The sequence below is a fragment of the Juglans regia genome, chromosome 16 (genome assembly GCF_001411555.2).
Source record: "Juglans regia cultivar Chandler chromosome 16, Walnut 2.0, whole genome shotgun sequence".
Taxonomy (NCBI): domain Eukaryota; kingdom Viridiplantae; phylum Streptophyta; class Magnoliopsida; order Fagales; family Juglandaceae; genus Juglans; species Juglans regia.
The window spans coordinates 19,735,048-19,878,627 of NC_049916.1; the positions used below are offsets into that span (position 1 = coordinate 19,735,048).

General features: G+C 36.1%; 11 protein-coding genes across 23 annotated transcripts; 3 read left to right on the forward strand and 8 right to left on the reverse strand.

Annotated features, from left to right (window-relative positions):
* Positions 1–12,947: 12,947 nt before the first annotated feature.
* LOC109009238 (transcription factor TCP15-like) lies at positions 12,948–14,493 on the reverse strand. The gene has a single exon (XM_018989638.2). It carries the CDS (start codon positions 14,239–14,241, stop codon positions 13,039–13,041), a length of 1,203 nt encoding a protein of 400 aa, XP_018845183.1. The 5' UTR covers positions 14,242–14,493; the 3' UTR covers positions 12,948–13,038.
* Positions 14,494–41,831: 27,338 nt separating this feature from the next.
* On the reverse strand, positions 41,832–45,174 carry LOC109009240 (ran guanine nucleotide release factor). Its single transcript, XM_018989639.2, has 7 exons — positions 44,789–45,174; positions 44,621–44,656; positions 44,384–44,521; positions 44,224–44,310; positions 42,956–43,003; positions 42,797–42,873; positions 41,832–42,151 (listed from the first exon to the last, which is right to left on the reverse strand). Exons 1-7 carry the CDS (start codon positions 44,861–44,863, stop codon positions 42,004–42,006), a joined length of 609 nt encoding a protein of 202 aa, XP_018845184.1. The 5' UTR covers positions 44,864–45,174; the 3' UTR covers positions 41,832–42,003.
* Positions 45,175–58,833: 13,659 nt separating this feature from the next.
* Positions 58,834–63,045, reverse strand: LOC109009241 (haloacid dehalogenase-like hydrolase domain-containing protein 3). Of its 6 annotated transcripts, none has more exons than XR_004798575.1 (10): positions 62,796–63,027; positions 62,370–62,486; positions 61,771–61,853; positions 60,879–60,962; positions 60,616–60,721; positions 60,443–60,515; positions 60,087–60,160; positions 59,634–59,727; positions 59,300–59,415; positions 58,834–59,164 (listed from the first exon to the last, which is right to left on the reverse strand). XR_004798575.1 is itself a non-coding variant. In XM_018989644.2 (10 exons), the coding sequence occupies exons 1-9, from the start codon at positions 62,914–62,916 to the stop codon at positions 59,349–59,351; spliced, it is 792 nt and encodes a 263-aa protein (XP_018845189.1). In that variant the 5' UTR covers positions 62,917–63,035; the 3' UTR covers positions 58,834–59,164; positions 59,300–59,348. The 6 variants fall into 6 exon arrangements, 4 of the variants coding, with proteins under 4 accessions (XP_018845189.1, XP_018845190.1, XP_018845185.1 ...); XM_018989644.2 differs by having other exon boundaries at positions 59,300–59,418; positions 60,630–60,705; positions 62,796–63,035; XM_018989645.2 differs by having other exon boundaries at positions 60,630–60,705; positions 62,796–63,029.
* Positions 63,046–65,374: 2,329 nt separating this feature from the next.
* Positions 65,375–66,961, reverse strand: LOC109009201 (glutathione S-transferase T3-like). Its single transcript, XM_018989594.2, has 2 exons — positions 66,078–66,961; positions 65,375–65,980 (listed from the first exon to the last, which is right to left on the reverse strand). Exons 1-2 carry the CDS (start codon positions 66,543–66,545, stop codon positions 65,375–65,377), a joined length of 1,074 nt encoding a protein of 357 aa, XP_018845139.1. The 5' UTR covers positions 66,546–66,961.
* A 3,814-nt stretch (positions 66,962–70,775) lies between these two features.
* LOC109009242 lies at positions 70,776–86,799 on the reverse strand. Of its 3 annotated transcripts, none has more exons than XM_018989655.2 (9): positions 86,638–86,799; positions 85,868–86,143; positions 85,005–85,103; positions 74,761–75,113; positions 73,273–73,484; positions 72,926–73,182; positions 72,641–72,819; positions 72,229–72,332; positions 70,776–71,068 (listed from the first exon to the last, which is right to left on the reverse strand). In XM_018989655.2, the coding sequence occupies exons 2-8, from the start codon at positions 86,091–86,093 to the stop codon at positions 72,252–72,254; spliced, it is 1,407 nt and encodes a 468-aa protein (XP_018845200.1). In that variant the 5' UTR covers positions 86,094–86,143; positions 86,638–86,799; the 3' UTR covers positions 70,776–71,068; positions 72,229–72,251. The 3 variants fall into 3 exon arrangements, with proteins under 3 accessions (XP_018845200.1, XP_018845198.1, XP_018845195.1); XM_018989653.2 differs by having other exon boundaries at positions 70,776–71,543; XM_018989650.2 differs by having other exon boundaries at positions 70,776–72,332.
* A 7,920-nt stretch (positions 86,800–94,719) lies between these two features.
* LOC109009243 (protein HGH1 homolog) lies at positions 94,720–100,616 on the forward strand. Its single transcript, XM_018989656.2, has 9 exons — positions 94,720–94,881; positions 95,088–95,210; positions 95,498–95,695; positions 96,195–96,273; positions 96,722–96,867; positions 98,333–98,446; positions 99,044–99,175; positions 99,947–100,060; positions 100,184–100,616. Exons 1-9 carry the CDS (start codon positions 94,828–94,830, stop codon positions 100,232–100,234), a joined length of 1,011 nt encoding a protein of 336 aa, XP_018845201.1. The 5' UTR covers positions 94,720–94,827; the 3' UTR covers positions 100,235–100,616.
* Positions 100,617–103,300: 2,684 nt separating this feature from the next.
* LOC109009206 (origin of replication complex subunit 6-like) lies at positions 103,301–106,979 on the forward strand. Of its 4 annotated transcripts, none has more exons than XM_018989602.2 (10): positions 103,301–103,526; positions 103,629–103,675; positions 103,794–103,898; positions 104,020–104,100; positions 104,387–104,498; positions 104,644–104,706; positions 104,814–104,901; positions 104,974–105,067; positions 106,084–106,266; positions 106,592–106,979. In XM_018989602.2, the coding sequence occupies exons 1-9, from the start codon at positions 103,407–103,409 to the stop codon at positions 106,217–106,219; spliced, it is 846 nt and encodes a 281-aa protein (XP_018845147.1). In that variant the 5' UTR covers positions 103,301–103,406; the 3' UTR covers positions 106,220–106,266; positions 106,592–106,979. The 4 variants fall into 4 exon arrangements, with proteins under 4 accessions (XP_018845147.1, XP_035542537.1, XP_018845145.1 ...); XM_035686644.1 differs by having other exon boundaries at positions 106,618–106,979; XM_018989600.2 differs by having other exon boundaries at positions 104,997–105,067.
* A 2,524-nt stretch (positions 106,980–109,503) lies between these two features.
* LOC109009244 (sphinganine C4-monooxygenase 1-like) lies at positions 109,504–112,777 on the forward strand. Its single transcript, XM_018989658.2, has 2 exons — positions 109,504–110,122; positions 112,046–112,777. Exons 1-2 carry the CDS (start codon positions 109,901–109,903, stop codon positions 112,595–112,597), a joined length of 774 nt encoding a protein of 257 aa, XP_018845203.1. The 5' UTR covers positions 109,504–109,900; the 3' UTR covers positions 112,598–112,777.
* Positions 112,778–114,950: 2,173 nt separating this feature from the next.
* Positions 114,951–117,031, reverse strand: LOC109009245 (protein PHYTOCHROME KINASE SUBSTRATE 1-like). 2 transcript variants are annotated; one of them, XM_018989659.2, is made up of 2 exons: positions 116,871–117,031; positions 114,951–116,564 (listed from the first exon to the last, which is right to left on the reverse strand). In XM_018989659.2, exons 1-2 carry the CDS (start codon positions 116,965–116,967, stop codon positions 115,045–115,047), a joined length of 1,617 nt encoding a protein of 538 aa, XP_018845204.1. In that variant the 5' UTR covers positions 116,968–117,031; the 3' UTR covers positions 114,951–115,044. The 2 variants fall into 2 exon arrangements, 1 of the variants encoding a protein (XP_018845204.1); XR_004798576.1 differs by having other exon boundaries at positions 116,505–116,564; positions 116,851–116,970.
* Positions 117,032–119,112: 2,081 nt separating this feature from the next.
* On the reverse strand, positions 119,113–125,422 carry LOC109009246 (probable methyltransferase PMT2). 2 transcript variants are annotated; one of them, XM_018989661.2, is made up of 7 exons: positions 125,011–125,422; positions 123,366–124,020; positions 123,019–123,229; positions 122,536–122,830; positions 121,253–121,642; positions 120,825–120,902; positions 119,113–119,617 (listed from the first exon to the last, which is right to left on the reverse strand). In XM_018989661.2, exons 2-7 carry the CDS (start codon positions 124,011–124,013, stop codon positions 119,386–119,388), a joined length of 1,854 nt encoding a protein of 617 aa, XP_018845206.1. In that variant the 5' UTR covers positions 124,014–124,020; positions 125,011–125,422; the 3' UTR covers positions 119,113–119,385. The 2 variants fall into 2 exon arrangements, with proteins under 2 accessions (XP_018845206.1, XP_035542538.1); XM_035686645.1 differs by lacking the exon at positions 119,113–119,617 and adding an exon at positions 119,624–119,720 and having other exon boundaries at positions 125,011–125,407.
* Positions 125,423–129,668: 4,246 nt separating this feature from the next.
* Positions 129,669–131,169, reverse strand: LOC109009211 (putative NAC domain-containing protein 94). Its single transcript, XM_018989606.1, has 3 exons — positions 130,983–131,169; positions 130,503–130,804; positions 129,669–130,409 (listed from the first exon to the last, which is right to left on the reverse strand). Exons 1-3 carry the CDS (start codon positions 131,167–131,169, stop codon positions 129,669–129,671), a joined length of 1,230 nt encoding a protein of 409 aa, XP_018845151.1.
* Between the last annotated feature and the right edge of the window lie 12,411 nt (positions 131,170–143,580).

Genomic DNA, 143,580 nt, shown 5'->3' on the forward strand with positions numbered 1-143,580 from the left:
GAGATATGTTTTGTCAGTGCATGTCTCTCTTGGCCGGATGAGTCATGCCGGAAGGAGAGTGGGGCTAGCTAGGTTGGACTCTTTCTGGCGATGCTTGCCACGTACGGACACGACTCTGTCCTGTCCAACGGCGCGTTTCATATCCAGCTTAGCTACAGTTCTCGCTTTCCCTCCTACAAAGTATGTCCTTGCCCTCCTTTGGTCGTGATCTCATCTATCTTTCCTCACCTATAAAAAGGCACCGACCCACCTAGACATCTCTGCAAAGGCTTCGTTTCGATCTAGCTTATATTTGAATAGGGTTGGAGGGCTATAGCATCACGTTTACAGTACTCTTTTGAGTCCTCATGTTCATTTCCCTTACACTGCTCGATCTTAATTATGACAACAAAATTTAAAGGGTCCCCCGGATTCTTTAGTTGATGAGAAGTAGTTACAGCTCGCTCCTTTAATTACAAGGTTACAAAATGGCAAATGCACTTCTTTTTTGACTTGACAATACCATGCAGCTAGCAGAGAGCAAGGGAAACTTTTCTGCTCTTCATCTCAGATTAGTGGTGACTCGTGAAAGCACTACAATTGCCATTGCCTCCAAGTCAGCTCCACGCAAGGTCTCCTCTGTGCAAGACTCCAACTCAGCATCACAACAAGATCTTCAATTATCCTTGTCAACCAAATCCTCTAGAATATCCTCTCTGTAATTTTGTTTTGATTTGTTGAGAATTGTACAAAGGAATATTTTTTGTTATAACAATCCTACGCTAAGTCTAGAAGCACCAACGCACACCACCTGTTTGTCAGTGTGCATCACTTGTGCAGTGCTCATTTCTTCTTTAAATAGGTCACTGTATTCAGCATATTTCTTTAAGACAATTAAATATACAAAGTCTTCAATTCTTTATGGTATCAGAGCTTCTCCAAGACTAATGTCTAAAATAATGGCAGAAGAGTCTTCCCTTCAACAATCTTCGAAACCAACACATGGTCCTTTGTTCCCCCCTTCTGATACTACTAATCTTGTTGGATGTTGATGGGTTTTCAGGACTAAAAGACTAGTAGATGTTTCAGTTGAGCGTCACAAAGCACGCTTGCTAGCCAAAGGCTACCACCAACAAGCCGGAGTCGACTACTCTAAAACTCTCAGCCCGGTGGTCAAACCGACAATCATCCAAACCATTCTCTACATCACTGTTACTGAAGGGTGGGATCTTCGGCAGCTTGATATTAACAATGAGATTTTCTGCATAGGGACCTCCAAGAGCAAGTGTACATGAGCCAACCAGTGGGTTTTATCAATTTGGACTTTCCTACTCGTGTGTCGATTGAATAAGGTCATCTACGGCCTTAAACAAGCCCCCATGGCATGGTTCTCAAAGCTAAGTGCCCGTATCCTTGAACTCGGGTTTTCACGTTCTAATGCCGACCCTTCCTTGTTTATTTACAAGCATGCTTCTGTCACATTATATTTTCTTGTTTACGTAGATGACATAATTCTCACTGGGTCACATTCAAATGCTATTCTCTCAGTTTAGCATTCCCTGTAAAAGACCTTGGACCACTTTAGTTATTCATTGGTCTTGGAATTAATTCACTCTATACTAGACTCCATTTGTCACAAACTAAGTATATATGTGACCTTCTCAAGCGCAATAACATGGACCTTGCTAAACCCATCACTTCGCCAATGTCCACCTCTGTGCACTTATCACTCACTGATGGCCCTGCCTTCATCGACCCCACTCTCTATAGAAGCACTGTTGGGAGTCTTTAGTATTTGTCTCTTACTCTTCTTGATGTCGCCTTTGCTATTAACAAAGTGGCTCAGTTTATGCATGCACCCAAGCTTCCACATTGGCAAGCTATAAAACAAATTTTGAGGTACCTCAAGTACACTACCAATTTTGGTCTTCACATTTGGCCATGCTCAAATTATTCCTTGCATGCTTTTTCGGACTCCAATTGTCCGGGATGCCCCGATGATCAATGCTCCACTAATCGTTTTTGTGTTTTTCTTGGATCAAACATCCCATCTTGGAGTTCCAAGAAGTAGAAAACTGTAGCTCATTCCAGCACTGAAGTTGAATACAAAGCCCTTGTCAACACCACTGCTGAGCTCCTATGGGTCCAATCTCTCCTCAAAGATCTGGGTATCTTTTTGTCCATGCCTCCAACTCTTTGGTGTGATAACCTCGGCGCCACTTATCTCTCTACAAACCCAGTTCTGCACTCCCAAACCAAGCATATGGAAATAGAATTCCATTTTGTCTGTGATTGGGTCTCTGCCAAAACACTCAAAGTTGCATTCATCTCCTCTCGTGATCAGTTTGCGAATGTACTTAATAAAGCTCTAGCATCCTCTCGGCTTCTCTAGCTTCGAACGAGTCTCACCATGGTGCCTCTGTTGGACTCGAGGGAGGGTGAAAGCACTATAATTTCCACTACTCCAAGTCAACTCCACGCAAGGTCTCCTCTACACAAGACTCCAACTTAACATCACAACAAGATCTTCAATTATCCTTGTCAACCGAATCCTCTAAAATATCCTCTTCGTAATTCTGTTTTGATTTGTTGAGAATTGTACAAAGGAATATTTTCTGTTGTAACAATCCTACGCTGGGTTTAGAAGCACCAACACACACCACCTGTTTGTCGGTGTGCATCACTTGTGTAGTGCTCCTTTCTTCTTTAAGTAGGTCACTATATTCAACCTATTTCTTTAAGACAATTGAATATACAACGTCTTCAATTCTTTAACTTGCAATAGAAAGATCACAATGAAATTAGCTATATATATATATATATATATATAGATAGATAGATAGATATTTCGATATAGTTTTAGGTCCACGCATGCTTGATCTGGTCCATATATCGATGTGTCCAATATTCAGATGATCATGATCATTATGTGATTCTTTACAACTTTCCTTTTTGTTTAGCTTTGTTGCTTTGTGTACTAAAAGGAAATGTGGATATAAGAGGAATTAGGGTATGTATTTTGAAACAAAGGAGAATTGTAGGTAGTAATAGTACTATTGCTAATTAATAAACCTGATCAAATAACTAGTATGTACTACTGTAAAGTTAAATATTAATTAGCTTCCAATTCCTCAAATAGTTTGCTAGCTGTACGTTCCTAAATGCAAATCCTGAATCATGATTAATCTCCTATTAATTATTCTTCATCACTAAATTAATGAATGGATACAAAAATAAGAATTAGACAAACCCTAGATGATCATCATGCAGCATTTGGCCGGATATATATATATATATGTCAATGCACCAGTTAATATTCCTTCTAGAATGAGAAATAAGACCACAAGAGAAAGCTCACAACCCTCATAGTGAGTGAGCAAGATGAATGCACAAACAACCACAAGCCTTTAGAAGCTAGTAGACGAATCTGCTCAAACCATCTCTTATAACAAACTGTAGTTCTATTGGTTGTAGAATAGGAGCATTCTATTGGCTGTAAAATATGAGCAGAATATTCTTTATGGTATAAGAGCACCTAAAGGACTAACGTCCACTATGGCTGCCTCACTGAATTTTTCTTCTTCCTCCTCCTTTTCTGCCTCTTCTCCCACCTTGCCCCTCCCAAATTTCTCCCATATTATTTCGGTAAAGCTCACACCAGATAACTACCTGCTATGGAAGGTATAGCTCATTCCGTATCTCTATGGCCAGCGTCTTTACAAATATGTAGACGGTTCCTGTCCAGCACCAAAGCAGTAGCTTGACAACTCCACCCCGAATCCAGAGTATGATACCTGGATTCAGCAAGACCAGCTGGTAATGTCTGCTCTAATTTCTTCTCTCTCGGAGTCTCTTATTGCTCAGGTAGTTGGTTGTGAGTCTGCCCTTGCTGTTTGGGTTTCTCTCGAGTCCACATGCTTCAAGGCTCGTTTGGTTGTTAGACTCAACTGAGATCAACTCAGTTCAGTCTAATTTTAAGTTGAGTCTAACATCCAAACACCAAACTCTCAAATTGTTAAACTCATCTCAACTCAAAACCTCTTTGCACGTGAGACCCATAACCTTTTTATATGCGGGACCCACAACATTTTTCAACTTCTCATAAATACATCTAAACTCATCTTAATATCCAAACACATTTAAACTCATCTTAGGTGGACCCCACAAAACTCACTTCACTATCTCAACTCATTACTATTCCTAAAGAATTCAACATCCAAACGCAGCCTCAGTCTCGCAGGCTTGTATAGTTTAAGCTCAATTGCAGCTTGCCTCACTCAAGAAGGGGGTTGACTCAATTTCTGCTTATTATCACCGAGCTAAGACTTTAGTCGATACAATGGTAGCTGCTGGATGCCCATAACCACTTGCTGAGTTCGTGCCTTACCTTCTCGCTGGCCTTGGGTCTGATTATGATGCTCTTGTGTCATCTGTTACTACTAGACTCGAACCTATTGCTCCTGAAGAATTTATTGGGCATTTGTTGGCCCATAAAGCACGTTTGATTCACCATTCTAACTCTAGTTTCTCCACCACATAAGCTTCCGCACACTTCACAACAAAGTCAGCCTCCAATCAGCATGGTGGAGGCTCTTGTCAATGAGGGGGTGGCCAAAATTTCTCTAGAGGACGTGGTGGTGGAGCCCACTATAGTCCCAATCGTGCTTGAGGTTTTTTAGGTAATACCGACACTGGTTCTTTGTCGTCCACTGACCCTTGCTTAATCTGCCAGGTGTGTAACCGCCTGGAACATTGGGCCCTTACATGTGTTTATATGTTCAATCAAGCCTATACTGTTGCTCCTTTGGTCACTGCGAATTTTTCCTCCTCCAATTACCTCTCAAATGCAAGTTGGTACCTCAATATTGCGACGACGAATCACATCAAAAGTGACCTGGCCAACCTGAATTTATAGGCTGTCGAATACCATGGCGAAGATTAGTTAAGCGTTGGCGATGGATCCTCTATGCCTATCTCCCATTCCGGTTTAGCTTCTTTTTCTTCCCTTGCCTCTAAATTTCTTCTCAATAAAATACTTTGTGTTCCATCTTTAAAAAAGAATCTTAAATTTGTTCGCCAATTTTGTCTTGACAATAACGTGTTCTTAGAATTTTTCTCTAATTCTTTCTGTGTCAAGGATTGCATATCGGGGAATCCTCTACTTCGCTGGACCACAACTAATGGCCTCTACTCTTTTTTATCTCCATCCACACATCCTCATGCATTGTCCAACACGCTCTCTTCCGTTCCCTTTTGGCACTCTCGTCTTGGTCACCCGTCCATGAAGATCGTGCGTTCTATTTTGCAATAACATGCTCTGCCCTATGACCGCTCCACGTCTCTTTCTTTTTGTGATGCATGCACGAATGCTAAGTCCCATAGGCTTCCTGCTCTCACACAACAAAATAAATCATTTGCTTCTTTTGACTTCATTTTCTCAGATCTTTGGGGTCCCTCTCCCCATGTATCTAATGATGGTTATCGTTTTTACATTACTTTTATGGATGATTTTATCCGATATACATGCTTTTCCCTTTAAAATCCAAGTCTCAAGCATTTGATACTTTTCTCAAATTTAAGGCACAAGTTGAGCTTCAATTTAATACAAAATTAAACAATCCCAATCTGATTGGGGGGTGAATTTCGGTCTCTCTCAAAATTTTTATCATCTTGCGGCATTATACATTGTATTACATGTCCACACACTCACACTCAAAACGACATTATTAAGAGAAAGCACTATCACATTGTTGACTCAGGCTTAGCTCTTGTTGCCCATGTCTAGGTTCCATTACATTTTTTATCAGATGCTTTTATTCATGGCATCCATTTAATTAATATTTTACTCTATCCCTCTCTCAATCACTCTTCTCCTTTTCTACTGCTTCACCATAAATCTCCTAATTATAACTCTCTTCGAGTTTTTGGATATGCATGTTGGCCCCTAACTACTCCATATAACACTCATAAAGTTTCATACCGGGCTGTCCTTTTCATTTTTCTAGTCCTTAGTCCAGTCCATCAGGGCTTTAATTGCCACCGTATTCCCACGGGCCACACCTATATTTCTAAGGATGTTAGATTTAGTGAACTCTCCTTTCCATTTGCCTCTCTCCCTAAGCCCAAGCCCACCGAATAGCCCACCCATGTTTTCCTTCCTTTATTTAATTTTGATTTGGGCCCTTCTTCTTCTCCATCTATCCTAGGCTGACCTCCATCTCCCTCCACCCTTCCATCGTCTTCTCCAAGTGATTTTTCTCCTTCGGTTTCTCAGCAGCTTGTGCACTCAATGATGACTAGGTCATGGACTGACTCACTTCACTCCTGTTAGTTTATCGATGGTACTGTCCAATGGTGGCCTCCTCATGCACTCCTCAATGATGCCTCTTCCGTGCCAAAAACCCCTTCCTATTTCTCTGTTGTGCAACAATACCCAGAGTGGCGTGAGGCTATGGTGAAGGAGTTCAATGCTCTCCTCGCCAATGGTACATGGTCCCTAATTCTAGCCTCTGAGTCCTCCAACACAGTTGCCTGTAAATGGATTTTTCGCACTAAGCTCCTTGTCGATGGTTCCATCGAATGTCGGAAGGCTTGCTTGGTTGCTAAGGGCTTCCTTCAATAGTCCGGAATTGATTTTGAGGAGACATTTAGTCCAGTGGTTAAGGCGACTACCGTTTGTCTTGTGCTCACATTGGGCAGTTTCTCAAGGCTGGCCGGTTTAGCAATACGATGTGCAAAACGCATTTATGCACAGACCTTTAGTTGAGTGTGTTTATGGCCCAACCCCCTAGTTTCTCTCACCCTCACTTCCCCTCTCACGTTTGCAAGTTACATAAGGCCATTTATGGCCTTCAGCAATCTCCTCGTGCGTGGTATTCACGCCTTAGTTGCCGACTCACTTGGATTCACAATTTCTGCTATGGATTCCTCTTTGTTTCTACGGACTTCTGGGGGTGTTACCACCTTTTTTTGGTCTATGTTGATGACCTTTTAGTGACTGGTTCATCTCTGCAGGTTATTTATGATCTTATTGTAGCTCTACGAGTCGACTTCCCCTTACCGATCTTAGCAGATTGCATTTCTTCTTGGGCGTAGAAGCTACTTTTAATTTTGTTGGTTTGCTCCTCACACAACAGATGTATATTACATATTTATTAACAGGGCACCAATATGCTTCTAGCAAAGCCAGTTAAGTCTCCCATGTCCACCTCTGAGAAGTTGAGTGCATTTTCTGGCAATCCGTTTGAAGATCCGACTCTATACAAGTTATGCATACTCCTCGTCCTCATTGGCAAGTGGTCAAATGCATTTTGAGATATCTTAAGCACACCTTTCATGTTGGACTTCAACTCTCCCAGTCTTCTACTCTGAATCTTATTGCTTTCTTTGATGCCGACAGGGTTAGATACCGCGATGATCGTCGGTTAACTAGTGGGTACTGTATTTTTCTTGGTTACAACTTAGTTTCTTGGTCTTAAAGAAACGGTCTATAGCCTGTTCCTCCACTAAGGTAGAGTTCAAAGTTGTTGCTAGTGCAACCGTTGAGGTAATTTGGTTGCAACATCTGTGTCGAGATCTTGGTGTGGTTCTCACTCGTGCTCCCTCCTTTATTGTGATAATTTGGGAGCCACTTGTCCTCTAATCCCGTCTTTCATGCTCGCACTAAGCATGTAGAAATCGATTTCCACTTTGTCCGTGATTGGGTCCTTAACAATTCCTTAACTGTGGCCTTCATTTCTAGAAAGGATAAGCTCACTGACATTCTCACTAAACCATGCACTTTCAACAGCTCATTTCAGCGCTGTATGTTCAAGTCTTCGCCTCAAGTCTTTGCTGCTTGACTTGAGGGGGGATGTTAAGGCACCAGCTACTATTCTTTGCTAGAATGAGAAATGGGATCATTGGAGAAAACTCACAGCCCTCACAGCCGAGCGAGCAAGATGAATGCGCAAACAACCACAAGCCTCTAGAAGCTACAAGATGAATCTGCTCCAACCATCTCTTATAACAAACTGTAATTCTATTGACTTTTGAATCGGAACATTTTATTGGCTGTAGAATAAGAGCAGAATATTCTTTATTGTAGCCTAAAGGACCCTTGTATAGCATACAAACAAAAAAAGAAAAATAATGAGAAGAAATTATTTTAACAATATACAGCGCCCATTCTTGAGTACTAGAACCGGATAATTCCGTTGCATATATGCATATTATTTTTTACAAGAAAGTAGTACTAGCGATGTATCAAAAACCTCAAAGATACATGAATATTAGTACTAGTACTAGGGGCTGCAGGAGCTAGGACTGGGGTGAATGCATGTAGTGTGCTACTGGATGCCCAAAAAAACGTTAAAGATCGGTCTAATATATATATATATATATATATATGGTAATTGTATACCTTCGATGCAAGGGGGAGGAGATCATGTTGGGAGGGAGGGAGCTGGGAGGGAGGGAGGAATTAAGGAGCTCTCTCCACGAAGTGTCCAGCAATATATGAATCAAGACGAATTAGCAATAAATTAAGTAATTGGACACGGAGGAAGAGAGACAACCTTATTTTAAAGTACATGCATGGATCGCTAAGTTCTAAAAAAATTAATTAAACCCTAAATTTAAGTTTTGGTTCTATTTATTAATTTATAGTTAAGTGATTGAATTATTTGAAAAACGAGCTACTTACATATATATATGATGATCATGATGCATTAAGTTTCACTTTCTCAGTGTAGAATTTAGATCATCTGTCCATGTAAATTCGTGATGATGATCGCCGGCCGGCCCCTAATAAATTCCTGTACGTCGACCAATTAGCTGCTCATTCGGGTGTAGAATGCAGAGAGACGTACGTAAAGGCCAGGCATGAAGAAAGCACAAATTTGATCCTAGCTAATATATATATCTTGTGATCATGCAGAAGCGCGCAATTGTACTAGCTAGTGTCGACCACTGCATTCTAATTAATTACCTACTACCGCATGTGAATGTCTACCAACATGATCACGTTCCATGCATCACGTGTGTCATGTATATATATAATATAATATATGACTAATAACTAGCTAGCTAGGTCAAGCTGATAGCTAGCTAGCTGCTAGCCTTACACGTACGTAGTAGTACTATATATGTGACATGAATTATATATGTAGCAATCAACATTCCGTAGATCAAGGTGCATGAGACCAAATTAGAAACAAACATTCTATCTCAAGATATATAATGTTTTCCGTTTAATATTGGTGATCGTAGCTAGGCATGCAAGATTAGTAGTACTGCCTTTATTTCATAACATGGGTAGAAACTAGACATTAATAGCTAGGCCGGCAGTAGTATTCTTTGAACATCATCTCTTCTAATTTTTGTCTTACTAAAACTCACTTGGTTGATCCATTAGTGATAAACAACTCTATAATTAGGGGGTAGGCCTGTTCAAAAAAACACTATGGTCCGATACCGCCTGATAAATTCGTCTATCCCACTCGTTGAATGCGGGTTCAACTAAATAACGTGTTAGAAATCATCCAACCCGCTATTTAACGGGCGAAATTGAACCGTCCGATCCAAACAAAGGCAGTAAACGTATTTCTCTAGTTGCACGTCCCCCAAATACTACAAACCACCCCCCCTCCACCTAATGACCCTCCATTTCCCCTTCATTTCGTAAACCTAACCCTACTCTAATTCTTGAGCCATGTATCTCTACAAATATTTTTTGGATCCAAGCATTGGAAGTCGGAAGAGCCACGACAGAGTCCCAATGCCACCAATTTCTTATATTTTGGGGTTTTGATTTTTTCTCATTAGGGATTCTAGACAAGCAAAAAAATTATCTCATTAGGGCTTCGAAGACCAAAATTCCACTCAGGTAAGCGTTTCTCTCTCTCTCTGTTATCCTCAAATGGACTCTCAATTTCTTTTATAAATTTCCATGATGCTGTGGAAAATGTAGCAAAAGAAAAGAACACAAGTGAGAAAATGTATACTTTTCAATGTTTCTGACTCTAGAAAGCTATTTCTTTCACTCAAAGGAGTTAGGCATAAGTGTTAGGCTTTCCTTTAGTCGAACTTTTAGTAGTTGGCCACTAATCCGAAGGGTAGGGCGATGATGAATGGCCTACGAGATGTCATGTAGTGGATGGATGAGCAGCTTCGTGTATTATTTTGCAAAACAAAGCAATCTTATTTCTTGTATTATTTATGTTATAAATCATCTTAAATCGTCTTTTTTGTTCTTTCCTCCTTTTTTTGGATGAATGAATTTTATAGTTATTGGTTTGTTTGATATGATTTTTGAGTTTTCAAGACCTGGGAAATGCGTGTCTTGGCCATGGACTCTCTTTGAGGCTGAGGCCGAGAGAGAGAAAGGATTTTATTTTTAAAAAAGGATAAATTTTACCCGACTCGAGTGGATCGGGTCGGGACGGGTTATTTTCCCATGACCATGTTTGCTGGCCAAGTCAGGTCGGGCCATAAAAGGTATTGGACGGGCCAATGTACAGGCCTTTTAGGGGGTGGCAATTCGCATTCGTAGGTTGTGTTCGTGTTGTGTCAAGTTATACATGGACATGATTCTACTATATGGGTAAACCCAACCTGTTAATCTAAACGACCAAGCCTTCAGATTTTAACACGACCCTTTAAATAACGGGTCGTGTCGTGTCACACGTTTTGATCCATTTAATAATTAATTAAAAATAGGTTAACATAATATAATTCATTTCAACCCGTTTCGTCTAAATTGGTTGAACTAACCCACATAACCCATTTGATCTGTTTAACATAAATTTACATAAAAGTTCAAATCTATATTTATTAGTAGCTACAATATCTAAGAAGAAAATAAGACTACCCAATTACAAAAAATATTAATATTTGTGATATTTTAACCTACACTAAAACCAATGTTACAAACACAACGGGCCAATAATAATAAACATGAGTATAGGTCCAGAATTACAATCCAACAATAAAAACACAAGCATATTGAGAAACATAAATATTACTCAACAATGATAAAATTATAATTTTGAAATAAAATATAAATAGGTTATTGCGGGTTACGGGTTGACCTTTTTATTAATTATGTCTTAATGGGTCAACCCATTGTGACCCAAGCCTATTTATATCAAACTCAAATCTTTTAATTTTGTGTCGTATTCATATTAGGTTCACGATTCGTGTCATATATCGTCATTCCTATTTATAACTAGTATGTTAGGAAGGGAAAAATAAAAACCTATAACATAAAAGTTGGTTGCAGTAATTAATTAATAATGAATTTTGCTACTCATCATCCTTACACATATATTATAATACAACACACTTATTTTTATTTATTTTATTTTTATTTTCTTTAGTTTATTCTTCCAAAACTAATTGATTTCTTCTACTTTTTATACATACATCACATATTTAGTAAGAAAAAAAATAAAACATAAAAATTATGTGGTGTGTGGTGTAAGGATGATGAGTATAATTTTTCTTAATTATTACATTTTGCAAGAAATTGATCACAGGTACATGCATATAATATTTGAAATATTAGGGCTATATATATATATATATATATATATATATGCAGTGATATGCAATACTAGTTATAAATTTCAAAAATATCAATTACGTACGTACAAACTACATATGTGGTAAACATAACATCAACATTGAATAAAATAAATTGATGATGATGATGATGATGGTGAGGAAAGACAACATTAATTGCAAAAATATGAAAAATTAGAGCAGAAACGAGAATGGTTATTCCTGGGAGGGTTGTAATTTGGGGTGTCCAAGAATAACTCTGGAAATTTGAGGCAGATTAATCAGCTAGCTTGCAAATAAAAGCTGATCATGTCATTTAACTGAAGTTACTCATGAACCATTCATGAATAATGAACAATTTGTATTCATGAAGAATTAATAACCAATGATCGATATTGCTGAAAATCGCTAGCTAGCTAGCTGGACCATATATATATATATATATATATATACACACACACACACACACACACACACACATATATAATAGATAACAGATCTATATAATAAGCAAAGCTGTTCTCATAACTAATTGCAAATTAATGACCTAGAAGACCTTAAACATGATATTCGATTGCTTTAAAGATCAGACCAGAACACAGTTTGAAGAATTAAAATGATCCATAAAAAATGATCAGTACTCCGACTGGATATATAGTACTTATAATGAGCGGTCCAGATGGAAACTGTAAAATGGGAGGAGTACTGAGGAAATTAGAATCATAAACACCCACCAGTTAAGATGGTGCGAAGCAGCCATGCACCTTGTATGAAAAGGACATTGATTTTCAGGAAATATAATGGCTTTCCCGGGACTCAACACCACTAGATCAGTCCTGACAGGCAGCCGATCGACAGGCTGAAACCGATCATGTCCCGGCGTCCGGCCGGGCTCCTGCAATCTATATATAGTACTGTACGTGCGTACATCTAATGGTTAACTAACTATAAAATGCAACGTCAGTTGTATCATGAGATGCATGGCTGATGATCAGTTAAGAATTCGATGATCAGAAAGGGATGAACCACAGCTTTATGAGGAGCTAGCAATGCTGTAATTAAGCTACATTAAACCCCCAGCTCTTTCCTTCCAGCTTAGTGGAGGAAACTAAATGTACTGGAACCAGAGAGAGAGGGCTGGAGAGATTGTACGTTTTTTCTGAGAAGAGAGAGAACGTACGTAATTATGATTTTCTTAAACCTAACTTCAATTGTAATGAAACTTGACAACGTAATGACAAAACAAAAGGGGTCATTAGATCCAAAAGAAGACACTAGCCAAATTATATCCCCTCCATGTTAATACTTTCTTCTCAAACCCTAAGATTACTCTGTAACCGGCCAACACCAAATTAATCAAATATATATATATATTAAACTCAATTTCAAAGCAATCAAACTTGCGCCGTGTTGCCAATGCAAATATATATACTTAAAAAGTGGTAAAAATAAAACGAAGTCTAATCGTACACATGCATGCGTAATTGATCTAGGATTAATTGTGACTAGTCGAATATATCACTCACGCGGCCCGTCGTCTCCTCCATGATGCGGATGCATCCCACTACTCCCCGGAGACTCCATATAATTAGCACTAGCACCGACAATCGGCCTATACGCATTGAGTGCGGCAAGAACACCTAAATGGCTGTCGGTTACCGAGCCTCCACCACCTCCCATTCCGCCGATTCCGGCTCCAAACTGTTGGCCAGGCAATAGAGCGGCCATTGGAGGAGCAAAATTCATAAATTGCAGCCCACTAGATATAGATCCCCTATACGTACCAGCACCATTACCACCCGAAGGAAATGTCCACATGGGGTCACCGTTCATCACTTGGGTACTGGGATTCGTCACCATAAAAAGCGTCGCCGGATTTTGACCATGAGTACTACCTGAAATCGATCCCGCAGTACTTGATTGTAACAAATTATAGCTACCCATCTGGCTTTGAGATAAATATTCTTGCTGCTCCGGCCTTCGCTTTCTGCCTATGCTACCCTCGGACTCAGACATGTCTAGGCCAGTCTCACGCACCAACTCTTGCTTTCCCGGTAATATTGTTTCATCCACATTCCCAGTTCCTGAGTTGAAATTCAAAAGCACAGACGAAGTAGTCTGCGATGATGACAACGCTATGCTGGGAAACGTAAAAGCCCTTCGCTGCGAAGCATCATCCATTGTATTCCTCAAGAGTGGCATAGTACTGGAAAAGCTAGGGTTGAAATAACTGCCCCTCAAGTGTGAAGGAGCTGACATGGTAGAACCAGAGCTACGAAGAGAGATATTAAGTGATGTGAAGTTTGCGGGAATAGTGCCGGTCCCCGTGGCGGCGATGACTGCTGGCTCGGCTTGTTGAAGAAGCCACTCGATGGTCTCGCCGTCGGACTTGTGGCCTAGCTCTCGAGTGAGCTGGAAAACCCTAGCGGCACAAGCAGCGGGCATGCGGATCCGACGGCCACGGCCGTCGACTTTGGTGTGCCTGTCTTTGGTGGAGGTGCGCTTGGGGGGTGGCTTGCTGTTGTTCTTGGGTGTCTCGGGAGGTAATTGGAGAGCAGTAGTAGTACTGGAGCTGTTTGAGTACTGAGTAGAGCTTGGTTCGCCAGTGGGTATGGAAAGGGAGGGATAGTGGGAGCTGGAGCATGCTTCTTCTTCCTTTTTCTCTAGCAACTGTAATGGGAAGTTTGGCCTGCGGATCCCATTTTCACCATCCATGATCATATAGATAGGAAAGTGGGGGAGGCTATTTTTTCTCCTTTTTGTTTTGAAAAAAAAAAAATTGTTTTTCTTTTGTCCTAGGACTACTACATCGGTAGGTTTCCCTCAAATTGAATCAACTACTTTGTGGCCTTGTGGGTCTCTCTCTTTCAGTCTGATCTTGTGGATCATGGAATTCCTTTCAGATGGGAGCTGGCAGCTAGCTGAGTTGTTCTCTCTTTAGAGAGAGAGAGAGAGAGAGAGAGAGAGAGACTGATCATGAGAGGATAAGGGAAGATCGGCAAGCTTTAAGCAACAAAAATAATGAGTGGGAATAATGTGCGTGGGCTACGAAAATTGAAAAATCATATGATTTTCTGGGGAAAAAAAATACTGTTTTTTTCCCTTAAAAATGGGGATTTGTTTGTAATTTTGTAACGTTCAGGGTGCTTTTTATCATTACCCTAAAAAAAAAATACTTGAGGTATATATCCTTTCACTGTCGTTGGACAGGCAGACCCTTGATTCAGACTCCACGTGCGGTGCTCTTTATCATTCAATCCGCAAAGACAGTGGTGGCCCAAGGTGGGGGGCCCAATCTTCAAAAGTCAAAAACACTAAGAAACTGACTGGCAAAGGAGAGATAATCGAGTGGCTCCCATCTCATTCATGTAATCATTGCCCTTTTTCCTTTGCACATTTACCCTTTGTTTCCAAGGGCCTCGCTTTCTCCAAATTTCATTTCGACTTCTTCTTCTTTTCCGTAACGTTCCCTTGCAAGTTTGCAGCTGTTTTTCTAGGCATATAATATTTATTATATATATAATCCAAGATTTTCAAAAAAAGAAATGAGGATGAGGATCCGTTCTATAATCACTCGAATTTTTCCGGTGTACAGAGCACACCTACCTAATAACACTAAAAGAAAATTATTTATTTACTATCAGTTATTTCTTGTCAACATAATAATTTTTTGTTAAAATGAATCTATTTTCGTCATAAATAATCATTTTTATCGCAAATAACTCTTTATAAATGCTCTTTTTTTTTTTGTCTAACTCATCATAATTAATGGCATAATTTGATTTGAAAAATAACTCATAATTATCTATCTTCATAACTTGTCATATATGATATAATTTGATTTTGAAGATAAATTTTAAAATTTGAGTCTTAGAAACTAAATCTTAACATTTAATTGATGTAGATGATGCATGTGTTCTATATACTAGTCTGACAATAGAATAACTCATAATCACCCTAGCTAGATCATTCATGCCTAAACCCAGAAGAGTAAATAAACAGAGTGGGAAAGTTGACATTAATGGAGTAGCCCCAATCTTACGTTCATGATCTCTTGGCCTATAAATTGTTTTATATATATATGAATCAAGAGATCAGGGATCATCCTGGATGGTTTCGGCTGGCAGTCTATCATGATGATCAAGAGGATTGTCTAAGATTTTTACTGCAACGTGAGTACATGAGATGGTTGGGGCAAATTAATAAAGTTGCACTAGTTTTGAATAAGTTCATGTACGTAGAAATTGAGGACGATCTCATATATATATATATTCCAAATGCTTGTATAAAAGAACACGCGTTGTCGATGACTAGCTAGCTCTTAAAATATAAAAAAAATCAAAAGATCTAGATCGATCCATTGCGCAATGCAGCATCACAAGACCTCCAAATGCACTTTTGTAAGGAGAAATATTGTATGGAGGTTAATTCTCATGATGCTGAGAGCTAAAAGGTAATATATATATATATATATATATATATATATATATATATATATAATATAAATCATTGGAATTTCACGAGGGTGATATATAGCGGTTTGAGAGTAGCAAAAATTAGGATTATACTTTCAGTTTGCCCGCATGATATATAGACTGTGGAGTACTTAATTTATTGCATGTCGATCATCAGTACTACTGATCCGGGCTATAGTGAAAGTAATACAATTGGCAAGTATAAAGAGTACGATGATCAGAGCTTTGCGAGCATCCAAAGATCAGCACACAAAATTATATCGGGCATGCCTTGACATGAGTGGTGTGAGTAGCACTAGATCAAAACCTAGCTAGCTAGAGCTAACGGTGCATTGAACAAGCTTGTTCAATAGAATGTGATTAGTTAAATCTTAAAGATATTGATTGAGCGACATCATGTATATATAGCTAGCACTAAATTAAAGGCCTAGCTAGGAATATTAGCATCGCATGAGTCCCATGTGTCACTTTAAGCACCGTGTGATCAGCCACATGACATGCATGCACACTCATCGGATTTAGACATACCGACTTCTTTGTATATATATGTAGATCGACAGCCTAGGTAGAAATAATCTGGCTAGCTAGTAATGCGATGCGTGTTGCTCGACGATGGCCAGATGATGTTAAAAGCGATCATAATTTTCCACAGAGAGAAAAATTCAAACGTGTATATATATATATATATATATATATATATATATATATATACTTTACAGAAATGACTCTTCAGCCTTGATAGATCCGGAAGTGGCCGGGAAGGAGATCAGGTTAGAAGGAAGGTGGAATCAAAGCTCTATATATCTCTCACGGCCTTTGAGATCGATCAGCACCAAATGTCACTACAAGAAAATTATTTATTTACTGCCAGTTATTTTCTACGAAAATGATTATTACCTGCTAAAATGAATTTATTTTTTTATCTCAAATGATCATTCTCGTTGTAAATAATCTGTCTCAAATGTCTTTTTTTGTAATGTGCATGTGTGGGGATCATAAATATTTTTGCTCTTTTTAATGGCAAAGGATATTAGATCATCACTCAATCTTAAGGCTTAATTCTAGTTATATAATTGCAATATAAAACATCAAAACAAAATATTTAGTAACTCAAAATACTATTTTTTATTCAATTAATTATTTGCACCCTTTGTGTCCATGCATTCATAAAATATAATGGATCCCTAGCTAGACTAGATTTGAGTGAATAGTACAAAATGATCGAACACGCTTAAATTAATTAATAAAAAATGAAAAAAATAAAACATTAAGGTTTATAATAATAAATAAATAATAAAACTGAAAAGGGCCTCCCTGAGATGATAGGTTAATTAATTAGGCCCTGTAGCCGTGGTAGGCATGCATTTCAATAATTTGCACCCTCAAACAACTACAGCTTATTTTTCAAATTAATTGAACCCTAAATACTCAAAAAACAATAATTTGGTAATTAGGATTCAATTAGCATGTAATGGCCATCGTGTCTTAAAGAAATTACTGAGCCTGCCAGATAGAAATATATAGAATAGACAATGCTAGGATGTATATCAAATGTACACTCCAAATATGCACATCAGTACTGCAAATAAAATTTTTGTTTTCTTTTAAACATACTTAACCATTAAAAGAATAAAAAAAAAATTTACTAATATTCATTTCCTTAACGATTGAATAAATAAAAAATTAAAATATATAAGAAGGCACATGATTTTGTGGGTATATTTGGAAGTGCATTTTCGATATATAATTATTATAAGATCACTGAATCTTGTCATTTTTGTTCTGTTCTTTCTTATATATCGAGGGATTCCAACGAAGTAGTACCTATTGCATATATAAGGCCAAGACAGGATCATGTTGAGGTCCACGAAGCATATATATTTTGCCTTTTTTGCAATAGTACGCCATTGCGGATCAAGATGATCATGTGAAGATGTTAAAATTAAAAGGTAATGCTATTTTTTTTTTTTATCATGATCGTAAATCATATTATATTTAGTACTTAATTACACTCGCTGAAGTGGCATATTTTAAACGATTAATTTTGTGTGTCAAATACTTAATTAAATAACAACCGCTTAACATTTTTCAAATAAAAAATATAATTAAAAATAATAAAATTTAGAATGAAAATTGATATTTTAACAAATTAAAATTGTCCATTTGGTGGGCACTGGGCAGCATGTTAGCTAGCTACCGGATCATTCGAGATCCGTTCATATATAGTACTGCATGATGTATAACAACAGAGAGCATGGCCATGTGTGGGCAACAGCCAAAGTGTAATTACTTAAAAAGGGAACAAGCAACTATATATATATATATACATTCTAGGGAACGGCTCCGGGTGCGTTAGTCTCGAGATGCACCTGATATAATGATTTAAATAAATAAAAAAAAAACGAAAAAGTCAATAACTTATTTGTCTGAAAAAAGAAAATACAAGATTAAAGAAATACAAAAATTCAAGATTAAAAAATAATCTAAATTTCAACAAATATGAGCATTAATCTGCATCCATATTGGATTATTTATTTACTCTTTATATAATAATAAAATATTATTAATTTAATAATTTTTTTATTTTTTATTTTTATCACATTTTATAGTTCTACTACTTAAAATATTAATAATAATTATATTCTAATCAAATAAATAATATTTAATATTAATATTAATAATAATTATATTCTATTAAGGGTCTTTTAATAAAATATTATCTTTCATTAAATCTACAAGAGAGCTACACGTCAAATGACCAAAAATTTTAAGAACCTTTTAATAAAACAAGACTTAATAGAAAAATAAGAAAAGTTAACGAAAAAATAATAAAAATTACTATTTATAATTAGATAACCACTTATTATATTAGAATAGATAATATATAAAAAATGATAGACATAATACTTTTCATAATACATGATGTAAAATAAGAATATTTTTATAAAATAATGTTAATTTTATATAGTATTTTATAATAATATCTTTTATTTTAAAAAATAATTTTAAAATATACTGTGAAAAGTACTATGTGTTTATATTTTTAATATAATATAATATATAAAAGAGAAGCTGTGGTCTGGCCTGATATACTGCTTTCAATTAATCGCGTTAATTTCATGAGTTGTACTAAACTTGTTAGTCATGTCATTCCCTACTGATCTTAACTATAGCTACTACACACAGTTGGCCAGGAATCTGTACTTTTCACCCACCATGGAGACCACACATTTACCCCAGTCCCAACAAAAGCTGTCCTCGTCTACACGGCATGGCATGACAACCCTGCAAGCATACATCACTTTTGTTTTTCTCTTAACTTCTCGCACATATATGCATAATGTTGAATTAACCACTAATATTGCCAAGGTGGTTATCTAGAACATTGACACCACAGCCATTAATGCTATGATCGATGATCAAGCACGTTCCAGTACTAGTACCGGAACCCCGCGGATATATATATATATATATATATATATATATATATATATATGGAAGCCCCAATATATATAATATATGTCATGCTCGATCGCCAATTACATTAATTAACTTCCCATCTATGCAAGGATAAGTTTCAATAATTTCTCACTTACGAAATTATAAAAAAATTGTTTATTTATAATTAATTAATTATTTTTTATAAAAATAATTATTTTTTTATAATAATAATTTTATTGTTATTATAAATAATCATTTATATCGTAAATAAATCGTTATAAATATTTATTTTTCTTGTAGCATAAAGATTCACGCCTCAAAACCATGACTTTTGCACTAAACGAACCAGCCGTTTTGCGACCAAATCTTGTGGTGGTCCAAATTATTTTTAACCATTTGCGATTTCCTTTGAGGAATAAATCGCCGCAAAAACTAATTTTTGCGACCATATATAGCTAGCCTGCGCGCATACCGCGTACATAATGCTTTCACTACTGTGATCCGAGCAGTACTTGGGTGCAGTCCCGAATTAAAATTAAACTACAGGAAATTTAATTACCTGCACCAGCTGTATATGGTTGTATGGAGTTAATAGAATAAAGACTGGAATTAGCTAGTGATCGAGTCACATACGTACACATGATATATATATATATATTTGGACTCACTAGCTAGCTAGATCAATCACATACACATGATATATACATAATTATATAAATATATTATATATGTGGTCCCAAAGCTAGCTAAAGGCCGGCAGATTGGTACGTACCATCAAACATAACAATTAACATTGACAGCCTGCAGTTGGAAGGGATATATATAAATATATATATATTTATATATATATATATATATATATATATAGGTAGATAGGACCCTGCTGCAGGATGAAATATTCACGATCCAGATCATTTGCTTGCCAAGATCAGGTAAATCACGTGTCTCTTGACATCATGCCTATTTATGTGTGTGTCTATATAAATATATATATATATATATATGTATGTATGTATGTATGTATGTATGAATATAGTATGCTGGATCAGATCATGAGGATAGTTTCTTGTTCCTTTATTTGGTGGCAACACATGAACTTTCCATCGAAATAAGAGAATTAGTTTTTAAAATACGTACCCAAGGTCCAATTTTTTTTCTCTAAAAAAACGAATATTAATTAATGTGTTATTTCTTTATTAAAAAGGTTGGTCTTATGGATGCATGGCTGATGATCACCCTAAGAAAAGGTCGCTAGCAGGGGTGGTCGAACTTCCAGTTACCCCTAGAATCCAATTCTGATATATATTGATGATCTGGGTGGTCGGGCCGGATCGGAGTGCCTACAAGCATTAATAAATGGTGACAAATTAACTTGGTTATAATGTCAAGACATGAGTCAATCCCATTTTGTGAGGGTAAGTGCATGGCTAGCTGCAATATTAGGAATTTTTTATTTTTGAGTTTGAAAAATAATGGGTTTTTTTAAAGAAAAAATGACGTTGATAATTCCTGATCTACTTAATTAGTAAGGAATAATGATAAGAATATTTGGAATTAATTACATGATATTTGTAAAGAAAAATAAGGAAGATTGACAGATGAATTATTGGCTGCATGCACATTAATCCCCAAAACCACAAAGAAGCTGGAATATTTAGGATATATCCGATCATGACAAGGGAAATTATTAAATCATAATCACCATCACACATCAGCATGACCTACTGCACTATGATCTGAAGCAGTGTGTATATATATATATATATATATATATATATATATATATATATATATATATATATATATACTAGCAGTAGGTAACGTCCGAGCGACGTTTGCCCTTTTTTTTTTTAATTTTTTTCTAGTGATTGAAGAAGTGTTTTTTTAATAATTTTGTGAATTTTTTACTTTTTTTAAAAATATTTATGATGATTAAAAAAATACATGACAAAAGGAAAATAAAAATAAAAAAGTGAAATATACATTCAAGACATATTTTTAGGCTACTTCTTCATTAGTTGTAGCAGTTCTTTTTAGTTAATTAAGAATATTATCATATTTAAATTATGTTAAAACTCTAATTATTTATATTGTTATACTTTTTTTAAAATATTTAACAAAATTTCATCATTTATTTAATATTCAGTAAAACTTTATCTTTTATTTAATGATGAGAAATTAGTATTTTATAAATTGAAGTTAATTTTAAGTGTATGATATAATTTTTAAAATTTAATTATCTATTTTATGTTAGTTTAAATCAATATTTAAATTTCTATCGTTTGATTAAATCTGAAAATTAAAGATGAAGGGTTGGAATTTAAAACTCAAAAACTAATATTTTTTCCTACTGTTCATAATTACTGTTTATAAACAGTAGCAAACGGCAAAAAACCATGTGAAAAAAAAAAAATTTTGTTACTATTCATTTCATTACTGTTCATCTATGAACAGTATTTAATATTTACTGTTCATAATTACTGTTTATAAACAGTAGCAAACGGCAAAAAACCATACGAAAAAAAAAACTTTTGTTACTATTCATTACTGTTCATCTATGAACAGTAAATTTATAGCCGCTTTTAAGTATAGGCCGTGATATATATATATATATAATATGCCAACCAAATAAATCCAAGCTGCTAGCTAGTAGTCTTTTTCACTAAAAGTAATGCAATTAATTATGCACCAAATTTAATCATTAATTCTTAGCTAGCCCTCATGCGATCCCGTTGTTGGGTGACTTTTTTTTTTTTAAAAAAAGTTAAACATAGTATAGATAAACTAAGCGGTTACAAGAATATAAGATTCAGTAGGGTGGGAGTCCCCGACAATCTTCCTAAAACAAACAAAAAGTAGCACCAAAATAAAAATAAAATAAAAAGAAAAACAAGATAAGTCAAAAGCTTGACTCCAACCTAGTCCCACAATGGGATGCCGCTCAAAATCGGTTTTAATATAGTCTGATAAACAGACTATAAACTTATGACTAAACGCCGTAGTCGAGAGGGGTGCGCTACGTTTTGTTGATCTGGTCCAACTGTAGAAGATTATCACGACCACATCGTCTTGATCGCTGGTTAGGAAAAACAGGAACATAGGAGAATAGCAACTAAAAGACCCGATACACCGACAAAAGACCGCCACCAACGGCAGTGGCGCGTGTATGGCACGCGCCACACTAAGCGAGAAAGAAGCAGGCGGATTTGAAAGATCCGAGGCTGCTGGCCACTGTTGTGCCGCGCGTGGCGGTTGGAAATCCCTTCTGATGTGGCGACGCGTGAGGCATATGTGCAATGTAAGCTGCGTGTAAGCCATACGCGCCACTGATCTGGACAGTTTCCTTCCTCCGTCCGACAGATCAGTGGCTAGGGAGACCATTGGAGAGGCGCGTGGCAGTCGGAAAGTGCCGGCAAGCAATAGATTGGAGCAACTTATTATTATCACCGAAAAAAGTTCAAAAAAACTAGAAATAAGCCTATTAACTAGAGTTGGGCGGTTGGAGAGGGGGAGGAGACGAAGTTCCACCCCACCTCTGAGTGGCGACGCTGTGATAGCTAGAAATGGGAGAAACAGGAGAACGGGAAAAAAACGGGAGAGAGAGAGAGAGAGAGGCGACGCTGTTATATTTTTTTTGTTTTATTTTTTTTAGATTTATTGAACTTTTTATCTCATTATTCATATATTATATATTTAGTAAGAAAACAAAATGTAACGTATGATCAGTAAGATGATAAATAAAATTTTTTTAATGTATAAACTGCATGCATGTATACATACATGCATTAGCTAGCTAGCTTTGAGCCATGTACATGATCGATGTGCTTCGTCGTACCAACAGCATATATATATTAGTGATAAGGTCTGACAAAAGGGATCGAGACCCATGTGAGACTGCAAACAAGGGGAGAGAGAATAGCCCTAAAACTCATCAAACCTCAATAATTGATGTCGCTGAAACATATCGTACGTACTACTACTGGTTTTGATAATTCAATGCTCCTTTTTTTCAGCTGCAGCGCATATTAATTTTGATAAAAACCCACGTACGATACATATATCATATCGTTACGCAGAATTAAAACTGCCTACATACCAACCAATTGCATTTTAATTAATTGGTTGTAACTTAAATAAGCAAAAATATCTACTTGAAGAAATGTTTTAAACGTATTATATATAAGAAATTAGGTATGTATATATATATATATATATAATACTCATTCTAGAACATTATTAAACGAACGTACAGTTCGAAAAATTAATAAATGTTGTAGGTTGAAATTAAAACATGCATGTTACAGCCCAAGAAATTAGCACACAGAATTAATGGTTCGTAGTTTTAGTCAGAGAAGAAATTATATTTATAGTCATTGAGTAGGTAAGTGTTGTATATTTTTTAAAAAATAAAAAATATATAAAATTTATATAAAAAAAATTAATTTTTTAATAATAAATCTTATTTTTTTTAAAAAAATATATGATATTTATATAACCTATAATTATATCTAACATCTCTTTTAGTCAGAGATTGGTCAAGGTCGCCGAGTAATTAAAAGGGGTAAAAAACAAGCATGTAGGTGGTGGCCGACTGCTTGCCACGTACAGAAAAAGATGATCACTGAGCATGCAGCAGAAACTAATGATGTTGCATCTGCTTGACCACAAGTAAAAGAAACCCTTTTAGACCCCTTTTTCTTTTTTTTTTTTATTTTAATATTTTTAATAATGCGTACAGTTACGCTAACTACTAGTACTAAAAGAATTGACAATTCTGGAAGAGCATCTTACAATAATGTTGGCGCGCAACATGCTACGACCGGGGTATGATCATGATCAATTGATGAGGCTGATCAGATGTCAGAGTTCTCACGATTTAACCCAAGATCATGTCTTTTACCTTCGTACGTATCTTAAGTTTCACGTGTTTGAGATTAATCAGCTTCTCTCGATCGATCGATCGTTGTCTGCTTGGTTGACGATTAATTATACCATAATTTCTAAAGGTACCGTACGTGTACTGTTTGTTCTCTCTGTCATTTTATTAAGATCCTCATCAAAAGTCTCAATTCATAGCCAGCCAAGATCGATATCATGAAAAAGTATGGAAATCATAGCCAAGATCGATAATACCAAAGCTAGCTGAGGTTTTTTTGGAGGTCCGCAGGTGAGGTCGACATGATGGATAGGCTTGTGAAATGGAGCTCTTTCTAATAGAAGGAGGAGAAGGTTAAAGCTGTAAATAGATTTAAAAAAATTAAATTATTTATTATATTTTATTTAAAAATTTAAAATAATTATATAAAATAAAATAAAATAAGAAGGTATGATTTGAATTTTTTTTAATCAAATAAGATATATAGGGTGGGAACCACATGAGACACAGCTCCCTTAATGAAATGTCCTTCTCGAGTCATACTGGCGGAGGAGGTGCATGGTGGGTGAGCTGACAGCGCCACGTCAGACTCAGACTGTTGGAATCTAATTATTTCCAACCCATAATCATATATATGATCAGAAGTAGTCTATCCTCCAGTCACTGCATGCCATGTAACCCTCACACCCTGGCTCCCTGCCCGTCTGCAGGCCAACTCCTATTCCTTCCTTAATTTTACTACTACAATCTTAAAATCTAGGCCTCAGAAAGAAAGAGAGAACAATAAATAGTATCAGTATATGACATCTAGGTTGATCTTCTTTTAAATCAACAGCTAGCTCTAGCTAGGTTGATGATAATGACGAGGGATTCGTCTTTTCAATATTACGTCCTATTACTTTTATTTTCATCTTTTACGGTAATTTGTTAAATTTCATTCCTATGGAACTTCTAAAACTTAAAGCTTAAAGCAATAAATTATAAACATTTTTCTTATGTAAATTTATATATATGTATATATTTTATTAAATTAAGAACGAGGATATCAAGTCTTAGATGACCATTTTAACTAATATATAATCATTTTGTAGTTTTTTTGTATTGCTTTTATATGTGGGATGTAAATGAATAATACTACGTACTCCCAAGTAATTTGAATTTAACTGGGTTCTTAATTGACTCGATTAAATTACTAAATAGTTCGTTTGTGACCAATAAATTAAGTTTGATTATTATTATTACTATTATTATTATTAGATGATATAAACTCATTTAAACTCGTTCGACTTAGATACGTACATATTACTATACGTATGTACATATATATTAATATAAAATGGTTTATGTATTTATAGTTTATTAGAAAATCACACACGTTCACATGAATTATATAAATAAAGTTAATGTGAAAATATTAAAGAGATAATCTTATAATCAGTCGGTCTGTCATCTACCAAAAAAACAACCCTCCAATAAGTTAGTGCCACATAGACGGTCCATTGAAACACGAATGTCACTACATTGTAGGAGATAACCTTGCAGCCCCTCGCTCCCCCTATCATCTCCGACGAGGAAAAAAAATTAAAGCACTATAAACAAGGTAGGGCATGCCAGTATTGTCTCTACCTCCTAATCTCTCTCAGCATCTTCCGAAGAAGGTTTTTGTGGGATTCTTTGCTTCAACAAGTAATTACACCGAACTAAACTGCGTAAAGTCATGGGAATTCGACAGTGAAGACGTTGGTGATGAAAATCCAGAGCTGTTATGGGTCTGGATCACAGTTCCAGCCATACTGGTGTTATGTGGGATTGTGTTCTACTTGTATTTGCAGAGAAACCACATAGAGCAACCAGAAGATGCAGATCCAAGGATTGAAGACCAGATTAAAGGGTCCTCTATAGCTCCACGAAGATTTCAACTGAAAGAGCTGAGAAAAGCGATAGGCAACTTCAACCCGAAAAACAAGTTCAGAAGAGGAGGCTTTGGAATAGTCTACAAGGGGTTCTTGGAAAATAAGGAGGTAGCTGTCAAGAGACTCTAAAAGGACTCAACTGTATCTATCATCTATCTAAAGAGATCTTTGGAAAGAAGTTGTCCTAGAGTTCCAAAGCGCAGGGATTTGACCCAGAGAGATTGGAGTTTCAAATCGCAAAAGGAATACTTTGGAAAGAAGCTTTCTCGTTCCTGACGATGGTGGGCGACAAAGATGGTGACGCCAAAATTGGTGGCTGACAGAACTGTTGACGTCAAAATTGGTGGCAGATGGAACTGGTGGCACCGAAACTGGTGGCTGAAGGATCTGAAATTTGTGAGGGGCATATGACTGGGTTAAGGCATCTAAAGAAGAGATCTACTTCGTAGGGGGGATTTCGACTGGGGCGTTCGACTGTGATGACCCTCATGTGAATTGTGTGAAATCGCTGACTTGGTGGATTATTATTGGAGGCTGGCAATCCCTTGAGAACAGCCCGATCGGTGCAAAGCGGTTTTCAATATTAAAATATCAACTAAATTTTGTTACAACTGTAATTGATTGCTTTCGATAAGATTTGGAATATATTTAATAAATCTAGGCTATAAATATTGATTTTGAAATGGCATATATATATATATATATTAATGTTTGATATATTAATATTCTATTAAAAAAATAAAACCAAAATTTAAGATTAAGTATATAAATAGGAATAATGCTACTGTGCCTCTTAATTTATATTGCTCGCTTTGCTCTCTTGACGTGGCAATATGGTGACATGTGGTTTATTAAAAAAAATTAAAAAAGACAAATATAAAAGGGTAGAGAAAATCTAGAATTTTTAATTTTTTTTTTTAGTAAGTCACATGACACCACATTATAGTGTCACGTCATGGGAAAAAAGTGAATGGTATAAATTAGGAAGTACAGTAACATTACTCTATAAATAGTGTTAGGGCTGATTTTTACTCTGTTTTGATAAAGAATGGCCAACATTTGAAAATTGAGATCTCATCAAGAGTCCATCTAGCAACGCAAGATTGGTAAAGTGCTTAGTGACCTTGCAATCATGAGCTAACATTACATTAGGGTCCAATGTCATTGGGAAGAAGTTATACTCCATACAGCCTGCCACATTACTTAAGAGGCTTGGGGGCCTTTGGCCCTCCAAGATTTTCAACATTTAATAAAAAATTAAATTTTTTAAAGGCGCTTTAATAAGGTAGACTACATAAAATTTAGTTTTGGTCCCCCTAAAACCTTTTTTTTTTTTTTTTGTAACTTTTCCCCTGTTTACAGATGTTGTTGAGGGATGAACTTGGTTGAACTTAGGCTGACTGTGAAAACACACACAATAATAGACAAATAATTTAGGATATAGTAGGTTGAGGTTGGACTCTACAATCTAATGATTGATACCTATCTTGTGTGTTTGCATTTTTGTCTTGCTTAATAACTGTGATATATGGCATACGTCTTTCAAATTAATATCAAGTCACTGTCTCCATTATCTTGCTTTTTTTTTATTATTATTATGTTCGGGAACCTCTCCAAGGCAAGGCCCTTCGGACCCACCCCTAAAGAGTAAATCCTGGTCTCGTGCACCACACCCTCAGAAGTTTTCCTGCATAGAATTAGTTAAATCACTGGCTTTTCACTAGGAAGTGTGGCCTCAAAGGAATGTTTGCACCCATGAGGTCTTGAACCTTGGACCTTGAAGTAAGTGATACCCCAAGACCAAGGCCTTCACCACTTGGGCCAAGTCACTGTCTCCATTATCATATAGATTTTGCAAAGATTTGATATGAATTGCCCACCAATAATTTCACCAATGGTCTACATCGCAGGTATGAAGAACACATGTAGTGCCCGGTCTATGCTATGTTGTATGATTCTCAGCACATTAAGGGGGAAGGGAATGGAATGGAATAACTGAAAAATGTCCAGACAGGTTTTGAAGAAAGTGGACATACGAATTCAAACAAGTTGCTTGACCAATACCATAATTTTTTGGGGTCATTACAGTACACAGTGCTAGGCCCTACAGTTGTTAAGAACTTTAGGAGATTTCTATCCACTAGAGTGCTACCCGCCTCCATTGGACGGATTTTGTGCAGTCATGCGATGTCCTCCCTCCCTTTGAAAATTCTCATTGGCTTGGCCAAATGAGAACGTTGGCTAAAATTTGTATAATTGATGTAAAAAACATCCCACATTGAATTGAGCAAATCTAAAATAAAAATGTTTGGGACAACCGCCTCGTGTCCTCGTCGCGACCTCGCATCCAATGTGGCAAAAAAAACAAGTGGCGTCATTTTCGTTTTCATAGGTTTGGGTCTTGGGTCCTCGTCTCCCTCATTCAGTCTCCCTCATTTCAAACCCCACACTTTCTCTTCGACGATTACCTTTCATCTTCTCCAAGCCCTTGATTTCAAGCTCTTCAAATTCACATCCCTTGATTTCGTCTTCTTTAAATTCACATCCCTAGATTTCGTCTTCAAAGTCTTCAAATTCACATCCCTAGATTTCATCCTTGGAGTCTTCAGATTCATCGCACTATCTCCATCAACACACAAAATGAACCCACGAAGCCTGGTCTTTCTCTTCATCTTCTTCACGAAGCCTGAAGACGAAATCTCTTCGTCTTATCCATGAAGCCCAATCTTTCTCTTTGTCTTCTCAACGAAGCTTAGTTTTCTCTTCGTCTTCTCCACCCAGATCTTCAATCTCCTTCCCACAAAGTCCCAAAACCCTAACTCGAGACCCTAACCCATACCCTCAATGCTACCAACGACACAGTCTTGGGAGTGAACAGAGGAGCTAACACAGAGTTTGGCTCCCAGGTAAAGTTCCATTTTCCAAGTTTTGATATCTGCAGTATTATATTGTAGATGGACAATTTCTATATCTGGGAGTTTCTTGTGTTTGGTTAGTCTTGTGAGTTTTTCAGATTTTGTGAGTCGTGGTTTCCTAATTTGTTTGAGGTTTTTGTTTAGTATTGTTATAATGGTTTATGAATTTCGTGGCTATAGATATTCTAAAAGTGGTTGTTGGAGATTGGTGGTGTTGTTTGTAATTTAATTTTATAATTAGAGGTTGATGGTGTTATCGTTGTGTTGTTTTATAGTTTCATCATCTGTGATATATAATATATGAACTTTCTATAGTAGCTCAACTCAGAAATTAGGTCGATGGTGTTGTGTTATCTTTGTAGTTTGAGTTGGGCAAGTAATGCTAGTCTTGTTCACGCCCTTTGGACACCTAATTGGGATGGGAAATATGGAATCATCATTCTTTCTCATTGCTGTTTATTGAGGCAAAATGTCACCTAAAGTGCACAACCAACCCACTTGAATGTGTTATCTATATTTGGGAGTTTCTCGGATTTGATTAGTGTTGTGAGTTGTGGTTTCTTAATTTATGCGAGTTTTTGTTTAGCAGCAGTATTGTTGTAATGGCGTATGAATTTCGTGGGTATGGATATTCTGGAATTGGTTGTTGGAGATTAATGGTGTTGTTTGTAATTTAATTTTATAATTAGAGGTTGATTGTGTTATCATTGTGTTGGTTTGTAGTTTAATCATCTGTGATATATAGTAGCTCGACTCAGAAATTAGGTTGATGGTGTTGTGTTATCTTGCATCGTTTGAGTTGGGCAAGTAATGCCAGTCTTGTTCATGCCCTTTGGACACCTAATTGGGATGGGAAATAGGAAATCATTATTCTTTCTCATTGCTTTTTTAAGGCAAAATGTCACCTAAAATGCACAACCAACCCATTTGAATGTGTTATCTATATTTGGAAGTTTCTCGGATTTGGTTAGTGTTGTGAGTTTTTCAGATTTTGAAGACATTGTATACCTATGGTCAGAGTGTCTACCCTCATAACTAATTCTGATGCAGTTCATCAGAATTAGTCATGAACCCAATTTAATCCATGTAGTGCATCAAAATTAGTCATGAACCCAATTTAATCCATATAGTATTTTTTAAACTTCTTTTTACAATTTATAAAACATCCTGTTAGAATGTCATCATCATCATCAATGTCTTCTTCATCATTTGCAAAACGTACTTTGGGACAAGCACACTGCTTCTATAAGGTCGATGCCACATTGAGATATTCAAGTACTCCAAAAAATCCAAGACAACCATTCTTAGGGTGTCCAAAGTATAATACAGAGATAACTATACTATTTGTACATCTAACATTTGTGAATTTATATTTTTCAGGGATTACCATACTGTAAATTTTTCAAGTGGGCAGATAGTAATCAAGAGATTGAGTTTCATCTTCAAGAAAGAAACAATTATCTGTTAAGGAGGGAAAAAGAGGTTGAGAAGATGTTGGACGATGTGGAAAAGACGAAGACTGAGCTCCGTAAAAGAGTGGATGAGGTCGAGAAGAGAGAGTTGGTGGTATCCAATAGAGAGATAGTGATATCCACAAGAGAAAAGGTGCTTCTGGAACAAGAAACTGAAATGAAGCGGGGATGCACACTACTTCTGGTGTTTTGGGCTTTTTTATTTGTAGTTGCATGTTACTTGGTAGTATATAAGTAATTGCTGCCTAGTGTTAGTACCTAAGTATTGGACTCTGTACTTTATATAAATATATTAAGTTCAATACTGCCTAGTGTGTTATGTTTATTGGTTTGATCATGGGTATGGATATGCTTAATTTACTTGTGTTATTTCTCTCTAAGAAAGAGGTCAAAATGTTTGAGTAATGCATTTGGAGTTGTTTTTTCCATTTTTGTTATGGATATCAGTATGTGCGTATTGGTTGATATGGAGTTTTGAATGTGTTTTCTCCTTTATGAAATCTATCATTATGGATATCAGAATGCAGGGGGCTGTGAACAGAACAAGCGCATTGCGCTGTGAAAACTTTTCAATTACATTACTTTATTGAAAAGTTTTCAAAAATATTTGTCATAAAAGCCACCAAAACAAAATTAAGGCATGAGTCAGATTTCATAAACACAAGCGCACTGCAAGATGCGCTTCTATATGTAGCAGAAGTGCACTGCAAGTACTCACTGTAGGCTATCTCTGTTAACAGAACAATTGCAATGGGTCAGAGTAATCACAAGCGTATACAACATGCAAACTTCATATAGGCCAGCTCCATGCCACTTGAAGTATAGTAATAAATAAGTATCAATCTCCATGCCTGCAAACTCTCATTATTTAGTTACAATAATCTGGAAAAATCACTGTCAAAAGTCAGAGAAAATATTTCAAAACAAATTTCAGCAATGCACAATGTATCATTATCAACAAGCAAATCATTTAACCAATTACTTCATCCTCGCTGATCAGTAAAATAAATTTGTGATGTCATGGCACTGTTTTGCCAATAATTCAATTACACTCAACTGAAACGTTGAAACAAAGTCCAATACATTCAATTACACTAAAGTGCACTAAATACATTAAACACAATACACATTACTAAAAGCTATATATTTAATCATATCATTGCAGCGGTCGTGATCCATCCAACCCAAAGTTCATCGGCTGTAATCCATCCAACCCAATTTGCATTTGTAAACAATAAAACCCAGATATTAATGTCATCTCCATATTGGAAAATTAAAATAACAAAAAAAGTTGGGACACACTTACACTTTCTTGACTTTGAATCACTGTTCCTCAGATCTGGGTTCCACTAATGTCAAAAGCTGTACTTTCTGGAATGGCCTGAAAACGAAGTACTTGTAAAAACCCAGCCAAACAAAACACTAGATTAAAAAAATGCTTATGTACTTATAAGTATACTTGCACGTGTCCAACATTGGCCATATCAATCTCTGAATGGCCAAATAAAGATCTTTGTGTGCTCAAAATAGGTGTCTCTCCTCCATCTCCCTAATAATGAAATAACAAATAAGAACACAAATTTGTCACATTTACTCTTGTAATTTATAAAAGAAAATGTCATTAAATAGATGCACCTCTTTGCGTTTCCTCTTTCCTTGTGATCTTTTCGTTTTCGCTTTAACTTTTTGCATATATTTCTCCATCCTGGATGCTCTCCTAAAAAATGGGGTCTGCCTTTCCTACGCACAACATTTGGACTACATACTTGCCCAGAACCACCGACAATAGTTGTGCCCCCTGCCGATATTGGAACATTGGAACCCATTTGGGTCATCGATGGGGGTTCTTGGTTGGCACGATACAACTCAATCATTGCATATAACTTAACTTTCGCATCCTGAGTATGCTCTTTCGAACCTGCTGCAAGAGTAATCATCTGATAACAGATATTCAACATCTTTGAATATCTATTAGAATCTGCCCAATGTTCTCCCGCATCATAGCTACTGTGGATCAACGTGTATCGCCGTTTGATATCCTTCATCCATCAATCTAAAAAGTATATATCTAATAAAAATGTAATCTCGTTACATCTGAATACAGCTAAAATGTGCCTACACAATATCTCCCTCATCTGGAATAATCCACAAGAACACTTTGCAGCTGTATCTTCTTCAATAAAGTCCACAGAATATGTAACTAGTTTTGTGAACTCTACCAAATGAACTTCATCATTTACCAGATAAGTCTGTATTGCACCATCACTCTTATGTAACTTTGGATTCATATCGATCATGCCAGTAACTTGCTGTTGTACTTCCTTGAATTTAGAATTTGTGTACAACTCTTGAAACATCTTCTCAATTGGAGATCTAGATATGCAAGGGGTTGTGACACTAAATGAATGGAAGTCAACGGCATTTTCATTCTCAACTTTTTTTTTCAATGCGTTATCAAACTGGTCAACAAACTCTTTCAGATTCGTCTTAGCATTAACATATCCATCAAAGAAGGCATTCATACTCTCGCTCTGCTGCATTTTACTCAGACTAGCCCAAAACAATCTTTCAAGAATGCTGGAACCCAATACTCACGATCAGCGTATAGACTATGTAACCAGGCATTTTCATGCAAATTGTACTTGGTAATTAACTGAACCCAACTTGTCTCAAACTCATCAACACTTTGGCTATCATACACACATTTTATCAATGCATTTTTTATCCTAGTTTTGTAGGAACCATAGGAGCCAAGCTTTTCCGGCACTTTCTTCAATATATGCCACAAACAAAATCTATGTTGGGTGTTTGGGAAAACAATATCAATTGCATTTTTCATCGCTCTATGTTGGTCAGTGATAATAGCTTTATGAGCTATACCATCCATACACTGCAACCAAGTCTGGAATAACCACACAAAGGTCTTCGTATCCTCACTGGAAATCAAGCCTGCTCCCAAGAGAATTGACTGCCCATGGTGGTTTACACGAACAAATGGTACAAACGGCATCACATATATATTCGTTAAGTATGTGGTGTCGAATGTGACTACATCACCGAAATATTGGTAGGCTACTCTACTACGGGGGTCTGCCCATAAGACATTCTTTAACCTCCCGTCATCATCTAAATCTATCAATGCAAAGAACCTAGAATTTTTGTACTGCATCCTACAAAAATACTCTTGAAGTGCACTAGCACCACCTGCGCCAAGTCGTAGATGTCTTGCCTTGTCAATATAATTACGACAATCTTTCTCAAAAAACAGGAGGTTCTCAAACCCGCCTGCGCCAACAACAAGAGATCCAAAGCTCTTGTTCATTCAGACACCAGCCATATCATTTGTATCTAGAACTCTTTTTACGGCGTCATTCACTTCTCTATTATATCGAAATAAGCGAGATTTCTTTGGACGAAGGTCATGGTTATGGATATTATGAACCATAGTCAACTGAAGTTTTCCATCACATTTTAAGGCATTAATCTTTACCTTACATTTCGTCTTTCCTGTCGGACGTGGGTTGGCGACATTGAAAGTTCTATTACGGGCCTTCCCACCACGAGCACAAGCAAGAGTGACATACCTAATAGTCTCATCTTCTTCCCTCTCAGTCCTTTTTTGATCACCCCAAACCCACATTTCTTACCATAATTCTTATAATAACTCAGTAATTCTTCAAGAGAATTAAATTTCATCCCCGACTTTGGCTCCTCAATCATATCATCACCATCAATATCAACATTTTGAGATGTCCTGGCACTGCAATCCTTGTTTCATGTGGATTTGGTCTATCCTCATTAATTTCTTCAACTGTAAAGAATGTACATGGGGCTTCAGTTTCCCCACCACCGAGTATATTAGAATCTGACCTAACTAGTATGCATTTACTGGAGCTTGTTTTGATGAGAAGAGTTGGAGTTTCTATGTTATGTGGAAATGAGTAACCAGCATTTGGCAGAAATCTCGATGACCACGCAGGCACTTGTCCATAATAACCATGCATGTAATTTGGGATGTTTAGATAGGTTGATGGTATGTCCTGCATGCACATGTTATTGGATAAAGTTATTGATGTATTTTGAAAATAAATATCAACTCAACACATTCCAATGTTAATGATATATTAAATGATATAACATACCGCGGTTGATGGATTTGAGCTACATGGTGTTAGTGTTTGGGCGGTGCAAAATTCTGAAAATTCTGACTCCGCCCGACATCCGCTCCGATTCTGCATCCGTCTTGGAAGTCAGAGTTGGAGTTCAGAGCTTCTTGGAGTTCCAAACTCTAACTCTGAAGTTTTTTAAAAAAAATTTAATGTGGAACGACATTGTTTCATCACACGTGGGGTCCAAAACCCAGGACCCCCCTTCCCTTCTCCCTTCTTCCTTCTTCCTTCTTCCTTCTTCCTTCTCTCTCAAGTCTCACGTCTGAACGACTGAACTAGAGAACCTCGACCTCGCCGCCTCGTTACCTCTCTGTTGCCGCCATTCCTCTTTGCTCCTCGTAGTGCGCAACTTCAATCCGAGTTTCAGCCACCATTCAGCTTCAGCCTACGGTGAGAACCCGATTTCAAGCCACTAAAATTAAATCAAACAATTTAATTTTATGTACACATCTCTTCCGTTACTCATAGCATGCACGTCTGAGTATTTTGTTGTGATTCTTGTGAATTTGTTTTGTAAATTTGTAGTAAGGAAATGTGTTTGATAAAATGTGTAATGTGTTTGTAGGTCGTGTTGTATGCATGCAATGTATTTGATAAAATGTGTAAGAGATGTTACTCCTTCAAAAATTAATGTGTTTGTAATTTTTCTCTTCTTTCTAAAAAATTAAACAGATTCTCCTTAAAGCAATGTATTATATGCATGCAATATAAATATACGGATTGAGTTTTGGGTGTAATCTAATTGAGTTTTGAGTCCTAATATTGAATAGTGGTACACTGGTATTTGACTATTTGTAGAAGTTGAGTAATTATAAATATACGGATTCAAGAATTCAAGAAGTTGATTTATGGAGCCTCTAAATTGCTTTCTTATGGGTGCTGTTAGTGAAGGGATAAATAACATTTTCCTTGTTGGTTAACTGTACTCTTATGACACTGGGATATCTAATCCTTTAATTAATCAATCACATCACTTTGTTAATAGAAATTTTAATCACTGAGGGACCAATGGTCATGAATACTATCATTACACTAATTACTTTTCTAACTAGATGTGAGCTTTAGTATTAGTATTGGTGTAGTTAAATTTTTAGGTAAAATTTGGATAAAATGTCACTTTTTACCCTTTTGTCTATCCATAATAATTTTATATTTCATATTGAATTAGCCATATCACTAGTTATAATAATAAAATATTATTCTTTTTTTAAAAAAAATTTCTATACATTAATCTATATCTTTTATATTTTTTTTATCTAATTTTTATTTTACTTTTCGTAATTTTCAATAAACTACGCATCAAAATACATAAAACCTATTAAGAGAGGAGAGAAGAGAGTTTGAGTGTGACGAAAAGATACAAAAGAGAAAATAACATAAATTAATCAAATGATCAAAATGAGAGGCAAAGTTAACTGTCCCATGCTATTTGCTAAAACAACTATGCATCTTTTTCATAAAACAAGAACTACCAAAGTAAGCCCCACCACCCCCCTCTCTCCCCCACAGACCCCTCTCTCGGACTCTCCCCCAATCAAGATAAGCATCAGTTTTTTTTTTTTTTTTTTTTTTCTCTGAAAAATTAGTGAAACACAAAAAGAAGGAGATACTGAATCACTGATCACTGATGATGGATGAGGATCTAGCTAGATTAATAGAAAGTCATTGGCTTCTGAGTGCACTTGCTTTTGAAAATGTATTTTTTGCATGTCCTAGTCAGCCTTTTACATATGCCATATATTCCTAAGTTAATAAACTGATAATGTTTTTTACATCTTGAATTATTTTATAACATTTTTATATCATACAAAACAATATAAATTATGAAAAAATATATAGAAATATAACTACTTATTATAATACTTATATAGTCTTGAATCTTCCCTCCCCAAAATAGAAATTTGTATTCACACTTGCTATAACATTACTCCCACAAAAGCCCTGCAAATTACAAAATAACATTGTCAACCAACCCGTTTGCAAGAGATGTTAAAAAAGTTCTAGTTGACCAAGCAATATCCATATAGCTAGTAGGAAGTATTGAGTTTCTTCTTTAATTTTAATTTTAATTTGTTGTTGGTTGAAAAAATGGACGTTCAATAAATTTTCATTTCTTTAATTATAAGTATATAATCCTGGTCAAATATATTGTTGCAGGCAGCATCACTAGCTTAAATTAGTAATGTTTTGGAACACTTTATGATACAATAATACATGTCTTATTATCTCATGTTTAAAGATCACAGTGTTTGCTTTGTAATTCTTTTATCTTTTTCTTATCAATTCAGATGGCCTACTCTTGTAAAATTAAAGGATATCAATAATGGATATGTAAATAAGGGCTATGCATTACTCTTTTATAAATTTTCCAATGGAGTCTATATTGGCATATATCTTTGCGTTGATTTAAATTTTTTTAATATAGCCGAGTTATTTTTTAAACTAATTTTTTGTTTCTAATTTATTTTTTCAGCTTCATTGATTGTGATATGGATCCTAGACCTAGTGGAGATAATCGTCCACAAGGGGATGTGGCGGATGCCAATGCTACAACTCCTACACCGGTGGGTACTTCCACCCCTAGAGTCACATCTAGGGCAGTTACATCTAGAGCAGCTACATCTTGTGCGAGTAGTCGACTCCACTCCCAGTAGATATAGAGGATAAAGATATGTTCAACGAAGAGGAGGAGATGTCCATTGAGCAAGATCAACCACCACGGCCTTCTAAAAAGAGGTCGTGGATATGTGAACATTTCACCAGAATTTCTGGTGATATTGCGAACCCGGTAGCAAGATGTCATCACTGTGGGCAACTTTGTGGATACCATTCGAAGAAGCAATGCACCAGTGTGTTAATAGCACATCTAAATGGTTGCCAACGATATAAGATCGCGAAGGGATTGGCGGCCACTGATCAGACCAACCTCAGTTACCAAACTTCTACAACCACTGATGGTACACAGACTAAGAAACTGGTCATCCCTCAATACAATGAGAAGATGTTGAGGGACATGTTTGCAGAGATGATAATTACTGATAAGATGCCCTTTACCACAGTTGAGAAAAGAGGCTTTTGAAAGTTTCTAAACTTTGTTGAGCCACGATTTCACATTCCATCACAATATACGGTGATGCAAAATTGTATGAAGAGACATACGAAAGACAAGGCGGAGATGATGAAGATGTTTATTACCACTGGTCGGAGAGTGTCGTTTATGACTAACACATGGACAGCCATACATAACATCTGCTACATGTGTATCACAGCACACTACATTGACAATGAGTGTATTTTGCATAAAAGAATTATTGGCTTTAAAGAAATTGTGGATCATAAAGGTGCATTCATTTGGGCGAAGATGGATGATTGTTTAAAAGACTGGGTAATTCGAAAAGTGTTGTGTATTACAGTTGACAATGCCAGTGCCAATGAAACAGTAATTGATTGGTTTAAGCGGAATACGACGGTGAAAGATGATGTCATTCGGGCCCATAAGTTTATTCATGTTCGATGTTGTGCTCATATCATCAACCTCATAGTTGTTAAGGGGTTAAAGAGGTTAATGACTCCATTACTCGAGTCCGCAACATTGTGCGATATGTGAGGGGTTCCCCCCAAAGGCTTGCCAAGTTTAAGACAATAGCAGAAGATCTTAAGTGCCAATGTTCTAGTATGTTGTGCTTGGACGCTCCGACTCGATGGAACTCTACATACATGATGTTGTATGTAGCACAGAAGTACCAAAAAGCGTTCGAGCGAATGGAGGTCAAGGATGGAGACCTGAGGTATGCTTTGTTGGAGCCAGCAAGACAGGGGCTCAGTGCGCTGGACGCACATGATTGGACCAGTGTGAGGTACTTTGTTGAATTTTTAAGAATTTTTTATGACATAACCATGCAGATATATGGATCCAAATATACGACTGCGAACTCATTCTTCAGCGAGCTCTTGGAGCTTCACTTCCACTTGGAAAATAGTTGTGCTGACTCTAGAGGATTGTTATTTGCTATGGCTATGAGGATGAAGACCAAATATGATAAATATTTTGGGAATATTGAGAAGATAAATAGATTACAATTTGTAGTTGTGATCCTTAGCCCCCGATATAAGTTGGTCGTTCTAGAATTTTGGGTAAATTTCGTCTTGGGGGCAATGAAGGCTGCAGAATTTATTAGAGTGATAAAAAGTGATATTGATGACCTATATAATCACTACAGCAATAGTTGTCAGCCTTCATCTGCAGCTAGTAGCTCCTCACATTCGAGGTCGACGGGGTCAACAACTTCTTTAGGTGATACTGACCTATCCGTAGGGGTTAGAGGTCATCGTATTATGCAGCAGTATCATCAACTCATGTCAACAATGCAGTGTACATCTGAGGTTGAACGATATTTTATGGAAGCTGTCGAGGCACCTAGTGATATATTTTAGTTATTAACTTAGTGGAATGTTAATTCCACTAAATATCCAGTCATTTCCCGTGTAGCCCGAGATGTGCTAGTCATTCCTCTCACTACGGTTGCCTCAAAGTCAGCATTTAGCACTAGAGGTCGCGTGTTGGATGCTTATCGGAGTTCATTGTCACCGTCAACTATAGAGGCGCTCGTTTGCACACAGAATTAGATAAGTGAAACGCTCATTGGACTAGATACCGTTGGCGTTGATGTCGAGAGCTATAAGGTTGAATCGGGTAAGTTTATATGCTTTTAAATTATTATTTAATTATTTTTAATGTTTCTATCTTCTACTTTTTATAATTTTATAAACTTAATTGTGAACCCTAATATAATTGCAAAAGACTGAGAGTTTGAAACGGACGCCCCTTGAGAGTTTGAAACGGACGCCCCTTGAGAGTTGAGATGAAGTTGAGAGAACCTCATTTCTTGGTAAGAATGAAATTCTACTTTTACCGTGTTCAGTTTTTTATTATCAATTTTTTTTCTTTTATTTATTGCAATTTTCTCATTTCTTGGTAAAATAAATAGTGTGCTCGATCCGAGCAAAGACTGAAATGAGGACCCACCACATGATACTCTTATTAGTCTTATATTTATTTTTAGATCAAGTCGTAGACACACGTACCTCTATTAATAGTACTATGTAATGTAATGGATCAAATCAATTTTTGCATGTAATTTATTTAACAAAAAAAATTGACCACATTATTTATTTAAGTACTTATATTTTATTTTTGTAAAACCCAATAGACGGTCGGAGCTCCGAACGGAGTTCGGAGTTCCGACCTCCGTTCCGAGCTCTGATCGGAAATCGAAGCTTTGACCCCCAATCGGAGTCGGACTCCGATTATGTTCAAAGTCGGAATCAGAGCAAAAATTTCACTCCGACTCCTCTTGGAGTCGAAGCTCTGAAACGGCTACTCCGACTCCGTCAGAGTCAGAGCTCAGCCCTAGTTAGCGTAGATGATTGTTCTTTCCCGTTATCCATGCTGAAAGGGTTGAAACTATTTGTTAGAATTCAAGGAAATTACAAAAGAACAATATTTAAAGAAATTACTAGATATTCAGTTACCCCAATATTTTGACCAATATTCATTATCTTTGATAAGCTTTTTAATTTATAAATCTCATGTATACCACATTGGACTGCAAAACGGCTTTCAAGGATCACTTTTGGACTAGACCAATTGACTCCCAAACATATGACTCAACAGTTACAAAGGGTTACAACTAAATGCTTGATTAAGCTGCTTCCTGTGATGGAAAACTCAGTTTCTTGCAATTTTCTACTACATCAATTCTGTAATACCATTTGTTAGAATAGGAAGCTGAAGTGGCTACTGATAGTTCCCCAATTACTAACCTATTTGAAGTTAACAACAATTTTAAGCTCCTAAATTTAACAACAATTTCTTCTGCTACCTTCACTGGGAACAACTAAAATGAAAATTTCTTCGACTCTTGAATTTAATAGCAGATGGTAGCCAAATGGACAGCAAACAAACGTGGGTCCTCCTCCTCTCATTGGGAATAACTAAAATGAAAATTTCAGTTCAATGTAGTCATTTGTGAGATTTTAACATATCTACTTACTGGATCTAGCTACTTCAGAGAATAATATATCTTAATATTAGATGGACCAGTCGCTCTCTCCCCCACAACGATGAACGCGACTCGGAGATGTGGACTGTCCCACCACGGCGATCGCAACAACCAATTCGTGGTGACCGCAACAACAAGTTTCGCTCTCGCACGACAAGGAGAAAGAGTAGAGAAGCTTGCCTCAGACAAGAATGGAAACACAGAGACCAAACGAGGAGAAGAGAAGCTCGGGAGTGGCAAAGCTTGGGAGTGGCTCAGACAAAATGGAAATCCACAGATCAGGGGAGGAGAAGAGAAGCTCGGGAGTGGCGAAACTTGAAAATGGAAACACACAGACCAAACCGAAAAGAAGCTTGGGAGTGAAAATGGAAACCCATTTCATTTCCCGCTTTTTTTTTTTTTTAATATAATAAGTCAACGCCACGTCAGCTGGGGACGCGACGGGGGCACAACCCCTGTTGCCCTTAGAAGAACTGAATCTAAAATAATTTAAACTTTTGCTACAATAGTTGGCCAAAGATGGAGAACTTCAATTGATTCACTAAATATTAAAATATTAATTTCTCACTCCAAGCAAACATTAAAATAATAGTTTCGCACTCCAAGCAAATATATTATTTAGTTTGTAATTAAGAAATTTAAATAAAATTTTAGATGAATTTAATCAAATATTTTTTGTTATTAGCATTAAATGACTTTTAAAAATACGATTTTTTTTTAATATTAATTTAATTAGAATATAATTATTATTAACATTTAATTGGTAGAGCACAAAATGTGATAAAAATAAATTAAATAAAAAAATTCTTAAATTAATAATATTTTATTATTATATAGAGAGTGAATGGATACTCCAATGTGAGGATTGAATTTAAATGTAATAGACAAATGTAAAAAAGTATAATATTTGCTAAATTTTAAAATGGATTTGACTAAGCCAATGAGGATGCTGACAGATGGATGAGCCAAACCATTAATCTTAGGTGGAGAAATCGAAAGATAGCAAATTTTCATAACATTGTTCAAATTTAAGTGATATCACCTATTCGTAAACATTTTTCCAAATAATACCTACATCCAAAACACACCTAAAAAGAGGTATGGACTCCCCAAGACTACCTAATAATCTTTGCCCTCATTATATTTACCTCCAACACATCTTAGACGGCAGAACCAAAAAGGCTCCAGTCGTTAACTTTGAAGGAAGAGACTGCAAGTTTGAAGACCTCAGCCATTGGCATACATCCAGCTTGAGTTGCAGGAACAACAAAACCAGCCCCAACTGCTCTAGCACTTTCACTCAAGGGGCTGCAACCAAAAGAACATAACAGCAGAAGTGTCAAAGAAAAGACTTGACAAAGAATCTGTACATACAATGACGCCAGTTTTAAAACCATTTTTTTTCTTTATCTGATCAATTAAAACTATAACTCCAACTGGCTTTGAATATCTCAAATAAAGCAGCCAAACTGCTTCCAGACATGTGTTACACAAACTACAATACGAATAAAGATCTTATGCTCTGCTTACGTTATGAACAGTTTTTCCACCGATGCTTCTTTTCAGACCAGAATGCGAGTCATAGCCTGTTTTGGTATTTAACATTTACCAACTTCACTTTCAGCAACATTACTAGGAATTGAGCAACATAAGTTTACCATATATAAAGTATTAGGGAAGGTTCCTCGATTTAAAAGTTCCAGGTGGTTAAATGATTAGTAAGGCAGGGGCACACACAACGTATGTTGCTAGCACCACCTAGGAGAATTCCACTGTCCTGTCAAGGTACATCAATGGTAAAGTATGTGTAAATGTGTGTTTATGCATACGCCTGCATATGTGTGAGAGCACAAAAGCACGTGATTTACGTAATCCAGTTAATATGCATTTAGAAAATATTTCAATAACTCCTGGAATTTATCTGATTTACGTCAACTTATTTGTGATACTTACTTTATAACAACAGGATCATATGCAGTAATCAGTACATCTGTACCAACTTCCTTAAGGCGCAGATTTGCCAAATACACCTGCAGGGGGGAAAACCAATTTGGAATTTGGAAACTTCTCAGAGATATGGAGGATACAGACAAAGAACAAGAACAAACTTACCTTAACAATATTTTGCGCTTCCCTTCCTTGCCGTCCCTTAGAAATGGCCTAAACATATCGATTAAGAGTACTTAGAAAAAAGAGATGGACAAAAGAACAGAAGAGAGAGAGAGTACTTTGAAACATTTTATGCAACAACTTTTATATATTTTCTTTCTAAAGAGCCTACTTGCAAATAATTAAAGACGATTGGTTATTAAAATTTTCTAAGAGTTTTGTTTTTATTCTAATTATGAAAAAAAATGGTTTCTATTTAAATGTTGTTAGACTACCAAGCGTCATAAAATTGGAAACAAAATTTATTGCCCAAGCATTTTAAACACCATCACACTAGCTTAATCACTTTTCAGAGAAGAAGACAAACTACGTTTCCATGCTCATTAAAATTGCTAATAAAACAAATTTTTGGCTAAAAAACTTTTTAACTGATTAAGAGAAAAGCTTTATGGAGCAAAAGTCCAATCCAAATGGATATTTGTTGAAGTTGTAATAATTGAGGATTTCAATACAGAATAGTTGTATCTTTAATCGTATGAAGCAAAATCCTTTTCAGCTTTTAGTTGTATCCACTATCAATTACATCTACACATCGTATCGCATTTAAACATTGAAAAGGAAAAACAATTTTGAGTGTCTCATATCCAGCCAAAATCAAAATGGAACATTTAACTTAACATTTACGTATAATCCAGATCCATCAGATCTTATGCAGCTAAGCACATTATGCACTCCATCCACAACTTCAGACAGGCTAAAGGCATGTGGATAACAATCAGAGTCCCATTTGAATGATGCAGTTTTGAGCATCACTACACAGGTGCTAAACTACCAAAAAAAGCAGACATTTGGTGGGTTGAAGGTGGCAGGAACACAAGAACTGGAAGAATCCATTTATTCGGTATTAGGAGTAGGCCAAGGACTCTAATATCATGAAAGTTTCAGAGAAAATGCATTTGGAAAAATCATACCAAAACTCTGCTTTCATCAAAGTGTTATAGAAAGCAAGTTACACTTGTAGATAAAACCAAAAACATAGTCTGATAAGTTCTAATCTATCAACTACTAAAGTATAAAGTTACAACAACAAACATGATGGGATGAACTTTGTGACAGTTCGGCTGAAGAAGAGTTGTTCAACATGTCACAACAATTTTAATCTTCTGATGATAACTTGTCTTCATGGCTAAGAGCATGACTTGGAACATAAATAGCATATCAGAAAGACACATCAACACGGTAACTACATATGCAATGGGAAAGGCATGTACCATCTGGCCAACTGCAGTTGTGACTACAGCAGGTAGGTTTCTGTAACACAATCCAGGGGCCTCGATCACACCAGACTGCTCAATCACCTGAATCAAATTGAAAATAGAGAGATTGAATGATTAAATAATTCAGTCAAAAAAAACAAAGAGAGAGAATTACCATGCCTCCTTCAGCTTCTTGTTCGGTGGCAAGGTCTTGAAGGAACCAGATAGCACTTCCTTCATCTCCAACTTCATGCTTGTAATCTAAGAGCTCGAATATCAGGCTTTCATCGCGGGCAGGGTCCACAAATACCTCCTACAAACCCACCACAGCATGTAATTCAAAGTGAACTTTGAGAATTAGCGGCACCCTTAAATAAAAGCCTCAATTAGTTCTTTTAAGTAAGTAACCAACCTGATGATCGGGGACTTGCCGGATATTGCTGACATCCTGGGACCCATAAGCCAATCAACAGCCCCGGATTATAAATAAGGACAGAACAAAATCAAAATGATATGAATCCACAACAACAGAAAGCAATATGTGTGTGTGTGTGTGTGTGTTAAAAAAATAAAAATTAACCTGGAATCTATGAGAGAATGTGCTAGATATTGCGCCGCCAAAAAGCGAGCGCTCCGAATAAGAATCTGCTGCCATTTTCGGCGAGAAAATGATTTGCTGAAAGAGTCACAGAGTCGTGCTTAAGGAATCCCCAAAATGGGGTTCTACTGGCTGTAATAAAGGGATCGAATTTGAACAGGAAATACTTGGGAAAGGGAATTGGGAGAGGAATTGAGTAAGAAGAAGAAAAAAAATGAGCCGAAATTGTAGAGCTGAGGAATCCTCAGGTGACAAACCAAGAGAGAAATAGAGAAGCCTCTAGCATGTGCTGTGGAACGGTGGAAGTTTCTGAAATGAAACTCGCGGTCTGTGAAATCGTATTTAAGGATCTAAAATGGTGTGGGCATGCGTTAATATGAAGCCACTTCTATCGTAACAGGAAAGTTTGAATACGAATATGGATTCCATACGAATGTTTTGAATACGGATGGGTCAAGGTATTGAAATAAAATATTTTGGTATAGATATCATTTTATGTTTTATTTTAAAATAATTGATATATGAATAAATTATATATATAAATTTTATTCTAAAATAATAGTCTATATATAAATAAATTATATATAAATATGTATATATATAAATTATAAATAGTCTAATCTGAATTGAGAGTCAAAAAATAAACTTTTAGTTTAAAAAAATAAAAAAAAATAAAGGCCGAAATATCGACCGATATAGGCCGGTACAAGTCGAAATACAGGCCGGTACAGTCGGTATTTGGGTCTGTACAAAATACATACGATACATGTACCGGCCACGGATCGATAAGAAAAATTTCAACCTTACCATCTGGTACGGTACGAAATTAAAAACATTGTTCTATACAACATATTATCATTATATTTTTCATTCCATTAAGTATGATGTTGCATATTTATCATCATTAAATACTCATTTATTGCATATTTTATTATTATTTAATAGTTATAAATGTGTCACATACCACTTAATATGATCAAAATAGGATGAGAGTGTGGTATATATCTTGGAATATATCTGTCAATAGAAAAAGTTAATAAAAATATTATTAAAAAATTAAAATTTATTTGAAAATTGTTTTTTTATTTTAATTTTGTTTTGAAATTTAGAAAAGTAATATTATTTTATTATATTTTGTTTGAGAGTTTAGAAAAGTTGTAATTATTAGATAAAAAAATAAAAAAATGAAATAGTTTTGTATTTAAATAATGTTTAGAGAAAAAATATCTGAAAATACTTGAAAATAATTGTGTTGCTAAATGATCCTAAAACTCAACTTCCTAACCTTGACGGCTATTCTTTATATTATATGGTGTTAGTGAAGTTAAGATTAATGAGTGGTTTGAATTTAGAGATGAGTTGAGATGGTTTGTAAATAGTAGAATAAAAGTTAAATTACTTATTATATTTTGTGTGAGAATTTGAAAAAGTTGTTTTGGAATTTGAAAATGTTGAATTGTTTATTATATTTTGCGTGAAAATTTAAAAAAGTTATAATGATAAAATGAGTTGAGTTGAGTTGAGATGAATTTTGAATGCAAACGAGATTGAGATAGGTTTCCATGTATCAATAGTGAAAATTGCACTTTTTTTAAATTCCTTTAAACATTAAAAGAATTCGCAAACTCATTAAAAGACACATTCTTAACCATAAAAATAAAATAAAAAAATAGTATCAATATCTTTTGAGGACACCATTCTTAGTGATTGGAGTATTTTCCTTAACAGAAACGCTTCTGACCGGTGTCTCCTATTTTGTGTGACCAATAGAAAGCTGCCACGTAAGCCTTCCACAATTCTCATTTTGGGAACACATAGTAGGGGATTACATGGATTCTTCTTGTTCCCTCTCTCTCTCTCGAAACCCTCCTGATGTCGCTCAAAGCTCTCTCTCTCTCTCCTTCGATATCCCTAATCTCTCTCACTCCTTCCATCTCTCTCCTTCGATCTTCAAGAAAGCAAACAAAGGCCAAAAAGCAAACAGAGGCCAAGACAATACAATCACGTGACCTGCAATTTCTAATACTTGCCATGGAAGACATCCCCTTGCTCTCATTGTTCAGTCCCGCCCCCACGTCCTTTTGATCTTTACTTTATGCAACATTTTCTCTCTCTCATTTTCTTTTTTCAACAAGCAATTCAAACACATTTTTAGTTTTTCACTGCCTCTTTGTTTTTTAAAAGTAAAAAAATAAAAATTGAGAGAAATTTTCTTTATTAGAGGTATGTTGCATCTGTATCTATATTTGTGTCCACTTTGACCTTTTGTTTTGGCCTTTGCGTGTTTGGTTCTATCTGCGTGAGTCATTTTCATTGATCTTTAATTTGTTCTTGTCAAAAGAAGAAGAAGAAGAAGAAGATAATGGTGTAGGAGTCACAGAGACAAGCAGAGCAGTGCTGGTAGAGAACAACTGCATACTCACATGGTCTCCATCTTTCGGATCAAGAGACAGAGAGAGTGAGAGAGGCAGCGTGAGGGTTTGGTTTGGTTTTCTCGGGAGGCTCAGGAGAGAGAGAGTGAGAGAGCAGAGAGAGGGAGACTCGAGAGACAGAGAGAGTGAGAGAGCTTCGGATAGAGAGAGCAGAGAGAGAGGGAGCAGAGAGATAAAGAGAGAGAGAGAGAGCTTAGGATTGAGAGAGTAGAAAAAGAGGGAGCAGAGAGAGAGGGAGGCTTGAGAGACAGAGAGAGTGAGAGAGCTTCGGATCGAGAGAGCAGAGAGAGGGAGCAGAGAGAGAGAGAGAGAGAGAGGCTCAAGAGACATAGAGAGTGAGAGAGCTTATTCTCTGTTTACGCTGTGGCATTTCACTCATGATTTCCTGATGTGGCAAGTTGACATTGGTCTCCGATATATAAGGTTGATAGGAGACACCGGTTATAAGTTATTCTCTTTCCTTAAAACTATATGTGAATTACACACTCGTTGGCTAATCTAAAATGATTTGATTGATAAGAAAATCTTAAATTTTTTTTTTTTTAAATCAAATCAATAAAGATTGTATCTTTTATATTGGTTGGTAAATAGTATTAATTTTTGCAATATATCCGTCATTATTTATTTCCATCCTTTATATTTGACAGTCTTTTTTTTATAAGATGTGAAACAGTGAATAGTGACTGATGAGAAGAATTTTAATTTTAATTTACATAAAACCCTTGATATACTCTGAGCTATGATCTATCAAGACAAGTTGTATAGTGACTCCTGTTCAATTGGCTCTTGTAAATTGTGACATAGCAAGAACATAGCAAAACTTCTTGTGATAATTTATTAGTTTTTGCAAAGACTTCTTGAATACTTTGTGAAATATTGATAGGTATGATCTATTATTGGTTTAGCGTAGCTAACTTTTTGTATAGCATCTATTCATCTTTCAACTTTCAAGGAGGTATACCCCATGATATTGTACTTGAGATTTTCTTTTAATAAATCTTACTTACCCAAAAAAAAAAAATGAAATAATTTTCAGAATTTTTTTTAAATCTCAGAAAAAATGTTCTTTTCAACGTATTGTTAATTACTCTTACCACTTTTTAAATTCCAATAAAATATATGTAGAAGATTTTCTTAATTGAAATATATTTTTAGTTAATCCATCATTTTTCAAATATAATAAGAAGGAAATTTTATGGAGGCATGTCCACCCTAGAGCTAGATTGCCAATTAGGCTGTAAACCGACCTACTTACTTTTTATTGGAGGCATGGAAACCGACCAAACCGGCCGGATGTGAGGAGGAATATCGACTGGATCGATTCCGACTGGTTCTCGGTCTGTTCAGCGGGCTGGTGTCGATTTAGAATCCTTTTTGGGCCTAGTTTTGGGTCTTTTTTTACACCATTTTTATAGATTTTTTGAGATTGCTTTAAACTCTTAAATTGCTTTAAACTATTTTTAGATTATTATTTTTAATTTAAGTTTCATTTTTTTAATATCATTTATAATATTATATTTGAAAAAATAAATAAATTAACAATAGATGTTACTTACCATAATTATATACTATAACTATAATATTAATACTAACTATATTACTTAGCCGCCTCCAACATCATGTAGTTTAAGTTCTATCGAGTTTGTATATCAAGACACAATATTTTTTTATAATGAATTTTTTATTTTTTTGCACATCTCTTAAACTTGTCTAGTCTTGCGGGGATGGGCGCACATATCTAACTGCATTTATAACCATTGTGATAGCGTCATTGCACTCCTTCAAACCCTCATTCACAATAAAGTTCAAGATATGAGCATAACGTCTCATGTACATATACTTTTTCCCAACACATTCTTGGTCAAAAATTGTTTTAAATATGAAATTGTAGTATAATTTGAACTTGCATTATCAACAATTATAGTAAATATTCTATCAATGCCTCAATCAAGCAAGCACGACTCAACATATCTCCCAATAGTATCCCCTCGATGATTAGGAATTATAATAATTTTTTTCTACAATTTTCAATCCTTATCAATGAAGTGTGCAATTAGACACATATAATTCAAATTCTATACTGATATTCATATATCGGTCGTCAACGAAGTCCTCATGCCACCATCTTTAAACACTTTTTAGTTTTCCCTTTCTAATTCATACAATTTCATGCAATCTTTTACAAATGTGACACGACATGATACTTTAAACCAAGACTCAAGAGACCAACACACTTTTCTAAATCCCTGTCCTTCAACAATTCTAAATTAAAACTCATCGATAATTATTATCTTTGTAATCACTAACCTCAGAGCATCTTCACTATATTTGTGGGTTATAAGAATCCTTATTGTACTACCATCACTCTCTCCAACCCCCTCCTCAGGTGTTGCCTCACCTGTTAATTTTTTTTGTACCTATCCAAAAGCTCACGTTTATGAGGATTTTTAGGACACGAAGGCAAATAGTTTTGCATGGTTGAAGTTCTGCTTTGAGCGGCAAGCGTACGTCTTTCCACAATAATTATATTTAGCCTTCGAATCATCTATAGGACAAGCCTCCACCTTCATAAAATGGTCTCATATAATCGATAAATCATTCCCTTTCCGTTTCTTAGGTAATGGAAAAATACTACTAAAAGTCAACTAACCCTAGCCTCTGTCGATAATAACAAAAATCTCACATGTTAAAAAACACAGGAAGTTCCAGAGAGAGAAACTAACCAACCCTAGCCTCCGTCGAGAGAGGAGAGGGGCGCGGGTCGTCAGCAGCTGGGAATGAGAGAGAGAGAGATAGTCTGAGAGAGGTTGAGAGGGAATTCAGCAAAATAAGGAAGGGGGTGGGAATTCGCGAGTCTTAACCTTACTCCGAAATGATGCCATGCGGTTAAGACCAAACGACGTCGTTTCCTTTATTTATTTTTATACAGTTTAAGACAAAACGACGCCGTTTCAAGTTAAACGGTGTTGTTTTTCTCAGAAATATATAAATATATATTATATCGACCGATTCGATGATTTAAACCTGGTTCAGACAGGGACCAAACCGGTCGATGTCAATTTTAGTTCATTTCTACCACCGGCGGATAGGTTCACTGGTTTCGGCCAGTTCTCGTTGGTGACAATCGGTCCGGTCGGTTCCTGTTCATCCCTAACTATAATCACACACAAATGAAAAAATATATCTTTTATTTTTTAGTAGTATTTTATAAGAGGGCAAGCAACTTTCATTATTGCTCTCTTATTGGCTTAGCTAATTCATGTCTTTGCCGAGAATCAATATCCTCTAAAATTCTTGTCCAACTTTAAGAACTTAATGCGAAAGAGAAATAGATATGAATTAAGTCTTATAATATTTATAACTATCTATTTAAATTTTTCTGCTAGTATTAAATGTTGGGGAAATCAACACAGCGGAAGGGATAAAAGCGGTAATAAAAGGGTACACTCATGCACTCAGTGACACCAAAAATTTAACGTGGTTCGGCAACTGCCTACATCCACAGAAAAGAGCTTCACTAATAAATAGTGGCACACAAGAAAATATTACAGAGGAGGAGGATCACACTCTACTCAACTCAACTCTCTTCTTTTCTCTCAGAGCTCTCTCGGCTCTCTCTCTTTTCTTTTCTTCTTTGGGTGTCTGAGACTCGCCAGAAGCCTCAATTTATAGATGCATTGTTTTACGTATGAATGCATTTATTGTTGCATTCAATGGACAGTTGAGAGTTGGGCGTTAGGGGTTAAGCAGCAAGCAGTCATTGTTGACTGCTTGCTTGGGCAGGGATTTCAACAATTCTCCCCCTCCATGCCCATTTACCTAGATGCTCTCCATCCCAACTATGTCTCTGCATAGCTCAAGCTTCTCACTTGTAACCACCTTCGTCAGCATGTCTGCTGGATTCTCTTTCGTATGGATCTTCACAAGCTTCAACAGCTGTTGTTCCATCGCTTCGCGTATCCAATGATAGCGGATGTCAATATGCTTGGTGCGGGAGTGGTACATTGAATTCTTGCTCAAGTCTAGAGCACTTTGACTATCACAATGTACCTTGTAGTCCTCTTGACTAACTCCTAGTTCTTGGAGAAAACGCTTCATCCACAGCATCTCTTTCCCAGCTTCCGCTGCGGCAATGTACTCTGCCTCTGTTGTGGATAAAGCAACACACTTTTGCAACTTGGACTGCCAAGAGACAGCTCCTCCTGCAAAGGTGAAGAGAAATCCCGAAGTAGATTTCCTGCTATCCAGATCTCCTGCCATATCTGAATCTGTATAGCCTTCCAAAACTGGTTTAGCTCCCCCAAAACACAAGCACATATTCGATGTACCTTTCAGGTACCTGAGAATCCACTTGACTGCTTCCCAATGATCCTTTCCTGGATTTGAAAGGAATCTGCTCACCATGCCTACAGCATGAGCAATATCTGGTCTGGTACAAACCATTGCATACATTAGGCTTCCTACTGCTGAAGAGTAGGGGATTGCTTCCATTTCTTCAATCTCTTTCTTTGAAGAAGGACACGAGCTCTTGCTCAATTTGAAGTGGTTAGCAAGTGGAGTATTGACTGGCTTAGCATCTCCCATGTTGAAACGTCTGATGACCTGTTCAACATATTTTTGTTGTGATAGCCACACCCTTTTGGCTTTCCTATCACGAACAATCTTCATGCCCAAAATTTGCTGTGCTGGGCCTAAGTCCTTCATGTCAAAGGACTTGGATAGTTCCTTCTTTAGTTTGTTAATCATGGACCTATCCTCACCAACGATTAACATATCATCAACGTAAAGAAGGAGTATGACAAACTTGTCATTCTGGAACCTTCGAACATAGACACACTGATCTGCAACAAGTCTCTTGTAACCATGACTCATCATGAATGAGTCGAACTTCTTGTACCATTGCCTCGGCGCTTGCTTGAGGCCATAGAGACTCTTCTTCAGCCTACAGACTAAGTGATCTTTCCCTGGAGCTGCAAACCCTTCTGGTTGCTCCATATAGATCTCCTCCTCCAAATCTCCATGGAGAAAGGCTGTCTTCACATCCATCTGTTCGAGTTCCAAATTCAAGCTGGCTACCAATCCGAGTATGACTCGGATCGACATCATTTTCACCACCGGAGAAAATATCTCGTCAAAGTCGATTCCCTTCTTCTGTTGGAATCCTTTGACAACCAATCTGGCCTTGTGCTTCATCAGCTTTCCTTGGCCATCTTTCTTCAGCTTGAATACCCATTTGTTCTTTAGGGCTTTCTTTCCTTCAGGAAGTTTCACCAACTCATAGGTCTGATTTTTCTGCAAAGAACTCATCTCTTCTTGCATTGCCTGCACCCATAGGCTTCTATCAGCATGAGTTTGAACTTCCTGGAAACTCTCTGGCTCCCCCTCATCAGTAAGCAGAATATAGTCTGATTCCGGATATCTCCTCGACGGAATCAGTAGGCGGCCTCTTGCCGATCTTCTTGGTTCATCAACCAAAGGAGGTTCGTCACCATCTAACCCTTGTGGTGGTACACCAGCTGCTGGTGGAGAGGATTCTTGCTCCCCCTGCTCGACACCCTGAGCTTCTTCTTCTGCTTCTGGATCTCGATCCTGCATTTCCTCATTATCTGTGGCGGACTGTAATGGTGCAGGATTTGTAGTATCGGAACTAAGCTCTCTTGATGAAGCTTCAGTTCCTATGTTCTGGTTTTCATAGAACACAACGTCCCTACTTCTGACAATTTTCTTTGTCACTGGATCCCATAATTTGTATCCGAATTCTTCATCTCCATATCCAACAAAGATACATGGAGTTGACTTGACATCGAGCTTCTGTCTCAGCTCCTTGGATACGTGTGCAAAGGCTTTGCACCCAAACACTCTCAGGTGAGAGTAAGAGACATCTTTTCCAGACCAAACCTTCTCAGGAATTTCAAATTCCAGTGGTGCAGAAGGTGATCTGTTGATCAGGTAACAGGCAGCTAGAACAGCTTCACCCCAGAATGGCTTTGGTAACTTAGCCATACTGAGCATGCATCTTGTTCTTTCAATGATGGTCCGGTTCATTCTTTCGGCTACACCATTGTGCTGAGGGGTATATGGGACCGTCTTCTCATGTCGAATACCGCGATCAGCGCAGTATGCAGCGAACCTTTTGGAGACATATTCTCCTCCGTTGTCCGTTCGCAGGCACTTCAACTTCTTTCCCGTCTCTCTTTCCACTAGGGTGTGGAAATTCTTGAAGTGCTCGAAGACCTGATCCTTTGACTTCAAAACATATACCCAGACCTTTCGTGAAGCATCATCAATGAATGTCACGAAATATCTGTTACCTCCCAATGACTCTTCTTCCATGGGACCACATACATCAGAGTGTACCAGACTCAACAACTCTGATCTTCTCTTCGTAGAGGATTTAAACGAGACTCTGCATTGTTTGCCAAACAAACAGTACTCACAAGGGTTTAACGCTGTTCCTTTGGCAACTTTGATGAGTGCCTTCTTCGCAAGCGTATCCAACCCTTTCTCACCCATGTGTCCGAGTCTCTTGTGCCACAGATTCGGTGATGCCTCGTCTTCCACTGCATTGAGGCTATCAGAACCGATCTTCACATGGGTCTTGTACAACGTACCGCAAATATGTCCTCGGGCGACAACCATGACACCTTGTGACAGCTTCCAAGTGCCTTTGCTGAAGTAGCTGTCATAGCCCTGTCGATCAAGGGCTGTCCCGGAAATCAGGTTGAGCCGAAGGTCAGGAATGTGTCGAACATCTTTCAACACCATGGTGCAACCAACGTTGGTTTTTATCTGCACTTCGCCAACACCCACGATCTTCGAGGAACTGGCATTCCCCATCCTTACCGTACCAAAGTCTCCTGCTTTGTACGTAGTGAAAAATTCACTGTGGGAAGTGGCGTGGTATGATGCTGCTGTGTCTACCACCCACTCAACATCATGGCTTGCAACGTGCAGACACGTCTCGTCACTGGTGGAGAGTATTGCCACATCTCCAGAAAGAGTGACAAGGGTTTCACCATCTTCTTTCTTCAGCTTACTGCTTTGACCTTGCTCCCTTAAAAACTTGCGGCAGTGTTTCCTCATGTGGCCTTCTTTGCCACAGTGGTAACATTTTATGTTACCCGTCTGCTGGTTCTTGCTGCTGCTGGACCTTCCCACGTGGTTGAGGCTTCCCTCTGTTTCTGCCTCCACTTCTCCCTCTATCATTACCTTGAGGCCTTTCTCTACTCTCGGTGACAAGGGCATGAGTTTGATTCATGCTTGTCTCTTTTCGTCTGGCCTCCTCATTAAACAGAGCATCCTTAACCATCGTCATGGTAAGTTTGCCATCTGGAGTAGAGTTACTTAGGGAGACCACCAGCGTCTCCCAACTGTCTGGTAATGAACTGAGAAGTAGCAGGGCTTGTTCTTCATCGCCAAGATTCAGGTTGACGGACCCGAGCTGGTTAACTAGGTTTTGAAACTCGCTAGTATGCTCGGCAACAGAGGTATCGCTTTTCAACTTCAAGTTAACAAGCCGTCTCATCAAGAGGGCCTTGTTTCGAGCAGTTTTAGCCTGATACATATCCTCTAACTTTTTCCAGAGGTTATATGCATCCGTCTCCTGGGCCACGTGGTGAAAAACACTATGGTCAATCCATTGCCTGATCTGACCAATAGTCTTCTTGTGCATCTTTCTCCACACTTGATCCGTAACTTCATCTGGCTTCTTCCCTTCATCTTCCAAAGGGTCAAACAGATCTTTACAGTTCAAGAGATCCTCCATTCGAGGTCTCCAAAGACTGTAGTTTGAGGCAGTCAGCTTTATCATGGCGCCTGATGCTGAATCCTCCATGGATTTAGACTGTTCTAAATACAAAATACAAGTACAGGATCTTTGAGGTGGAATATCACAAAACGGACAGCACCGTTGTGTCCGGAACGTCTGATTTTGTTAGAAACGAGTCTTGTTTCGTCAAAATCGGACTCAGATAGCACAAGGAATGAGCAAAAGAACCAAAACAGGAACTCTGTCGCGCGTGCAGTGCGTGGCGCGACAAACAGCGCGTAGGCGCGTGTACCTCATGCGCCTGAACTCCTCTGGTGCGCGTGGAACGCGTAGGCGCGTGTAACTCACGCGCTGAAACTCCTCTGCTGCGCGTGGAACGCGTAGGCGCGTGTACTTCACGCGCTTTTATGGAGTCAGGGCACGTCAGGCGCGTGAAATTTACGCGCAATGGCTCTCTCTGGAGCGCGTGTGGCGCGTGGCCGAGCGTGGGACTCACGCGCTAGGTACTCTCCTTGGCGCGTGTGACGCGTGTCGAGAGTGGGTCTCACTCTCCGATCTTCAGACGGCGCGTGGGGGTGCGTGCTGCCTCCGTTTGGCGTCTGGTTTTCACCGCTTTTCTTGTCTGGATGAGACGAACACAGTGGTATGCTCAAATTTGAAAACTGAGCTACACACTAAAACCGAATTTTCTGTAAAAAACTTCTTCCAACAAACTCTCTGATACCACTTGTTGGGGAAATCAACACAGCGGAAGGGATAAAAGCGGTAATAAAATGGTACACTCATGCACTCAGTGACACCAAAAATTTAACGTGGTTCGGCAACTGCCTACATCCACAGAAAAGAGCTTCACTAATAAATAGTGGCACACAAGAAAATATTACAGAGGAGGAGGATCACACTCTACTCAACTCAACTCTCTTCTTTTCTCTCAGAGCTCTCTCGGCTCTCTCTCTTTTCTTTTCTTCTTTGGGTGTCTGAGACTCGCCAGAAGCCTCAATTTATAGATGCATTGTTTTACGTATGAATGCATTTATTGTTGCATTCAATGGACAGTTGAGAGTTGGGCGTTAGGGGTTAAGCAGCAAGCAGTCATTGTTGACTGCTTGCTTGGGCAGGGATTTCAACATTAAACATTCAAATTGCATTGAATTTTTGGAACTTTCAAGTTTTTGGTAATATCTTTCAAAATTTGGCTAGATTGAGAGATAAAATTCAGGGGGCTGAAATTGAGTTGGAAGGTCAAAATGGCTCTGATACATTACAAGACCAGATAGATGTGTTGAGAGAACAATATCACAAGGTGTTACTTCAAGATGAAATATTTCTTCAACAAAAATCCAGAGTTAAATGGCTTAAAGAAGGGGATAGAAATTCGAAATTCTTTCATCAAATGCTAGCCTATAGAAGAAGGAAAAGCTGCATTTCAAGTCTAATACTTTCAGATGGTAGGGAATCTCAAAAGAAAGAAGAAATTCATATTGAAGCAGTAAAATACTTTCAGCACATTCTATCGGATGAAGAGGTGGTAATTCCTAATGATTTTTTCTCATCTATTCCTAATTTGGTTACTGATGCTGATAATGAAATGTTGCTTGCTCCTCCAACCATTAAAGAATTGAAAGAAACTGTTTTTTCTATCCCTATTGATTCGGCTCCAGGTCCTGATGGGTTCTCTGCTGCATTTTATCAATCCTGCTGGTCTGTAGTTGCTCAAGATCTTTTAATGGCTGCAAGTGAGTTCCTTTCAGGAGGCCTTTTAAGTGACTACTACAAAGCATCTTTTATCACTCTCATTCCTAAGTTAGAGAAACCCAGGGAGTTTTCCTCATTTAGGCCCATCAATTTGTGCCAAGTTTCCTACAAAAAATTTTCTTAAATAATTGTGGGAAGATTGGCTCATTTACTACCAAAGTTGATTTCTCCTAATCAAGGTGCATTTGTAAGTGGAAGACTTATGACAAAAAATATTGCATTGGCTCAGGAGCTGACCTGCAGTGTAGCCAAAAATCTAGAGGGGGAAATGTCACTCTTAAAATTGAAATGGCTAAGGCATTTGATAGAGTTAACTGGCCTCATCTATCCAAAGTTTTATCTCATTTTGGATTTTAAGCTGATAGAGCAATTTTTAAAGAGCCAAAGTTTACCATTTGTTTGAATGGCACTCATAATGGTTTTTTCAGCTCGGGCAGAGGTTTAAGGCAGGGTGATCCTCTTTCTCAACTGCTTTTTATCTTGAGTGAAGAACCTTTGAGCAGAAGTTTGACTGAATTGCTACATGAGGGATGGGTTCTTCCTTTCAAAGTGCCAAGAGGATGTGTTTCTATCTAACATTTATTATTTGCTGATCATATAATAATTTTCACAAATGGATCAAGAAGTAGCCTTGCAAAGTTATTCAGATTTATGGAAAAGTATGAGAAGGCATCAGGGCAGTTAATTGCAAAGATTTCCTTTTTGGTACACAAACTCTGTGCCGCATTCCAGAAAAGCATTAATAAAGTCGGTTTACTTCCTTTAGGGAGGTTCAATTCCCTTTTACTTACTTAGGAGCACCTATACATTTTAAAAAGCTCACAGTTGCTATGTTGGAGCCTATTTTTCAGAAAATTAAAATGAAAATAGCAGGTTGAAAGGGGAAATTACTTACTTCAGGGGGGTAAACTGATTTTGCTTAAACATGTTTTGTCATCCATTCCTATACACATTTTATCTTGTTTGAATGTTCCTAAGGGCATTATTAATCAGCTTCATCAAATTTTCTCAAGTTATTTTGGGGTGAATATGAAGGGCTTGGGAAGAGGAAATGGGTATCCTGGGATCATATTTGTAAACCGACAGAAGAGGGTGGTCTTGGGCTAAGAAGTTTACATGATGTCTTCAAGGCTGTACATTGTAAACTTGCATGGCTAGTTCTAAACTCTTCATATTTGTGGACTGCTGATTTCATTCATAAAAAATATGCTAAATCCTAACTGCTCCTTATCAGCATCCTCTTCAAAAGTCTCATTCGTGTTTGTGGAAATCTGTGTACTCTTTTTTACCTTTTATTATGGAGCATAGCACCTGGATAATTGGTGAAGGTGCTGTTAGTTTCTGGTTTGAAAACTGGGGAAAGGATGGTTTATTATCTGAAAAAGGTTTTACTATTAGCCAACCTAAATTAAGGATTAGAGATATTTGGACACAGCATGGGCCAAATATTAGTCTAATCTCTCAGCTTGGTGGAAATCAACTGAAGGATATGCTTTTGAAATCCAAAGTTCAGATTAAAGAAAAAGAAGATTTGAGAATTTGGAAGTCATCTTACTCTGGTAAATTTTCCGTAAAATCTTCTTGGAATTTGATTAGAAGTTCATCTGGTATTTTTCCTCTTTCTGCTTGTATATGGAACCATATTCTGCCCCAAAAAAATTTTGATTTTTGGATGAAAACCTTCTCATAATACAGTCCCAGTTGATGTAGCAATACAAGGGTGTGGGATTCACATGGTTTCCAAGTGTGTCTGCTGCCCAACTTCACCAGAGATAGATCAGTGGATCATTTGTTTGAAAATGGGAGATTAATTACTAAAGTATGGGAACATTTTGTTAGATGATACACATTTTGCACTTATTTTTGGTTACTCTTCTTTGTTAAGCTCTCCATGGAGAACACGTATATTACAATGGTGGCAACTTTCTAAAGCGAAAGATCAAGTTAGTATGCTGGCAGCTATGGTACCAATGATCATTCTTTGGGAATTGTGGTTCTCAATAAATAATTGTGTATATATCCATCTCGTTTCATTCAAGACCATACAATTGAGTCCAATGAATACTCTCGATTCCAAGCAAAGCCTGAGGATTAGTTCACAGTTCAAATCTGTATTGAATTTCTATACCAATAACTCATTGATTGTTGATGATTCCTGAACAATATTCCAATATACTTGACAACCAATAAATAGCACATAACTGGACTAACTAATATGGCCGAATGTAATCCCTCAAATCCAAACACAACAACCAAAAGAAGTGTCAAGTATCTCCACAAATCTTTATTAGCTGGAGGAGAATACAACAAGCTTCAGCAAAACGGCTTTCCCGTAGTTCCTTATTATCCACCCATTAAGTTTTTGCCATTCTTGAAGCAATCGTGCTTGACACACCACCATCACTGCAACATATTACCAAGCATTCAGAACATGTCCAGAACTTTTGTCGAAGCAAGCAATCATAAATGTTAAAAAAGACAACGATGAAGAGATTAAAATGCCACACAGAAAAACAATGTCTGAATTGGATCAAAGACCTTGGATTACTTCAAGCAGAAATCCATCTGGTACTTAAATCTGTTGAAGCTACGACTCAGAAATGAGCATGCGGTTTCCTATGTCAGAGAATGTCTTCACATCAATTCCCCATAGCCTGCTTATTAAGATGAATGGCAATGTTAGGCAAAAACCCAGACAAATTTACTTTTTTTACTTCCAAGCTGATGAAAAATAACATCCATATGTCGGTCCTCACAAGAAGAACTGTAATGCCAGGCAGCCAATTAACTGCAAATATGGGTATGAGGATCTTGTACCATTATGAATTTTGTATCACAAGTTATGATTGAAACAACTATAAAAGGCGCTTACCAGCAATCAACCCCAATTGCATTGGCCCCCACCTTATCTGCCTTTTGATCATCACCAATGTGTACTGCTTTGCAAGCCTCAGCATTAAGTTGATCTACACCAATAGCACACTGTGACTTGCTCGTGCTGTTTTTGCTTTTCCGCAAGAATTGTTTAGTCTTATCTCAGCCAAAAAACAAAAAAGAAAGGCAAGCCCGCACGCGAGGGGGGTGGGGTGGGGTGGGGGTTGGGGGGTTTCAAGATAATAAATGGATTGGTTTGGGGGGTTTCAAGATAACAAATTCCATTCAGGCATCCACTGGAAGCACGTCACTGTGTTGATCAAACTCCAACTGATTTACTACCGTCGAACAATGAATACAAATATTTGACCATTTCTCATGTTTCCCAAAGAGCCTATATGCATATACAGTGATGACAAAAAGGAAATCTGGGCAACTGCACTACACATACCTAAAGCAGCTTTAAATATTTTTATGTCAGGTTTTTCATAACCAACCTCTGAAGATATGATAACAGCATCAAACCTGAAAATCAAAGCAAGACAAATGCTTACATGTAAATATCATGAATGGTCATCAGTATCCCTGTTCCTCTTCTTCATAGTAGCATTCCAACCTTTACTTTTTCTTCTCTTGTTTGGCTTTTTTTTTTTTTTTTTTTGGGGGGGGGGCAATATATAGGGGGCAGGAAAACTTCTGTGATTAACAGATTTACTAACAAAATTTGGTGAATTACCAATATACGACCAAATGTTACAATGTTTCATATTTAAGAAATAGCAAACAGAAGGAAAGGCCAAGACTTACAGATCTAAAACATTAAGTTCCTTCAATAACTTCCTTAGGCGGGTATCAAAATTGGATACAACAGCCACCTTAACTGTATCACAGCTCATCATATTTGGAATAATGAAAGAAGAAAATAATTCAAAAACCATAGACTTCATTAGTACTAGCAAATAACAGATAGAGGAAAATACTTTATGAATATGACCTCCAGCATCCTTGAGAAGGACTATTGTTTCATAAGCTCCATCTGGAAGGTGCCATGCGTCACCTTTTGCATAATACTGACAATAGAAACCACTGAGAATAATTCAAATAAAGTCTCAATTATATCATCAACCAATGCATCATCACTGTGCTTAGCACCAGTCATACAGTTCTTTTGGAAATATTATTCTAGGGTCGGTACTGGCCGAAGAACAAGCACTTTGAACGGGTTGGTCTTAAGAGATATCACCTCATAAACTTCTTCAAAATAATCATCATCAGCACAACCAGTGGCTTCAGAAACAACCAATTTCCAAAATGGCCTCCCATCTCCCTGTGAATAGCATAAAACTTCAATGAGCACCTTCTCTTTATTTAAGGAAATTGTTTTCTTCATTAAAGAACTGGGCGAAATTAATCCTTTTGGTAGATGGGAAAAGCTCTGAAGAGATAAAGAACCTAACCCCATTAAGATCATTCCTTGGAAATGGAAATAGTACAAGAGTGGCTCCATATAAGAACTATACAATTCATGTTTTCTCTCACAGATGGACAGTAAACAAGTCCCACAGCAAAACAATAGATATATATGGCTAATTTCCGTCCATCAACTCATTGTCAAAGTATCCTCGTCTTCTATGATGGAAGTACTTAAATAGTGTGAAGGATCATAGTGATGGTGAAATAAATACATGCTCATTTGCATCAGTATCCTATTAATTTAAATCTCCCTACCCCCCATCCTCCACGCCAAAACAAAGGATCCAAGAAACTCTACAGAAAAATGAGGATTACTTGTGGTTGAGTACAGCTGGAAGGCTATCATCAACATCCTTATGCCTCAAAGTATTCATGTCTGGTAAATACAATTAATTGATCAAGTGGTTTCTTGAGAAACGGAAAACTCAGAAAAGGTTAATTTGAGAGACAGAACTTACTAGAGAATCTGAAAAGCAATCAAAGGCAAACTGGGAGAGCACAATACACGCACAACTAATTATTAGTATAAGAAAAATGCAGAACCCTCACTGGAAAATTAAACTTAATAAGATAGTTTTTTTTCCTTTTTTTTGGGGGGTGTTTTTTTGCTTATAAAGCATATACAAATTATGCGTACACCTTAAAAAAGTTACAGAACAGACCTGGTAACAAAGCTTTTCAGGCCATGGAGCAGCAAAAGCTCTCCTAAATCCTTGCTTTATCTCAGCTGATGTCATAGATAAACCTGAAAATGTTTCAAAATAATGATTTATAGCTCACAACAGAATAGTGCATGAGTCAGGATTACACTAAAGAAAATAATGTTATAGAAAGAAATAACATCATAAATAACAAACTATAGTATGGCTATCTAAGTAAGAAAAACCAGTTTTTACATACTGCATGAAAAAAAAAAAGTAAGATAGCGGTCAAATGCATCACATTCAAAGAAAGGGCCAACCAATCACCAACTCAGTAAAGCAATCCCAAGTCACAACATTGACTAATATGGTTTACCAATACTACAGTTTCCAAATGCAGTTTGCTTCGTAGCTTGGAAGTCTTGGAAGATAGTGGCACTGAAAGAAACTAACGTACTCCAACCTCTCATGCACAATCTATTATCTAAATGGATTCTTTGTTGAAATTTAACATGAAATCTACATGCATAGAAAGTTATGCACGTACATGTAAGATAAGGCTTCCACCAATAACTTAGCACTCGAAATATCAATATATACTACCAACCACAAACACTAACCGTATTTACTGCCGATGGTTGCATAAGTCTCTTCGACAGGCTTTGCTAACTGCAAAAGGGTACCTCCCGCATCCAACAATAATGCATCGTATGCTCTCTTAACCGACCTTCCTCCATCTACCCACAGAGAGAGAAAAAAACAAAAAAAAGACAGATAACAAGAAAGACCCACTATATAGAACACCACAAGGTTAGAATTGTGCTCTAAAGTTGATGAAATAAATTAGGGTCTGCATCGTGAATGCCAATTTAAGAAATGCCCATGTCATCCTTATTCATTTTAAATCATAATTGGGTCAGTAAAATGACAAATTCTTTAGTTAGAAAACTACGGGGGAAAATTCTAACGAGATAAAGGTATAATTCTTGTGCGTGTGTGTGAGATAGATAAAGAGAGAGAGAGAGAGAGCGCCAAGGCGATCTAACCAGTGTGGAGGGCCATGGAGGATAAACGAAGGGAGTTGGGAAGCTTCACATTTCGAGGAGGTTTGAGGGCTCTGAAAAGAGCAATTCCTCCATGAGAACATCTCATCAAACACGTTTCCATTGCAGAGCTCCCTCGCTGCGTCGGATATTCCTATGCAAAAGTCTTTTTTCTGTTGGTAAATGTAATACATGTATCCAAATCCGAGCCAAGCTCGGCCCTGCAGGTCTTTGCCCTTGACCCATCACGACCGTCGTTTACTTCACTCGCTCGATTTTAGGTGTGGACAAAACTCAAAACGGATTTCAGTTGTATTTTTAAAAAACTTATTCGAGTTAGAGCATCCCCATCCGGATGCCTAAAATTTTCTCTAAATTTTAGCTAAAAAGTACACTTCCTATAATTTTATCCTAAATTTTACTCATTTTCATAAAACCTTCTACATCTCATTCCCTATCCTTTCTCTATTCTATTAAAATAATATTCTTCTATTCTTTCTTTATTATTTTTTTCTCTCACTTCTATTTCCATTTTTAACTACTAACTATTTTGTCTTATTCTCTTATTTTCAAATATCACATTTTATAAATATTTATACGATTTTTTTTACAGATACAATATTATTTTTCAATTCAATATCGATATTAAAAATAATAATTTTTTTAAATATGTGCATTTTTCGTTTATTGATGATAAATATTTTGCAGAATAGTATAATGGTAACATTTTTAATTCGTTCTGATTAGTACACACGCTTCTTTTCTCTAACGGTAACTTTTTTTGTCTTTTCTCTAACGGTAACTTTTTTTGTCTTTTCTCTAGCGGTAACTTTTTTTGTCTTTTCTTCAACGTTAACATTTTGTGTCTTATATGTAACGGTAACTTTGTTATCTATAAATACGCATTTTTGTTGCATTCACATTCTAAAAAATCGAAGTCTCATCTCTAACTCTCTTCATTAAATGGCTCGTTCTTTCTTTCGCAAATTACTTACATACTTGTCATCTGATGATGAGCTAGATGCTGTTATTAATGCCGAGGCTGATGGAGAGTCATCGAGACATCATGGCAATCGCCAACCTCGTAAGTTTATTCGGCGTGATCATATTCAAGGGCATGAGTGCCTTTTTCGTGACTATTTCTCAGAAAATCCAGTATATCCCTCCAATCTATTTCGAAGGAGATTTCGGATGAGTCGTCCCTTATTTCTCCGTATCCTAAATGAGGTAGAGGTTTACGAGCCGTACTTCGTCCAGAGAAGAGATAATGCCGGAAGACTTGGTTTATCTTCTATGCAAAAGATAACCGCAGCACTTAGAATGCTGGCCTATGGGGTTACTGGAGATTTTATGGATGAATACATACGTATTGGAGAAAGCACCGCAATGGAGAGTCTCAAAAAATTTTGCAAGACAATCGTAACTATTTTTTCAGATGAATATTTGCGGTCTCCAAATGCCAATGATATTGCTCGATTGCTTGTTGTTGATGAACAACGGGGATTCCCAGGAATGCTAGGAAGCATTGATTGCATGCATTGGAAGTGGAAAAATTGTCCCGCTGCCTGGAAAGGTATGTACTCTGGCCACATCCGTGAACCAACTATTATTTTAGAAGCAGTTGCTTCATATGATCTTTGGATATGGCATGCATTTTTTGGTATGCCCGGTTCACATAACGATATTAATGTGCTAGAGAGATCTTTTATTTTCACGGAACTTGCTCAAGGGCGTGCTCCACCAGTCAATTACACAATCAATGGCAACGACTACACTATGGGGTACTACCTTGCCGATGGTATTTATCCTAAGTGGTCAACGTTTGTGAAGACGATTCCATCACCCCAAGGGAATAAGAAGAAAAACTTTGCCAGAGCACAAGAATCTGCAAGAAAAGATGTCGAGCGTGCCTTCGGAGTACTTCAACAACGATTTGCAATCGTTCGTGGACCTTCCCGATTATTCAAAGTCAATGACCTAACAAATATAATGAAAATATGTGTTATTCTACATAACATGATCATTGAGGACGAGCGTGATGATAGTCAGGGTCTGAACATGGAGTACGATCAACTTGATGATGATATTCCAGAATTGTCGCGCAATCCAACAAATGAGTTTATGAACTTCATTCAGCGCCATCATGAAATTAGGGATAGCTCGACACATCATCATCTACAAGCAGATTTAATTGAACATCATTGGCAATTTCATTCCCAACAATAGAAGAGAAGGTTGTGTTGGAGTCTCTATTTTATCATTAGTAGCGACGGTGTATTTCAAGTTTCTAGAATTTTCATTCCAAAAAACATGTTTGGTTCAAGAAAATGCAGTTTAAGTTATTGTAATATTTTCATTATCTGTAATAGTTTAAGAATTTGTAATGTCGAGTTGTAATCAAGAAATATCGTTCCATGGATGATTTAAATTTGACGATCACGTTTTCTATCTTCTTAATAAAACTTTGCAAACGTACAAATTATATAATACAATAAACGCAGAAAAGTGCCATAAACGAGTGGTTCATAATATACATCACATTTATGTGCTGAATAAATGTTTAGTTACAAAAAAAAAAAGCCTTAATCTGAGGATGTAGTGCGTCGCGCCAATATCTCTCTTTGAAGTTGCTGGAAATATACTTGCTGAACTTCATTTAACGTACTCACATCGAGCAACATTATGCGCTCCTCTCTCTCCAACCGGGCGATTTCCAGTTTCTCCGCCTCCAACCTCAATCTCTCATCCTCTTGTCTAGTTTTATTTTCCTCCATTTCTCGTTCATATGCCATCTTCTCCGCCTTGAGTCGGAAAAATTCTTTCTCCTGAGCACGTGACTCCTCTAGGAGAGTATACCTTTTCTTGCTGAGCTCCACAAGCTCTTCTGAGGCTCTGCCTTGGGCCTTACGTTTTCCTTTCTCAGCTTTTCTTCCTATTGGCCTATCCAAATCGATGAAATCATTAGTTTCCATATTCTCGCCCTCTGTACCACCCACTGAATCAATGGGTGAATTAGTTGCCATGGATGATGTACGCGAATATGTAGGGGACATCGTCGACCTTCGCTTTGTCCCGTCTTTTGTGCAACGCTGATTCCATTTCGGCTGGTCTTTCAATAGCTGCCAACAATGCTCGAACTGAAAGGTTGTTTTCTCAAGCGATTGGTACATGACCTTCGCTTTGTCAAACTTCCAATTCAAAATGAAAATCAAATAATTAACCAACCCAAAATGCAGATAAAGGGAACATAATGAATATAAATAATAATTAAGTGGATGCTTATACCTTGTCTTGCTCAGTCATGCCACTTTGATTCAGCCCTTCAACTTGGGCGAGTTTAGCACAAAATTTGTTCGTCGCCTTTTGAATGGCAGACCACCGATGTATTAAGGACCCAACACTTCGCTCATTTGTACTTTCTTTATAATCATTGAAGTATTGACTAACTTTTTCCCAAAGTTGGGCGTGTTTTTGGTCCGTTCCTTGGATGGCATCAATGCTACTATTCAGCCATGCGGAGACAAGTAACTTGTCTTCCTCGGGGGTGAAGTTTGCACCCCTGGCTGATTTTCTTTGAGAGGGGGGAGGATCTACTTGGGGCGGGGGTGGAGAGTCATCCAAAGTCACTGGATGTTGTTCACCTTGACCAACATAAATGTGGTCAAGTTCAGGCTCCTGAGTCAGGAGGCTAGTGAAGAACATATTTTCATGCTCTCCTGAGTCCATCTCTAAAAATTTGTAAACATAAAACATGTAATACACATGTTAGAAAATTAAGAACTAAATTTGCAAGTGATTTTTGTAGCCGGCTCAGGAATCATATGGCAACGTATGACGACACACTTGGCACATATACTTGCATGGTTGCAACAACCGGTTGCCACTATTTATCGGCCATCCGGGTTACCATGCCATGGAGGTGTGTGCCAAAGTATTTTATCACCATGTTCGGATTGTCTCATCATCACAGCCGAAGGGTTAAGACAACTCAGATCCAATAAAAAATTTAGTTTGAAAACGTAAAAATAAGAGCATTCCCATCCACTTCCCTAAACACTCGTGTGTTTTAAATGTGGCTCAGAATGGGTTACAAAATTTACATCATGTGTGAGAGATGAGCCCAACATCAAATGGCTGCAAAACCTTACCCAAACCCCACGTGCCTTTTGTGAAAACAATTACAAACTGCAGTATGATCATTCGGGTAAGGATTACCCCGCCATCTCAATGGGGCCCATTAACACTTATGAATTATCTTACTAAACCCCATCATCATAGCCTAACAGTAAACATGCAGCCCCCTCCCTCCCTCCCCCACAAGTAATAATTATTCATCAGTACTAAACACTGCAAAGGTCCCAATAGCACAGACAGATTCACAGCCAGGGGTTAGAGAAGGAAATTCCAATACTAAACAGCATGCAAAGTGCATAAGAATATAAAAACAGATTTTATCTTTGTCAAACCAACAGAGTTTAGTCCATGGGAACAATAATTAAAGAGATAACAGTAGCTCAAACCAGCAAACACATGCCACAAACTCAGATTAAATAACTGGTATGAGGTAGGATTAAAAATTGAAGAGAGTATAAGCTAACAGAAAATTAGGGAGTATAGGATTAAATAACAGAAAATTAAAGAGAGTATAGGATTAAATAACAGAAAATTGAAGAGAGTATAGGATTAAATAACAGAAAATTAAAGAGAGTATAAGATTAAATAACAGAAAATTGAAGAAAGTGTAGGAACAGAAAATTGAAGAGAGTATAGGATTAAATAACAGAAAATTAAAGAGAGTATAAGATTAAATAACAGAAAATTGAAGAAAGTGTAGGAACAGAAAATTGAAGAGAGTATAGGATTAAATAACAGAAAATTGAAGAGAGTACTTCATTTAAATAACAGAAAATTGAAGAGAGTATAGGATTAAATAACAGAAAATTGAAGGGAGTATATGCTTATACCTTTGTATGAAAAATTGATGCACAAAGCACAATCAATAATCAGTTAATGTCATTAAAAATGGCTTTGTATGTGTGGTGATCAGAGGAGGACATATATCATTCGGGTGGCTTTGTATGGACATAAACCATTAAAGTTTAATAATACACAACATGTTTGTCTCCATTATATGGATTATGGGGGGCAAAAACAGCACAAACCAAAGGTATATAGCCATATGTACCCAAACATATATGGTCATTGACAAAATACAAATTATATAACAAGAAATATTCATTATAGTCATGTTGAATGATACAAGAAATGTATCATGTTGAAGTATAAATTCCTAAACACATACAAGTAATATTTTTCATAGAGAGTCATTTAACAAAAATACTACAAACCAACAAGGGAGCTCAAAGCTGGTAATGACAAAATGACAGTAATAGTGCTATAAAAAATAACACAATTTGGTCTCATTGGACAACATAACCAACTGGATTATGGTAAATGATTCAAAGGGAAAAAGAGTCGGGCCATACAAAAATGGGGAGTTTTCATACGCACTCAGCTTCAGGAATTAATGGCCAAATGATGCACAACACTCCACACAAGCTCCACAAAGCAGAGCAATGTCTGAGATTTATCCATTAAGAACAATAAAGTAACTGTGCCGTGAATGATAGATGATAAAAATTGTTCATTCAAACCGCAGAGCACCCAATAAAATGCAATGTTTGTATATAGCAGCAAGTCGATTGATAAAATAGCACTAAGAAGTCGATAAATCCAGGAACAAAATCCAACCACGGCAGATACATGCATTTTAAATCCAGTGAATATGGGTCACAGATCCATGAATATTCATGCCCTAGAGTAGTAATTGAAATCTAGGGTTCTCGGATTTCAAGTGGCAAAACTGACAAATACAATAGATCATAACAATAAAACTCGAAAATATATCAGATTCACCATGGAAAGAGGCTCAGTTTGTTCAATCTCTGCGAGAGAGGACAGAGTCCATCCATGGAGAGAAGAAGAGGGCGCGAGTTTCACAGAGAAGAGAAAACTTACATTCCTGTGGAGTCGATGAAGAGAAGACACCGTAGATGGTGGCAGACGGGGCGAGAGAGGGCCTCCTTCACGAACGAGGGCGATCGAGAGGGAAGAGAGGAACACGCGGGACGGAAGGGCAACAGATTTGGGGTTCGGACGTTTTGGGGATGTACAGTGGTTCCCCAAATATGGGGAACGACTGTAGATACCCGAAAAGTAATCCCTAATTTAGGGAATGGGATGGGAGGCGCCAAACTCGTAAACCCTAAATTTCATCTCTAAATTTTAGAGATAACAGTGTTTTACGCATCCGGATGGGGATGCTCTTAGACCAATTTACTTATTTATTTATACTCTACCTCTCTTCTTTTTGGTTTCTTTTTTCTTTTTGAGTTTTGTTAAACTTTTTCCAGCAGCAAGGAATGACGGGTGAAGAACATATAGAACAACAGTTCATTTCATTTGTAGAAACCGATTAGCATCTTGGAAAATAGTTTTCAGACCATTTTCACAGATTTTTTAAAAAGTTTTGATGACTTTCCTCAGATAACGAATGTAATTTTCATGCAATGTATATTTCACATTAATGAACAAACAACTTATTTACCGGCGTATTTATGACAAAAATGGAGAGATTTATTTCAACTACACCAACAATTTGTACTTCTCACAACTTAAAGTGGTAGATGAAATATTGGAGGAAATCAAAGGGGATGCACTTAGCATTATAATCTATTTGGTTTCCCCAATTCTTATCTTAGGAACAAGCATAAATGTAATGTCGGATATGATTTTTTTTTTTTTTTTGGGTAAGCATATGTTGACGTTCATTCTATGAAACTTTTGAAAGAATTAATGCTGATGAACTATATAATTGGTTCCCTCGCAATGAAAAATGTTTCCCTGTCCTAGGATATAACAAGGATTCTTCAGCAGATACACCATATAGGCTTATAGCTCGTCAAAAAACATGACTTATTTGGTTGATCCATTGTTGGGCAGTAGTTGAGAAGCACGTAATTTGCTTTTCTTTTCCTTTTTTTTTTTAAAAAAAAAAAAAAGGGAACGATACCTTATAATTGTATTAAAAAATCTCTCGCTTGTGATAAAGAAATACCGTGATGTTAATGTCTTGAACTGCATAACTTGCACACTAACAAATGATTCCAAAGTCTCATAAATCTCAAAGACTGAACTCAAATCTTCATAAACAACATAACTTGGCAATATATTTTTATTCCTTTTGATGTTTATATTAAAAAAAAAATTATGTTCTTGCGACTAATTGGCAGTCTCTCTTTATTTCTTTTATTATTATTATTATTTTCCCATTACATAAGTTGAGTCAAGAAGGCAACTCAAATCTCTTGGTGAGACCAGAAGCAAGCGCGCATGCAGTATGATCATTGCCAGCAAAACCACTATAAAAATTATAGTTTTTGTAATAACTAGTGCTTGATACAGTTTTGGAATGTGCATGCCTCGAGCACTATTTTTAAAAAAAATAAAAGTAAAGTCCACTGTCAAAAAATGATTTTTTCATGAGTATCAAATTTAACTACTTTTTTTCAAATAGAGTGGGCGAGATTTGTACACTCTAAGACTGCAAATAGACAAATATCATTTCTCTTTTGTAATGGTTATATTCTGTTCAATCCCATTACCTTTCAGTCTCACGGGAATCTTCATGTTGAGTATACACGCGTGAAAAGAGAGTTAGAAGTCCTAAATTTCTCATCAAAATAGGTATAAATGATTAGCCTAACAATTGGACCCAAAATCAGTTCACTTTTGGATTGAGTGGTGTCTATATGCTCACTGAAAAGTCTCCTATAAATGTTATTTTTTTCCCCTTCTGGCAGTGGCATCGGAGCCAATGCAACTATAACATAATTGCGAAGATTCAAAAAATGGGTCTAAATCGTAATACAAACTGGTCCAACTTAGACCCATCGATCAAACACTCACAAGTCACAATTATATGGAAAATTATCAAGCGCTTAAGGAGTATAGACATGATACTCTCTTCCAAACAAAATAATACCATGTTATTAAAGTTGCTTACATTTTCAATGACACGTCATACTTTAATAGGATAGAAGCACCATGTATTCTAAAATTACTTAATAATTACTCCAATTATGTTGACTAGACAAAAAAATGAATGTCCTAATGCACCCATCTGGCCTTCTCGACCATACACACCATATAAAAAACTCCCGTATGTTGCCCAGTCTATGTTGATTACAGAGAGGCTCTCCAACTTCTTGCACTCCCTAAAGGTCACCATTTTTCACAAGATTATTCGATGAAGTAATGAATGTGGTTCCTACACAATGAAAAAAAGCAATTGCATGCTTCTAGACATCTTAAATTGAAGCACGCCCGGTGACTTTGGATATTTCACTGCCTAGCAGGTTTTGGCAATATAGTTCGTTTGTAACATGTGAACTGAAATCTCAAAACAATCACTAACTGAAACTATAAGAAGTCCACCCGACCAATGGGAGAACCAACAGATTATGGCTTGGTTCTGGTTCAGCTTGCAACATGGTTCTTTCTGGAAAGTGAGGAAGAGGGGGGGAGCTATAGCAAGCTTCAAACCCATTACCTTCAAGCTCAGTGCTACATAACTTGGATGTGGGATGTGCCAGCAACCACGTTTTACAACATTGGTTCTTATGTAGTGAAATAATGGGATTGCATGATTCTAGGCATCTTCTTTTAGCACTTTCGTCTCACTGTACATATCTGCTTTTGAATGGCATATGAGTTTCAATGTTCTGCTAGCCGGTTTTGGCAAGAAACTTTCTTGATTTAACATAAGAGAGCAAAGGTGCAAGTGCACAAATGAGGTCATCAGAATCAAACAAACCGTTACAACACCCCTCATGAACTAGACTCAGTTTGTCACATTGCTAGATAATTGGTCAAGAAATCTACAGTTCTCAAGTAAATGTAATTGACTTAAACCTGGCCAATCATGATATCCAACTCAAGGTATCCTCATTTATACAACAGAGCAGGGTGATAATCACTGTTTGCTGCGCTGCTTTCACATAGTGGGGGCGTATGGTTAAAAGGTCACATAATTGTAGTCATGAGATGGGGGGTAACATACAGCAAAAGAGATCCAGGTTGGACTTTCCATTACCAACCAAGTTTAAGCAACCCAACCCTCTCGCTATAAGAATATGGTGGCAAGTTAGAATCCATTCTAAAGATAATACTTGAGACTTCACCAAAATCCACTGTGCTGATTCCTAGCGTGAGTTTAAAATAATTTTGCTTGTTCATTCATAGAGGTTGCAAATAACATAATTGAAATACAAAACTTTCTATGGCATTTGAAGGCGATCAAGCTGAGGCAACGAATGAAAATATGAACAGAATAAATCAGAATAACAAAAAGAAATGGAAATCAACTTAAACTTACCAAGTATAAACCTTAAAATAATCTCAATTGACCAAAGAAGCAGGTGGAGGAGATGGCACAGCCCTATGCCGAAATAGCTTTGCGAGAGCTCTGCGCTCACAGTCCTGCATGCATAAGAAAAGGCATGACATACCAAGCACAATTTTTGCATAATTACACCTTTGTGAAAACACATTGAAAGCAACCAGTTTAAAGGAGCTAATCCTATAAACAATGTGATCATCAGGATTTTGCTCAGATCCAACAACCAAGCAAAATCAACACAATCGATTGTCTAATTTTAGTGACTTCTGAAATCATTTTGGAAATAGCTCCAAAAGACTAAATCAATTAGTTGTAATGATACACAGACAAATACAACGAAATCACTAACTGAAAAGTATATTGAGATTTTCTTGAGAGAGACTATTACCTTAAACATATTTAGGTAAAATGGTCTAGTGGGATTCATTCTTCTCAGTTTCAAGTAAGTATATGCAAAGCTTAGCTGATCACGTGAGGTGAATCGGTTGACTTCATTGAACCAAAGACAAGAAAACAAATTTGACATTGGTGTATGTGCCCGTACTATAAAGGAACCTTCAGGAACAACTGCAAGATAAATGACACATCACATTAGCACATGGGGTTCATGGAGACATGAACTGCAGATGAAAAGACAATCTCCATAATGAACAGAGATGCCAATGACACGCACAACTTGGAAGAGGAGTATTTGGGTCTGAAGGATCAAACTTGGTGAGACCATCAGACTGATAAAAAGTAAACTGTTCATCAATGGCCGTGTGATTGTACTTATTTAGACGCTTATTTTGGAGTACCTCCTCCCAGACACAGTGGCGATCATAATGATTTGAAATGGCATATTCTGATTTTGTTCGCCACAAAAAGTACTCAATAATCAACATTGGATCACTCTGAAGTCGCATCTTGCTGTCAAGCCAAATCGAGTACCTTCAAACAACCACTGCATATAAGATAAAACTTTTTGATTTACAACTAGAAGGGCCAAGACTTGATGGCTAGAATATTATGTAGAATTACCTAGAAGAAGGGAAGAGGCGATGTGGCAAAAACTTTGGCACCTTTCCAGTTTTCCGCATATCCTTATATGGCAAGTTCCTCACAACAATGATTTTCCATAAGCCGATATATCCGCCGTCATCAGGAGTATTACCTTCTGATGACAGTTTTAATAATGTTTGCTCATCGACAAACATAACAAAACAAACATTTTTCTTGGAATATTCACTGATCTGCAGCAAACAAGAATATTTGAACATTACTGATTAATCCCCATGTATCATGATGACATATATATTCAGAACCTAATTCCTCTGAACAAAATATTCTAATGTATTGAATACATACAAGCATATAAAATCATTAAAGCTCAAATAAATGGAAGATAACTAAAGATTTCATCATGCACACAGCTTGATAGAGCAAAGGTGTTAGAGCCATAAACAAATCAAGTATAAAGAGAACCATACATATGAATTTCATATATTAAAATCAAAGGTCAATGAAAATGGAAATTCCAAGTTCAATGAACTTTCCATTTCCTTACTTCATGCAAAATCCTCTCTTTACCCCACCAGCTATCCATCATTTAATTCTTTGGAATGGCACTTTGTAAAAGGTTTAGACTAAGTACATCTTCAACTTTAGATCATCTATTTATTTTCTCCAAGAAAACGAAGGGATAAACTAAACAAGACAGCAGATACTTGAAACTACATGAAAGCCTATTCCATTGCTTACCACACAAAATAGAACCCAAAATGCAAGAAATTCATAGCTGTAATTGTAACATTACGAAAAAGAAGTAGTTGTTTGCATTTCAAGCAGACGTTATTCTCTATAACCATTTCAAAAGATAAAGTATAATGCCGAAACATGAAAACCAAAATTTTATGAGTATCAAACAGCTATATAAATACACACTTCTATAATAGGGTTTCATGATATTAGGAAGGTAAAAGATTCTCCTTTCTTTTAATAAAGAAGGGGGATGAAAAGAAAAAAAGAACTCATCTCAATATTTCAGTAGCTCCATAGGTTACCATTTTAAATTTTCACATAATAAAAATGTGATGCCATACCTTTCAAGAATCAAACATTCATTTTTCCATTTTTTTTTTCTTTAAAGCAGTTTCAAAGTTGAAGATACCACTCTGCTAATTAAATGTTTGCAGGAAAAGTGGAGATAAGTGTGTGTGCCTCCCATAAAATGCTGGGAGTGTCTGATGTTCGAACAGAAAGGTCGGACATGAAGATTATTCTTGGTCAATACAATTATATGGAGGGGTATGCTTATAGAGAGTCAGAATGATGAATACATCCTCAAATTTACTTCCACTACTATTTACATCAAGGAATTCTTTTTTCCAGCCACATTTGAAGATAATAATCTTTCATGAATGAAAATCTGAATAGAGTATAACAATTGCCAAAGTGAAGGTTCACACTTATTTCTTATGAAGTCGTTATGTAACTTATGTTCAGACAAATGTAAGGAATAGAATTTACCAGTCTGCGTGTGGGCCTCCTCAAAAAGTCGGAGCTCCCAAAAATGCAAGAAGATACTACAACCTTACATGTATACATGTATGCCTTGTCTTTCTCATTTAAATCAAATCCTGTGCTCGAGTACCCAGGTGGTCCATTTACAAAACCACAATGAAGTGTCTGATTTCTAGCATAGAAGGATTTCTCTCTTTCTGGGAGAGTCTGATGTCCTCCAAATCTAGGTTCAAAATAATTATCAGGTAATATTTCCTCTTTTTCAATGTACTCTAGTGAAAACTGGGTGAAGTTCATAAGATCCTTGGGTTCAACAAGATCATCCACTGATTTGACAAGCCCAATTTCGCAAGGAAAATCTGAAGGGCGAAGACATGGAAGAAAAGGTACAAGGACTGAGTCAAAAATTGGAAATTATTTACAGAAGACAGAAAAGCATAAACAATGTTTAGTCAATATATTCAGAGGAAAAACGCAAGGAAGCATCAGCTCCAAACCTTATATCGGGTCCATAGATGATAACACCATTAGTTTCTTTTGTAATAAATCGAAGCCTTATAATAACAAATGAACATTTACTAATATGACTGCAACACAAGTCCCAATGCCAATACAGAATTTTCCATGATTTTTATACTAAGTGAGGACTGATATTTTCTCCCTCCTCTCTTTCTCTCTCCGTACACAATATCTTACTTTGCAAACTTTCATTGTGGATGGTGGTTGTGGGTGATTGACGGTGGGGTTCTAGGGTGTCTTGGAAGGAAAATGCCTTCTGTTAGATGTTTAGCTATAGAGTCAAAGATGTTCAAGGTTCAAGCAGATGGGCGTGGAGTGATTATCACTAAGAGGGGTTGGAAAAGAGTGCAAAATGTGAGGCTGGGTTTGGACACTGCGCATTGGGCCTCAAGAATGATGGAGGATTGTCAAAAGCATAGTAATAAGGGATATTACTCTGCTCATAGAGAAGGAAACAAAGTGTTTGTTGTGCAGCAAGGCTCCAACTCTCGTGCAGCTATTTGGCCCTGGCGGTGTATAGTGGTGGAGGGAGTCGGTATTTCATTTTCATCCCTAGGGGCAGAGATGGGATGGGGTGGAGAAAACTAGCAGTGGCGTTGAGGGAGGTTGGTAGTGAAGGTGAACAGGGGAGAGGTCTACCGTCCTCATCGGTAGGAGCTTTCAAGTCGTCTCAGTCGTATAGGGAGGCCTTGCAGTCATCTCAAGATGTGCAAATGCCAGACACGGTAGGCCATCTACGGGCAGGAGGTATTCCCATTTCGGGAGATGTTCAGAGACCAGAGGAAGGTGGCAGGTGGTCTGGGCAAGTTGAGATAAGTTTTTTGAAGGAGTTACGCGATATGCAGTCCTTGCTGGGGAGATGAGTTTTAAAGTGAAGGGACTTATACGCTGCGTTTTGGGTAAAGATGAAGTGGGGCTAGGCTTGGGGTGTGGGCTGGAGACAGGCAATTTGAAACGTATGGAGCCGCTGGGTGTGGGTTAGGATGGTGGGCCCAAAGGGAAGGCCAAGGTAGGTGCTAGGTCTGTTCTGAGGCCCGAGCCCACTCAACAGTCTCGACCCTTATGGAGGAAGAAACCGCAGCATGCAATAGGTCCATCGGGGGGTGGGTCAGCAACACCGACGCAGGCGAAACCTCAAATGACGTCGCCGAAGGTCATAGTGGCTTCGACGGAAGCATTGCTGCCGACAATAGATTGCTTAGGACTTGGAGCTGTTATGGAACTTCCTTAGTTCCAGTAGTTTCGATTGATGCACAGACAAGATCGATGGAGGTAGATGATGGTTCCTTGAGGACAATTGAAGGTTTGCAAAAGGACCTGAAGGGGAAGACGGAACAAGGATTGAAATCTCAAATTTCGGGTTCTCTGGAGGTGCCCGAAACTTCATTACCGGGACCGAATCTTGGGTTGAATATGGCACAGAAAGGAGCGACAGTTTGTGGCGACTCAGGTGGTGGTCCAGAAGTGGCTTTACAATCGCCGGTAGTGGAGGTGGGGGAAATCGTAGAAGGTGAAGGCCTGGAACTGAGTATCTATGATCACGTTGGCTCGGGGACTAATCAGGGAGGGTCGACAAGTTGTGAGATGCCACAGAATTCTACGGTGAGTCTGGGACGCCTCTGTTTTTGTCGCCACCCTTAGGTCAGGCACAGATAAGGTCATGGGGGGAAGACCTAGCATTCGGTGAGCCTTCTGAGGGAGCTAGAACAAATACTCTTGCTGTTTTGGAGAGTGGGTGCACGTCAGATATGGGGGAGGAGTCTGCAGGAGTGGAACCTACCCCAATAAGTATGATTCTTCCTACTATTTCCTCTGATTGGGTATTGAAAAAGGTAGAGGAACTTCAAAGTTGCATGGGGATTTCGTGTGGGGGCTATGAAAATCAGTTTAAGGCACTAATTATAGCCATTGAGACAGGACAACATGGCGCAGGGTAAAAAAGAGATAGGGAACTGAAGAGGTTGACGTGGTCCATTAATTATGATGGAAAGGAGGGGAGTGCTAGTCGTGGTAGAAACAAGAGGAGGGTTGGAACAGTTGATAAATGAAGCCCAAAATATTGAGTTGGAATGTTCGGGGGCTGAACGAGATTAATAAACGCCTTCAAATACGAGCCTTATTAAGGCAATGGAAAATGGACATCATATGTCTACAGGAAACAAAGCTAAAGGTTATCACTAGAAGAATTATTCGGAGCAATGGAGTTGTCAATACGTAGGCTGGACATACTTACCGTCAAAAGGGGCCTGGGGTGGAGTTTTGGTCATGTGGGATAAGAGGGTGGTGGAGAGCATTGAGAAGTTTGTGGGAGAATACTTGGTAGGCTGCTCTTTTAAAAATTCTGAAGATGGTTTTCCATGGGCTTTTGCTGGGGTATATGGTCCTAATTTGGATAGTGAGAGGAGGTTGCTTTGGGACGAGCTTGATGGCCTATGTTCTTGGTGGGAGGTCCCACGGTGTATTGGTGGGGATTTTAACGTGACAAGATTTTCCAGCAAAAGATCAGGGAAGGGACAACAAAATCTAGCTATGGTGGATTTTTCAGATTTTATATTCAAGGTATGCCTTATGGACATACCTTTAATGGGAGGTGAGTACACTTGGTCTAATAATCAAACCTGGTCAAGACTGAACAGATTTCTCATTTCTCCCTCGTGGGAGCTACAATACCTAGATGTTAGTCAGACAAGGCTCCCGAGGATAGGTTCTGATCACTTTCCTATAATGCTAGATTGCGGTGGTATTCAAGGGGGTAGAAGGCCATTCAAGTTTGAGAATATGTGGTTAAAAACGGATGGATTTGTAGACTTGATTAGACAATGGTGGAACTCATACCTACTTGAGGGCAATCCGAGCTATGTATTGGCTGGAAAGTTGAAAGCTTTGAAGAAGGACTTGAAGACATGGAATGAACAGGTATTTTGTGATGTAACCTTACAAAAAAAGAGTTTGTTTCAAGAGTTACAAAGCTTGGAGGGTGTAAGGGATGAAAACAACCGAAAAGATCAAGTAGTTTCTGAATTAGAAAGATTGACTCTAATGAAGGAGATTTCATGGAGGCAAAAGTCAAGGGCGTTGTGGCTTCAGGAGGGGGATAAATGCACAAAGTATTTTCACCGAATTGCCAATGCTCATAGGAGGTTTACCTTCATTGAGTCCTTGAACATATATGGAGATGCATCCTCAGATCAGGTTGTGATAAAGGAGCATGTGCCTAGCCATTTCAAACATTTGTTGTCGGAACCTCATGCATGGAGGCCTACGGTAGATGGACTAGCCTTTGAGGTCATTGATCAAAATAGTATGGCCTGGGTGGAGAGACCATTTGAAGAGGAAGAGGTACAACAAATAATTAGGAAAATGAATAAAGACATAACTCCAGGCTCGGATGGTTTCACTATGGATTTTTTCTAGACTTGTTGGGAGGTGGTGCGAGAGGATGTAATGCAGGTTTTTCAGGAGTTCTTCACTTATGGCAAATTTGAGAAAAACTTAAATGCTTTATTGCACTAGTCCCTAAAAAGGTTGGTGCAAGAGAGGTACAAGATTTCAGGCCGATTAGTCTTATGGGCAGCGTGTATAAGATACTTTCAAAAGTTCTTGCTAATAGGATGAGCACGATCATGGAGAAGATTATCTCTAAGTCCCAAAATGTCTTTGTGAGAGGGACGCAAATTTTGGACTCGGTTCTCATAGCTAATAAATGCTTGGACACCAGGATCAAGTCGGGAGTTCCATGTATTTTATGCAAACTCAATATGGAGAAAGCATATGATCACGTCAACTTGGATTTTCTTATATATATGTTGAGTAGTTGTGGGTTTGGGGGAAAATGGAGGCAGTGGATGAGGCATTGTGTGTCAACGGCTCGCTTCTCAGTTCTGGTAAATGGTGCCCGTGGGTTTCTTTAATAGTTCGCGGGATCTATGACAAGGTGATCCATTATCACCTCTCTTATTTGTCCTAGTAATGGAGGCACTAAGTCGAATGGCGTCGGCGGCAGTAGAGGGTGGATTTTTTTCTAGTTTCACTAAGGGAGATATTCACGGCTCTACCATTATTTCTCACATTTTGTTTGTAGATGACACCTTGCTATTTTGTGAGGCAAATGCAGGTCATATCCAATCTTTGAAGGCCATCTTACTTTGTTTTGAAGCGGTATCCGGGTTGAAGATTAATCTTGCTAAGACGGAAATGGTTGCGGTTGTCGATGTAAGCAGGGTTGGCGAACATTTTGGGTTGTGGGGTTGCTTCATTGCCATTGAAGTACCTTGGTCTTCTGTTGAGGGCTTCTTTCAAAGCTAAGGCAATTTGGGAGGCGGTGCTGGAAAAATTTGAGCGTAGGTTGGCCGGGTGGAAAATGTTATATTTATCTAAAAGGGGACGACAGATCACACTAATCAAGAGTACCTTATCCAACCTTCCCACATATTACCTATCTTTATTTCCCCTCCCCGCTAGCATTGCATCTAGAATAGAGAAACTTCAACATGATTTCTTGTGAAGTGGACTAGAAGATGAGTTTAAATTTCACTTAGTGGGGTGGGATAAGGTATGTTCTCCTCTGAGAGATGGTGGTTTGGGGGTTTGGAATGTGAGGGATTTCAACAAGGCATTATTAGTAAAAAGGTCGTGGCATTATAACCATGAGAGGGGAGCCTTATGGAAATGGGTGATTGACATGAAGTATGGAAGTGAAGGGGGGGGGGAGGTTTGGTGTTCTAAAGAGGGTAGGGGGACATAAGGAGTGGAGCTTTGGAAGTTTATACGGAAAGGTTGGTGCACTTTTGCTAGTGATACTCGGCTGCGTTTGGGGGATGGTAGTAGGACCAGCTTTTGGCAAGATGTGTGGGTGGGAGATACGGCCTTAAAGGATGCTTACCCCACAATTTTCAGAATTGCAAGGGAAAAAGAAGCTATGGTGGCTGACCTGCGGGTAATCAATCAAGGTTCACAGGAGTGGAACATCAGTCTTACTCGGGATGCACATGATTGGGAAGTGACTGTTCTGGTGGAATTTTTAAACTTGTAGTACAACACTTCTATTGCTGCCACAAGGGAAGATATGATGGAATGGAGAACCTCTAGGAAAGGGATATTCTCGGTATGATCTTTCTATGACTCTATTACCATGCAACAAAGGCACAATTTCCCTTGGAATAACATATGGAGGACTAAAGCATCTACAAAGGCCGCATTTTTTGTCTAGACAGCAGCTATAAGGAAGATTCTGACTATTGATAATCTTAGATGACGTGGCCTTATAATTATGGACTGGTGCTGTTTGTGCACAAATAGTAGTGAAACGGCAAACCATCTACTCTTACATTGTGAGTTCGCTCGAGATATCTGGAATTACTTTTTCAGCAGAATGGGAATAGCATGGGTGATACCGAGTAGGGTGGTGGAAATTTTAGCAAGCTGGAGAGGGATCACTAGGTGTAACATACGGGTCTAAATTTAGGGTTTAAAACTAGTATTTTATTTATTTATTTATTGGTATTTTATTTTCTTTATATTTATTTATTTATTTTAGATTTTTGTGATAACAAATAGATCGATTAGATTCCTTTCCTTTTAAAACTTCGAATATTCTATCCACTTAGTCCCCGTGCTAGTTTCGGTTTCCAGAGTATGTGATCAACTCCAATTCAAACTCTTCAAACCCTCTCAGAAACTGTATCCACGAAAGAGTCGGTTCCTAAAGTTTAGGCAATTTCAAATTTCAGCCAATCTCCTAAGAGTTCATGTCGTCTACTCCCATCGCCTATTAGAAACTCACTAAACCTCTGTGATGCACACATCAAAATACCAGAGAAACAACTTACTTTTCCGCTTAAGCCTTTGCTGCCCAGTCATCACCGACCACCCTCGGACGTCGGAGCCCTACCCTCGGCGCCAGAAAACGCCGGCCGTCTCAACCCCGTTGAACCCACCCCCTCAGGTAAGCCCCTGTTGCCGCGCCCCACCTTCCTCCCTTTCGGTTAGTTGAGTTTCAAACCCATCTCTCTCTAAACTCTCACTTGTTCTCTCTCTCTCCCTCTCTCGGTGTCGCACCACCATAGGGATCCCCCAGTCACGTCGCCGATCACTCCCAGTCCCCAGAGCCGCCGTCGCACACTGCTCTCCCTCGGTGAGCATCGCGCAGCTCTCTCTCCCGTAAGCCTGTTTTCCTTTTTATTCTTTTTGCTTCAGTTTTCCCAAAATACCCTTTCTACTAGGCTGAGTTTTATTGGGACTGGACTTAGTTGTATCTTGACTGGTTTATAAATCTGGTTGGACTTGAATTATTTCAGAAACTATAGTATTGGGTTAAGTGGGTTGTTTTCATGCGAGCCTAAGGTTTAAATTGGGCTGATTATTATGTAGGCCAAAGTTTTTAATTGAATAAATATATTAGTCATATACTTATTTTTATAGATAAGTATTTAAAGGATTTTAAAGCATAAATTTTAAAGTATATTTTGTAAGTATCTTTTGAGTCTATTATTTAGTTAATATTCCAATTGACTTTTAACTAAGATTTTATAAAATTATTAAGTTATAATTTAAATAGAAGTTAAGGAACATGTTATGAGTTTTGAATAATATTATTATATATGAATTTAAGTATTTAGAATGCTATGACACATTTTTTGAAAAGTTAGTGACAATTAGTACCTCGTATAGGTAACGCGCTACAAGTTGGGAATCAGGAAGCAGCGCTAAGAGGTAAATAGTATGATCATATTAATAAATGCGTATGGTGAATATTATTATTATGTATAAAAATGTGATGTGCTTATGATTGTTAACTACGCTACACTAAGAGGCAAGTCAAGGTTAGTTTACTTTTCGATCTTGATGAAATATGAGATTATGCTTGAGTGAATGAATTTATTGTTGATTGATTTAATGTTACTAAATTCACATGAAAGCCATGAAATGTTGAAGTAGTAGTTCAAAGTCAAGTATGCCATGTAATAGTCAGATTACGCAAGCCATGTTCATGAAATGCTTAGGTTATATATGCCATGTTTGTGTAATACTTAAACCATGTATGCCATGTTCAAGTAGTGCCTGGATCATGTATGCCTTGGAACGTCATAAAACATTCATAGCATGTTATGTAATATCACGTTATACTATGCCATGCTAAATCATACAAGAATATGCCATGTACAAAGATATGCCATGCTAAATCATACAAGAATATGCCATGTACAAGAATATGCCATGCCATGTCATGTTACGCTATACCATGTACAAGATTATGCCATGTTAGAGATGTTCATGAAGCCTAATCAAATCTCATGCATTAAGAAAGATAAGAAATGTAACGGTACCACGGACTCAAGCGTAGTTAACCACAAGTTTAGTGAAACACGGACTCAAGCGTGTTTCACTCCATGATATTCAAGTTAAATAAAACGCGGACTCAAGCGTGTTTCATTTCATGATATGCAAGTTTAGTGAAACACGGACTCAAGCGTGTTTCACTCCATGTTATGCAAGTTAAGTGAAACACGGATTCAAGCGTGTTTCACTCCATGTTATGCAAGTTAAGTGAAACACGGATTCAAGCGTGTTTCACTCCATGTTATGCCAGATAAGTGGAAACACGGACACAAGCATGTTTCACTTCATGTTAATACAAGATAACCAAGATGTTATGCATTCACAATGACATGTTTTGTTTATATATGCTTCCGCTTATGTTAATAATGAAAATGTGTGCCATGTAAATCTGTGATGATATATGTATGTAAAGTCTTTCAGAAGATCATGTTACGTATTTGATTGTAATTCATGAAGTTGTATGTACGTTCTGAAGGTTATCCTAGAAATGAATTGTATGTTAGGCTAGGACTATATTTTATGATACGATGTACTACTTACTGAGTATTCAACTCATTATTTTTGTGTGTTTCTTGTTTTCTTCCATGTCTGATTCTCGCAGATGATGTCTATGATGATGAAGAGCTGGATGGCCAGGAATAGATCTAGTCCCAAGACTTAGGAATGAATAAGTGATTTTATCACCAGAATTAGATTTCTTTTATGTCATGCATAGGATTAGTTTATGTTTCTTTATATTTCGTTCAGTTTCCAAAACAATCATGTTCAATTCAGTTTTAGCGTTTTGATGAATTTCAATAAATGAGGTAATTCAGGATATGAATCTCTTTACCGGGCATTATGTTTTAAATGTTAGTAATATCTCTATCCTACGGGAAGGGGGTGTTACACTAGGACACCACAGATTGCAACCATGTGGAAGATGGCTCCTATATGTATTCTTTGGTGTATTTGGAGTGAAAGAAATGAGAGACTTTTTTAGGATCATGAACGCTTCTTGGAAAAGTTTTAGAGATTTTTTTGGAAGACTTTGTTTTTGTGGGTCATTACTCTTGATTTGAATGGTCTCAGCTTCCATAATTTCCTTGTAATTGTTTCTAGTTCTTGAATTGGTATATTCACATGTATACTTCCAGTGTACCTGGGCTATGCCTATCTTTATATCAATAAAACAACTTATTACTTATCAAAAAAAAGAATTTTCCATTTTCAGGAGAAATTTAAATTCAAGGAAGTCACAGGATTTACTGCAAAGGGGTTTACCATTAGGCTTATCATGCTGCAAAGTTTGGCTAATTTTCTTAGGAAGCTAGGGAGTAGCTGGACACTTTTAGACATGAACATGAAGTGTACTATCAAGCTGCATGTTAGGTTAACCGGCCTACTTGACACATTCTGGTGCTACATATTAATTAGAGAAATACTACTCTTCATCCTAAATTTTGTATTCTTCGTCACACTTCTTAGAGGATGCTTAGGGAATGAGATGAGATGAAAATTTTGTAAATAGTAGCAAGATGGTTTGTGAATAGTATTGAGAGTTTGAGTTAAGTATTTATTGGGTTTTGGAAAATGAGAGAGAAAAAGTTGAATAAAAAATATTATAAAGTTAAAATATTGTCAGAATATAATTTTTTAATATTATTTTCATTTTGGGATTTGAAAAAGTTGAATTATTTTTTGTTTGAAAGTTTGGGAAAGTTGTAATGATTAGTTTGAAAATGTTTGTGTTTGAATGATGTTTGAGAAGGAGATGAGATGAGATGAGATGGGATGAGATGAGATGAGATGGAAATTGTTTCCAAACATCCCCTTAATGTGGCACATGTTTAAGTCATTGTTATTCAAATGATTGACACAAAACCACATAAAACTTGCCACATCAACAAATGTGACCAAGGATGATAACATTTACAATGAAGAATAGCATTGCTCTATTTATTATTGCACACCAACTCAACACAATTTCAGCATTTCCCAAAACCTGACCGCCACCCACTGACCAACAGAAGGAAAAGAAACTATATGCTCGATGAAAGCTCAAAATTTCTTGGTCTGAACTCTGGACCTCAAGATCAACTATATGCAAAGTGTTGGAATTAGAGCAACAAAAACCAATAAGTGCTGAAAACTACTGCTTTTGGTTCTCTTTGGTTCTCACAATGTTCAACACTTCATTCAACTTTTATTAGGGAAGTCTTCAAGCGATACCTCAATATATAAATTTTGTCGGAAAATCACCTTAACACAAACTCAAAAAAGGCTTTCGACGAACACCATAAACATGATGTAACTTATTGGCAAACCGTCTTAACCCAATTTTTCAGCAATTGAAAACAAGATTCATAGATCTTAATATACTCATAAGATTAATGCAAGTTAAATATCCTTACGCTGCCTACGATTCTTGCTTTTCGGTGGTTTTGGAGCATTATACCCCAAAAGTTGTTCTTGTACTTCTTGTGACAATGAAATGCTATCTTCCAAATTATCTGCAATGAGAAATAAGTACTTGTTTTACATTTAACCATATAAGAAGCACAAAATTAAAAAGAAAAAGAAGCTAAATCACACATGGAAACATGAAAGTTACAACGAAAAATTAGAGTCGCTGAACCAGGATCCCTAACTAATACTAATATAAGAAAAAAATGCCAACGTAATTAAAAAAATAAAAATATCTTTTCTGAATATTTTCCCCGGTTCCATTGCTACACTGGACTTCACACAATCAATGGGATTGTATAGATACTATTTCAACACAAAATACATACATTGAAAGAATTTTGGTGACCCACCAAAGCAAAAAAGCCATGATCTGTCAGGAAAAAAAAAAAACTCCTATTCAAAGAATGCTTAACCGCATAGATAAATTTACAGGAACCCGATACTTTTGGATCCAATTTGAGATTTTCCTTGGGAGACATCGGGGAGGAATTGAAATATAATTATATCTATTGATACAAAGGAGAAAAAAAGGTTCTCTACTAATTCAAACGTGGTACCTATGGGATAGGGATAGAGAGGGGAAAAACCGAAGACTTCACATGGTACTTGTGATCTAAAAATTAGTCTGACTTACTTTGTGCCTTTTGCCTAATGGGAAATGGGTCAGATTCTATAGGATCAAACCTACGGGACTTAAGGAACGATGGAAGCAAATTTTAAAAAAAAAAACAAAACAAATGAGAGGGATAAATCATAAAAAAAAAAAAATAATCAAATAAAAATGAAGTAAAAGAGAGCTGTATCTCACCATGAAATAGCATTTGTATGCCAGAAAGGACCAAATAAATTAGGAAGAGCAATGCAAGCACAAAGACCCAGCGTGAGAGTCTTTGTCTAGTTATCCGACAAAACCTTCTTCCTCTACGAACAACCCGAAAACCATGCTCACTTTGATCAAGAGACTTAAAAATCATGCCAAGTATACCTCTTCTCTCCGTTAACATGTCGCTACTGTGCCTATAAAAAGCCATCATAGAGCACCCTCCGAACTTTGGGAAAAAAGGAGCTCATCTATGGAACATTTCTAACATTTCAAAATAAAATAACAAGTCAGTGGCGTACAATTAATGAAGCATACTGGCATATTATGTAGCCATTGACAGACTTCTATAGAATACTATCCCCAATCATACGGCACGAAACATCTACAACTGAACTAGCAATAACATTCTTACATCCAAATTGATACGATTACACACAAAAAATCATGTGCGAAGCAACTCAGCTTACCCTAGAATTAGTTAGCATACGTTGATTGAGGCTTATAAGCCGGCTGGCGAGGCAAGGTTTTGCAAAGAAAATTCAAATTCAATCGTAGGAAAAATTAGAAAACAACTTATAACACGACATTGTATGGATTTAAGATCCATTGTTTCCGCAATCAGCAGGATCTAAGGAATAAGAAAGATTTACTTGGGAAATGGAAATCCTACGGATTAAAATCCCAGACTGAGATATACCGAAGATGACAGGGAACTACAATTATAGAATAGCTGAACTGGGACACTGGGGATTTACCTGGATCTCACGGGCAGGTCCCAGGCAGTAGCAGCGGTGAACCGCGAAAACAAGAATACGAAAGGTGGAGATTATCTAAAACAGGAAACAGATACAAGGAGAGACGGTGGCATGCCCCGTACAAAAACTTCGTTACAGTAACTGCAATGCTCGGAGGGAGAGGAGAGAGAATAAAAAAATAAACGGACAATTAACCATAGGCTTGGGCCTACGTTCTTTGGTTTAGCACAGCATTCTCATGAGAGTTTCCTCCCATTTTTTTTCCATTATTTTTCATGTATCTTTTTAATCATCTTAAACATTTTAAAAAAATCATAACATCAATAAAAGAATTTTTTAATCATTAAATAAAAAATATATATTGTCGGGATCCATTATCGAGATCCCTATCATTTTACAAGTTAAAAGTTGATGAAAATCATATGTTGTATCTATTACATTCAAGAGAAATTCTCATATTTAATTATCCATCTATTCACTAAGATAATAATAAAATATTATTAATTTAATAATTTTTTTATAATTTTTTATCTAATTTATTTATCTCATATTTTGCAATTCAGATCCATTGTAAATTGTATGAACCCAAACACCTATATATATAAATAATATTTAGTGGTTCAATTGTTCTTTAGCAACAAAATGAGAGAAATTAATATAAATTATTCAATGGAGGGTGAACAATAACCATATAAACATATACTATAGCTAGCAAACAAAATATTTGCCTTTTGCCTAGTGTAGACCATTTTAAGAGATTTAGCTAAATTTTGGTTTGTATTTGCATTTGGTTAAGCTAATGAGAATACTCTAAGAGCAATGGAATTGGATTAGTCAAATTCTAGTGCATCTTCAAATTTTGCCTAATTATGGTAGAAATGGCATCTTCTCCAAGTTTGGCAAATTACTGTTCATAGCTAAAGGGAATTTTTTATTCCTAAATTTTTTTATGCTCTAACACTCTCCTCACTCTCTCTCTCACCCTCCCTCTCCCGTATTTGATTATATATATATATATATATGTAGATGTGGTCTGTGTTGTATAATTGGATTGAAAAAAAATAAATAGTTGGAAAACAATAAGTTAATTAAAATTTTAAATTATTAATTAACGTATGGTTAATATAATTATAAAATATGAAAGAGAAATAGAAAATATTATTATTAACAAAGTAATATTATATTATTATTTTGTCTTATCCAATGTGGGGTTATATCTTGAATAGTTTCGATTTTATGCAAAACATGTACTTTTAGCTAAATTGTAGAGATGGCTTTAGATAGACGAATGACACTGCTCTAAGAGCATTGGCAATGATGTAGCCAAATGTAAATGTAAAATTTGGATAAAATCATATGTTTTGCTTTTTGTCTTTCTCATTCAAGAAAGACTTAAAATTTGATTATCCATCTATTAGCCAAAAAAATTATTATTATTGTTATTAATTTTTCCTAATTTTTCTTTTATATTTTGCAATTAAAACCCACTAAATAAGATTTACAACAACATCTACATGAAGAAACCTAATACATAATGATAACCTGTGCTGTATTACAATTGAACATCAACTAAATTTATATACAATATAGAGAAAGTTCATCTGCTGCCAACATCAATTTCTTCAACTTAAAATTGAACAACAACTAATTTCATCCGTTGTCTCAAAATCCATTACATGAATATAGAGAAAGTTCAGAATACATGTATAATTTCACAAGTCAATATCATTCCATTGCATGAATATATATAGATATATATAATACAAATTCCATGTATCAAAATCCATTACAAAATCTATTATCATGCAACCAGCAACTCCATCATTGTCCAGCAACCGACCAGCTACCAGCTTCCAAGCAGAAACCACCAGCTCCACCAACAATTTCAACAAGTCCAATACAATAAAAAAACCAGCAAGTATGGTACAATAAAAAAAAAAAAATAGCCGACCCACAAGCAAGTCAAAAAATATATCACCACACAATAAAAAACTATTTCAAAATACCCACCAACAAATGTACCAGCAAGTCCACCACCAATCAAAATAAACCAAAACCAAGTATACAACTATGTACGAGATATGATCTTATTCTTTTGCTCCTCAATGATTTATATTTGAAGATTATGGAAATATTCTTGCTGTACAAATTCATGGAAACAATATCCAATTTCATAATTTCCATATCAATTTTCCTATTCTTAAAAACTATTAAGTCGGATACATCATTGTAAGCCTTAATTTCCATATCAAGTTTTCTCTTCCTAAGAAGTATTAACTCTGATCTATCATTGTCAGCCTTGATTATTGCTTCTCTCATTTCCATCATATGAGTTTTCCTATCATCATTCATGTGCCTTAAGGCGTCACTAAACTCATTACATTGTGATTACTTACCTTTTCTTTGTTTCTATATTTATTTTTCAACCTTCTTACCTGGAGGTCTCTCACCATCCACGGGCACATTTTCTATGTTTTCCCCTAATCGTATTGAGTTTGGAATAATACCTGAACTTGACACATTATTTTTTCTTCTTATGAGTTCCATGTGTGCTTGTCATTTCAGTTGGTGCTTCAAAAGGTTCCAACATCAATGTTCCATGTTGAAGTTGTTTTTTGAGTCTCTCAATACAAAATTTTCACCTTATCAATCTACAAAATAGTTCCACAATTAGTACGCTCTATCATTGCAAGGACTTAATAATTACAATAATAATAATTGAAAAAAGCATTATACCTTATCTAGCTCGATTGCACCGCTTGGATGCTTTCCTTCAACTTGGGCAATGGAACTACAAAATTTATTGGTACATTTTTTAATACTTGACCACTGATTAGTCAAAGAGAGTACAAACCGTTCTGGACTGTTAAGTTTTTTATAAATATTGTAGTAATCATAAATTATACTCCACAATTGTGTGGAGGTTTGGTCAATCTCCCGTATGGAGTCTATGCTAATGCTAAGTCAAGCTAAAACGAGGAAAGTATCTTTCCTTGCAATGAATGATACACTCCACTGAGATTTTTTAATAGGTGCCCTTATTTCCTGTTGGGGTTGTGTCGCTTGGACATTAACATTTGCACTATTCATATGGGTTGTTAATACCACACTCACCACTTTGTAACAATATAATGAAGAAGGGATGCTCATATATTAGTGTGTTCATCATTCAACAAAATATTGAAAGATAAAATATTACTAAACAGTTCAGAAATATATGCTGCCTTATTATCAAGATGAAGCATGTACAACATAAAATCACATGCTTACTCATAGTCCATCATTATTTGTACCATTGTATTAATCATAGTCACATTGCCAATTAAAACAACAAATTATAATAGAGGATTAGCAACACAAACAACAAATTACAACTAAACAGCTTCCAAACAACAAATTAAAAATACCAATTAAAAACAAATGACTCATCCAAATAGCCAATTAAAACCAACAACACGGCAAATCCAAGCGAATTAAAAACATCCAAACAGCTTCCAAATAGCAAATTAAAAACAACAACAAAATCTTGGCTAAAACTGAGAACCCATTAAAATCAATGACCCAATGCTGCTCCAAAAAATTATAACAGAGGACCCATCCAAATAGACAATTAAAAACAACAACGCAACAAGTCCAAGCCAATTAAAAACACCCATTAAACCCCAAGCAAGTGCACCAATTACAAACAACAAATTACAACAGCCAATTAAAAATCATCCCTAAATTTGAGAGATCAAAGGTTTAGAAAAAAGTAAATAGAAGACCCATCCAATCAGCAAATTAAAGGAGAAAATAAAAAAATAAAGCATGGACACAGCTAGTCCAAGCCCTAGATTCGCCTAGATTAAGTTGAAGCAACTTAGCAACAAAGTTGAAGAAAAAATGATTAGAACAAACATTCATTTGTATCCCAAGCATTCATTTAAATAATATTGTTAAGAACAATAAAAATAATTCAAATTTTCTTGCGGCCACCTTAAAAGCAAGAACAATACATATAATTCACAAGCATTATACAAATCCCAAGCATCCAAGCCATTTAAAGGCAAGAACAATACATATAATTCACAACAAAAATATTATTTACAGCTCTAAAAAAATAATACCGTCAATGATCAATTTGAATCTCAACAAAAAATTATTACGGATTTGAAAAAAAATAATAAATCAAAACTCATATGATAATCCCTAAAATCATCCTTGAAATCAAACCCTAATCTAGATTAAGCAAAGCTAGAGGACAAAGTTGATACCACCCTCTTGCTCCTATATGTTTATAAAAATCAGAGGACCCATTAAAAATAGAAAATCGAAACCTTAAAATCATCCTTGAAATCAAAACCCTACTCTAGATTAAACAAAACTACAACAACAATTACAAGAAGCTAAAATCATAGTAATAAAAAGAGTAATGTACAAGCCTCAAATCAACCAACAAAACAACGAGAGAGAGTTTCATTTACCCTAGATTCGTCAATAGAGAAAACACCAAGCAAGTGTAGCGACAATGGTGATGAATAGCTACAACGATGGAGGAAGTGCAAAGTCCTCGTGGGAGATCAAAAACTTGGAAATGATCACATGATCAAGAGTTTTGGGATGGAAAAATAGAAAACATTCACTCGGCCAGGGAGAGAGAAGAAAGAAATAGAGAATATAGGGAGAAAATCTTATCGATTCCGTTGGGATATCCACACACACACACACACACATAGAGCTGCGAGGGTTTTGGTCCAGAGAATGGCTTCTGTCAAGAGAGAAGGAGAAGCTTTGGCTCGAGAGAGGGAGAGAAAAAAATTAATCCATTGGGTGGAGAGAGAGAGAGAGAGAGAGAGTAATAAAATAAAGTATAAAGGTTGAACAGTTCATCTGAAAATGTATAGAAACAATGTTCATAGTAATAAAGAAATTTGAATTTGATTAATCCAATGTAGTAGATTTAATGGGATTGCTAGCTAAATATGTGTTTACATTTTGCTACACAGTGCCAATGTTCTAAGGATGGGATTGCAAAAAGAAGTTTGATGTGATCAAATAAGTTGATTGATTGGTTGTGGCATTAAACAATTTAAACCACAATCGATAGAAAGATAATACAGTTGACTATTCTAGTACATATTGTAAAAGAACTCACTTATATTTCTTTCATGTTCTCATCTCGGGAAAAACATAAACATAGTGGGATAACTAGAGACGAAAGACTATGATCGTTGACAACACCGAAGGAGGATCGGCCACCGTATTGACGCGTGGGCCCACAAGTTGGCTGGAATGGGGCGGGCTGAAGAATATGACGATATCGCTGTGTAGTCCTCGAAGTGTCGGAGCAACGATGACGTGTGTGGTTCTGTTAGGGACCCCGGTCTTGGCCCTAACACGAAGGTCCACGGGCTCATCTTGGTGATGATGGTAACCGAGTGTTCTTGCCAACTTGTTTGGCCTTCCACAAAAGGATGGTGTTTGAGTGATGGGATGATAATGTGTTTGGGTAGGCTAAGTGTTTAGGCTAAGGCAAATCAATGTAGGCGGCTAGACTTGTTCTTGAGTGAAGTGTCAAGATGATGGAGGCTAGGGTTGAATGGATGATATGAGGTTAGGGTTCAGGTTGGATGCAACTAGGGATGTCCCGGGCTATGGTAGAATTAGGGTTGGTGTGGGTTTGGAAGATTGGATTAGAATTATGGGTGTTTGATACAATGAGAATGACTTAAGGGTTGCCCTTAATGTTTGGGCCACTTGGATGGTGATTAAGGTAGGTATGATGAAGTGTAGCTAGAGTTTTGTGAGGTGGCTAGGGTAGATTTCGAGATTTGGAAGAGTTGGCTTAGGGTTGGAGTTTAGGATGATGCTAGGGTTTGAGAATGAGGTGGAAGAGTGATGCTAGGGTTGCCGAAATGGTAAGGTAGGATTAGAGTTTTGGGATGTTGGATGGCTAAGATGAATGGATTGGGTTGACTTGGTCTTTGAAAGGTTGGCTAGATTTTAGATGATTTGGAAATGGATATGGAAGTTTGAAAGATGGAGGGAATCTTTGAGGGAAGAAGAGAATTTAAATTTGAATTAAGATGGTTAGTCAATAGTTGACTAGAGAGATTGTAGGATGAGTAATTTAAGGGATTGAATATGATGGTCAATTCCTTCAATTATGGAATTTGAATTTGAATGTGAAGATGTCAAGACTCCTAAAAGAGATGAATTTCCTTATAAGACTTTAGGTGGGCAGCTAGGGTTTATGGTGGATGACTTTAGAATGGCCAAATATGGTAAGTGGATGAAATGGCTAGGGTTTTATGAATATGATAGATGAAGGACAATTATGGAAATGTGAATTAATATAGAAAGTAGGGCAACACTAGGGTTAGCCGAATGATGTATGTGGGAGTGGATGCTATGTGTATTTTGTCTAGGGCAAGGTGTATGGAGGGAACGATTTATGGTAAGTTGACAAACTTATGGAAAAGATGACAAACACTATGATGGTTGAGTATGTGGTATGAAGTGGATCAAATGAGCAATGGAATGGATGTACACCAAGAACAAATGAAGAACACGATGAACAAGTGATAAATAATCAAGAACAAAGTGAACAAAAGATAGCCAATTCAATTATGATTCACGAATTGCACATAGATAAAATAAACTTCTTTATTGATGAATTTAAAAATAACAAAGAGAACAACAACTTGGATTCACGAATTGCACCAAGTTGCAAGAACAAGATAGATTGAACTACACATATTCATGAATTGCAAGGTGTGATCCTCTCTTAGGGGATTCATGTATTGCACCCCAAAGAGCCCAAGTGCCTTAGCACCGAATAATGATCTCAAGAATAAAATAGTCTACCCACTAGGGAATTTGCCAAAATATGTAAATGCAAAACTTAAGGGTCATATTTATAAGGATTACAACTTGAAAACTCCCAATAGGTCTATTGAAAAATAAATAATTAAATAAAAATTAATAATAAAAAAGAACATGGTTGGCATGGGCCAAATTTGACCCATGGCATGCATGGCCCATGGGCATGGCTAGCATGGCTGTTGGCATGTGGCTGACATGCTCATGAGGCTGCTGTGGGGTTATCCAGCCTTGTCATGACATGGCTAGTGGCTTGACCATGGGTCACAAAATATGGGGTTCTACCAGGTTCACACACGATTTGAGAGGCACCGTCTCAACATAGTTTAGAAATATTAAATAATATTTCATTTGAAACTTATATATACCATCATCCTTGTTTGGAAATGTGAAGTAAATTAACAAAAAATATACACAACCTCCTACTATTCACATAACCTCTATACACTACACTTTTTTTTAATTTTTATTATTTTTTTTCTTTTATCAAATATTTAATATATGAATAATGAATAGAAAAATTGAATTAATTTAAAAATAATAAACTCAAAAAAAAATTTAAAAAAAATATTAAAAATTTTAAAAAAATGTGGTGTGTAGAGGATGAGAGGTTGTGTAGTATTGCTCATAAATTAATATTTCATTTTAATTTTTACCCACCGTCTCAACATAGTTAGACGTTTTAAAGCAATCAAAGATTTTATTATTGAGCTTTACTATTCATCATCTCCACACACCACACATCATTTTTTTTTTAAAAAAAAAATTAATATTTTTTTTCTTTTATTCTTCTTAAACTTATTAAATTTTTCTACTCATCATCTATATACTACATATTTGATAAGAGAAAAAAATTATAAAAAATAAAAAAATGTGGTGTGTGATGTGTGGGATGATGAATATAATTTTTCTTTATTATCAAATGATTGTGCTACATACACCGAGTATATAATAATTATGTACTTGGTTGTAGATTAGTTATATAAAATTATGTCGATGTCAAAAAAAAAAAGTTATATAAAATTATGTCTATATTAGAGATTTAATATACATGGATTACACATTGATTTAACAAAATCTTTACATAGCAAAAATTAATTAAAAAATTTGAATAAATATAAAGTATAAAATTACTTTTGTAGGAATTTTTTATGAAAACGATGCGTTTAGGACAATGATACCAGATTTTCACGAGGGTGGTGACGGGTAGGAAGTATGAACGGCGTTTTCTTTTTTGTTTTTTTGTTAAAGAAGATTATCATTGTGGTTTCGAGCCTCGAGGGCGGTCGAGCTTCGCCGTGTCTGCGCGAACTGCAGAGAAGAAAATCAATGGCGACCGAACTGGAGGAATTAGTGGGCTTTCTCTCCTCCCCCTCTCCTCAAGTGAGTTTCCTGCTCTTTCTCAACAGTCTCTGTTTGTTTTCTGAGAAACTTACAGGAAAGCTAGTTGCCAAAAATTGGCCGTTGCAAAGGTTTCAATTTCTCTCCACGAATCTCTGACTCCCCAGCTACCAAATATTCTATACCGAGTATATTATTGAGGGTTATTTGATATTCGCTTTGTTTTTTCTCTCTTTTTAAATATACAGGTTACACAGGCGGCTGTGGATATTGTTCGGGGATTAACAGGCTCTGAGGATGGCTTGCAATCTCTTGCCAAATACGCGAAGATCGTTCTTCCATCACTATCTCGGCTCTTAAGTGCACCAAAGGTGCTCCCTCAAATTCAATCTAGCCCAACTTTTGAGTGTGAATAGACAAGAGGTTTATGCACCACCATGTAAACAAAACTAATCAAAAATTGATAGGGCTTGCAAAAATAAAAAAGAAAAGGGTCCATTTACATGATTTCTATTATCATACGAAATTTTTCTAATCTTATATTTTGATCGACGGCAGTTGAACTTGGGATTATGATTTAACACAAACTTGCTGACTCTTTAGCATTCTATATCAAGTATAAAATGGAGCAGCATAATAGTTAGTTAAACGTTTATAGGAGGTGTCAGGACCTGCTGCGGAAGCTCTTGTAAATCTTTCACAGAATTCGGATCTCGCAGCAAAGATGGTTGAGATGGGAATGATCAAAATGGCCATGGAAAACCTATATAAGCCAGACTCTGGCAATGGGCGATTACTGGTTATGCTTCTAGTCAATCTGACGCAGTTGGATGCTGGCATTGCTTCATTGCTACAGGTGTGATCATCTGCTTCTTTCTACAATCATTAGTTTTCTTTGCATTCATCCTATCAAAACACACACATGCGCACACGCGTGCGCGCACACACACACACACCCCCACACACATATATATATATATATATATATATATATATATATATATCAATTGCAATCAATTAAGCCATTTCTGGTTTCTTCTTTTTTTTTTTTTCCTTTTATCTTTTGGTTGAATAGTAGATAAGCTTTTCTTCTTAATATATATATATATATATATATATATATATTTTTATTAGTAGTTTTCTTGTTATTATTTGTTAGATCAAGGTAGTAATACATGATTTTATTGTTCTATGTCATATCGTATTGATACTTCACTTAGCCATTTAGGCGTTTCTCATATATACTCCCTATTTACTTGGGCTTTGCGTACTTCTATGAATAAAACTTCTTGATTACCCATATAAAAAAAGTATTGATACTTCTGTTAGTTATGGTGGAACTTTTCTTGTTGTAGACTGAAGACGAGAAGATGCACGGACTGTATGTTATGAAGCTTGTGAGATCATTTTGTAGAACCTCCAGCGAAAGTAGTGGTGTGTTTTTCTTCTTTTGAACTCAAGTTTGCTTCCATACACATAATATATGACAATACTAGAATTCTAGGTTGTTCAGGACCACTGTAGATTGGTGATTCAACCCAATTTTCTCTCTACACTGTCATAAAATCTTTGGCATAATTTATTAACCTGTTTAATGGGCTTTATTGGTCGTGAGTTGTGACTATATTTCTACTTGAAGACTGCATGATTGTTAAAGTTTTATCTTTGGTGAGTATAGATTGTTTCTGCCTGAGAACTTATAATCTGGGACCGAAAAATTGGGAAAACAGCTATTGCTAATTTAAAAATTAAAAGCTATTTTTCATTAGTGTATGCTTTTTGTATGTTATTATTCTTGTATATTCTGGTTTTCCAATATCTTGTTTAGTGTGTTCATCCAAACAATGTTGTTCTGAGATTCTTTACTGCACACATCTACCAGATGATCCATTTGAACACGTTGGTTCAATACTTGTAAACATCTCAAAGCTGGAAGCAGGAAGGAAACTTTTACTGGACCCTAAACGAGGGCTTCTGAAGCAGATTATTAGACAGTTTGATTCAAGTAGTCCACTGAGAAAGAAGGGGGTATGTTCAATAGATTGGATTACCTAAAAGGACTATATTCTTATTTTCAAATAGAATGTTGTTTACTCTACCGTGTATTGTGATGTATGTATTTCGAAGAATTTCTGTTATTCTTCACAGTTAATAAAAGAAAGCACAAACAAGAAGTGAAGGTCCTTGAATTTTTTAGATAGATGAATTATAAAAAAAAATCGATAGACTTGGAGCATGGGTTTCTCTATGCATATAATAATTGCAGCAAATCATAGCCCAGAATTGTACGTTGTATAAGCAAACCTATCTTCTTTATATCTTGTGAAAGACATGGGACTGGTTATGCCTCTTTCAGTCATGTCGAATTGGACCCTTTATGGATCCCTTCTATGTAGTTTTAAAGCATACTAATGAATTTGATGCATTTTTTGAGTTATATTGCGAAGAAAGCCCCTTAATTTTGTATGTGTAATCGAACTTGTAACGATCCAAGGAACGTTTATACTCCAAAAGTACTCGTCAAGGTTACAATTGAAGGGCATTGAAATCATTATAAAGCTTTGTTTCACATGGTAGAGAATAGTTTACCCACCCAATGTGGAGCTTAATCAATTCAAGGTATTACAATCTTTTCTACTCGGATCCTTGATAAGGAAAACAGTAGTTACATCTGTGCTTATACTCAAAAAATACTAGTAAAAATTAGAATTGGAGCTCCTTGAAATAAAGTTGAGTTACAGAACCAATGTGGGACTTGGCACTCATGCACCTATACCATTACTCTATTCTAGTCCGCCCACATAATATGGGACTTAGCCAATTCAGAGTGTTACAGAACCCTTTCCAAGTTAGAATAGAGGAAATTGTCCTAACATTATATGATGATAGACGACTATGTTTAGCTATATACAGATATGCTGAACTCACAAATTCTATGATTTAGGAGTCATTTTCTTATGCAACATCAAAGTCTTGGTCTAACTGGTACAACTTAATGCAAAAGAGCTGAAATGTAAAATTTTATCCAAGCCATCTCTCATGAGATCGTCCTTTGGTTGGACCAACATGATTAATGAGTCAATGACCCAAGTTAAAGATTCTAGAGGGCTTTGAAGCAGGGTAGCCATATCATACTGTCTGTTTCTGGATGACTTGAGCTGGCTTATTAAGTGCCTTATGCACCAGCAGAGGTTGGTTTTTTAACAGTGTGACAGATAATTCCAATACAATAGTCTTTCTAAAAAAAAGGATTATTGACAGATTATATAAACCTGGTAAGTTATGAGAGGTAATTGTATGTCCTTCAGGTGTGTATTGGATGGGCTAATTAGTGAGCTTGGTTTAGCTTCTGAAGCTTGACAAAGCAATGTAATAAAGGTTGCTATGGTCATACTAAAGTGGCCAACATCAATACCAATTCCACCAAATTAGACTATATAGTTATCTTCTTAGCTCTGTGTGTGTGGTTAGAGGATATTTTTTTGGCATGCAGGTTTCTGGAACAATTCGGAATTGTTGTTTTGAAGCTGAGAGTCAGCTACAGAATTTGCTTTTGATATCAGAGTTTCTTTGGCCAGCTTTACTTCTACCGGTTGCCAGTAACAAGGTACTTCGCTTTTCTTAACCCTTTAAAGCATTTGTAATTTATTAAATTGGTTGGGAAGGGCTTGACTCTTTAGTTAACTAATTAGGCCCAACTTTCTAAGTTCGATTTTGCTGTTGTAAGTTATAGGTTGCTCCCTTATTAAAATATTCATTTTCCATGGAACTAGTTTCATTCGCAGATACAGAAAGGAGGCTGTAGTAACTAAATGCTGTTTAATTCTTTGTATTTTAGGCATGCTAACTACTCAAATCAAAATTTAAAGATCAACCAAGATCATGGTTGATTGTTTTAGATACCTGCAGATTTTGTAGTAAAAAACATAGAGAAGATAGTATTTGGAATGATAACAATATAGCTATTCAATGAGATTTTTTTATTTGCTGCTATTAGTTCTTTTAGAATTTCTTATTCTACTGATGAAGTTTAATTTTCATTGAAGTTTTACAGAAAACGTCTCCATTTTGCAGTTACAAACTGTATATGGTGTTCGTTGTTTTTTCCACTTGCAATCTCAATATATGATTTCAACTTTTCTTTTCTTGATCCATAAGCTAATGTTTGGAATTCTTTTCTGTTGGCTGGGTGACTTGTGTCCAGATTTATAATAAACAGGACACATCAAAAATGCCACTTGAGCTTGGGAGTGCACTCTCGATTGAGCGTGAACCTGTTAGTGATCCTGAAATACGAGTACAAGCTCTGGAGGCTGTTTACTTGATCTCATTACAGGTCAAATAAATACCAAAAAATTTCATTTTTAGATTAGTTGTGCTGTTTTGATTAATCTAAATATACTTTACCAGCATGCAAGTCGATTGAAACCATCTTCAAATAGATAACTCAGAGCATCTATAAGAAAAATGTGCTTTCTTTAACAAATTGTCTTATAAGAACATGCAGAACTTTTCTCTCTTCTTGTTAGACAACAAAGAGTTGCAAGCTTGTTCCCTGCATCTGTGCGTGAACTAAGGAAATTTACCACTAGCCTTTGTAGCCATGTCCCTCCTCTTTAAAAGAGGGAGTTCCAGGTTCAACTCATGAAAGGAGAGGGCTTTGAGGTGGAAGAAGGCTGGCCATGTTATGTAGCCTACTCCTGCCATTAGACGAAAATTTTAGTGTTTTTTTTCTTCCAACTAAGCTGGAGTGAGGACTTGAGCCTAGCACCCTTGGCTTCTGAGCAGCCCTTTGGAAGACTAAGCACTTTTCCTAAAGCTGTGGATAATATTAAGTAAAGGAGAGTACTTGTGCTGTTGCATGGAGAGTGCATTTGTGCATTGGTTTATATACGATGTTATTAACTTATTTCTGTTGACAGAAGCATAATAAATTAATTATTCTCTTTATGCCAATAATTGTGGGCGTTCTCCTTATTTGGAGTATCTGGATGCTTCAATATATATATATATATATATATATATTTATCCTTCCAACTTTGAGCTTGTTACACCTAACTGGAAAATGGTATACTGCTTCTTAAGCCATTCTTCCATATTCTTTCAGGAGGCAGGTCGAAGAGCTTTTTGGTCTGTCAATGGACCTAGAATACTTCAAGTGGGGTATGAGACTGAGGAAGATGCAAAAGTAATGGAAGCATATGAACGGGTTGGCTCCTTGGTATGCAAAAACCCATCTTCTGACCTATTCTTTTCCTTCTTTCATTGTGTAATTTGTAGTGGCTTCTTTCATCTTGTGCATTTCACTGTTGTTACAAATATGAACTCTCTTATTGTTTACCAGCTGATTCACAACAGTGACACAGAGGAACCATCCACAGAGAATTCAAGTTAGCAGTTCTGTATGTGTTCATTCAATCCCACATGAATTTAATGCTGGTTTTGAAGGTCAATGCAAGTCCATACCTTTTGGTCATTTATGGATGTAGGTTTTATGATTCCTAGTTTACTTTCTCAGCATAACAGTTGGGAAAGTTATTCTCAACATGTAATTTAGGGTTTTATTTGATCGTATCCCATAAAAAGGTTGGGGCTGGATGGTTGGAGTTTTCGCATTCGTTGGTTGTATCCTTCAAAATCAAAGGTAGAGCTAAAAAAAAAAGTACAAGCCATAACCAGTATTCTTTTTGGCGTGTAGAGTAATGTAGACAGTAATATTTAAGCTTGTGATCCACATGCATTTTTTATTACAACCATATGTACGTCTTACTTCAGAACTTTTACTCAATTGAACAGCCTAGATTGGTATGAAGAATTGTACCCAAAAGGGAATAATTAAACCATTTGCTTACTCCAAACCCTGAATTAGAAAACTTTTTCTAGGGTTGGCTTGTTTGGGCAAGGCACAGATTCTATGGGATAATCCTAAATAAATATTTTGAATGACAACAACATAATGATATTCATATTGAATAAGTTGATCAAGCTCTGCCACATGGTTACAAATTTACAATACCGTTTGTAGCTGATTAACTTGTATACCTGAGCTCAGCCCTCGAGTGAGGGGCAGGGTTTGATATCCGTGTTTGCACAGAATGACATAAAAAACACATCATGGGTCGACTGTATGGACAATAGTTCTTCTCCTTTTTTAGAAAGAAAAAAAAAAAAAAAAGAAACCCTAACAAGGTAAAGCTCATTCTTATAAAAGTAAATTTATAAATTGATATTATTTAACATGATATATCAAATCTATTTTATAAAAAATATAATCTAAGATTCTAAGGTATCATATCACGCACAAATTTAACAGATGATTGAATAAAGACCTTAGGATATTGGCTAGAACCATTCAGTCCGCTTTGACAACATGATAATTGAATATTATCTATTTATTTTTGAGCTTGTTATTTTAAAAAATAAAAGTTAATCTATTGTCTGATAGATATCTATCATTATATCGTTTGGATAGTGAGATGAGATGAATTGAGATGATTTGTTAGTAATAGTGAGATTATTAGTTGATATTATATGAGATGAGATGAGGTTTGTACCCAAACCAGCTCGTTAACCACATTAACTTAATGAAATGAGAACATGCTGCTAGATGTACCGATGAGTGCATTTCCTCTTTTTTTTTTTTTTTTTTAATTATTAAAAAAAGCAAAGGAAATGCATTTATCGGTGTACTCTCTCGATATGTTTAGCATTATTCACTATAAAAAATATTCTTAGTAGTCATACACCATACATCTGCTGAGAGAAAAAAATATAAAAAATAAAAATTCACATAAATAAATATGTAGTATAAGACTGCTGAATAGAATAATTCTATTCAAGATAGGGGTGGCCCTCGCTATCCCGTCCCACTTCTTCCCTGCCTCCGTATGGCAGGGCGGATTACCCCGTCCGCCAGATGCAGGGGGCAGGTGGCCTTACCCGCATCTAACACCCAAGGTGGGGCGAGGGCGGGATAGGGGTTACCCCCGCCCCGCCCTATATAATTATATATATATAACTATATAAATATTTCTATATATATAAAATATATAAAAAGAAAAAGGCATGAAATGACGTCGTTCATGTATGGTTTTTTTTATTTAATAACAAATGATGAAATGACGCCGTTTTTACTTAATAACCCGACGAAACGACATCCGGTGAATCTTAATAACAAATGAGATCCACCCCCCCCCCTCCCGGCGGGCGCAAGCCCATTTCTTCTCATATATATATATATATATATATATATATATATATATATCTCTCTCTCTCTCTCTCTCTTTGCATCTTCAATTCTCGAATCTCCATCGCCGTCAGAACAAGCAAACTAAGCCGTCGTCGTAGCCTTCCATCTTAATCTCTATCGCCGAAGGTAAGAAACGATGTTAAAGTTTTATTTTTTGTGATTTATGGAATGAAAATTGGATAAAGGATGGGGTTTAATAGTTTAATAGGAGATAGAAGATGTGATTTTATGAATTGTGTGTTGTGGAGACTTGATTGTACATGTGGTTTGAATCATTAATGAATGATGTTATTGTGTGTGAATCTATTCGCATGTTTTTTATTTTTTTGGGTTTATATTATGTAATGTGTTTTGAATTTTGATGATTGAATTCATGATAGTGAATCGTTGATAGTGAATTTGTGGCTAATTAATTCAGATTGGAATACTAAATTAATTTAGGATTTCGAAATACCATAAATTTAATCTGGATTAAGTTTGAAAATTTTGCTTAAAAAGAAAAAATATTAGCCATACAAGCTGACTTATATATATATATATTGCCTACTCGATATCTATTACATTCACAACTCTAAAATTCATTCTTTTACGTTTGAACTGTTTTATTTTTTAGTTAATACTTAGTAGTATTAGTTGAAACTTAATATATAGTTAATAATTATATCTATATATTTTATTTTTTATTTTTAGTTTTTAAATATATTTATTTTTTTAATTAAATTATGAGCCCAAAGTGATCTAAAAATAAATTATGAACCATTTAGGACTCAAATAATTGAACTGGGCCTTCGGCCAATAGGGGCAAGGGGATGACAAATGAAGGTCCACTCTCGCAACTAGGGCAGTGGACTAGGTATCCCGCCCTTACATGGACGAGAGCGAGTTACGGGAAAAAATTTTCCACTCCTGCATGGGAGGGTGGCCCCGCCCTAGGGCAGGTAGCACCCCTAATTCAAGATATATACGTGACATTTTTTTTATTCTAAATAGCTGAAAAAATAAACAAACGGGTTCTGTTGATTAGCCCAAGCCGTTATAATTTTAAAGTTAAAAGTTCGTTGTTAATTCAGTAATTAGTCGAAACATCCGCCGCAGGCCCACAGATAATTCCCGCGGAAACCTTTTGTCAGTTTGCGCGCGAGGAATTATTCAAAAACAGGAAAAGAAAAATTGCAGATCAAATACGTATTCCCGCCAACTCCTACAGTTAGTTTGCCTAATCTCTCTCCATTCCCCCCGATCTCTCGGTTCTCTTCACATGCAAAACCTCCGTTCCCCTCTCCCCACTCGATAACCCGGTAGACCCGATTTGTTGAAAATGGACCTCTCGGAGGTAGTTAAAAAGCTGTGCCTGTCTGAGTCCAAGCACTTGATCCGGAAAGCCGCGGAGCTCCGTCGCCTCTGTGACGTCCAGTTCGACTCCTCCATTATCGGCGTCGTGAGTTTCATTACAATCTTTATTCAAGTCCATTTTTAAAAATATATGAAAATGGGCAAATGAATATTTAGTGATAATTGAATATCGGGTTGTTACTTGTAGGGAGAGGTTTGCAAAGCTATAATCTGCTTAGAGATCGCCGCGACAAGGTACTGATCTTATTGCTTAATCGGTGAAAACTTCGGTGTTTTTTTTTGTTGTTGTTGTTGTTGTTGTTGTTGTTAAGGGTGTTATTATCGTTCCGATTATTGGATTCAATGATTATAGGTTAGGGGTTTTATTTGATCGGCAAAGTGCTATAAGGCTGAGTGGCATGTCGGAGAAGGCTTATAGTAGGTCTTTCAATTCGTTGCAGAACGGACTTGGCGTCAAGTGCGTGCCTTTTTACTCATTTTACTTATAACGTTTGTATTTTATTCTAATGTTATGGGTGGTGGAATGGGGCTTAGATTGGATCGGAGTTGTTGCAATGCTGTGATGTTTTAATTTGCAGGAACAACCTGGATGTAAGGGAGTTGGCGATTCAGTTTGGATGTGTGAGGCTCATCCCTTTTGTGAAAAAGGGCTTATCTCTGTAAGACCCATTTACTTTCTCAATGTCAGCATTTCAATTTCTTTCTCTTCATGTACCTTCATATAATGGCTCTCTTTGACAAAATCTCCGAGCATGAAGTTTATTACTTTTCCAAAATGCTAGATGTTTCACAATGTTAGTGGTTATTTTAGTTTAGGTATAGTGGTTAATGTGTTTTTTTCTTTTCTTTTGGATTTCAAAGTGGTTGAAGTCTATAGTTGCTGGCCCTTGTACGATTTTGTTGAGATGGTACATGTGAACGTTTGTTAAAATGTTTGCTTTTCAGTTATAAGGAACGGTTTCTGGCTTCGTTGCCAGCTTCTCGGCGGGCAAGTGCTGACTTCACCCGCCCCTTGTTTACTTCTGTGGCGTTCTATTTGTGTGCTAAAATGCATAAGGTACCTGGTACCTCATTAATAGCCCCTATCTCTACTTATTAAAATAATAGTAATTCATGTCTCTCTGTCACCATACATAAGAAGGGGAATGAGTTCCCTTACGGTGTTTTGACCTAATTATGATATTTTCCTACTTATTTTACAGCTAAAGGTAGACAAGCTCAAGTTGATCGAGCTCTGTGGTGCATCTGAACCTGAATTCTCTAATGTAAGACAGGCACCTTCCAATTATGCATGATTGTTATGTGTAGCCAGCTATAGCTTTCGTTCTTAGCTTTTAATATGTTTGATAATGATTAGTGTTTCCTACTGCAGGTTTCTACATCCATGAAGGACTTGTGCCATGATGTTTTTGGAGTTGCAAAGGAGAAGAAGGATGCCGGGGACGTAAAGGGGAATCGAGGTATGTCCCTATAGATGCTTAGATTGTCACTTTGTAGCGTTAATGTTTGAGTCAGTCAATATTGCTAAGCAGCTTATATCTTCCTTCCTTTTCAGAACTTTTGGACGTATTACCTGGGAAAAGGAAAATGGAGGATGGTGGTTATTTATCTGATGATGAAACAGAGGTACTATAACAGCATCACAAATTGTTGTCCAGTTTTTTTTTTTTTTTCTTTTCTTTCAGGTAAAGTGTCACTCTTGTTTGGCTCTAGATAAGATCAAATGTAGAGATGTATCCAGTCCTCTCAACACTTTATTGTCGTGAAGTGTAGACTCGGCATACTAATATAGTACTCTTATCATATTCGTATCCTACTATAATGACGTGGCGTTATCTATCAAATCTTCAATTTGTCATTTTAAAAATCAAGAGTGGTTGATATGTATTGTCACATCAATACAGTGGGGGTGGAAGTGAGATGAGATGGAAGTGAGATGGGTGCTTAGTATATATCATAACTTAACAATAATATGTACTAAATATGGAATCAGCACTTACGAGTGGTAAGTAATAAATTTCATTAGGGAAAATATTTTAATCATAAAATGATTATATAAAAATAAATTTATAAATTGATGCGATTTGATGTGGTATGTCAAATTGTAAAATTATTTTTATTATAAAATAGATTTAACAGATTTTATAAAATTATATCAATTTATAAATTTACTTTATATAATCTCTTTGTGTCTAGCTGTTCTCTTGCACCAAATAGAGGTCGAGTATGTGTTCCCACTGATCAGTTCCAGCTCAATAGACTGTGAACTCATGTAGTTGGGATCCCATTCTAGAAGGCTCTGGAACTGGCCTTAGTTGATCTGTAGAGATTTCTAATTAATAGATTCACTTTTTGTTTTATGACCAGATAGATGCTCTTGGAAATGTCAAAGAGTGTTTTACATCTGAATTGAGCTTTATATGCAAGTATGACCCAAGATAGAAAATAGGTGACAGTGAATCACTGCAAAAAATCCCACTACCACCCATTTATTGAGGCTGTCATTGTGCTTTGCTATATGGTATAGTCATCTTGCCTTATCCAATATTATGGTGTGAAGCGTTGTGTTCACCTTGAAGATTTAACTGCTATTGCGATTAAGTTTTATGTTGTCTAATGAAATCGATGTAATGCACCTGCAGTTTTCAAGTTACAAGAAGATCAAAAGAACGGAAAAACATGCTTATGAGGAGTGGAAATCTTCTGTCGTTGCATCTAACAACCAAAACAACACAAAAGGTTTTGAAAAACACTTCCCTTCACTTGGTCATGCTGTGAAGGAAATTCACGTGGGAAGAAAAGAATGAAGAAATGGTTTTGGTCAGGTAAAGGTGTCAAAGCTTGTAATGTCAATCACTATTTTATGATTGAAAGATAATTTATTAAAGAGTGATGCTACATGCAGTCGTAGAGTGTGCAAGTACCGTGTAATCACTTTGAAAAACAGTGGAATTCACTCTTAAAAAATTAATTTTTTTCATGTGAGTCTCGTATTTATTCACTTTTATCAAAGTGATTGCACGCCGCTTATACACTCACGACTGTAATTATCATTTCTCTTTATTAAATTTTATTTATCTATCAATCACTTAATATCACATTAATTAATATTAAAAAAATAATTTAATAGTAGTTTTTCCTAATGCATAGAGATTCCGTTTCATCTGCCCTATCAGTTCGGATCATGAAGACTGGCATGCATTATTCAACAACTCATCTTATATAGAGCGGCAAGCATTATTGTCTGCTTTAAAAATGGGCCTTTGAAAGACTGGGAGGCTGAAAAAATAAATAGACAAAGCCACTCTAGCAGCCACCCTATATGGCAAAACTCATCAATCCAGCCTCAAGGTAGGTGAACAGAACCTCGTTGATACTGGGAAGGAAGCATGGCAAAAACAACCATTGCAGAGAATCTGATACATAGTTCCATTTTGTAACCTACATTTACTGTGTATTTAGCTCATTCATGACCGTTGATCTCCAGCCGTCTTGGGATTGTTTGGTTACCGTTGATTTTCGTGTCTATTAATAAACAAATTTAATCTTAAAGATGTGGGTGGTTTGCAAGGAGAAATAATTACTAGGGAAATGAAATGCAAATCTATATTATATATATTCATATCCATAAGAGGGTAACTGAAAACATTCAAATATACATTCCTTTAATAACTCTTAACACGATCCTTATTAAATGGGAAAAATAAAATTTATGTTAGCGTGCGACACGTGAGCTATAAATAATTTGAATTGTGCAACAGAATGGCATTTATGTAATTTCTGAGGTAACATGTATTTATTTATTTAATACTTGTATAGTTGTTTGGTGACAACCTCCATTCGGTAGTCATAGCAACCGAACAGAGCTAAACAAGTCAAAGTGAAAATTTGGCATCTCACTCTAATAAAAATCCATAGAAAATACAGCCAGCCTTGAAGTAATAAAGTTGGTACCAAAACAACAAAAATAAGAAAAGCTACATTCGCATTGATAAATGTTACTTGTTATCTTTGCATTATATATTAATATGTGATTTATCATTTTTATCTTTTTATTTAAATAAATATATTTACATATTAATATATGTGTGTTTAAATATAAAAAAATTAACAAATCACATATTGACGTGTAATGTAAAGATGATAAATAAAATTTATCTATATGTAGAAGCAAGAACATAAACAATAGCTGTAGTTTTAATAATATCAATGATTCCATCTAGGGAAGAAAAAAACCGGTAAATCAGACTGAACTGGTGAGTTTTGTCCAATATAGGGTTCGGTCTGCTTCTGTACTAGTTCTATTTTTCTCAAAATCGATCGAAATCAGTTTGGTTCTGATTTTCTTTTTTCTAATACTGAACCGAATCGAATCGGTTCATATAAATATAATTTTTTATATTGTATAAAATCTGTTTTATATTATATATAATTTAAATATATAATATATAATTATATATAAAATAATTTTGTATTACATGATAAATTACTAATTAATATAATATTAAATTTTAAATTCATATATAAATAACTATATATTATCACTATAGTCTATTGTGTTAATAGTTATACTAATACTATATCACTATATATTATAATATACTATAATATATCACTATATTATATATTATAATATATCTCTATAGTCTATAATACAATTATAATTTACTACAATATATTATCACTATATTATTATATACTATATAATATACCAAGAAAATTAGACCAAAATCAATAAAATTGGAAGTATCAGTTTAGAGGTGTACTCGGTGCGGTATCAGTTCTTTAAATCTCAAAATCGATATATATTGATTCGGTTTTAAAATATGTCAAAAATCGGATTCAACCGACCGATTACACCCCTAGTTCCATCATCTGGTATTAAATAATTGACAAATTATTTATCATTTATTATTATCACCGCCACACATAGAATGACCGATGATGGTAGATAAATTCTTGAAAACTCTTATTGCATGTTAAGTATCCCCAAACTATCATTCTTTAAATAACGTAGCCCACTCAACGCCTCCTACCATTTACTATTTAGCATCTCAAACAATATTTGAGAGGTAAAAAAATATAAACACTTCCCAAACTTTATCCAATTCCACATTCCAAACTTTAATACGGACTTTAATGGTGAAATAATTGGGGCCAACCAACCAACCAACCACCTGTAAATATACTTATTAGGTATTGATTCATATATAAATTCATTCAATTAATTTATTTACCCGAAATAATCAGACTATTTTAATCTTTTAGAATAATTTTAGAAAATATCTTTTACAAATTGGGCAGAAATATAGTACAATAAAAACACAATGAGTAAGAAAAACTCTCTCTTCTTTCTTTTGTTTTGTTGTGTTTAGGTTAATTTTGTATTTTTTGAATTCATTGGAAACGAAGATGTTGTATGATCCTAGTCGATGTTTCTTAGGATTTCATTCCAAATTATAAAATATAAAATCCAATCTCCCTAATTTGTATCGTCTAAAATATCATGAATTTCAATTAATTTAAAATAATGATAGATATAATTATAGATTATATAAATATCACATATTTCTGCTGACTGTAAATATTATTTATCTCTTATTTAGAGTTCGTATTTTTTTAGAGATGAAATGAAATGAGATTAAAGTTAAAAAATTGAATAAAAAATTATTAAAATATATTTATTAATATTATTTTTATTTTAAAATTTGAAAAAATTGAATTATTTATTTTATTTTATATTAAAAATTAAAAAAATTATAATAATTAAATAAAATAAAATGAGATATTTTTTAAAAATAAATAAAACCTTATATTTGTCAATCTATGTTATGTTTGAGGTTGATTTGTCCACTTGTGGTCAACGAAGGAGGGCGGCTACCTTGGATTACAAACAAGGTTGCCAAGGTGGACACAGTCCGCGCACATCTTTTTGCTTACTCCCTTCCCTCCCTCCCTCAGATAGTGAAAGTCATCAGTCAAAACCGGTGCGTGTTTGTCGTCCACAGAATCAAAACGCACACCGAAAATAAATAAATAAATCAAGAAGGATTAATCCTCATGGCTTTATTCGTCAATCAAAACCCTTCCATCTACGTCTCTCTCTCTCTCTCTCTCTCCTATGATTCCAATTTCCAGATAGTCCCTTCGGATCGGGTTACCTTATTTTTCGAACCGTAATCTGATTCCATCACCCACCCGTATTAATCTATAAATTTTGGTTTCTTTTCGGTATATATTTGCCCACTAATCGTTTTCGGGAATACTATCGTTCACAAGAAACCAATTCCAACATAGACCGAAAAGCTACTAGGGAAGGGCAGTTCCCACTTTCCCCTTGTGTTGGCGTGAGGCTTTCCAAGTCCGTCATTTGATTATTCTGTTTTTGTGGGTTTTTCGATTCTCATGCAAATTTCGCGACCTATGCTCACTTTCTAATACTTCTCCACGTTTTAGAAGATGGGTATTTCGATTTCGGACGAGTTGTTAGGCACTTTTGTACCAATCGTGGTGTATTGGATTTATTCTGGGATATATGTTTTGTTGGGGTCCTTTGAGAATTACCGGCTGCACTCTAAGAAAGACGAGTATGAAAAGAACTTGGTGTCCAAGGGTACCGTGGTGAAAGGGGTCCTTCTTCAACAGATTGTTCAGGCTATTGTCGCAATCCTATTGTTCACGGTAAGTGTATTTAGAAGTTCGTCTATTTTTTGGGCGGGTAACTTTGGATTGAGTTTTGCCCTTTTCTTTTCGGAATGAATTTTGGATCAATTAGGCCAAAAATATGGGACCGATAGGTTATAGATGGGACATTCGATTCAGTTATCTGAAAAGTTATATTTTTATTCGTGTTTAATGTTTCCTTTTTTTTATAGACAATTTGGTTTCGGATTTTACACGCATGGTCCTTGATTCCTTGATTATCATGCTTGATCAATCAGATGTAGTGGTACAATACTAGCTTATTCTTTTGATAGTTGTTTTGCTTTCTATAATATTTTATAACTGCAAGATTTTATAGCGTGGTTTGATGCCATCTTGAATATAACATTTGGTTAGAGTTACTATCTTTTCAACCTTTTTCGTCTATTTCTTTATTATTATTATTATTATTATTATTGTGTTATGACCCAATAGGTAGAACTCACCCTTGAAAACTGGCTTACAAGGGAAGGGTGCCTATGGGCTGATAAACTATCAACCAATTCCATACTTAGTCGACGTGGGATCGTAACAATCACCACGCTCCGCATCTGACGTCCACGGTGGTCTCAACACTCACATGGGCTGGCTGTGCGCTAGGTCTTTACTAGCCCCGAACGAACACTGCCATGCTGGCATCACCCCCATGCTGCACAATTGCAACCATGCCAACATGGACTGCATATGTGGGTTGGCTTTGATACCATTTGTTATGAACCCACTAGATAGAACTCACTCTTGAAAACCGACTTACAGGGAAAGGGTGCCTAGGGGCTTATAAACCATCAACCAATCCCATACTTAGTCGATTTGGGATTGTAACATATTGTAAGCCTATATTCAGAATGGAAAACACTAGTTTACAGAGGATTTCTACCATGAATGTGTCCGGAGCAGAATGCACCGATACGTAGTACTATAGGTCTTTTTCCAATTTCAGATCCTTTTCATCTGTTTGAGGCATGTCCACAACTTGATATGTCAGCCATGATTCCTTGAGTCAGGAGTTACTAAATACATATGTGCCTTTCCTTTTTAAACATTTGGCAGGAGGTGGTTTTGGTGAAATTTTGCTTTGAAATGTGTATCTCTTTAGAAATATCTTTGATGGACAGTTTAGTTGCATTGCTTCCATGTTGACACGATTTAGTTCAAACCATCGACTTATGGTGGGTATGGGTGTAATCCAGTGTAAACAAGAAAATGGTTATGGCTAACTATTGGTCTACATGTGGTCGTAAATATTGCATTTGGTCTAGATGTCTAGTTATGTCTAATGAGGTTGCAAACTTTTCTGACTAGTCACTACATGATTGCATGATATGGCATAGGGTCCGGTCGCCACTCTGGGGGTGCCCTGATATCGAACTAACCTCCAGATTTGTCCTGTGTAACTTTTAGATCACAAAGTACCAGTTGAAAAGTGTGTTGTACATCCCTATGTGTATGTTGTTGTATGGTATGTGAATAAATGCTTAAAAATTAAATTTTATTAATTGAAATGGAGAAGGCATTCTTATCATGAAGTAACATGGGCAAAGTAATCATGGAAACTGCCGTCAGTGCTAAATATTTAGATGATTTTGATGTTGAAATTGGTTGGGAATATGGTGACTAAGACCAAGATTAAAGTTGACGGTATGCTCACATGGATACTTTTGCTTGTGTGGAATTTTGTTGCTTTTTACAGCCTTTCCAAGTCTATTTTTTGGTTTTCATTGAGCTATTTTATCATTCTCCTTTTCCTGTCATTTTTCTTCCTATGATATTGATGACTGTTAAGCCAGTAAGTCCATATCTTTCCAGCAGCTATTGGGCGCTAACTCCCAGCTGATATGTTGTATACTGTAGATTTGCTTAGACCCTGCTATCAATATATAATGTATGGATGTTATTATGTAGGTGACGCAAGATGAAGGGGCTGTTGATGGTCCACAGTCTTCCTTATTCGTTTTAGCTAGACAGTTCATAACTGCTATGTTGGTCCTCGATACTTGGCAATACTTTATGCACAGATACATGCATCACAACAAGTTCTTGTACAAGCATATTCATTCTCAACATCATCGTCTTGTTGTGCCCTATGCATTTGGAGCTCTGTACAATCACCCGTTGGAGGGGCTTCTCCTTGACACAATCGGTGGGGCCTTATCTTTTCTTCTCTCTGGTATGTCTCCCCGAGCCTCAATCTTCTTCTTCTCCTTTGCTACCATTAAAACGGTAGATGACCATTGCGGATTATGGCTTCCTGGGAATCTCTTTCACACGTTCTTTCAAAACAACACTGCTTATCATGATGTCCACCATCAGCTTTATGGCAACAAGTACAACTTCTCACAGCCATTCTTCATAATGTGGGATAGAATTCTTGGAACGTATATGCCTTACTCGTTAGAGAAAAGAGCAGCTGGTGGCTTTGAGGCACGGCCTACTAGAGACTACAAGGATGATTAATTGTTGAGTGATAAACATTCGATTATTATTTTTTCCTCTAAAGAGCCACCTTTCCTATGTTATTATTTGTATGTACATATGTTATTGTGCTTTATACGTCTATTTCTTTTTGTTAATATAGTTTGGAAACTCTTACGAATCCAAGGAACAGTGTACCACCAGATAAATCTTTTTTGGAAATTCAAGGTTTTTTTGGGCATCCATAACCTTAATCATGAGGCTGAGAGTGAGAACCCTGCTTCCTTGCCCGGAAGTTCCTAAACATGCATCGATTGCAAACACATTTTCATTGTCAACAGCAATGCACACAACTGGGGTATAGAGATGCCAGGTTATTCTTTAGAGATGCTCTGATTTCAAGTCCTGAATTTGACTAGAGATTTGTCCCTCTGACTGGAATTATGGAGTAAGGCGTCAAACAAAATTATAATAATTATAGAAAAAAATTGATATCTTAAAAAAAAAAAAATCAAATTAAACTAGTACTCCCACTGCTTCTCTCAGGTTTAGAGGCAGGTAGATTGTTCTTCATCTAGAACATGTTGAAACAATGAATTATGCAGAAATTGATTTGTTAGAAGTTCAAGTGAGGACCATTCGGGGTCTTTCTGTGTACAAGGGTTACGTCTATTTCATTCATATCAATAATATCCATCTCTTATCAAAAAAAAAAAAAGGTGAGGACCATTCAGTCCCGATCATATTTCTCTGAGGAATACATTATCTAATTTCTTGAGTCATGAAGATATCGAATATTAGGAAATGACGGTTATAAATATGTTTCAGGCCTTGATTTTCCTGTTTTTTCCCCTCAAATCCGTTAAGATAGTTGGGAGATGACAGGGTTGTAAATATATGTCAGGCCTAATTTTCCATTCATGTTCTTCAAATCGTTAGGTAGTTGAACGGCTCATCTTCCTTCCACGTATGGCATTAATAACCTAATTGATGAGCATTAAGTGTCATCTTGTGCAGTGGTCCAACACATAAACCCCATCTTATAATGCAGATAGATACCTAACGGTTTTATTACTCTGTCTATTCTGACCATTCTGGTTTCAGATTACTCTTTGCATAGTCTGCTAGTCTTCACCACAAAATGGTCTATCCCATCAGTTCCGGGGAAATCGATTTTCTTTGTGTATCAGTTTTGTCCATTTTATATCATTAAAGTCTCGCCCACTTTCGTTTTCCAGTATTACTTCTGGACCCCATCATGTATAGGGCTGCCTTCTCAGCCATTTTCTCCCAATCGTTCTTCATTTTCTTGGTAAGCTAGGCTCTATACCGCGATTGTTGCAAAAATAGAAAATCTGAGAAAAACTCTTCATTCTAGGCTCCTTGATTTTTCAAGACAAGTCATATTTACAAGGGTATGTTGCCACAAAAACATGTGACAATTAGCTCCCATTTCCATTTGGTTTTAGGAGTGGTGAAGCTGTTTTTAAAAGTAGTAGAGATATTGCATCACTGGCTTCTTATTTTGCAGTCTACGCTTAATGTAAAACAGCAGCAGTTATTACTCTGTCCTTGATTAAGATTGACTTGTTGTTCAGGATTTGTATAAAATCCAAATGATTTCTGGCACTGACTAAAGCCGGATGTGCTTAGACAAGTTTCTGGGTTATGATTCATGAAATAGGACAAGATCATGGACCACCTTATTTATAAGGTGGTTATCAAAATTGATTTGAGCAGCCAGTATTTGTTAAAAGTATAGATTTGTGTAGCAAGTTGGTTGTCATTTTACAGGACATTCCTTGTGCTTTTGAATAGAACTTCTTATTCTCCAACCGACATTCCTTTCTTGAAAATTGATAATTCATCACCAAACAGCTGGACAGAAAATGCTCCTTCACCACCCTTTATTTATACAAGTAGTAGAAAGTCTGACATTCATTCAGGGACACCTGGAACCTTTTGTGACCCCTCTTCTGGGAATGAAGCGCTTGTCTTGTGATTAGTGAGTGATATGTATGTAAGTGGAGAAGAGAAATTAAGGAGAAAATGCAGTAAGCAGAGTTTTCACCTTTAACAAAATACAGTTATGCTACTTTTTTGTATTTAGTTTCACATGATTTTGAAGGGTAAACTCAAGTCAAAACCCAGGTGTTTTTTTATTCATCTATGTATTTTGTGTCGGTCACTTTTATAGTAGTTGAATGCACCTTTTCAGCTGGGAACTCGACGGAAGTGGTGAAGAGTCCCGGATCTTTTCTCGTGTTTCCTACTGGTGGTCCGCACACAAAATATCGACAAAGGCATGAAAGTAGATTGTTGTTTCTGCCTGTTGATCTATTTGGATTGTGAACAAGAAAGATCCTGATCTTAAAAAGAGGAAAACAGAAACACCTGACAGAATTTAACACTAATAGTACGAGATTCGTGCACAGTACAAAACATATAATTAAAGCATACTTATGAAAAAAACAGAAGAACTAGCTAGATCACTGAATGTACAAAGGATGTGGAGCACAAGGCGACTGTGACCGGGGGAGTGAATGTGCCGCAAAGGCAGGTTGCCCTGACCTGGAATTAAAACTGTTCGACTTACTCTCAGCTTGAAACCTTGTCACAGGAATGAAGGAATCTGACCTACGACTCATTTGTGGGTAAACATGATCTGCATTTTCATGATTCGTCCTGTAGACATCTCCAGCAACTCTCACAGCTTTGTGACTCTTGCAACCAGACAAGATACCTGAACGGCGGTGCTGCATCTCTTTGTTAGCATTAGTTTTGGCATTAGGAACTGTTGAAATCGGTTTTCTTGGACTTTTCATGGTCGTTGACCTCAGCTCTTCACAATCTGACATCGCCGAGAAATCTGCAGCACTGGCTGTGACTACACTCCAGTCTATGCTTGCCTCGCTTGGTGCATAACAGTTTGTAGGGGTGACACAGCCTGACATGGCATCTGAAGGTTGTCTTGCAAGAAATGGGTTGGCTTTGCCTGTGATGCTCTCTATCTCAAACAAGTCTGAACTTGCATCACTCTCAGTATCATTGTACAAGGTTCCACCCGTTTGTGCAGATAATTCGATGTCTTCCATTCTTGGAGTGGCATCCCAAGACAGCATTGTTAGCCTCCTCTCAATGCGTAATGACTTGTTTCTCTTTCCCATTACGGGGGAACCAAACACGTCTATTGACTTTCGCTGCTTTTCTTCTTCCCCTTGTGGAAATTGCAACTTTGTAGGTAGAGTTGTCGCCCCGGAATTTGAAGTTGGGAAGCTAAAACAGTTTTCTCTGCTCGATCCAGTTCCCAAATTATCCAATTTCGGGCAGTGAATATCTTCCTTGACCTTGTAGCCCAGGAGAGATTTATGTGCTCGAGCTGCTTCAACAAGGTCTAGGCCAGTTTTCCTGGGCTCTTTTTTGCCGAGTGCTTTGCCTTGGACTGCATCAGAGGTAGCACTTTTGTTGAAGCTGATTTCACCAACATGTTCTTTAATTTCGACAGAATCTTTATCAGAACATGTAGAGCAGCCAAGACCTGCAAGAATCTTCTTTCCACGTGCCTTGTTCGTGTTAGCCCTCGAAGGATTTCTTACACCACTCTGGAGTAACGTGCTTTGGCTGTTCCAACTTGATTCAGACTGAACACTCGGAGTTCCAGGCTGAACTCTGCACTTCTTGGTGTCTAGATCAACATGTTCATCGTTCTTGTATTGGTACTTCGACCTTGCACTCATGCTGGTAGTTATTGGGGTATCCTCATCCATTCCTCCTTTGAAGTACTTCTCGGCACCAAATACTCCAATTTCTTCCTCATCCTCCTTTGTTCTTCCAACGTGAGTTTTCTGATCTTCAGTGGTCATGATAGGCCCCAGATTTCCACTTGACACAGTAAGTTTACGAACAAATGTTTCCTCTGCACCATTCAGATACGAAGAAAACGAGGCGTCGCGGAGATTCCCGATGTCGTTTCCGGATGACAAAGTTTGCGAAAGACTGGTGTTGCAAGCTGAGGTTAAGGTAAAAATAGCCATGTGAGAGCTCTATAACTAAAGAAAATATTTCTGCAGGACAAAACCAACAAGAAGAGTAAATGACCACACAAGAGTTTCAAAAGTGGTCGAAAAACTTAAAAAGAAACCACAAAACTTCAAAAAGAAAATAAGAAAGAACCAACACTAGAAAAAATTTGTAGCAAAAGATTCAAGTGCAGAGCTTGGGAAAATATAGAAGAACTACTTCCTTGAGACACAAGTACTTGGACTCGAAGAAGCCAGAGGGTCCCCCTATAATACCTAGACGAAAGAAACTAAACCTGAAAAGGGTTTGATGCAATTATCAAAAGCTGAAATCAACAAGATCAGGGAGATGAAGAATTGATCAGAATTAGCTCTTACAGCTGCTTGCCTCATTGATAACTAGTACTATAAGTAGGCATGTGAAGCATGCAAGATGTTAATAATGTAGGCCCATATGCTTTGAGGCCGAACCGACTAAATTGGTGATATTGAACACGAAAGATGTGAAATTTTCCATTCAAGTTTCTTTACTACTTTTCTACTTTAAATTATAACATGGATTATGGAATTTTTTTCCTCCATATTAGCCGATATGAGATTATCTTGACCTTGTTGTTCTTCAATCTCTTCTAGTGGTGAGAACTAATTGATAATTAGTATGGATATTGACAACATCAATACCAACTTGATTGGATAATATATATATCTTTGTAGTAAATTGTAAAAGTTTTCTATTTTGACAAGCTGATGGGGAGGAAATAATGGAAAGGATGGTCCACATGATTGATTTAATACGTTATTTCCCCCTGGACAATAATCATCGGTTTCATACATCCTTATAGCATGCGCAACACCAATAATTATATATTATTGGGTTGCTAATTTTCACATGGGTTATCACAAAAAACAGAACTTAATAAAAGGATGTTTCTCATATGGATTGAAGATTATATATGTAATTTATATGCATATACATAGTTAGATATTATAACCGAAGATGGCCGGGTATGTACAGTTACCATCACAATTTCAATAATATATGAGTAATATTGCCAAATATAGATTTAGGGTGTGTAAATCTCGTATACCTTCTTACTATAAAAAGTGAGTTTTTTTAATTATGAGCGGGTCTCTCTTTGTTTTCAAGAAACTTACATGGAGCTTGAACAAATAAGTAGTTTTCATAACTATAATGTTAGAATTGTATATTTGATACAAGGTTTGGTCACACAAGCAAAACCTTAAAATGCTAATCATGTGATCGTCATAGATCCATGTTGTCCCATATAGACAGACTAATCAACGTCTATCTATTTTTATCCAATGAAAGATTTACAGACATGAACCTGCTGGAGTGTCCTCTCTTTTTGGCAAGATACACTTGTTCCACAGTACCCATATCAACAAAGACAATAAAGAAGAAGAAAAAAAAAAATACTATTTACAAATGGTTTACAGCTAAATGAAATATAGCAACTTATTTTCTAATCAGAAAATGATAAAAAAAAAAAAAGAGTTAAAAAGACGATAAATAGCATTACTCGATAGATAACTAAATATATATGGCGGTGAGAATATTACAGTGGACATGCATGCATTGTATTCATGCTGGCTCACATATTTGAAACCTTTCCAATGTCCCATCTCCATCTCGATCGACCAATATCTCAAAAATCTACCAGCTTGTGCTTTGTGCATCTTTAATTAAAGAGATAATTGATCTAATCTAATCTAATCTAATCCGCACCCTGAATGCACAGAACCAATTAATTAAACTGCCTCTCAACATGTTATGGAAGGTTATTAATGGATTAAAACGCATCAATTTAATACGATCGACAACATTCGCAGTGCATGGCTCAACTATGTTAATGGGGTTTAGTTTTCTGATTCACTGGGACCTTAGTAGATCGGACGTACGTACGTGGGACCTGAGTGCATGAATGTCAAATAAGAGTTGTCGGTTGATGGCTTAAAAGGTGGTCTGTTCTAGACAGGCCCCTGGTTGCCTTAGGTGCTTTATATAATATATATTGAGATCTGCTTCATTCTTCTACATCTGCCATAAATATTCGTTTAAACGATTAATCAATTTCTTGTCCTTCCTTCCATGCCAGGGTAGACAGTATGCTTGCTTCTATGGTGTTGGTGATGCAATGATGCATGGCATGGTTTCCATTTGACGTGAATATTGCTTATGGTTAGCTCTAGCTAGCGACTGGATTCTGTTTTGCAGTCCGTTTCGGATAATATGTTATGGCGAAAGATAATAAACTTCAATTCAGGCCGAAATTCATTTTTAATTCCCTTCAAAATTTGTAGTCATGGAGAAGAGAAAGTAAAGAAAAGGGAGAGAAGTGAAATACATGCACTAGATTATTTTACTTAATTATTTAAAAAAAAAAAAAAATTTGAAGAACAAAAGTTTACAACCACCCCAAGGGCTGCTCACAATATCTCACGGTGCATTTATCTCAGTTTTTTTTTTTTTGATAATGCATTTATCTCAGTTAGACATTAGGTGATGGTAATAGTTCATTGTGTACGACAACATCATACAACACTTGACATTCGACAAAAAAATGAACAATGCCAGAAACCTTACAAACACAGCTAGCTTTGTAGCTTGTCTGTTGATAAATTACAACAAAAGAAACATTGGGCCAGGTCAAGATTAGTGAAACATGAATCTCATGCAGCAGGAGTGACCATTGTAAAATGAACAAATTGGTGTCAGGATTTGTATAATAAAGAGCATTGCCAGCATAAACCTCGCCAATGAGTCCCATTTTCCTTCTTCAGAGTATTCATTCATTGCGTGGATGTCGAGTTTCCACCGGCAACCCAATACTGCTTCACAGCAATCAATATCTTCTCAGGAACAAGGGGGCCATCCTCATGGTCCACCATTTTAGTATCCCATCTCATCCCTCCAACTATTTTCTTCACCTTGATCAGCACATCGACCTCGTCCCGGAATATGACTGCTCCTTCAGGTCGCAAAATCCTGTCCATCTCCAGGAGAATGTCTTCAGCATTGCATCTGCATTTGTTTTGCAGTACATACAGGTTACATAAGTTGATTCTAAGATCAGATGAATCTGGAACTAAAATAGTTGATTCTACCAAGACCAAGTACTACTCATCTGCATACAGCAAAAAGGAAATCATCATTGAGATTTTTTAGGTGCCTGAAGTTAAGCAGGAAAATTCGGGGTCATCATAATTAATTCTGTAAATGGTTCTTTATCGAAGCGCGGGCATAGATGAAATCGTTGAGCTATATGGCATCTATAAAAAACACTACTACAGCCCCAAACTGGAGACATGTGCTAAGCACAATGTTGCTAGGAAGCAACCCAGCTTCAGCTTAATTAAGGTCCCGTTTGGTTTTATAGATGGTCTCAACCCATCTCATCTTATCTCAACATCTGAACACTAATCAAACACAAACACTTTTCAATTTCAAAATTTTAACTTTTTCATCATCTAAATATTATCTAATCATTACAACTTTCCCAAACTTCCAAACAAAACAAAAAAACAATTCAATTTTTTCAAATCCCTCAAAATAAATATAATATTAAAAAAAATAATATTTTAACTTTATATTCAATTTTTTTTCTCTCATTTCCGAAAGCCCCATAAATATCTTAATTCAAATCATTTCACTACTATTCACAAACTATTCACAAATTTTTCATCTCATTTCATCTTATCTGTGTAACCAAATGAGGCCTAAGAGACTCCTCCAGACGGGAGAAATCATTTGTGTTGACTATAAATGAGCCAAGTATTTCATCCTTCTAATAGAATGAATGTAACGCTCCAATGGAAGGCCCAAACCACATGATCTATACTCCAAACTGACTAGTCAATGATACAATTGAAGCCCCATTGGAACAGTATAAAGAACAAGAATTTCTCATTCCCAAACAATGTGAGATCCCACACACCACCAATCGTTATCAGAATGGGATATCACAATCTCTTCTCCTTATATTCCCAATGTCCTCGTCGTGCCAGTTTGTCGTAATTGGCACGGTTCAAGTCCCATATTTTTGGTTGGGATAACCCCATTAAAATATTATAAAGAGCAAGAATTTCTCATTCCTAAACAATGTGAGATCCCATAAACTACCTACCCTTACCAGAATGGGGTATCACAATTCCCACAAAATGGCGTACAAAGAAAAAATGAAGAGTTGGATATAGGATTCAAATGAACAAATATGTGAAGAAATACATACTTGTCCTTGTACAGATGGAAGACGCCATATGCATGAATGAGGTCATATGTCCTTGGGTATGTGGAGAAAGCTTCACACCTGAACCAGGAAGATGATTAAAAGATAGTAGTAATCACTAGAAGGATATAAAATACAGAAAGAAAAGAAACAAAATTCAGCTGTGGTTGGACAACTCTGCAACACTGGGTACATATCTGTGGATTAGAAACCCTACACAAGATGGGCCAAAATGAACACGTAGTAAAATAAACCTCCATAAGCGACTAAGCAGTTTCTAGTGAGTGCTCTAAAAGGAATCTACTTTAGAGCAAAAGAAAAGATATTAGAACAAGAAGTGCGTCCATTTTTAACAAAACCACTAAGTAGGCTAAAATAATGATTCACAGCTGAAATGATAAAACGGGACCAGAAAGCAGAGAAAGTTGTACCAGTCGTGATATATGCCAATCAATCCTCGCTCATAAATGACACCCAATGTGTTTTTCTCAGCAATAGTAGGCACAACATTCATGACCCACAATTTGGGAGATACAAGGGCAGCGGCAAAACCTCCCATACCAGCATTCATATCCATAATGTTGCGATACCTCCCAGAGTCAATAAGTTTATTGATCCTTTTATAAGCATTCACATGCTTCTTCCATTTACTATTCTCCTCCTGGTATGTCTCAACGGAAACTCCAGGAATAGATCCACTAGTAATTCTAGGAGGAACAGAATAAACCCTTTCTGGAAAGGATTTTACTTCTCCACCAGCAACTTCATCTGGACTACTGACATCAGGATATGGAGTTATGCATGGTTCCATTTTCTTGTACCTATTAATTGCCAAAGAGAAAGTTTTAGAAAATAATGTATGTATGTCAACAACATCAGAATGGCTCAGGTTAAAGATTTCTGTTCAACTTCCGAATGACCAAGCAAAAGTTCAAAATTACTAATGTTCAAGAAACTTAATTTCAGAAAAAGTTGATGATATTGCTAGGAATAATCCAGATATGCATTTTTCTAAAAGCATGCATATCAGACATCATCTACTTCAGCAGTTTAATCTCTATAATTTCAGTCTGTTTCAAGTTGGTCCCTAAAATCATAAAAGTTAAAAATCAAATCCTTGATATTTAAAAATAATTATAATGTTATGCTTTGCTCCATTGAACTTGAGGCTGGGACAATTTTTATTTTTTATTTTTTCCCGCAAATCTTACTGTTAAAACAGCAGAAAAGGGCAATGAAACACAATCTTGACTGTTGGATCTTAACGAAGGGTGCTATTCGACAACAGGTGATAGTTTGTGGGTAAAATGTGTAAGTTTTGATAGTTTGAGGTGCAAGTATAAACCACATGATAAGTTCTGGGTAACATGTTATATTTAAAACATTTTCATTAGTTACTGCCAAAGCCACGTAGCCATAATTTTTTCATGCAACATAAGCTTCTATTGAAGTGTCAACAAAAATCATGTCATGTCATTAAGCTTTGTCGACCCAAGGATGACATTGCAATTATTTTTAAATGTTAAGGATTTGATTATTGTAAACCTTGGGGACTAAGAACCAACTAGCCATAAACTATAGAGACCATAAATGTCTCTTACCTTAAATCTGAGGCCATTAGTTTGGCTTATATTGAAACCTGAGTTACTGCCAAAATTATATGTAAGATTAACATGGATGTGTTGCAAAATTTATTCTCTAAACACATGCGTACCAGACATCATCTCCTTCAACAGATTTGCAAAAAGTAGCCTGTGAATCATCTTGTCTGCCAGGACATGAATAAGCATTTAATCTCTTTCTCCAGATGGCAATTTCACCCTTCTCATACTTCTTTTCCCAGCAAAGTAGTTTGGCAGTCTCTTCTATCCTTCTTTGTTCCTCCTGAAGTTCTTCTTTGGGACGTTGCCATGCTTTATAGTTATTCTTCCAATTAATTGGAGGACCTGAAAGGACCCAGTAACCACCAGGCCTAAGAACTCGATCAACTTCCATCAAATACATTCCATCTGCAAAGAGAAAGAGAGAAATATCAGATCCAATTTCACAGACAGCTGCAATCATTCTTCTGTACATTAAAAAGGTGGCCATGTAGGACAGGATGCAGGGAAAAAGGGAACACAAATTGGCAAAACTGCAAGTCATTTCTAGTAAAACTCAATGCTCCATAAAGTCTTTTGTAACATATAATTCTCACCATTTGCCCCCCATGGAATTAAGCAACGGGAACAATGAGCCATATCAAAGGCCCTAGATGGATACGGTAGCTTGATGGTACCTAAAACCCCAATTACTGCAGGTACACCCCTTTCAAGAGCAAATTGAACCTGTGCTTCGTGTGAATCTCTTGGTGCAAATGACATGGCAATAACATCTCTACTCAGAAGGTATGCCCCCCAACTGGCAACCTGAGCAAAATAAACCATTGCTGGAATCTTAGAAATCACACAGTTAAACACGAAAAAGTTGATCTGCGTTCCAGAAAACAGAGAAAAAGATGTAATGGGTAACACAATGAATGAGAAAATTGAGAACTTAACATACCCCACAACCAGTATCCAATGCAGTTCTAACTGTTCCGTTCTCAATTGGTATTACAGAAGCTAGCTGATCAATATATTTGTCTGCCCCTTGGGGGAACTGTGTCCCTCCTCCAGGAAACCTGAATACATTTCCCTCGTACTGAATCCAGTTCTGAACAGCCTTCTCAACTGTCAAGCTCTTATATGGTGCATTTGCAAAGGGTACATAGTCACGACTCTTTGGCCAGGGGAACGGAGTTACATACCCCTTGGGTGCTGGGATTAGGCAATGCAACTTCTCTTGCTCAGGAGGACAATGTCTTTCTCGATAAATCATATTTTCCCTGGGGAAAGTCATGGCACGCATCTGATCTTGGCAGGGCGTGTAATCAGTGTGACGAGGATCGCAAGGCTCAAAAACTTTGAGTTTTGATTCAGATTCATCAACACTCCCAGCTTCACCACCATGATGAGTCTCAAAATTTAAATTTGGGACTATATTGCAATCTGCCCCACCTTTAGTGATTTCCATAGCTATACCATCTCCCTTCCCGAAACCACTCCTCTGCCATGCACCCAGAATATAGAAAAAACAGCATAAACCCACTACAATAAAAATCTGTACAGAGCTCCTAGTCCTACCATCAGTAGAATTTGCTTTCATTGCCATATAGTACCTGAAACAGTGCCCACAATGTTTTAGTACCATAGAAAATGAAAAGTCCCCACAAAGTTTAATGCTAATTCGGAACAGCACAACCAGACACACGCACGAAGGTAAATATGCTTGTCTTCCAGACACAAGAAGCTTGCAAATGTGTGCTAGCGATTATTTCTTTTACCATGAAGAATTAAGAACTAATAGAAACCAATAACAGGTAAAAATAAAATCCATAAGAGAGGACTTATATTCAACAATACTCCCAAAAGCGCGGAAATGTCCATGAAATTAAAACTACTTATTTCAAGACCAATGCACTAAAAAAAGATGAGTAAACTGCCAATTTAAGCAGTGAACCATCAGCTAGGTGTAATAAACCTTGAAACAGCTGAAATCTCAGAGAACATCAATGATGTCCAATCATCCATAGTTATTGGTGTAAAGCAAGTATTCCAAAATACACAAACATATGAAACAAAAAGATAGCTTTAGATCTACTGTCTCAGATGTAGCATTAAGATCGTTGAGTTGCTGATAGACGAGAAGAGAGAAGTGGTTCAAGTTTGAGCAACGTTAGAAACTCTGTTATTCCTTTTGGCTCCAAAATAAACATCCATGTTTTACATTAATGAAGCTCCCTTTTGGTTTCAGAAATTATAGGTATAGGAAATTACGATTCTCAAACGTTTCAACTTTAAAACTCTATTCACCAATTAAGATCCAAAAAAAAAACCAGAACCAAAACCTCTACTCCATTCAGCTACTGTTGGTTTCACATTAACAATTCATCAAAAAGAACTTTGTTCAGTACAGTTAGCATCCAAAGCGAGCAAATTTATAGAATTATGAAAAAAAAAAAACCGAATCAGAGAGGCTTGTCTATCCCTTTACAATATCATACCACCAGGAAGTAGATCCGACTCTACTTATCCAACAAAAAGAAAAGTGCAGCAGCATATAAGGAAAACAAAAAAATGGCGCTAAAATACAAATGGAGATCTCTTACCAATAGCATGAAGAGACGAAAAAGCAGGGGAAGATCTGGCAGACCTATCAGAGACGAAAAAGTAGGGAGATTGGAAAAAAAACAAAACAAAACAAAATCTCGCTGCCCCTTTTTTTCGGTTGTTTTGCGGAGCAACAAACGATGATAAGAGTGGGGGATGCAATGACTGTGGGACGTGTTGATAAAACCCCAGCAAACCCTATAAAAAGCTTCAAAAACTCAATATATTGCAGACGAACTTCGTACGTGGAAGGATTTGGAGGAAGCGTCTCCGAGAAATCACACACTTTCTCTTTTCACAGGTACGATCATGCACCGTAAAATAAAGCATAAAAGACACCCCCACAGACACACAGTACGAGACGAGGATCTCCGTTTTTTGTAGTTCCACGACAAGTGGGTGATTATATATGGGTTGTTTTTATAGTCATGATCATTTATACTGCGTATGTCCGTCCTGCTGCATAATGCAACCCAACTGGGTTTCGGCTGGACCCACGCGCAATGGGAGTAAGTTGGCTGGGAGCCCACACTGCGTGTGGGTCCCATCCCAACGACCATGGGGCTGCTCACTGGCCAGTGCCGGTGGTGATGGAGGGTCGTGGATCTCATTGACCGGGATACCTCAGTTTGCGGTGGATCGTAAAAGCGCATGCAACGATGGTGCGGTCTGGTCTCTTGAGGCTTGTGTGACGTTAGCTCCATCTACATACAGTGCTATTAATTTTAGGAAAATGATGATACGATAACCCAATGTGTCTATCTAGGTATTTTAATATTTTTTGATAATTAAAAAATTAACTATTAAATTTTTTTTAATAGTTTCTAGAATGTTTAAAAAAAATTTAAAAGAAAAAAAATAAATCTATTTTTACTAGTTTACATATTTGAAATACACATTTAATGTGCACCCTGACATTATTCTTAATTTTAAACCGTTTCGGAATACGTACACGTTGCTCTAACTTATCATAAGGTGTTATGTTATCCAAAATTAATATTTATACAAACAATTTTAATATCATGGCATGTTATGATAGATTGAACTTACCATATTATTCTAATTACTTCGAGACTATTTAATAATTTTCTTAAGCTATTTCATAAGCTAGGGAAGGACGCTCTTAATGTTAGAGACTGTATAGCAGACATTGAGGACATTCTAGTTAACTTTATTTTAGCAAAGGTTATGAATGGAAGATGTTATTTAAAAAAAAAAAAAATTGAAATTCAAACGGATTGAGATGGCCTGACAAATGGATGACCCTATTTACCATTTTTTTCAAATTGAAAAAAAAAAAAAAAAGAGAAAAAAAGAAAGAAAAGGAATCCTCCAACCAGCACTACTTGCCGACAAGACGGCAAGATCATGGTGGGTTCACTAGAAAGAATATATTTATCAAACTTTTGTTTCATTATATATTGACGAAGTCTCACTTTCAGCATGGATCAAGGATTAATTGATGGCCCTTCTGTCCCACAACACCCACAAAAAATAAATAAAAAATTAAAAAAAAACAAATAATTATACATAATGAAAAAATTTATTAATTATTTATTTTCTCATTATCATCTGATTATAATTTTATGATGTGATATTAGATAATAAATTTACAAATAAAATATAATAAATAACTTTCAATCATTTAAAGTCACGTAATAAAATAATAAGTGGATGATGAATAAAGACTTTGGAGGGCACGACTCTCCATTATATATGTTGAATGTTATTTTAACATTGTCTTGGAATATGATAAATGCAACTTCATGGATGGACCATTTCCCATCACGATTTATTATTCAATGGAGCATCCACTTTGTAGGTACCAAAATAATGAAGATGGACCGACACATTAAATTAATTAATGTATAATTTTATTCTTCTAAGCCTTTCATAATTAGGTTGATCACTTGGATTTGAAAATCCGGCAGATCTGTTTGCAGGTTTTTGATTAGATCAAGCTGCTGATCCTTCCTCAGTGTAGATTTAAATAAAAAGGTCAGCTTTCCACAACTGCTTTATTTAATTGAACCAACGTGACAAGTCTTGTACTTGGGAATAAATAATTAGCCAGTTTTAATTTCCATCATTTTATATGCATGCATGCTTTCATGATTCTTTGGTTGATAATGAAGGGCATAAAGCTAGCTATCCTTTGGATCCAACAATTGAGCAAGGTCTAGTTACTAGAACAGAAATAGATATTGGCCCACATATGGCCCATCATAGCCCATTGCCATTCATGTACATGATACTACTGAGTTAACGAGCTAGCTTGTCATAAATAATATATTATTCGTAACAGTACTCATTAGCAAACAAGGGCGAAGATTTGGGCCGTACTCGAGAATTTAGGGCTTTGAGAAAGTAAAGTTTTCTTGCATTGGGCCCACCGGCCATCTGCCCAACAATATCTGGTAAAATATATTTTTTGAAATAGTTTAGTGATAAAAAGATAGTATAAAAGTAATATAAATTTATAAATTCGTGACTTGACACGACTCGTTAGATTTTAAAACTCATTATTTTCCCTTTGTTCCTATGAAGTACAAATATAGTGAGGTTGGTTAATTAGATGCATGAAAAACCATTCATGACCAACCAATATCATAGATTCAAATATGAAAAATGCTTGTTGCAAGCGTCTTGTGCAAACGGCGTGCAAATAGAATTGACTTGGAGACACTTGATGAGAGAGAGAGCTGATGAGAGAGAGCTGATGGGAGAGAGAGATGACCCGAGGAGCTATAGATAGAGAGAGTTGGTGAGAGAGAAAGAGCCCTAATGAGAGACCTATGAAAGAGAGCTGATGAGAGAGAATATGTGCAGTTATAGAAAGAGTAAACAATTCATTTTACATCTGACGTGGCATGGACGACTGCACACCGATTGTATCTAACGACTATATATAAAAGAACTGTTCATATAGCATGTGAAGTAGTGTGTTAATCAGAGACGAGTAGTACCTGCAATATGCAAATATGTCATGACAAATATATATGGGAGGCAAATAAAGGAGAAGGACAAAACTGAAAATGAAATCCCCCCCGATTTCATGCCACAAGCAGCTTTTGACTTTATTTAAAGGCCTGCATGCCAATGTGAATTTGGATTCATATTAGACTCACTCATTAAAGAGAGCCTAGCCTACACATGATGAGAAATGTTAAGATCATATAAATTAAATAATAAAAATCTAACTCTTCTAATTGTTTAAACTGAACTTGCAAGTAAAAAGATTAAAAAAGCTGCAGCATACGAGCTGGCAAATTAGCGAGCCGCGGCATCGTCTCCATATAAGTGGCAAAATCCACCTCTATATAATTTGATTTCTTCCATAATATTGTAAAGCAACGACCATGCACGCTAGCTATTTGCTTATGAAAAACGTACAAGAAATGTGAGACCCATCAGACCTATCAAAATAATATCATGTATTTATAATGTGCATGGTACGTACCCAAGTAACTGGTTTTGATTTAAATATCACTTGAATGTCTTGTCAAAGCCTTTCCTAATTTATACGTTTGTTTTTCTCTATTCATTTAAAGAAATTCGTTCGCCCGGGGAATCGGAATATATATACTTCATCCAATCGTACGTTCATTGGAGGTAGTCGTATTGATCATCCACAGGATATATAATTTTCAAGTTTATTTTTCTAAAGCCTATCATATGCATGGTACTTGATGTTGTATATGTAACGGTATACTACATTCAGGTGCACGTCATGCGCGCATATACGCTTAGCAATGGGATTAGACGTATGCATGTTTATTATATGGTACTCATTGATCATGTTATGATCATGAGTGCTAAGTTCTATTTGAACTCTATGTCCCACTCATCCATATCATAATAGAGTTTTGAATAGTTCAAAGAATTATAATGGGATAAAAAGTACTGAGAGATAAGATTGACTCTTGATCTCTAATCATAGTCAAACTCAAAGACTTTGATTTTATGATGACCAAAAATTTATAAATAGTACTGAGTGGTTAAAGGGTTCTCACCTACAAAATTAGAGTGCCTCTAGCCATCGGGAGACACTAGTGAGGCCAAGTTGCTAGAGTACTGATCATTCTCTCATAGTCAGATTTATTTCTTCATTAAACAAATGGAGAAATGTACGTCTTTTACTGTTGTTATTTATTATTGTGAATCATAAAAAATTAAAGATCCAATTATTAATATTCATGTTAAAATATCTAACACTCCTCCACCCAAAAAAAAAAAAAAAAACCAGGCCAGCAAAAAAGAATGAAAAGAAGAAGAATCAGATCAGCTAAAGCCGGAGCAGTACATGAGGGTTTAATTTCCTAATTTTCTGTGTCTGTTTGCCGACCATATATGTGAAAAGTTAACATGATATTGAGACCACAAACCCCCCATGATTGGCGCGTGTTTGCTAGTGTATGTATTTTTGTCTCTAACGATGAGACTCGATCGATCGACGAAAGATGGTTGTCAATGTCAAACTTTCTTCACGTCCTTATATAAGCGTACGTGCGGTCACATGATTGATCTATTTCAATCTTGAAAATTAACATTCCGAGGGCCTACAAAAAGATTTTATAAAATGGACTCAAATAGTACTCGACAACGTCTAAAAGCTATAAAACAATTGACTTTGACTGTTAATCTAGTTTTTGAGTTTTTAGGTATAGCTCTTGGTTGTAGAAAAACGTGTGGACATTTCACTAGGACATGGTGAAGAATCCCACATGGCCAAGTTCGGCTTCCAAGCATTAATAGTGCTACTACTATTCAAAGGCAAACTGAATGGAAATCCGATGGACTTCATGACTGTCTCCCACTGGTCATCGGTATTAGGATTAAACTTCATTGAAACATTGTCATGATGCTCATCACCTCCTGATTCATCAACCTTCCCACCTTGCATGTCTTGAAGTAAATTGATAGAGAAGCCATTGCAATGTTCTTGTGGGCCGGTACCGTAGTCGTCGACTATGCTCTCAATGCCGGCCAGCTTGTTCCCAGAATCACCAAACATTGAAGGCGGCATGTTTAACAGCATGTCCAAGCTGCATTTTGCCGGTACTGAAGTTTCTAGAGGAGAAAAAAGGAAGCTAGGGTGGTGTTCTCCAGTTGAGAGTACGGGCAGTTGAGGAGGTTTATCTACTATATTCTGGTTCAATGACTGGTAGGATGGAAAACCTAGGGGAGAAAATGCAGCCATATCATTGTTGATAGGGAACTGATCAACGGCCGAACAAGTACTGGTTTTTGATGTACTTAATAATGACATGTTCTCCGAACTGAATAATTGACTGTAATTAGTTTCCGGTAGTACTGGAGAGACCCAAGAGTACTGTGAGAAAGTTCTCTGGGTTGTGGAGTTAGTTTTCTTGAATATCCTGCATATTGCCCACGAATCCTGCACATAAAGCGCAGATAATCATGATTAACATCTATAATTCAAATATAGGCAAAATATTGAAAGAATACACCCTAGTTCGGAGATACCTACATTGGCAGGAATGCTCTTGTCCACGAATCTCTTTGATGGTAATGAATCGGTGAGTGAAGGTAACCGGAACTCATGCATCATCCAGTCAGTTTTGATTCCTTTGGCGGCTCTACCTCTGTAGAAAACAAGCGATTTCTTCAAGCCAATGCACTTGGAACCTTGGGAAGAGTAGATCGGGCGGTCAGTTCCCGTGGCTTTCCAAAACCCAGCTCCGGTTACACGGTTAGGCCGCGCACTGTTTCTGTATTTCCTGTCCCTAGGGCAGAAGAAATACCACTCTTTTTCCCCAGCAGTCCCCAACTCTACACGAAAAATTAGCAGCAAAAACTATTAGCCCCAGAACAAAGAACACACAGAAATAGACTCAAAAGTTTCAGTAAAATTTATCTTTCCTTGCTAGCTAGGCTATGAAAAGCTACGTAAACGAGTCATGCATAATAGTAATTTACATAAGATTGAAAGACTTTAGCTTTATCTTACTTGGAAGATCCCAAGGATCATATTTATAGATATCGAGCTGCTTGATGAGCTCGATGGGGAGATGCCGCTGCTGAATCTTTCTCTTCAGATAAAACCCAACAAGCTCCTCGTCAGTTGGATGGAATCGAAACCCCGGAAGCAAGATTTCGTCTACTTTATGTTCAGCGTCAGTACTCCTCACATCCATATCTTCCTTTTCTGAACCCTAATTTTTTTCTTGGTAACTACAGAAAGAAAAAAACTTGCAAGAGAAACGCTGTATACGGATTGTTTAAAATTATTTCCCGTTCGAAATGGACTAATGAGAAACTTTCGGCCTGAACGTGTCTTCAGATCTTTAACAGAAAAGAACTTGTTGATTAAGAAAGATTCTGGAAAACTAAACCCAGATAACGAAGTTTTGAAACAAAAGCTGCTTTCTTGCTTCTGTGAAGCAAACCCCAAGATAATGATCACCAGCTCAAAGAAGATGAACACAAAAAACACCAAGTACTTGACGAAGCTCCCTTAGTTTGAAGCTGCCATTATATGCTTCCTGGAAAGGGGTCTGCCTCCGAAGGTTCAGCCGTCTTTTCGGGAGATGATTTAAAGGAGTGTGTGGTTTGCGAGGCTGGGCGCTGGCTCACAGAGAAGCTAACGACAAAGCTCTTAGACAGAACAACTACAGAGAAAGCCCCAAGTCAAGAAAATGGATTTTGTCAAGGGGTCTAATTTAATTCTAGTTTAATTGTGCCTTAATGAACCCCATTTTAGTTTAATCCAAATCGAGGAATCTCAAGAAACCACCAAATCTGGAGCTTCTAGGGATCATGGGTCCATGTTTAATTTCCCAATTATCATCTTAATTTCATGAAAGTTCTGATATTTTCCCTGCAATACAAGACAAAGCAAACTTCCAAGGAATTAGTAATTTTATATTGGTAGTCTTTGAACTATTATTTGGAAATGTAGGTACGTACGTAGACCTAAACCAAGTTCCAACACATGGCTCAAATTTATATTCAACTGATGATCTAGATTAACATCCCATGACACACAAAGCTAGTTTAGACTTATATTTTATTGTCTCTAAGCTTCTCAGAATCCGAAAATCCCGTTTCTATTCCATTCCCCAGAGCTTCTATTCCACTGACTTTGTCAGACCCAAGCAATATATTTTTGAGACTTGAGTCAAAGTAATGGGCAGATACCTCCAAACGGACGTGTACTTGATGATGATGATGATGATGTCTAAAGGGTAAAAGGGACCACTTACCGGATTCTCCAGGACCTATCTTTCACAGTGGTTAAAAAAAAAGAACAACACATTTTTACAATTTATTTCATAATAATATTTTTATAAAATAATGTTACTTTTATAATATATTTTATAAAAATATCTCTCATTTAAGATATAATTGTGTAAAGTATTGTGAAAAATATTAAATGTAAATCATTTTCCAAAAAAAAAAAATCTGAGTAAAATAATTGACTCTGGCTATTATTGACCGTAGTGGCTATGGCATTGCATGCGATCACTTTGGCAAATTTTTTTTTTTTTTTTTTCCAGAGAATTAGAAATTTCAATAATGTCGTTATAATTACCTTAATTGCAAAAGGTATCCCTGATCTCTATTGTCTTTTTTACGTGTACGTTACTGATCATGATCATGAAAATGCTACGTAGCCCTCAACTACCGCTTCTTTTTTGAAGATGCTTATCAATACAAATGAGTTATCTAGCTACTTTTTTTCTGATTCAAAAACATCTTCAAAAGGGGAAAAAGTCAAAACAAAAAAGGGAAAAAAAGCGGTCATTGAGTGGTAATTGAACATTTATGAATAAAAATAAATAAATATATAAATAAACATTTTGAATGTGAAAAAAAAGTTAAAAAATAAATAAATAAAACGGAGTACGGTACTAATGCAATTGAGGGGCTAAGTGGCATTGTACTTTTCATATAGCTTGTTAAGGCATGTTTTGTAACCACTCTTTGAGTGCTTGCACGTAAGGGAGTAAGAAGTGGTGGACGGATGTGTCCATGATACTTTTGATGTCAAAGTCAAAACATGTTTTTCACGAAAAAAAAAAAAAGGGAAAGCTTAGAGAGTTCAGAGTGTGATTTATAACATCCTTCTGTTAACAACATTTTCCTATTTATATTGAATCTCCTGGAGGATACCTATGTTGTTGTAATAATCACCCCCTGTTATGGACTACATGGCGTAATGCGACCGTTCTTTTCAGCATCAAGGACTCGACTTCAGTGTCAACCAATGGACATCGCATTTAATGCAGCCGATATTGTAGGGAATAATTAGATCATGGCCAGTCTTTCTCTCATTAATGCACTAGGCTCGAGGGAGGGCCATCTGTCTCTTCCTTCTTGGATTGGCTTGGGCTTCTTTCCTGTCATCCCTCGGCCCCCCAAGTCATCGGTCATCGGCATTGGTGGAGTGGCTTGTGCCTACCCGGCTGGATACAAAAACCCCATTCCATATGGCTCTTATACTTTTTTAAAACTGCATATTGTAAGCAATGAGTAATATTAGATATAAGCTTAGGACATACAAGTCTTGTACCATCCATTTGAGAAAAAATGGATCCCAACACAAAAAGATTATGAAAAATAAATTTTTTATAATGGAGTCTACTATTTTTTAAAATGACTGTATTGAGATTGTGCGCCCAAGGCCTACCCAAATCATTTTCGGTCGACAATAGGACTTTTGTCAATGGACTCCAATATTCTTCCGTTCAAATCTTGAGCAACTGATGAAGTAATTAAACTTCATTTCGAGCTTTAATTAATTTGTTAGTGTAATTGTTATAAAATAAAATAAATAATTTAATTTACCTCCTTCTACTAAATTAAATATAGTATCACCTAGCAAAAGCCCTAATAATTAATTTATATGTTTTTTTCTAAAAAAACAAAGTGTCCTTGACTTTTTAAATATTTCTTCAATTTGATCCATGGATTTGGCCGCTATTATTAATGATCAACTCCTATCCAAATTCCTCAAGCTAGGCAAGCTACTAGGTGTAGGTTCCACGTCATCTGTCATAATCCTATAAATTAACATGTGATGAAATAGAATAAATCTTTACAACTTCTTAACACTCCACATTTCATTTTTTTTAATTTTTTTAATTTTATTAAATATTTATTATATGAATAATGAATAGAAAATTTGAAATAATTTTAAAAAAATAAACTCAAAAAATTTTAAAAAAATATTAAAAAATTAAAAAAATTAAACAAATGTGGAGTGTGAAGTGTGATGGAAGTTGTGTAGCAAAACTCGATGAAATATGTCAAAATATTACACCTAAGCATAAAACAAAATAATAAATAATAATAATAATAATGTTCTTAAGCTAGTTTTTGTAACTTTAAAAGTTGGGATTAAGATGAAAAACTAATATAGGACATAATATAATTAATTGAAAAATGATATTTATAGTTGTGAGTGTATAAGTGTCGTGCAGTTTTTTTTAAAAAAGTGAATAAATACAAGACTTATATAAAAAAATTAATTTTTTTAATAATAGATCACGCTTTTTTTAAAATAATTGTACGGTGTTTATATATTTCACGGTTATATTTATAATTATTTTTCACAAAGAGATCATCGCATGATCAGCAAGTACTGCATGTGAAAGGAGACATTGAATTAAGGTAGGGTTTTTTCTCCTTTTTTAAGGCACATGTATGTTAAAGTCCTTCGAAAAACCCAAGTAGCATGGAATTCCTCAATTCTTGCTTTTAGTGAACCAATTAAATTACTATAAATATTTGAATTTTCCTCCAAATTAACTCCATGAATTAATTATCCTAATTAATAAGGTCCAACTTTTTAGAATACAATTTGCTAGATATGTCTACCGGTTGGATAGCAAGAGAAGTACGATGTAATTAATGCTGTCAAATTCACCGAGCCAACAGCTAGCAAATTAAAACTTGGGACTCCAAAATCAGTGAAACTCTCCTAAACCTAGCCCCCCGCGGCCCTCGGTTGGAACCCTTTCTGTCTGTTCCTTGCTAGCTTGACCTAGGTTTTTGCTTCCCATGCATGCGTGCAACCAAAGTTTAATTAAAAATGAGTCAAACGTACACTCCATGCTCAAGCTTCAATGCATGCATGCCTTTTCCAATATCATGACCTTGCTAGCTCTAAATAATTAAACACGTGTAAGCTGATCGTTAATTAAATAGACCTACACAACATGACCAATCACATCAACTCATTTTAATTTGTGATATTAATTTTATATAATCTCAACATTGTGGCTAGAATATTTATCTTGAGAGAAAGATTGCCGGTGTTCTCATAGGTACAATAAAGAGATCAGAAAGATTGCGCATACCTCTTAATTTTAGTTTCTATATTTTTAAGTTTCCTTCGTAATTTGTAAAGAAAGAATCTACACAACTTATTATTATTCACATAATCTCTATATATAATATTTTTTTAATTTTTTTAATTTTATCAAATATTTAATATATGAATAATAAATAGAATAGTTGAATTTATTTAAAAAAATATATTCAAAAAAAATATTCAAAAATTTAAAAATTTAAAAAAATATTATATATAGAAGTTAGAAAAATTGTGTAGCACTCATTCGCAAAGGTCAGGATAATATACTGCATGTATCTCCTTAATTTGTCGATCTTAGTTCCGTGGCATTTCTGTGGCATGAGTTATTTATTTAGTTTTTAGTTTTTACAGGCCTGTCGGCATGACTTTTGTTACAAGTACTCATTGAAAAATTTTATACATATATATATATATATATATATGGTGATGTTTTGTGTGAAGCAAAAGAACCATGCAAGTATATATATATATATATTTATATATATATATAGAGAGACGTTAGCTTAATTTAGTTAATTAAAAATATTATCATATTTAAATTATGTTAAAATTCTAAATATTTATATAATTTTACTTTTTAAAAAATATTTAACAAAATTTTATTATTTATTTAATGATAAAATAATGATATTTTACAAATTAAATTTGATAATTTATTTATGATACGATATTTATATGATGCACGGGGGCCAATTCATGAGTTTTGTAATTAATTTGTTATTGTTTGAATTATTATTAATATATTCAAAGTAGTAAAAGAAAGACAAATATAATGTATAATAACATTGCTATAAAATTAATTGAATAAGCATTTTTTATAGAACAAAGGAGAGAACATACCAAAAAGTAGAAAGTAGAAGACAAATAAAACACATGTCGAAATAGAAGACATAAAAAAAAGACAGAATGACAAAGAATGGAATAAAGACAAGGGCAACAGGTTTGTTAGAAAGAGCACTTTACGAAAATAGAAGACAATAATTATATAGTCATATTTGTTAATTAACACTTTATTAACACATTAACAATAATAACATATATAATAAATAAATTCAATATTTATATAATCTAAATTTAAACAGAATAAAAAACTGTAAGAAATCATAGTTCTTACTAATAGTGTTATTAATATTAACAATACTAATAGTGTCGTAAATATTAGATTTATTACTAATATAAACTTTAATATATTCAAGAAATAATATTCAAATTTCAAAATATGAAACTTGTTATCAATATAAGAATTGTTATTAAAAGAATAAAATTATTCAGAATTAAAAAAATTACTTTTCGAAATTATATATGTAAAGAAATCATTAAATGAAGTTGATTAATGAAATAACAAGACATTAATATATTTTTTCAAAAAATATTAAATGTTGTATAACATTATTTTTTTGAGATTTTAATTTTTTTCAAGACTTTTTTTAAATATCTATTAGTCTATAGAGGAAAAAAAAGCCCAATAATATAGCCCACCCATTCATCCCTACGACAACATTTAATGAAATCAGAAAACCCTACCTATTCATTTCCCTCTATTTCTTTGTTTCTCGCCGCCCTAACTCACAAGGAAGATGATTTTTTTTTTTTTTTTGGATGGACACAAGGAAGATGATATAACAACAATATACTACAATTTGTTTACAACTAACTAAAAAATATATATATAAATTATTATTGTATTTACTTTAAACTACTGTAAGTGCAGAAATTTTAAATTAAAGTAAAACATATGAATATTTTAATGTTAAGTTGTGTATCATTGTCCTCTTCACCCTCTCCCTAACACACATCTTCCATAAGCCCCTTCCCCTCCTCTCTCTTTCACCCTTTTGCTTTTCTCTTTCTCTCTCTCCGTCTTCTACCTTCACCCTTCCAGAAGCCCCTTCCCCTTCTCTCTCTCTCTCTCTCTCTCTCTCTCTCTCTCTCTCTCTCTCTCTCTTTATTTTCTTCTCTCTTTCTCTTCGTCTCCTACGCTCACCATCACTCCACACATCACCATTTGTACCTCCTCTCAGTCCCACAAACACCAACAACATGTGGCCATCTTGCCTTCTTCATCACGACACGTTGACTTGACACTTCTTCTCATTCTCTCTTTATTGGTTTTGTCTATTATTTATTTGTTTTCTTGTTTTTTTCTTCCATCGTTGATCTGTAGGAAATGAATACATGTTATTCATTTCTTATCGATCCGAGTTCCTGCATAATTTTTTAACACCTTTTATATCTGTTGCCTTTTTTTTTTTCGCCCCTTTAGATCCGAACAGATCTTCATATATTTTGAGATATCGTGTTAGATGTCGGCGTTTTTAACTTTTTTGTGATTTGTATGGTGATTTTATATGGTGATTTTGGGATCTGTTGTGGTGATTATGTGATGATTTTTGTGGTGATTGTGTGATCTGTTGTTGTGATTTTGTGATCTGTGGTGATTTTGTGGTATTTTGTGAAGAATATTGGTTTGAGGACGTAGAGAGGGACGAATAAGAAAAGTGAAAAATAAGAGTACTGTGCATCGTTACTGTTCATACTGTTTATTGGACGATAGATGCTTTTAAATATAAGGAGATATATATATATATATATATATATATATATATATATATATACATAAACACACACTAGACATGATGTTGAGTAAAAGTCACATAATTAATCTATATATATAGCAGTGATATATTCTGGCCGTAAACTGTCCTCAATTATAGAGACCACCTTGCATGCGGTATCATATTATAAGTAATGTTATCCATTGGAGTTCTTTTGACAAGAGTATCTTAATTTCTTGTAAAGCATGATCATTTAGTTTTTGACAAGTTTGGCTTTCCTATATTCTTATAATAGTTTTTTCACTCAATTATTAAAAATATTCAGATAAAATTACATTGCGGATGATCATGACGGCTAGCTTGATCTTGTTATGAACATTTGCATACGTATGATATTGTTTTTTGTGTCGATTAATTTATAGAGAATTAAAAATAATAAACAAAAGACGGTGTAGTACTTTTCTCTCCCTTTCTCCTTACGGCCCTTTCCCTATTTCTTCTCTCGTGACAAGGAAACCATGTCATTTTTTTCTTTCTTAATATAAGATATTGGTTGAAGACATTTTACCATCCCCCTCCCCCCCCAAAAAAAAAAAAAAACACAAAAAAGCTACAGTATGAGCCCTTCGACTACATTCCCTTATCACTGATCATTATATGATCCCTTCTCCAGCAAACCGCATCCCATTTTCACCTGCTGATAAGCCTCATGCATTGCTTCAACTGCATGCGTATGAGCCTGATCACGAGTCACGTGTGACTAAACCGTTGAAGAAATTTGCAGTAATCTAAAAAAATAAATGTGACTTTGAGGCGTGTAGAATACTATCTTTAAGGTAATAATTGCCCCCACTCGAAAGAATTTGCTATCGGATTACAAGCAATTCACCTTTAAGATACAACTAATTCACCAACTGCATATAGCAAGTTTTAATGGATGATGAGTCGAATATGTGGAGTTTAAATGGATTATGGATTTAGTATGTGTATTTTGTGTGTATTGAGTTTAAATGGATGATGAGTTGAATATGTGTGTTGTATTTATTTCGAATAGGCTTATTGATTGAATATAGTAATTATGAAGGTTGAGATTGTATGGGGACATGAATGAAGCATATTAATCTTTGTGGGTTGTAATTGTGTTGGATTGATGATATACATGGGCAGCAAGTATGTTAGTAGTATATTTGATAAACTGAGTCGTGTATATGGAAGCGTGGAATGAAATAATGTTAATTGATACTAGATGTTAAAGTGATATGTTCACTAGTATTGTTGGTGGTGTGTGCATGAAGCTTGGAAGGCCAGCTCTATATTGGTTTAAGTGGACGGACAAACTGTGTTTAAATTGGTATTCTTGTTGTTTATATTTGTGAGGAGTATATATGATTTATAGTTTTATGATGCTAAAATTTTGGAGATGTATGAATGCTATTAAGTAGCTTAAAATTGTATAAGGATACTCTTGGAAGAATTGGACAGATTTGTTATATTTGAATATGTTGGTTATGATTAACTAGGAGGAAGTGATATATTGATTATGAGCTTGTTATGGAGTATGTGTGTTTGTGTTGGATAGTAATTTGGAAACATTTATGTGTTATCAAGAGGCTTATAAATTGAGTGGAGTATTTGTAAATGTTGGTTGGACATATTTTATGCATATTGAATATAATAGGAAGTTTTATGGTTATATTGTTATATAAAGGGTTTGTGTTGCACTCCAGCGCTAGATGGATGAAGTATGCATAATTTTGCTAGATTAAATTACATGGGCAGCAAGCATATTGTATGTTTTATTAGTTGAATTATGTATTTGGAAGAGTGAAGAAGAATTTGTGAATTTGGTGTTAAGTAGTCAAGTGTGTTATGTATTGAATCGACCAGTGAATATTGAAAACCATATATATGTTGATGATCCTATCGGTTTGAGATTTGTGTTTGAGATTTGTGAAGTTATGTAATTATTTGAGTTTGTTGGAGATTTAGTTTAAATCAATGGTTTGAATACTGTGTCATATCGGCCGGTACGATCGGTATTTATTATGTTAGATTAGTAACCGGCATAGGGGAGATAGGTGTTTTATACCAGATTAAATACCAGCCATTTCAGTGCGTTTCGGTCAATACCAGTCGATTTTCGGTGTACTGGCCAATTTTCAGTGTGCCGGGTGAAATTTTGTATTTTTGTATTTTTGTATTTTCAGTGTATTTTCGTAATTTTTACTTCAATTTTCACATCTGAATACTATTTTCTGAACTTTTTTAATCCCCTTTTCTCAATGACTAAAAATCAAGTCCCTGCTCCCATTTTCATAATGAAGAGTGATTTTTTTTTTAATAGTTGGATTGAAAACTTAGAAGTATTATTGAGTTTTATAAATATGTGTTTTAACTTTTTAAGACTTGCATTGATGTTATTTTGAAATATAATTTATACATATATAATTAATTTCTCTATATATAGACTATCCTGAAACGATATTGATATCAAAATATTTTGTTACAGTGCCTTTATCGAAACAATATTTAAAACTTTGGTTTAAATGGACAATGGATTTAATTTATATGTATATATTGATTTAGTTGAAAAGTTGGTTAGATTTTACTTAAGTACGATGGTTTATAGGTTGGAATTTATATGGACGGAACATTTTTCCTTTCGCTTGTCATATTGATGTTCATAGATTTTTGCAATTTGCATAGTCATGCACTTCTTTCATCTATTTTTTATTTTTACTTTTTAGTTGTCATATTAAATTATTGGCATTGAATAAATTATTGGCCGTTAAATTTTTCCGAGGACTTTCCACAGGTAGTTCAATTGATTTTTTAAGACCAAGTCTTTCTCGGTTTGGGAAGATGGATTTTGCCCAGGGCTGCAACTAGAGGACTGCTTTCTAGTGTTTCTTTCAAGGGCTCCAACCATCGAAGGTTTATTGTTATCTCCCAGTGGTAGTTTTTCTTATAAAATGTTTCTACTTGAATATTCTCATTAGTGCCAGAACACTAAACTCTTTCTAGCTCTTGAGTTCTCGTTAAAAGTTTTTCTTGTGAATATGTTAGCACAATTTTAAATATATTTTTTGAAATTGTTATGAGTGTGAAGATCCGGGCTCATATATATATATATATATATATATTTTAACTTTTATTGGACCATTTCTTTCAATTTTGTTTGTTCTCAATATCATTTTCAATTTTATTTATTTATTTTTATTTTTTTCTAAACTCTTTAAACATTTGCTACGAATAGTAACTCGTGGAATTTTTTTCTTTGCCAGAAGTGATTATTTCTTGCGATAACACTTCTTCATAAATAAGTAGGGGTGGGTAGCGGGGCCCGACACCCCATTGCCCCACCCCGCATCTAGGGGCCCTAGCGGGGGCGGGTGGCGGGGAGGGCCCAACCCTGCCCCGCCCCGCTTACATTTATATATATATTATATATAAAAACATAAATATAAATTTATGTTTACATATATAAATATTTATATATATAAACATAAATTTATATTTATATTTTACAAATTATGTATATAAAAATATATATTACAATTTGTTAAACTTGTTCACAAAATATGTACTGGTAAATTTAAAAACTATATAATTTAAAAATTAATACACTACAATTTACACAAAATATGTACTAGCAAATTTAAAAATTACATAGTTTTTAAATTATAGTTGTATTTACAAAATTTAAATTTATAACTTGGGTGTAAAAAAATATTTTTAATTACTTTTAGACTTAGAAATAGTTTTTAAAGCAAGTAAAATGCTGTATTTTTTTTTAAGTAGACGGAGGCAGGACGGATTGGGAATCTGTCCCGCACCCTGCCCAACGAGACGGGAGACGGAGGTGAAAACCCCACCCCCCGCCCCATGTGAGGCGGGTTTTGGGGAAGGGGTGGCCCTGCCCAGTAGGGGGCCGGTAAGACCCCTATAAATAAATATTTCTAATGAAATGTTTTGTTGGAACTATCATTTGCCACTTAATTGTTTTGTAGAAATATTTTTTTCCCACGATTTACTACCAAAGGCTTCATATTTTTCACAATGAAATTATTTTTTTTCCGCAACTAATCTTGTGGAAAAATGTAGACATTTCCCTCAGTTGGGATTTTCGTGGAGAAAAATACTTTATATCACTAATTTTATGTCACAAGCATCGATCCCACGACTAAAATTTATGAAAAAAGTATTTTTCCTACAGAATTGAGGATTTTTGCCACCACAAACCCTCGTGGAAAAAAGAGGTATTTGTTGTAGTATATACCCCATGACAATTTTTCAAATTTATCAATTTTGAATCATTTCTTTCCAACTAAGTACCTATTCGGATAGGGCATGCGGTTGGGCTATTGCACTCTTTGTTAAAATTAAATCATAGTCATGAAATTTCGAACTCATTCACTTTCCTTTAAAACAACACACCTTTACTATTGAATCAATATATCTCCTTGAGATAATGGTTTATAAAAATAAATAATAAATCACATTTAATATATTCACACATAATCTATAATGTGAGGAAAACACTACTATGTCCACTCTATTTGACACCTCTATTTGACTTCTTGTCTTTTTTTTTTTATTATTTAATGATTAAAGAAGTAATTTCCCCAGTATTTGTAATTGAGTACGTGCATACTATTTTGAATTAATTAAAGTTTCAAACCATGAATGTAGCAGTCCGTGTGATTTGATCATCTTTCAAATTGAGGGAGAAAAGTCTGAAACGATGTTTTTAGGTACCATCCATGTATCAAATTAAATGATGGTACTGTCTAACTCCAAAATTCATTAATATTTTATATTGTACGTAACACTGTTGATTTCCGATGGAGTATTCCAAAGATTGATACTAAATTTATTTATAAAACTATTTGAATTCAATCTACTTTTAAAATTAAATTTAATGTTAAAACTGTGAAACAAACTTATACTATTTCAAAAAATCATGAAAAATATTGCCTATTTAATAGAAAATCAATTCAAGTTTTTCTAGTAAAAGCTTCAAATTTCTACATATTGGTTCTGTTTAAGTTGCTGTCAAACCTTTAACATGGAAATACATCAACGCTTTTGATGGATTATCTGAACAAGAGGTCTTTAATATCATGAGTAAAATATCTTTAATTTCAAATGCTTATATTAACAATAATATCAGACAACTTGATATTGTTACTATTTTAACAAATAGTTTTTCTGGTGTGCTTCGCAATTGGTGGGATAAACATCTCACTACTGAGATAAAGGAAACCATTCAAAATGCTGTCAAACGTAATGAAGAATGATTACCTATTTTTTTTGAAACTGCAGGAATGATATTTTCTAATAGTGTCAATATTTTGATTTATACTCTCAAGATTCAGGGTCTTTTCAGGTTAGTAGATAAGAAATACATATATTCTCATGATGCTGATCTAGCAGCTTGTTGATCAGTGCATTAATTCTAAATATTTCAGTAAAATAATTAACTAAAGTCTTCCCTTGAATGGCCATAACAAGTCATTCTATCATATATAAGTACTTTTTAATATGTTATGAGATAATATAATTAACCATTAATTGCATCGCTAATATATATATATATATATATATATATATATATGAAGTACCGATTAATTTTACGATTTTTAACAATTTTTATTTTATTTTATTTAGATTTC

What these genes read in the sequence shown, in the direction of transcription:
- LOC109009238 (XM_018989638.2), bottom strand. Translation starts at nt 14,241, where the DNA reads ATGATCATGGATGGTGAAAATGGGATCCGCAGGCCAAACTTCCCATTA.
- LOC109009240 (XM_018989639.2), bottom strand. Translation starts at nt 44,863, where the DNA reads ATGGCAGCAGATTCTTATTCGGAGCGCTCGCTTTTTGGCGGCGCAATA. An exon ending in GGCAAGTCCCCGATCATCAG is followed by an intron (nt 44,522 to 44,620) that starts GTTGGTTACTTA and finishes GTGGGTTTGTAG; the next exon opens with GAGGTATTTGTGGACCCTGC. An exon ending in AAGAAGCTGAAGGAGGCATG is followed by an intron (nt 44,311 to 44,383) that starts GTAATTCTCTCT and finishes AATTTGATTCAG; the next exon opens with GTGATTGAGCAGTCTGGTGT.
- LOC109009241 (XM_018989640.2), bottom strand. Translation starts at nt 62,916, where the DNA reads ATGGAAACGTGTTTGATGAGATGTTCTCATGGAGGAATTGCTCTTTTC. An exon ending in CTCCATGGCCCTCCACACTG is followed by an intron (nt 62,487 to 62,795) that starts GTTAGATCGCCT and finishes CTCTGTGGGTAG; the next exon opens with ATGGAGGAAGGTCGGTTAAG. An exon ending in AATATTTAAAGCTGCTTTAG is followed by an intron (nt 59,728 to 60,086) that starts GTATGTGTAGTG and finishes CTATTGGTGTAG; the next exon opens with ATCAACTTAATGCTGAGGCT.
- LOC109009201 (XM_018989594.2), bottom strand. Translation starts at nt 66,545, where the DNA reads ATGTTTTATGTTTACAAATTTTTAGAGATGGACTCAGGAGAGCATGAA. An exon ending in GCATGACTGAGCAAGACAAG is followed by an intron (nt 65,981 to 66,077) that starts GTATAAGCATCC and finishes TTGAATTGGAAG; the next exon opens with TTTGACAAAGCGAAGGTCAT.
- LOC109009242 (XM_018989655.2), bottom strand. Translation starts at nt 86,093, where the DNA reads ATGATGGCTTTTTATAGGCACAGTAGCGACATGTTAACGGAGAGAAGA. An exon ending in AAGCAAGAATCGTAGGCAGC is followed by an intron (nt 75,114 to 85,004) that starts GTAAGGATATTT and finishes TTCGCCCTTCAG; the next exon opens with ATTTTCCTTGCGAAATTGGG. An exon ending in AAATACTCCTCTTCCAAGTT is followed by an intron (nt 72,820 to 72,925) that starts GTGCGTGTCATT and finishes TTTATCTTGCAG; the next exon opens with TTGTTCCTGAAGGTTCCTTT.
- LOC109009243 (XM_018989656.2), top strand. Translation starts at nt 94,828, where the DNA reads ATGGCGACCGAACTGGAGGAATTAGTGGGCTTTCTCTCCTCCCCCTCT. An exon ending in TCTCCTCCCCCTCTCCTCAA is followed by an intron (nt 94,882 to 95,087) that starts GTGAGTTTCCTG and finishes TTAAATATACAG; the next exon opens with GTTACACAGGCGGCTGTGGA. An exon ending in GTCCACTGAGAAAGAAGGGG is followed by an intron (nt 96,868 to 98,332) that starts GTATGTTCAATA and finishes TTTGGCATGCAG; the next exon opens with GTTTCTGGAACAATTCGGAA.
- LOC109009206 (XM_018989600.2), top strand. Translation starts at nt 103,407, where the DNA reads ATGGACCTCTCGGAGGTAGTTAAAAAGCTGTGCCTGTCTGAGTCCAAG. An exon ending in ACTCCTCCATTATCGGCGTC is followed by an intron (nt 103,527 to 103,628) that starts GTGAGTTTCATT and finishes TGTTACTTGTAG; the next exon opens with GGAGAGGTTTGCAAAGCTAT. An exon ending in TGTGTGCTAAAATGCATAAG is followed by an intron (nt 104,499 to 104,643) that starts GTACCTGGTACC and finishes CTTATTTTACAG; the next exon opens with CTAAAGGTAGACAAGCTCAA.
- LOC109009244 (XM_018989658.2), top strand. Translation starts at nt 109,901, where the DNA reads ATGGGTATTTCGATTTCGGACGAGTTGTTAGGCACTTTTGTACCAATC. An exon ending in TCGCAATCCTATTGTTCACG is followed by an intron (nt 110,123 to 112,045) that starts GTAAGTGTATTT and finishes GTTATTATGTAG; the next exon opens with GTGACGCAAGATGAAGGGGC.
- LOC109009245 (XM_018989659.2), bottom strand. Translation starts at nt 116,967, where the DNA reads ATGAGGCAAGCAGCTGTAAGAGCTAATTCTGATCAATTCTTCATCTCC. An exon ending in TTGCATCAAACCCTTTTCAG is followed by an intron (nt 116,565 to 116,870) that starts GTTTAGTTTCTT and finishes CCTTAACCTCAG; the next exon opens with CTTGCAACACCAGTCTTTCG.
- LOC109009246 (XM_018989661.2), bottom strand. Translation starts at nt 124,013, where the DNA reads ATGGCAATGAAAGCAAATTCTACTGATGGTAGGACTAGGAGCTCTGTA. An exon ending in CATTGGATACTGGTTGTGGG is followed by an intron (nt 123,230 to 123,365) that starts GTATGTTAAGTT and finishes TATTTTGCTCAG; the next exon opens with GTTGCCAGTTGGGGGGCATA. An exon ending in ATTGGCATATATCACGACTG is followed by an intron (nt 120,903 to 121,252) that starts GTACAACTTTCT and finishes TTCCTGGTTCAG; the next exon opens with GTGTGAAGCTTTCTCCACAT.
- LOC109009211 (XM_018989606.1), bottom strand. Translation starts at nt 131,169, where the DNA reads ATGGATGTGAGGAGTACTGACGCTGAACATAAAGTAGACGAAATCTTG. An exon ending in TGATCCTTGGGATCTTCCAA is followed by an intron (nt 130,805 to 130,982) that starts GTAAGATAAAGC and finishes TTTTTCGTGTAG; the next exon opens with AGTTGGGGACTGCTGGGGAA. An exon ending in ACAAGAGCATTCCTGCCAAT is followed by an intron (nt 130,410 to 130,502) that starts GTAGGTATCTCC and finishes CTTTATGTGCAG; the next exon opens with GATTCGTGGGCAATATGCAG.